Source organism: Oreochromis aureus, linkage group 22 (assembly GCF_013358895.1).
Source record: "Oreochromis aureus strain Israel breed Guangdong linkage group 22, ZZ_aureus, whole genome shotgun sequence".
In the NCBI taxonomy this organism is placed as follows: domain Eukaryota; kingdom Metazoa; phylum Chordata; class Actinopteri; order Cichliformes; family Cichlidae; genus Oreochromis; species Oreochromis aureus.
In genome coordinates this window covers 22,255,886-22,400,064 of record NC_052962.1, presented here as the reverse complement: position 1 = coordinate 22,400,064, position 144,179 = coordinate 22,255,886, and the positions used below count along the sequence as shown (strand labels likewise).

Here is a 144,179-nt window from a genome sequence, read left to right as displayed (position 1 = left end):
TTTCAGGAAAGCTTTTAAACAGATATTTTTAATACATTTATAAGTATATACATATATGCGGCCTAGTTTTTTGCTTACAACTTCGTGGCTTTAAATATATTATCTCCCCCTGCTGTTAATGCAATTTCTGCATGCGTGTGCATTTCACGTTTTGCAGAGGCAAAATGTGAAATGGGCACAGTGGACCGGTGTGCCTATTACACATTTTGCCACGATACTGGGTTGTATTGTAAAAAAGCCAACAAGCTTGGTTACCAAGCTGCATCTATACACTGTATGGGTGTATGGTATAGACACTAATAAGTGTGAAGTAATTCACAAGCAAAATGCCAGAATTTAAATGATCAAAATTGGAGAACCGACTTCATGGATGGTCTGTTTGTGCAATTAACTGCAAAGCAAGTCATATTATTGGTCAAACAATCTTCATCAAGAGCTCCAGTAGGGATGGGTATCATTCAAAATTTAGTAGTACAACTTTTCTTAGCAACGCTTCCTATTGACCCAGTGTTCCTATAAGAAAACAATCAAATTAAGAGCATAATTAAAATCAATTCAAATTCACATTTTAACATGGAGCCATCCCAGGTTTTTGGCACTTCCACTTTGGCTTTATTTTTCAGCCCAGGAGGTTAAAAGTTTTTTTCACAATTGTTTAATTTCATTTTAATCAGTTAAAAGTCAGTACATTTGCATTTTGTTCATGTTTTACTGTTGTGTGATGGTGTAAAAAGAGCCTATGTCATAAAGACTGACAGCTGTGATGGATAACTGCTCGATATTTAGTTTTTGTGTAGCATCAGCAGACATCTGCTCCTTTGTAGTTGTTTTTTTTACATTAGCTTGCTAAAGGATAACACAGAGAAACGGTACAGAAAACTGGGATATTTGGCAGCCTTGTATGAGACGCTGTGTTGCTAGCTTGTGTCTATGCAAGTTCCTGTCTCTCCCACTTGTATGGACTGACTCCACTCAGGATACAGAAACTGACAGAGAGAAGTTATTCCTGATTCTGGACAGATATTTCCTCTGAGATGGATTTAATTTTAAATGAACTAGGTGGAAGAGAAAGAATGAGTCAACAAAAAGAAAAGCATGACAGGCTGGTTATTAGTAAACTGGCAGCTCATCTTTAGTTTTTCCTGACAACCAGAAACTGGAATATCGCAATGTGCCAGCATTCACATCTGCTTTGCACATTTAGGCAAAATGCTGGAATTGCATCACGGAGATGGACTGAAACTGCCTTTTCAAGAGGCTGCCATCTTTATGCACCTGGTCAATTTGAATGAAAAATTACCTGGGCAGGAGGTAAGTACACTGGCAGGTCAGCACAAGGCCGGGAAAATGGTGTTCATGCGATTGCCAACTTTAGCGTGTGTGTGTTAATCTGTGCGTGTGTGTCCTGAGGATTAGTCATGGTCTTCTGCCTCTGCAGCAGTGCCTACTTCCTGCCTCACACACACACACATACACACACACACACCTGCATCCATCTGGCCAGTCCCCTCTGTTAGCAGAGGTGTGAAACAGAGAAAAATCAGTCGAGTGAGGGAATGAGGGACAGTAAGAAAGGAGCAGAGGTATGAAGGGGAAGAAGCAGTGGGAAGAAAGAGGGGATATTAAAGAGAGTTGAAGAGGGGTATAAATGCACAATGAGGGGAAAGAAAGGGCGAGAGAGCGGGGAGCGAAAGAGTGGGAGAGTGATATTAAACACCAGGGAGCTAACTGAGCAAATTCACCTGCCCACTCTTTTTTTATTCAGCCGATCTCCCTCCTTTTCCTTCTTCATCTGCCTTCCTCTCTTCCTTTCTTTCTCCCTCTATCATCTGTTTCTTCTCTCACCTCCTACTTCCCTAATTAGCTCCAAATCCTCTTACATCTTTCGCTCAGTTCATCTTCCTCCTCTTCCTCACTGTCTCCCCCTACTCTCGCCAAAAAAATCAGGTTGACCTTAATGAACAGATGAAGAGAGGAGGGGAGCGATTGCATCCAGGGAGCCCAGGAAAGGCTGGATCAGCGCTTTTTGGATCCGTGTTTGTTTACTCAGGACTCCCCCATGTGAAGCTGTCAGAGGGTTTTTTTTGCCATGTTTTTATTCTGAGGGAAAAACCATTAAGCATTAGGATGATTTGGAGGGTTGTAATCTTTTTCTGCTTTATTTAGGAAGAGCGGAAGAGGAGTTGTTAGTGTTTGCAGTATTTCCTTGGTGTTTGACAGGGAGCAGGCACAGGGAAGATGAGTAAAAGGCTGGAGATGGCATACAGAAATCGTTACAGCAATCCACAACAGATGAAGAATGTGGATTAAGCAAGCTCAACTGAGATGCCTGAACTTCATCAAACACGTGGTAAAAACGTGCCTAAACTGGAAGTCCCAGATAAGATTTGCAAATTAGTAAATTAGTTAGATGATTTAATTAATGAAACCTTGAGATGAAGCATTGTTTGTTCAGGCGGAACATTGGCTGATTGGGACCAGCTGTTTGCAGGATGAATGGATCATACATAGTTGGTAACATCCATTCAGACTCACAACACAGTTATTAGTAACATGACAATTTTTTTCTGCTACTGTGGTAAGCATGTTATTGACATACCATCTGCTGCCACACCTCCCTGTCCTTATGTTTTGCTTTTTTTTTAACTAAGCTGCTAATTCCATGTTTACTCAACAGAATTGTCATATAATTCTTTAGGAGTGCCTGAAAATAGAATAGAATACAATAGAATAGCCTTTTGTTGTTATTGTAAATGTACAACGACAATGTGGGTGCAGAAATGTGGAGGAATAAAATATAAATAGTAGGACAACAAGAATAAATAACAGAAAAGAGCAGTATATAGAAAGAGGAGGAATAAATGCAAAACAGGAGGAAAACACACAATACAAAGGCACATATTAGAGGACAGAGTTGCAGAGTGCTTGAAAGTAGTGCAATGGACTTGGTCTGAGGATAGACTCCAGGTGTGAGTGGCCTGAATGATGAGGGTTACTCAGACCATGGTTGGTGGGTGGGTGGGAGCGGGGAAGAAGCTGTTTGTGAGTCTGGAGGTGTGGGACCTGACTTTCCCGAGGTGCTTGCCAGAGGGCAGCGGGTCAAACAGGTGGTGGGTGGGAAGCAAGGGGTCACCTGTGATTGCCCTGGTTCTCCTGAGACAGAAGGAGCTGGCAATGGCCTCCAGGGCTGGCAGAGTGGAGCCAATGATTTTTTAGGTGGTGTTAATTACCCTCTGTGCTGCCTTCCTGTTCTCAGTTGTGTGTAGCTAATTCTTTAGTTTATGACACAGTTGTGAAGGATGAACTCTTATATAAGTTACAGAAAAATGTAATAAGGCTTGAAAATTGTAGGTGTGTTGTAGCTATAGGTGCTAGCTGTCTGCTCAGCTTGATCTCTTTTAACGGAACTAACTGAACTGCACTTTTTGTTTGAGTTTTAGTGAGAGTAAGGATTTTTAATGTGATTATGTGACAAATAATATGGCCATCTGTGTGGTACAAACAGCTTAATACAACTCAGAATTGTTAATCTTAAGTCTTCAAAAATGTCCATGAATTGAAGAATTAGTTATGAAATTCCACAGAGGTCTGTGCTGGGACCAATGGTTTTTACATTATACATGCGTCTCTTAGATAATATAGAAAACAAATTCAGACAAAATCAAATTTAGGAGAAGAAAAACCTCAAAAACATGGTGTCTAACCAGATAAACTAGATGGTATTACCAGCAGTACAGTGAGGAATCTTGGGATGATTTTTGATGAGGCTATGTCCTTCAGTGTGCACATAGTGCAAATATGTAGAACTGCCTTTTTCAGTTGTGTACACATCCTATATCAGAGGAATGCATAAAAAAGGCAGTTCAATTAATTATAAATTGTTGTTCTAAAAGATCTGTGAAAAGCCTTCAGTTAATCCAAAATGCTGCAGCGTGAACTTTTGACTGGGACTAGAAAGAGAGAGCATATTTCTCCCATTTTGGCTTCTCTTCACTAGCTCCCTGTTAGCTCCCAAAATCGAATTTAAAATCCTTCTCCTCATATAAGAGTCTTGAATGAGCAGATCGCACCATCTCTTAAAGACCTCATAGTACCATATTATCCTAACAGAGCACTCTCAAACCGCTGGCTTACTTGTGGTTATTAAAGGGTTTAAAAGGAGAATGGGAGGCAGAGCCTTAATTTTGCTCCCAGTTTGGATTCAGGAGACAGACACCCTGTATACATTTAAGATTAGACCTAAACATTTCCTTTCTGATAAAGCATATAGTTAGGGTTGGATAAAGTCACAATAAACCGCCACTTAGTTATGCTGGTATGAGCTCAGATTGCTGGAGGACTTCCCATGATGCACTGTTTCTTCACCTGTTTTCATTCCTCAGGTGTTTAAATATTGGGTTCTGTCTCCCCGTGCACTCTTTTTTATTTTCTCTGTCCCCTCACCACCAAACGTTCACAACAGATGGCTGCCCGTCCCTGAGCCTGGTTCTGACAAAGGTTTCTTCTTGTTAAACGTTTTTCCATTCCACTGCTGCAAAGTGCATTCTCGTAGGCGATCATCTGATAGTGGAGCTTTCTCTTTAATATTGTAGGATTTGTATCTTGCAGTATAAAGCAGCTTGAGGTTGTTGTGATTTAGCGGTGTATAAATCAAGTTGAACTGAACATTCCTATTTCATATATAGTTTCAAATTTATACATCCAACACAGAAGCATTAGCATTTGTTCAGAGAAATGTTGTTAGATGCCTATTTTTGCAGAAAGGGAAATACCAGTCTGGTAAATTGAGTTATTTATCATTGAATTGTGTGGATTTTTCTATCTGCAGCCAAAAACAACACAGATGAGAGCAGTGAGAATAAGGCAAAAGAGAATAATTGCATGTAAACTCAAAAACCAAGCTTAAAGAGGCAAAAAAGCTCTCTGGAGTCAGAGAAACTGTATGTGTGTGTCTGGTAATAGTAGTCTGGATGCTCTGTGTCCCAACAGCAAATTTCTGATAATATATCTTATCTGTACTTAAAAGTGGAGTTGACAACTGTACACTGGTATATAGAATAACTCATCATTTCATGTTTGAAAATATTGCATATAGACTTTAACACACCTTCATACCCTGAAAACCTCTGACATAAGAACAGTTTGGAAAAAAAGAGATTATTAAGTGGCACAAGACTGATAGTCGCGTTGCATCAATCTTCAAGTATTTCACAAAAGAAAACAGGCAGCTCCTAGTAATTAGTTTTGCATTTCATAGTCCATTTTGTTTCCTAGAGGTGTGTTTTTCAGCTGAAAAGTGATGATGTGACATAACACTGACACACTGCAGCACCGTTACAATGGTTTTAATGGTCAAAACATTTTCCCTTTCCCCTGATTCATCAGTAAACATCAGATTTGTGTCAGTTCCTCTAAATAAAAGAACAAAGACCTCTTTCTGGATTCAAGACTTTTACCAGCATTCACCAATTACCGGGAGAAATCTGTTGCAGAACCAGCAGAAACAACACTTTCTCCACCAACATTTTGCCTAAACAGACAAGACTACAGCACATCAACAACCTGTCTCTTTATAGATCTGTCATTTCTGTAACATGTGAAAAACAACACTAAGGGTTGACATTTTTGGAAGGTAATTTGGGCAACAGGGGCAGCACATGGCATCACTATTTCATCACTCTTGCTTGTTCGTTATTCCCTCCACTAACACACACACAGAGTTCTGTGGCTTTTATTCAGTGTCTTTGGGGAAATCCAGGAAATTACTGACTGAGTTAGAGGTGGACGAGGCTGTTTAACAGAGAGAGCAGGCTCACCAGAAGAGGAATTTCTAATAGAACAGAAAAGATGATTCTGTTTTTACATGTGTGTTTTGGATAAGTAGGCATTCAAGTGTTAGCATTTAAACCTTTTTTCGGCACTGGAGTGAAAAGGTTTTTGCCCTCTTCCTTATTTATTACTTTTATGCATTTGTCGCACATCAAAAAACTTAATATTAGACAAGATAAAACAAAATGCATGTTTTTAAAATGATTTCATTTATCAAGAAAATAAGCATGGATGCAACCCAGAAACAGACTCAATATACAAACAGGTTGCAACATCAACAAGAGCTTTATTTGTTTTGGGGACGGAACTGGGGAAGTGGACTGGGGAGAGAGCCTCAGGCATCGCAGCCACTGGAACACAGGGAGAGGGAGGTTAGTGGAGGAACAGAGAATAACTGCCGGGTGACGAGTAATGATTGAGGGAATGCTTACTTGTCGGATTGAGGGAACCAAGGTCTGGGGAGGGTGGCCAAGTGAGTGTCCATGAAAAAGAGAGGAAGATAATCCAACCAATGGACTGGAGCAGACAGGCTTAACCTAGGAAACATGAAAAGTAGGGTGGATTCGCATAGATGATGGCAACTTAAGTCTAACAGCTGAAGGGCTGATGACTGTCTCAACCTCATAGGTCCCAGTGAAGCGAGGAGCCAGTTTTCATGGACTTTAAAGGAATATCTTTAGCTGCCAACCATAACTTTTGCCCAGGTTCATAACTGGGGGCAGGTGTCCAATGATGGTTTGCATAATGGTGATTATGGGCAGCTGTTCACAGTAATGCTGCTCGAGTTTGAGTCCAGACCCGCTTGCTCTGCTGAAGGTGGGGTTGGATGGAGGAAATGTCAAGGTCTGTTTCAATTGCCGAGAACAGTGGAGATTGAAGGCTGAACCAGCTGGCCGTTCCAAAAACACCTTTGCACCCAATCCTATTAATGGAGTTCGCGTTTGAGCGCAATGGCATGGACGCGTGCACGTGGATATTGCTTTGTATTAGTTCTGGTGGAATATGCAACGCAATATCCCGAAGCAGTGCTGCTATGCACAATTTCTGCAAAAAGTGTGGCGCATGCACTGTTATATGTCATCTCCTGAGTTGGCATGATGAAACAGACACTGACTGATTGAGATACACCATTCATGTTGTGCACATTAAAAGAATTTACAAATTACTGGGAATTAAATCTGTTCATCCCAGCATCTACCCACCCCAGACTGGTTGGTGAACATAAGTTGTTCAGAGGGAATTAGCTGATATGCAGAGTCACACAGGACTTGGTGTACCCCCATAGTTCTTGTGGTGAAGAATTATGTCTCTATGGTTCTGTTTCGACTACTGCAAGGTGAATGAGGTGTCACAGTTTGATGCCTATGCCATGCACTAGGTCGATAAGCTCCTGGACCAGTTAGGCGCTTTTTTACTACAGTGGATTTAACCGACGGCCACTGGCAGATTCCCTTGACTACAGATTCTAAGGAAAAACAGCCTTCTTCACTCGATTTGTACCTATTTGTCACACTTTTGCTCAGCTTGTTCAGAGCCGTCGGCCACCATCCATTGCCTTATGGGCAGGGTGCTGTGTCCACACGCCCCACTTGGATGTTATCATTCACAGTGATACCTGAGCGGTATTTGTAATAATACTGCATGCGCAGTGGCCACAGTCCTGGAGTCCCTGAGGCAGGCAGGGCTCACAGCCAACCCCAAGAAGTTTGCGGTTGGACAGAGGGAGGTACAGTATCTGGGGTACCACTTGGGAAGTGGGCAGGTGTGCCCGCAGATGGCTAAAACGACAGCCTTCGTATTCTAGTACTCTGAGTCCCAAAGCCAAAAAAGAGGTGAGGCGGATCTTGGGGCTGGCTAGTTTCGTGCCCAGTCTTGCGGAACTGACCAGCCCCTTAACTTTCTTCGTTATACCTCCTACCTCCAGCTTTATTGGTAGCCCAGTCAATATGCATATTGTGTTTCTCCAACCAAGCTTAGCCGAGGATTAACGGGATGTCTGGTGAGACAACGGTGAAGAAAGAAATAGACTCCCAATGATTTTCAGAAGTCATTAAACTGACAGATGTGGTTTAGTGATTAATATGAACAAAAACTTCACAGTTTAGCACAGTGGCAGGAATGGGGAGATACAGAATCAAAGGGAGAGTTAGATGTTTGGCTAATTTTATATTGATTAGATTTTGTTCTGCTTCTGAATCTATAAGTGCATGGACTGAATGAGAAGCGGGTTTCAAACAAAGGGTGACTGGCAATAACAAACAGAGCTTGGACATGGTTGAGGAGCCATCCACTCATATCCCCAACATTACCAGCGTATGGACTCTTGTGACCGTATCAGACACGCAGCTAGAAAATGGCCCATGCTCCCACAATGAAAACACTCATGAGCCCAAAAATGTCTCTCCTAGTCTCCTAGTGAGTCGGGATCCCCCGATTTGCATGAGCTTGCATGGAGGGTCAAAAGGAGAGTGAAAGACAATAGCAGCAGGAGCTACCAACAGAGGTGAATGTTTTTAAGAGAAATAGACAACAGAGTATCCAGGAAAGAGAGAGGAAGATAATTCAACTGTGATCTGTAGGTGAGTGGTGGACAGGAAGGACAGGGAGGTGAGAAGTTCCGTGAGCATTTCGAGAGGAGAGAGCCAGCAGAGTCTTTTCAGATGAGTTGTGCAAAAAGTCCAGCATTCATTAGGCTACTGCCAGTAAGGTGAGTAAGTGTCCTAAGTTAAGGCAGCAGATAGCACAGGGAGACACAGGATTAGCCCAAAGAAAAACTCAAAGAAACAAGAACATGTGAGCCAAGTTACCACCATGGGGTAGAAGATGTTCTGGCAGAGAGTGGAAGTCAGCGTTGCTCTCAAATACCGGTCAGCGGATTGCTGCTTGATGACTTGCCACAGCAGATGATGAACAGAAACTCCACCATGAGGGCAAGACCAGGATGGCAAAGCAACAGTGGAAAAATACGAGACACTTGCATGGACCATGCCAACCTGGTCCTGTGTGAAGAAGTAATTGCCCCTTAAACCTATTAACTGGTGGTGCCACCCTTGGCAGCAAGAACTGCAATCAAGCATTTATGGTAGCTGGCAATACAGCTTTCACATCTCTGTGGAGGAATTTTGGCCCACTCTTCTTTGTGGAATTGTTTTAATTCAGCCACATTAGAGGGTTTTACAGCATGAACAGCTTGTTTAAGGTCATGTAAAGCATCTCAGTCTGATTTACAGTGTGTGAAAAAGTGTTTTCCCCCTTCCTGATTTCCTAGTCTTTTGCATAGTTGTCTCACTTAAATTTTTTTCAATCATCAAACAATTTTTAACATTAGATAAAGATAAGCTGAGTAAATACAAAATGCAGTTTTTCAATGATGTTTTCACTGATCAAGCAAGAAAAATTATCCAAACCTACCTGATCCTGTGTGGAAAAGCAATTGCCCCTCTTGTTAAATCACGGATTAACTGCGATTGACCACATTTTTTGGGAAAGCTGAGTTCAGTTTCATTAAACACACTCAGGCCCGAATACTGGCAGACCTGTTGAATCAAGAAATCACTTAAATAGAACTTGTCTGACAAAGTGAAGCAGGCTAAAACAACACAAAAAGCAACAGATCATGCCACGATCTAAAGAAACACGTGAGAAACAAAGTCACTGACTTATCAGTCTGGAAAGGGTTACATAGCCATTTCTAAGGCTTTGGGACTCCATTGAATCAGAGTGAGAGCCATTATACACAAACAGCGGTGAAGCTTCCTAGGAGTGACTGGCCAACCAAAAATACTCCAACAGCACATGGATGACTCATCCAGGAGGTCACAAAAGACCCCAAAACCACATTAAAGAACCACAGGCTTTATATGTCTCAGTCAAAGTCAGAGTTCATGATTCAACAATAAGAAAGAGACTGTGCATAAATGGCATCCATGGGAGAATTCGAGAGTCTGCATCATGTGATGCTCTACCTTGTTAGCACCCTTACCTACCTTACTTTAGCTAGTAGAGGTGAGCATGTGACTTAAGTGAACTATTCTTCTCCTGAAGAATAACATTCTCAGAGCTTTGAGTGCTTTCAGTGCCAGTATTTTGTCAAGTGAGCTGGCATCTCAATGATACACGCAAGGTGTCCTTAGGTGTCAGTGCTACAAACTGGCCTCACTGCAAAATCTTCAAATACAGTATTGGTGCTTGGTCAGTCAGCAACTTTTAATAAACTGGGTGTCCTTAAGTGTTTTTCAACATTGACCTGCAGGGTCAATGTTGTGAAGGGGCCTATTCTAACCAAGCACCATCATTTTTTCCTTAATCTAACCAGTTTTGGTGCAAATTAAACCAAAGCAATAAAAGGTTGCTAAAAAGTATATGTTTATGACTGAAGTTCCTACCTCTTTATGGTGACTTTGACACCGAAGGAACTCTTGTGAACATCCGTATTCTGTGCTCTAGTCTGAAAATGGAATGTTCGGCAAGTAAAATAATACAAAGTTGATGGAAGAAATAGTTGCTGGTAATGTCACAGCATTGCAATTGTGACCAAATGTTGAATACACATAATTACTTGCAGAGTTGCAGGTATATGAGATTGTTCTGCATGAGGAACTTTAGCAAACTTGGGAGGAGTTTGATTTCTCAGGTCGGTTTAAAATTTCAAAAAGTTTTCAGGCTGCCAATTAGCATTCAACCTAACACGTCGCAGCTTTGTAGTGCAAAGTGTGAAGGTCTATCATGAGATGTTTACATCATTTACCCCTTCAGGTAAAGGGATGAGTGTGTGTTTTTTAAACTCTGCAAATAACTCTCTCCTCTGCGTCATTCTGGAGTGACTTTACCTCCTTCCTCTGTACATCCTCCATCCTCAGTCAGGCTGCAGAGTGATCTCACTGAAGCCTGGCCAGTGAGATAAGCTCCCACCTCTCTCTCCCGTCCAGCTCTCCCGTTCTCCTCCACCTTCCCTCGTTCATACTTCCTCCTCTTTTCCCTAGCCTATAGATTTGTTGCCCTCTCTCTCTTTCCTCAGCATTTTATGTTTAATTTTTCACTCTCTTGTCCAATCTCTTTCTTTTCCCTCCCCTTTTCTGATATTTTATTTTTCTAGTTTCCTCATTCTCTATTTGTCTTTTTTACGAGTTAACATATAGGGAATCACCAAAGTGAAATACACCACCGGGAGCTGTTTTTCTTGCCAGTTGTATGTGTGTGTGCCTGTCAGAGGGGGGATTTGTGCTGACTGGTGAGGGTAAAAGATTCATGACCCAACAAAGCCTGTCAGGGCCACACACACTCACATACATACACATAAACACTCACTTTAAATTTTGAGACTAGGTGAGTCTGCAGATTTTGCTCTTAGGGAGAGACAAATGGAGGGAAAGGTTTTAAAGAAAATGTAAGAAGGAGCAAATGTTGGATGGAGACTGTTGAGTGAAAGAAAAAGAGGTGGAGAGACCGACCTGTGTAAAGAAAAAAAGTAGGAGGAAGATAAGAAGGAAGAGACACAGAGGAAAAGGAACTGGTTCGTGAAGCAGAAAGGTCTTTGAGCCATTTAATACATGAGGGATTTCTTGGCTGTGATGACACATCAGAAGGAATAAACAGAGGAGAGGAAAGGAGAGGAGAGGTGGAGGAAGCACAGCAGCAGAAAAAGACTGACTCACCTTTCAAATCACGACTCCGTGGTGCACTTTCATCAGGTCACATATGGGAAATCCCACGTTAATTTTCCTGCAGTTTCCCAGAGGATGATAAATAAAATCAACAGCATCATGCAAACTTGGGGTTGGCATGTACCAAAGAACCTTTAAAACCATGTTGCGTTTTCTTCATCTTATCTTCAGCACAAAGACTAATAAAGGGATTCATTTATGCACAGCTCTTTTAACCAAGTATCATACAGGACACCAGGTGTAATTTCTTAATTTTGACTGTAAAATTATAAAATAATGTTGATCTTTTAGGAACCATTTGAATTTTCTCTCTAGCCTAAAATGTTTGGGGAGTTGTGGTAAAAGTGAAATCTGGGCGGAGCTGATTATTCTGTGTGTGTTCAGACAGCAGTACCTTGTGAATGCTTTGTCCTACCTTGATACACCAAATATCCCCGTAAAACTCTTCTTCTTTTTTTTCCAAAACCAAATTTGAATTCTAGCACAAATACTACAGGGAGTTAGGCCTGAAGGTCTGGATTTCGACTGGGCTGTTGAAACTGCTTGATTCTTATCTTTTTATCTTTTTTTGCTGCTGTGCTTGGGATCATTGCCCTATTGTGTGAACAAATTTGGCTTTAGCTGTCAGACAGATGGCCTCACATTTGACTCTAGAATACTTTGGTATACAGATGAGTTAGTGGTTGACTCAGTGACAGTAAGGTCTCCAGGTCCTGTACATGCACAAAAAAAGACAAAATCGTCACCACTCCACCACTGTGCTTGACAGTTGGTTTGAGGTGTTTGCACTGATATCCTATGTTTAGTTTTCTCCAAGCATGGTGCTGTGCACCATGGCCAGACATCCCCATTTTAATCTCATCTGTTCAAAGGGCATTGCTCCACAAGTCTTGCAGTTTGTTTAGATGCAGCTTTGGAAACCTAAGCGGTGCTGCCATGTTCTTTTTAGAAAAAAGAGACTTTCTATAAATTAATTTAAATTATACTTGTCTTTTTCTAATTCTACTGCCATGAATTTTGACATTTAACATGCTAACTGAGCCCTGTAGAGTCTGAGAAGTAGGTCATGGCATTCCCTCAGGACAAGCATGGTGGGCTACAAGTCTAAAAGGCAACATCAATAAAAGCCTAAAAACTAATTTAAATCTCTCTCCTTGCATTTCAAACTGTGTTCTTTCAAAAGTCTTGCTTGTTTCCAGCTCTCCTTTAAATTACTGCCATCTTGTGACCACAGTTGGCTGTTGTCTCTGGAAGCAGGCCTAATACTGATTGATTATGACTCCACTGAGATCTGTAGCATTTGTCCAGCGGTGATAGCAAAGAAAACTGAAGAAATTCCCTGGCAAAAAACCTTTCAGTTTAACTGTTGAGGTAATTTCACATTGCAAATTAATACAAGCTGATACAAATACACTCTACTGAGGCAATAAAGCATAATTCTGTTTCATTTCGACCTGATGTTTTTTATTTAAGCTTCTAATGAAGGCCCACGAGTCATGCTAACTGTGCGCTCCCAACTCCACAGTGGATTCAGGAAACCTGAATAAATAGAGTCAAAATGTGTCAGGTCTTGCTGCTTTAAAAAATGATGATGATTTTTACAGGAAGAGAAATTGCAACCTGGCACCACAGCTCGCTGAACTAGGAATCTCCACCTGAGGCCTTTTGCCAGTTGACCTGATCGTCCTGCAAATTCATGCAAGTATGCCAGTTTGTTTATAGTGTTTCCAGGTTTATGAACACATTACAAATGTGCATAAAACACATACATTTACCTCAGTGTGACAACCTTTGTGGGCATCTACCTGTACAGCCGACACCAGTTGCATATTGTAATGTAGTGGTGTATGTCCCTGTGCTCTTATGCTTGCACTCCTGCAGGTTTTGCTCTGAAGCAGCTGTGGCTGTGTGTCTGTACTTGAGATGCACATCCAGCCCTCTGCCAGTTCACCAAACATTGTAGCATCAGAGAGCAAAGCATTATTTTATCTAAATACATTCAGCGCCCTCTCTGTGTCTCTGCTCCTACAGAATCAATAGTCATTACACTCAGAGTGAATTGATCTCTCCGCACTGTTTGCTGATTCCTCAGACTAAACTAAAACCAAATGAATCCCGGGCCCTCTGTATCAGGTGAATGAATGTCAAATGCGAGGCAGCCGGCAGGGGAAGCCTGAGCGGAGTGGAGGTCACATGTAATCGGACCTGCTTCCTTTCAGGAGTCCACATCAGCTTACTGATATCTTTATTGTTTTCCTAGTAAACAAGCATGTTGGAATCAAATAACAGACAATGCTAAATGAATGCTGGCTTATTTCATGTTATAATTTAGTAATGCATGGATGAAAATGGGTCAGAGGGGACAAGCTGATATAGAGGTGAAAAGGAATGAAACAGAGGAGGTGAGCATGTGGGAACATGAGTGAATAAAAATGATATCACAGGAAATCCTACCATGGCATTTGAAAATAATACAAATCCTTTTATAAGTACAGATTGTAGCTTTTGCACACAAATATTGCCTTTAATGTTTTATTTATCTGGGTCCCTCAATTTGTGTTTCCATTGTTTATTCCAATTCAACAAACCCTTAAAGTTCACTATGCAAAAGTGTCAATATCTGTTCATTTTCCACTCGTCTTTAGAATACACTCATTGGCCACTTTGTTGGGTACACCTGGTCAGCTCATTGATGCAAATCTCTAATTAGCCAATCAGACTGTGCATCAGAATGGGAAGAAACGCGATTTAAGTGACTTTGAACGTTGCATGGTTTTTGGTGCCAGATGTGCTTGTCTGATTATTTCAAAAATTGCTGATCTACGAGAATTTTCCTAAACAACCATCTCTGGGATTTACAGAGAATGGTCTGAAAAAAGGAAAATATCCAGTGAGCGGCAGTTCTTTGGGTGGAAATGCCTTGCTGATGTCAGAGGTCAGAGACGAATGGCCAGACTGCTTTGAGCTGTTTGGAAGGCAGCAGGAACTCAGATAACCACTTCTTACAAACCAAGTATCCAGAAGAGCATCTCTGAACACACACCATCTTGAAGCAGATTGGCTGCAGCATCAGTGTTTTTTGTTGGAATTTAATTTTGTTATCACATTGACAAAAGATTTTAAAAAATTCCATCATTATAAAATTATTTTCATCATAAGATTTTTACATAATATACCCAAAGTTTGAGTGTCTAACCAGCCTCCACATTAATGCATATGTATATAAACTTGTATATAAACTGGATTTCCTGGATTGTATTTCATTGAAACAACATGCCCTCACCTACACAGCCTCTTGTGTTACATAAATGCAGGGCTGCTTTGGTCTCATTACAAAACACTTACATATTACACAACTATTGTTTAAATATGTTTGTGTTTATTTTGACAGTAAATATAAGACATATAGAAGCCCTGTAGGAGGAGATATGTTTATAAATGGTCTTATACTGTAGATCCAACCCCCTCTGTAGTGGGAGGAATGAAATGGGGAATTAACTGTCTGTGTGTGTAACACAAGGACATTTTGTCAGTTTTGATTCTGAAGTAGCTGTTAAACAGAAGCATATGGAGAAAACTTAAGCTGATAGTCAATTCCAACTCTGAGAGGATCTGCAGTGAGATGAGACTAAAATGGGATTTTAAGTAACGTCACGTCCAAAGTTGTGACAGCGCAATCAAACATAGATATGCACATGCTCGGACACTTATTTATAACATAATCTATGGTCATGGATATGAGCTTAAGGCTTTGGATCATTCGCTCTCGCTCACACACATACACACATAACCCTACAATGAGAACAGCAACTTTTTTTTCCCACAGGAGGAATATTTAGTATCTTTCCTCTCGGTGGCCAGCCCGCTGCTTGTAAAAACACCAGTCTTTGATAGATCTTATCTCAGCCACCTTCCTGTCTCGAGGTGGTTTAACGTCCTTTTATCATCCGCCATCTTCTGTCTGTTTTGTTGACAGAACTGACACCAAAAACTGGAGCTTCAAATCTGCCCTTGCAGCAGTGTTTATTTGGCTTGCCCTGTTGTAGTTAAGAAAAGAGGACGAGGTTCAAAGAACCCTGGTGTCATGCAGCTACATGGCTAGTGTAGGACAGTTACTGAACCAAGAGATTAGATTTAGGACCAGGCATCGCTGCTGTCTCGGAAAACACATTATTTACTCCTGGTCGAGCTGAATGTAGTTTATAAAGTACTGCTTCCAGTAAAGTGGTGAAACTGGAAGCACTGAAGCATCCAAAGGCTTTTCTGGGCCACCTGTAACAGACTACAACCTTCTGCTTGGTGACCATGCAGTGAATATTCTTGCTTCCTGTTGATTTGTCTTTTTACCAGCCACTTTATTAGATACATCTTGCCCCACCTTTTGTCTGTCTTAATTATTCATGACATAGATTAAACAACAGTTAGTGGGGTTAGGTTAACTGGTAACTCTAAATTGCCCATAGGTTTGAGTGACTGTTTGAATGGTTGTCTGTCTCTATGTGTTAGCCCTGCGACAGACTGATGACCTGTTGTTAAGGTTCAAATGTTGAGAGAGGAATCCATAAATAACCACAGATCCAGGCGTGTACAATTAGACGACATTTTAATGAACACATGTGTGAGTTCAACGCTGTGCAGATTTCAGCGTCGAACTGAACTTACAATAATTAGACAAAGGTTTTATATGAGTAAGACAACAAAGCCCCCTCTTTTGCAAAAACAGACACAATACAGCTTACGTCAGCCTAAACCACAAAATGTTCCTGCTAACTTTTAACATATTTTAAAATACATCATGTCTCATCTCCATCCCGGTGTCGCACCATGAGCGCCTCCTTATCTCCCCGGACATCAGATGCACTTCCTGTAAGCATCTGACAATACGCCGGCACAATTTGCACTTGCAGCAAAAATACATCTTCACTTCTGCCCTACCAAAATAGATCTACTATGGTGTGTATGTGTGTGTGCGTGCACGTGCGGGGGCGCGTGCATGCTGTGTACTGCGTACGTGTCATGACCTCTCACTATTTGTGTCTGTATGTGTATGTCACGTCTGTCTGTGCGTGCAGAGTTTGCATCTGCTCTCTGCACCTTAGTTGACCTCAACTTAGGCAACCAGGCTAAGACCATCCTGTGTGTAATGATCTTAACTTCTATGTAAAATGTATAAACAACTGTTTCAATCTAATCCTACTACTTAAAGCTTAAATCAAAGATAAATGCATAATAAACACCCTACTCTTTGGCTTGCACTCACTCTGCTTTCGGTTTCACTTCTGCAAAAGCATGTAACTTCAAAAACATGTACTTCCTGTCGCTGCAGTCTACACAGAAACACTGAGATTATAGAAGCATTAAAAACATTTAAAATTATAGATTCAACTCCACAGTTTGAAGTGGTTCTTCTTGGACCTGTAATAAAGACTAATATAATACCCATATATTTGAACATCTGAATGCATCTGAATGCAACATCACTCTCAATCATGAAATGGTAATGATGATTATAAAAATAGCAGCAAATAATAGCAGGAAAATATTTCTACTCCTCTCACTGTCCAGGGTGTACCCTGCCTCTCGCTCTACAACAGCTGGGATAGGCTCAAGCCCCCCGTGACCTTAAGAAAGATAAGCAGAAGAGAAGAAATGAATGAATGGATTCAGCAACATGCTGAAACATTATTGTCCATACTACCATAACGTGATAGCATCACACAGTTGTAGCAGATTTATCAGCTCCACATCCAGGATAGAAATTTCCCATTCCACCACATCCCAAAGGTGCTCAATTGGATTGAGATCTGGTGACTGTGGAGGCCATTTGAATAGAGTGAATTTACTGTAATGTTCGACAAACAAGTTTGAGAAGATTTAGCCTTGTGATATGATACATTTTTCTGCATGAAGTAGCCAGCAGAAGATGGGTACACTGTGGTTATAAAGGGATGGGGATGGTCAACAACAATACTCATATAGGCTGTGGAGTTTAAATCAGTTAAAAGTCAGGTCCAATAAAAATATACATCAGAGGCCTTGAATTATTGATACCAGATGGAATGGAGTCGTGCTTTCATATTGTTCATGCCAAATTCCAACCCGACATTTCAAACGTGGCAGCAGAAATTGAGGCTCTTAAGACCAGGCGATGTCTTTCCAGTCTTCTGTTGTACAACTGTTGGTGAAATTCTTAACAAATTAGAGTAGCACCTGATGTTTTCTGCTGCTGTAGGACATCTGTCTAACGATTCAACCTGTTGTGGATTCAGAGATGTTTTTCTGTATGCCTTGTTGGAACAAGTGGTTATCTGAGTTCCTGCTACTTTCCTATCAGCTCAAAGCAGTCTGGCCATTCTCCTCTGACATCTGGCATCAACAAGGCCTTTCCACCAAGAAAACTGCAAATCACTGGATATTTTCTCTGTTTTGGACCATTCATCACGGCATCTTGACCACATCAACATGCCAAATTGCACAGATTTTACATGTGACTGGCAGAATGGATAATCGTGCATTTGAAAGAGGCATATCTAATAAAATGCTCAATGAGTTCAAATTTCATGGTGGCGGTTGGTCTTTAAAAACTTCACCTTGGTTTATTCATAGCTATAATAAATTTGGCCTCTGAACTTGACCTTGTGGTCAAGATCACTGAGATTCAAACTTGTCTGAGAATTTTACTCGCTGCATTTATGGCATGAATTTGAAAATCCTGTGTCGCCTCGCTCATGAATTATAGTGTTCAAAAGATCTTCAAAAAACTTGACCTCTGACCTTGAGGTTGAGGTCGCTGGGATTCATATTCACCCAAGATTTTTAGTAGATGCACCCATGTTATGAATTTAAAAATCCTACGTCACCTTGTTCTCGAGTTATCATATTCTCAAACTTGGGTTTCCGTGCCGCCTGACTGCCCGCCCACCTGGCGGGGTGACAACAATATCTCATCAGCCTTTTACAGCTGAGAGGTAGAAACTAACATAATGATTTGGATGCAGTGTTTATTGTGCCTCAGGCGGTACATTGCAGTAGGCAGTACTTTCAAAAAAATAACAGTGGAAAATCGGATGTTCGTTCACAACACGATGTCATCTTAACACTGGCATGAATCCGATAAAGGGCTCAGTATACCCCATGTGGTTTGACATTACACATATCCATGTGTACTGTAGAAATCAATTCATTCTTTCTGAAACAAGGCTGTGCTGTAGGGAAGTTTGAAAGGGTCGATTTGGAGGCACATAGCATTATTTTCTTGAGGCACCTGAATAGAAACTACTGTGAAGAGCTGGAAAAAACAAGGTGAATGCAACAGGATGGATGTAATTAAACCGCAACTAAAACTTCTGTAGTGCTTCACTTTACACTCGATGTCACACACACGCACAAACACACACTGTGGCAGTTGCATTAGAATGAATGAGAATCTCCAAACCAATCACTTTGTAGCTTTATGGATCATCTGTCAGCCGAGCCATTAGACTGCCAACTTCTTGACATTTACCAACAAATTCATATTTCTCACACACACCCACACTTGCATGCACATACACACAGGAAAAGACGCACACTCAGTCACACAGTCGGTCCTCACTACAGTAGAAGTACACCCACTAACACCCGCACCAGCACACACTGAACGCTTGTTGACATTTGCCAGCTCTACACATTTTTTTTTCTGCCAGGCATTTTTAAATGAAGGACATGAGATAGATCCCTGTAACTTAAGACAGATTGATCCGTTCCCGCCATAAAACTTGTTTCACTGCCTCTGAAGATGCGCTTCTCTGCGGCAGGCACACTCTTGACACAGACAGATCCAATTCGAGCGTAAAATTTACTTGCTGTCTGTTGTTAGTCCCTTCTCTGCACTGTGAGAGTGTGTGTAAATTAGATTATGTGTGGTTGATATAATGGATGGGGACCGAGCACACTCAGGCCACTGAGAGCTAGTTTGAAAGATTAACAAGACATCACGACTTAGTTATGACACATCTTAAATTAGTCAGCAGAGAAAAGGGAAGAAACTTTTAACCAAATGCCAAACTGTGAAATCAGTTATCAAAGAGCAGCTGCTGTGAAAACCCATCAAACCAGCTGGAAAACAACTTTTACACACTAATTATTTTGAACCCTCGGGATGGGCACTGACAGGAACCTTGTATTTTTCACACTGTTGGGAAAGCAGCACAGATATGGACTACAATCAGACTTGCTGTTAGAAGATAAGGCTGGAAATATTTTATCATTTCTGTAGTTGTCAGCAAATAAGTTGAAAAATAAAAACAACTGCTAAATTGCTTGTGCTGAAAATTATTATATGCATATACAAAAATTCCATAATCCACCTAAGGGCCACGGTTGGCCAAAAACAAAAGTGAGCCACACTGTTCTACTGGCAGACCCGTTTTTTCATTACCAGGAACACACTATAGTTTATGCAGTCAATACATTATTTGCTATTTTTTCAGTCAAATTTTCTGATGCAAATGTATTTCTGTTTGTGTGATTTTGGCTTAAACGCTACATTTCCCAGCTTTGGGGAAATTATTAAGTCTTTATCCCAAATCCAGAGACTGTCCAGGTGATTTTATCCAATTAGACTGTTGGAAATATACTGCTGCGTGTCCTCAGATGAACTAAAATGAGTCTGAAACTGATAATATACTTTCTCAGTACAGCAAAGATACAGCTACTGTATTGTGACAGCTATTTCTTTTCCAAAATGCCAAATGGTTTCACTCCAGTTTCTTCCAACAATCCAAATATTTGTAGGTTAGGTAAAGTACCGAGGATATACTTTTATTTTCAAAGCAGTGTTTTAATTGAAAAACACAACTTAAATGACTCCGTCACACTGATAAATATACGACGGCAACCTCCTTACAAACTTGGAAAATTTACCGGGTGACTACATTAACCTTTTTTTGCTGTCGAACCAGTTGCAAGTTGTTGGAGTGGTCAGCTGGTCACGCAGAGGTTGAGTGTTCAACCCTCAACCTCTGCGTGACCAATTTTAATCTCAAGGTGATTGCACAGGTCGATGTGTTGGGAGCCAGTCTGCCTCCAAATAGTTGTGGTCTGATTCAAAGTGGCTGCATGCACTCAGACAGATTGCCCGCTAATAAATGCAGATAGATTACCAACATGTTGCGATCAGTCTGCAGCAATGACTGCAAGTCATCTGGGTTTTTCAGAAGGGTACTCAACTCCAGCAGGTTCCCAACTCATATCCTGATTGAATTAATTTATAAAAGTAAGGTTGCTGAGTGCCTGTGTTATTTTGTTGTTAAATCATGATCCGGACTCAACTCAACTGTTAACACTGAAGGAATTTTTAGACTTTCTGTTGCAAGTTCACAACGCTCTAGAGTAGTTAATGTGATTTTTGATTTAATGAGAATTTCTGTGCATGTAGTGGCAACAAATTTGCAAGTATTAGTCAGCAGAATTATCCAAAACTTTCAATTTTCAACATTATGGCATAACATATATATAAAATCTTTCCCTGGAGAACTTATACTGTTTCACCCTTTGCTATGAACGGTGTGTACAGCCGTCAAATTGGAAATTTTCAAAATCTATAAAAACTGCACAAAACAAAACCCCATTACCATCATTACTGTCAAAACTTTCCAGCTTAATGAGCATGTAAATGCCAACAAACCCAGAGAGAGAAACTATCTGAGCCTGCTCAGAGAGCCACAACACTCAGTGGGACTTCCTTATTCCTCTGGTGCCCATGGTAACAGAAGTGAGGTCAGCAGAGGTTGGGACCAATGGGAAGAAAGGACCAAGATGAGGAGAGGTCATGTGTGAGCGGCACAAGGGGTCAGTCCCGAGTCCACACATGAGCAGATATAGACACACCAAATGCACATACAGAGTAATGAGTGTTATGTATGGACAGAGCTGTATGGACCAGGTCTGGTTTAGGCTAATGAGGCTCGGGGGTTATCATAAATGCACAGTAATATCACTCTTTGTGCTAAGATGAAAGCAATATAACACCAGCAAGTTTCACACTGGAATTTACTTTAGTAGAACAAAAAATAATAAATAAACTATTAGACTGGCTAGATATAATTTTTATTTAGTTTTTGGTTATGAAAAAATGTTAATTTAAGTACTTTTAAACTCAATTTTTTTGTCAAATTATATGTATGTTTGGTGCTTAACTTAAATTTTCCAACTCATATTAAAAAGATGCAGCATATGCTCCTAATGCGAGCATGATGAATCCTGATCACTTTGTGGTGCCTGAACCCTCACCAATAAGACAACAGACATAACCGCCATGAAATTTAGTACCAACAATCATTAAATAAAGTTTTTAATTATTTTATTATGAGTGAAAAATATTCACTCATCTACCCTCACACATGTGAACTTGAGTGCCATCCCATCCTTAATCCATAGGGATTTTTGGTCCCCACTTTGCAGCTACATTAGCTTCACTGTGTTTATGGGAATTTTTGACCATTCTTCTAGAAGTGTATTTGTGAGGTCAGACACTGATGTTGGACAAGGAGACCCGGCTCGTAGCCTTTCCTCTAATTCAACATAAAGGTGCTCTGTGAGGTTGAGGTCAAAACTGTGTGCAGGCCAGTAAATTTTTCCACACAAAACTTGCTCATCAGAGTTAGGAGCCTGAAGTTATTCAAAGTGTCTTGGTATGCTGAAGCATTAAGAGTTCCTTTGCCCACACTATAATCCCCCCCCATCAATTTGATTCAATAAAAGGACTAGATGTTACAATCCCTGATAATGCATTGCTTCAAATGGAGAAAGTCTTGAAGGATGGCTGTTAGGAGGAAAGGCAGCCCAGAAACTTTACCAGCGGGACACATCGTTGTGTGCCTCACCTTCACAGGGTGTTTCGGTCTTTTATCCCAAGCTAATCTGCCTTTTTTTTTTTTACCTTCCTTGGTTAGGTTTAGGGATTAGAGATGTGCTCTAGATTATCATATTAAAATTTGGGACACATCGTGAGTAGTGGACCTTGGATTCATTGGGTGTTTCAGCCATTATCACTAGACACCCTCATTCAAGGAGGCCCTGCCAGGGTTGATCACGCCCCGGAGTGTGTCACTGGTTTATGTTAAATTGTTATTTCTCTTCTATTTTCTTCTGTTTAGTTTTCTACAATTTATTTTCTTCTATCAATTCACTGCAACTCAGAAGTAATATTTACCTCTTTAACATTCATGGACACTTGGAACAATTCTTGCCTAGGTGTTTGATTTTATACATCTGTGGGCATTGAATTAAGGTGATTGGAACACCTGAATTCAATGATTTGTATGGGTGAGTGAATACTTTTAGCAATGGTGTACCAAAGTACCTTCTTAGTGTTAAATTATGATCTGGAAATGTTTTTACAGAAAATCATAAAGCCACACAGAATCTCACATTTTTGTGTTCATCAGCAGCTCTGTGGTGTAGTGGTAATAGATTTATCTAAGACCCCCAGTTGGAGACTGGAAGGAAGCACAGAATTAGCTTTAGAGGTTGCAAGCTAGCATATTCTTAGTGCCGATCCCAAGCCTGGGAAGGTTGTGTCAGGAAGGATATGTGATGTAAAATTGGTACCAAATCAAGATGTGAGTGAGAATTCTTTCTACAGGGGCTCCTGATTTATCCAGCACACACACTGAGTCCAGCTCAGTGTGCATGTCAAAACTGTAAACTTCCTGAGATGCTGGGTTGACAAGAAACAGGTGGACGGACACATGAAAGCATCTGGCCACAGCTGTGGAGACAAGATGCAATAGAAGAAAGTAGAATTTATTTCAAAATATGATATATAAAGGCTACACGATGTGATATACTTTCTCTCACAGTCACTAACGTTTGCTTCAAGGTCAATGCAGTTTGAAATATTCACACACTGTTTCTTGTAGGGCCACACATCAACTACCAGTGGAGCTTCACACCATCTGTGTAGACACACACATATCTACTGTACAAGGTTGGAGCTGTAAAGTCACATCAGCATGCAGGGACATGCTGCACGTGTGTTGCCTGTAAAGCACTTTGGGACATGTTCTCTGATCCATGACAGGGTGAAGGGCTGAGAGGGAGAAAAGGGAGGAGAGAGAGCAAGAAAAACAGCTGCAGACAAAGAGATTTTGTATGTGTGAGCCAGACGGAGCCGCTACGTGGTGGGAAAAAAAACACAACTTCATATGCTTTAGAGATTTCAAACAGCTCTAAATGGTTTGTGATGTGGTCAAAGTGCGTCAGTGTAGTGCCACACTTAGGTTATGATGGAGTAATGAGTGCACAATAACCTGCAAAACTGAAGTTTTTATAAAAGATGAACAATAAATGTCATAAGGTCATCAGTTTGTTATAAAATTAAAGCTTTGAAAAAAAAAATCTGTAAGCAATACTTTCTTATTAATAATGGTTCCAAGGGCTACTCTAGTGCCAAATTCCCACAGTCATAATGCAAAATTACGGGCCAATTAAAAACTACTGCAGGCGGAAGACTGTTCCCACTCGGGGCGGATAACTTGCTTCATTAAAACATCACAATCAAGGACTCGTGCTTCGGAAATGAGGTCAAATTTCAATGATCTTTCATGTTGGTTAAATTAAAAAAAAAAAAAATAGCAATTTAAAATCAGCAACATCACATAATATGATGTCATCAGCTGTGAATCTAGCATTGAATCTAAATGGTAAATCAATATTGTAAAAGCCAGCCCTGTTTGATCAGTCAAAAAGGAGTTTAACTATTGAAAGCAAACTGTAGAAGATGTTTTGCATTAAAAGACAAAACATGGAGACAATTGCTGTTGGTCACTCTCACAACTCATTAGAATAGTATTCGGACACAGCAGGCAGCTGTTTTGAGGACTTGCTGTACACTAGTGCATAGCATCATGCTGCAGGAAGATAAAACTAACAACTGCCCACTTAATAGAACAAGACTTAAAGACCTGACAGGTATTTCTCTTAGAAGCTGGTGGAGGCTAAATGATAGCTAAAAGGAGAGTAAACATTTGCCAGAAAACTACAACTTTTAATGAAATATTAATGTTGTTCCATATGCACTGGATTCATGGAAAAACACTTGCTAACACAATTAGTATAAATGCTTCAAAGAAAATAGGGAGTTATTTCTGTGATTTTACAGATTTTACAGTGTCTCCTAAAAGGAAAAATAAGTTAACCTTTAATGTCATCAAAGAATTTTATTCAAATTGTAAATAATTGGCCTAAATGTAAACAGTCTAGTGTAAAATGGGTAACAACGGTCTACAAAGAATCCACCAAATCCTTCTGCAATAGTAGCGAGCACCAGACCATCCACCATGAAGCCTTTTTTGGGTCCAATGTTCACAGCTGGTGGTGTTTGCTTCTATGTTTCTGGACTAGTGGGTTTTTTTTAAGCCATTAACTGGTAAATGGATAGAAGACTTTTTTCATATCATATACATATGAATCCCTGAATCTCTTGGGCATGCAGTTGCCTTCGGTTTCTTAAACTGGGTCCACGCAGGGGGTGATTCACAATGATGTGGTGACCAGAGACTACAGAAATTCAGTGATATTTGGTGACTTCAAATGATCACAGGTGAAAAACACAGAGGTCCCAAGATAAACTATGACGCAAGCAGTTGATGTGAGAGCACACATTAGTTTACACTGTTTACAAACACGACTGCTCTCCGCCTTCCCAAACCACATCTTTAAGTTTGTGGATGACACCACAGTGCTTGACCTCATCTCCACCAAGAGACGAGTCTGCTTATGGGAAAGAAGTGGATACATTGGCAGTCTGGCACTCTGACGACAACCTCTGTCTGAACATCAGCAGAACAAAAGAAAGAATTGCATATTTCCAGAGGTCAGGTCGCCTACATTAGCAGCAAGGATGTAGAGCATGCCACCTGTTTCAAGTTCTTCGGGCTGTCCTCAAACTCTAACATAGCCTTGGACATTGGAAAAGCCCAACAATATCTGTTTTACCTCAGGAAACCAATGACAGAAAAGACTGTTGGCCAATTTCTGCAATGGAGGGTGTGCTGACATACTGTGTGGCTTCCCGGTCCTCCAGCTGCACAAAGGCAGAACAGGAAACCATCCAGAGAATCATTAAAACTGCTGGAAAGACCACTGGGACAGAGCTGCCAGACATTACAACCATCTTCACCTCCCGCTGACTCTTCTCTCCCTGCCCATCACCTGTTCCAACTACTTTCATCAGGCAAAAGGTTCAGGTCCATTAAAGCAAGGACTTTTAAAATGACAAAGTTTTTACCCACAAGCAATCAGACTTTGTAGTAGCTGCTCGCCGCAACTCCCCCTCCCCCCTCGTATTACATTATATAACCTGAACTACTAGATCTTTTATTCACTGTTTGAACTGTGCTATTTATTTATTAGATTTTTGTGTTTTTTTTATTCCTATGGAGAATAAAAAAAACACAAAACATGCCGAATATTCTATCCGGCATGTTGTCTCATTTTTCATGTGCCAATAACAATAAAACTAACTTAACTGACATATTACAAGGTCATAAATACATTAAAGTGTTGCCCGGGCAACCAGAGTCTGAAAGAGATTGGTTGCCAATCAACTGTAAAGCGATATCCACATCCATCGCTCCACACATCCGATTTCAAAACACCAGATTCGCAATGGCCTAAATGCTCAGCTGGATACTTCAAGCCTGGACTTCTCTGTCCAGAAATGCTGGGTGGCACTACTGTGACTACATCACACTTTTACAGTCTATAATAATGTGTTAGCAAGATTAGAGACAAATTACCAACCTGAACTGTTTTGAACTTGGTGTCGTACTGAGGTATTAGTAGACCTTGTCTACCGGCCTTAGCAGAGAGAGTCACCCTTTGTGAGCGCCCATCGAGCTTTTTGACTTTCAAGAAGGGTGTCAATGCTGACTGCAAACTGCTAATTAGAATAATATGACTGACAAAAAATTAAATGTCTTCAGTCTGTCACAAATTAACCTCCCCATTCAAGTTCCCTCTGGGTAAAGACCAGAGACTTTACTGTGATACATTTCATTTAATCTGGGCTTATCTTTAAATACTGTGATCATCACAAATGCCACTTTTCTCAAGATAATACTCACTGATTTTTATGCCTTTTTTTTTTTACTTAAAAAAAAATAGACACTCAATTAAAGATTTGGCACGGTTCCAGGGTTACAAACCACAGCGACTTGATTAAAGTGTTGGTAAAACAGGCAACACTGAGCTTTTTTTTTATGTTTGTTTGTTTGCAAAACTAAATCCACTGAATGAATTAAAATAAAACTCGTTTTGTCATGGCTCAGTGAAAGTGGAGGTGCTGCTGCTCCTGTTATAGCCAGTGCTGAAGCCATGTGAGTGCAAATGTGTGTGTGTGTGTCACCAGGGAGAGGAAAAAGAAGAAAAAAAATCAGACAAACCCCTGGAGCAGCTGTTGTCCCCAGTGTGCACAATGTTTAGCACACATGCACACGCAGATACCTAGCATTTTATTTTGCTTGCTCTGACACTGTCCTTACTAACCTCACAGTTCTCAAACAGAAACACATGCACACATACTGTTGCTTGGTCTTTATTTACCAATAAGATCAGATGTGAAAAGTTTCAGTGGTCCTGAGGGTGGCTGGCTATCAGCTGACACGGTGCTTCATGGAAAAATTTGTGTCTGTGTGGGCTTAGGGGTCTTGGTCATCATTTAGTGTTGAAATTAGCGCTGTAACACCTCCAGATTGCTTCGTGAATAAACTCAAACCATCCCTCTCCACATCTGCTCTCAGCCCTAATCAGATCCGCACTCACCTCCTTTCACCTCATTAGAAATCTTCAAGGGACTCCCTTTAAATACATATTTCCATGGAGCGCCGCTACCTCTCTCTGTTACCTCAAACACGTCCGCCAGATGTCTTTTCCTGCAGTTTTAAATCGCTCTCTCTCCACCATCGTCTCATCCCTTGCTCCCTTTTAACCCTCGCCTTTCTGCCTCACCTCATGTTTCTGATTTTGGCCCCCACTCTTAATCCCTGGCTGTTTCCCTAGAGGGGTCAGACAGATGCACAGCGTTGTCTTTTACACACACAGACTCATTTCTGACCTCATTTCTCCAAAGAGGGCAGTTTAACAGTTGCTACGAACAGACAACAGCTGTACAGTGCAAACAGAGAAAAGCAGAATAAAAGGAAGACAAGGAAATGAAGCAGCTGATTTCTTAGAAGTTATTGCCATGCATTAAGGCTGAAATCTGTTTTCATTCTTCCTATCATGGAAAACCAGGAATAAAAGCAGCCACAACCATCACATTTGGCAGGCTGTGACAAGGGAATACAAGTTATTTTTGCTCCAGGGAATGTCCAGTTGTCAACATACATTCCAGCTAGTCATCATATTTTCTATGATTATAATACAGATACAACTGGCTGCTTTGATTGACAGCTGTGGCCACGCAGGCAGCTGTGCAGACAGCCAGGAGCTTACTGCTAGACCTCACCTCCACTAATTTGAGCCACAGAACTGGACATCTGTATCATTTTTGTGCTGTTTGTGCCTTATGGTGAATTTCTAATGCACCTATCTGAGATATGGTATAGTGAGCTGTGAAACCTGTGCTCCAGTTTTGGGAAATTAAATTCTAGCATTAGTCTGTTACTAGACAGCAATTAGCAGGTCGTATATTTGTGTGCTGCGATGACACAGGCTATGGATGTAGCTTGCAAATTAAGCTTGCTGTCATTAGCTGATATCTTAGCACTTCAACCTAGACCCACATATTTATTTCACTTATCCAATTCAAGGTTTTCACTGCGATTGACCAGGATGAACAAGATTAGAAATGATCCGCTGTAGTGAAGCCTAAAGAGGGGAAGAAGAAGAATCATCCAATTCAGGGAGGCTGCTGGCCTAAAGCCAGCTGTCACAGGGCGAGACACTTGGTACACCCTGGACAAGTTGCCATCTATTGCAGAGATATAGACAATCATCAACACTCTCATTGACCTACGGCCAATTTAGAATCACCAGTTAACCTAATGTCTTTGGACTGTGGGAGGAATCCAGAGGACCCAGAGAGAACCTGCAGAATCTCAGGAAGAACATGCAATCTCCACAGAGAGGCTCCAGCCAGCCAGTGCAACCCAGGACCTTCTCACAGTGAAGCAATGGTGCCAACTCCACCCTCTGGTCAAAATACCATAATGCCTGGTTCTTTAAAAACACAATGGCAACACCACAAACCAGTGGGTGAATACTGTGTGTTTAAAAACAAATCATGCAATGACAGATTTGCGGAGAAATTGACACAACTAAGTACACTTAGCACATCAATTAAAAATACTAGTACAAAAATCTGAGATACAGTTTCCCCTCCCTGTGCAAATAACACTACTCCAACAACACGTTCACAGAAATTCAGAAAGTAGTTGAACTTCTTTATTTTGTTCATAAAAATGTCACAATCTTAAGCAATGACCAACAGCTTTTCAGAAAGATAGTAACAATAGCAACAAAGTGCTCCTCGTTGTCTGTAAAGTCTGATAGAAGCCCGACAAAAGTTTTTTGTCAATTTCACCCAATTTCTCCCAGAATAAACTTTCACTTTGGTGCTCCAAATATTTTATCTTTGTCTTGTATTCACTGCTCTGCTCTATTTATATGTGAACCACAGATCAGTACAAAGTACAAGTATTTGTAACAATAATGAGAAATGTGCATTAAAATGCTCATGAACTCTATGTGTTAACATACAGGTAAAGCAGCTTTTTCAGGAAATTTGCAGACCTCAGAGATAGAAGCGAACAGTCATAAATTCACTGGAAGCGTCAAGACACTTAATTCATAATCTGGCATGAAAAAGAGTTTCTTTAATTTTTCTGTTATTTTTATGTTTTGCTGAGGTGTTTGTTCTGCATTGATTTTCACTTGTTTTCATAATCAACATAGAAACTAATCATATCTGGCCAGATTGGTTCTTGAAATGAACCTTCAGAGGGATTTTGTTTAGCTACTACTAGCTGGAGTGAAAAACGGCTTCAAAATGCATGCAGGTCTCAGTTGTGATCTCAAGGGAAATGCAAGAAAAACAAGACACTGCAACTGAAAAGCAATAAAATAAAAGGCAAAAAAAAAAAAAAAAAAAAAAAAAAAAAAAAATGTGAACTGTTCAAGAAAGCTGATCAATAAAGTAAGTGTATGCACTCCATGAAATGAATTTACTGTGAGGGTTCTATTTTCTGTTTGCTTCTCTTGAAATAAAAGTATTTAATGGTGTTTATTTATGAATTTAAATGAGCCTGAAACCTCCTTCGTCTTTCTTTTGACTGATCTCACTCAGACCCAGAAACAGGCTTCAATCATTTTTTAAGGCATGTGCCAGACTGAGACTGGGCAGGTGTTGGTGTGGGTGTTTTTGAAGTTTAACGTGATTGCAAGGAGAAAAAAAAAAGGCAAGGAGAAAGTATCTTAGCACGCCAAAAGCCAGGGGCAAGAATTAAATCCTCATTAGGATCTGGCAGCACTACCACTCACCTTGTGTGTTCGTGTGTGTATGTGTGTTTACATGGCACAAAATACAACCACACAGTAACGTCAAACACAATCGTCAAAGTGTTTTTCTATGCATATTAAAATCAAGCAGCACTTTATGAATAAGCAAAAAAACAAAAAAATATTTTCTGAATACAACTGATTTATATAAATCAAGTATGTGTCAAAGCATCATAGATACACAGTTACACACAACCACTTTAAAAGTACAGCCAGTGGTAACAGACATTACTGCATTTAGGTCAACAGTAAATCTTCCTTTTGTATATTTTACTCTGAAAAGTTTAAAGTTACACTATATGGACTAAAGTATTGAACCGCACGTCTAAATGTTTGAATTCAAGATGTTTCAGTCACATTGTGTATAACAGCGAGCACCCTAGCCATGCAGACTGCCTTTGCAAACATTTGTGAAAAAACGCGCTGTTCAACAAAAGCTCACTGAATTAGATGAAGGCCTGCAATATTTCTCGATTTCCTGGCATGGTTCAGGCTTTACAGGGTTAACATCAGCAGAAAAACTGCACACCGGGAGCTTCACCTCATGGGTTTTTAAGGATGAGCAGCTCCTGTGGGTGTAAAGTATAGCCGGCAGTCTACTTAAGTCCATATGGTGTATTTCTCTATGTGAACACTGAGAGCACTCTCATTTCTGTCCAAGCACAGTGACTTCCTATGGTGTCTCGGTGAATGCTTCTAACCTTCAATGAATTACAACTTGTAGAAACGAATTAAGCAAACAACATGTTTTGTGTGAGTTCCAGAGGTGCAGGTGGGCAGATTTCAGATGGAGCCAGAAATCGATCTCGTTTCCAGTCTTCATGCTAAGCTAAGCTGCCAACAGTTAGTCCAAAGAAGTATCTTCATCAAACTCTCAGCGAGGAAGCAAAATGTCAGTTCATTCCTTTCACTAAAGTGACACAAAGCAGCTTTTAAATCTAAATCACTATCACCTGCACAGATATAAACCCAGACTGCTGTAAACCGCAAACCCTTATTAACCATTTAAGCCATTCTTTTATATTAAACGCACATTCATACAACCCAGTCATTATTTAATATCATATCTAAATAAATAGCCAATCAGATTGTTGCTCGTAAAATAAACAATTTGACTGTTAATGAGGCACAGTGAGAAAGAAAACATTAATAAATAAAAACACAGACGACCCAAACATTTTTAAAAGAAACAAAACTGGCCTTCAACTAAAGCTAAAATTTCCCATTTCTCGCTTTTTGCACAAGTGCACATTTAATGCATTTATACTGGACAATCAAATGTACAGCTCAGGCTATTTGAACAACCAGCACAGGATTACCGACTGACTTGCAGACCCAGTCGACAGTTTGCGGGGTATTTTCTCTGATTTATTCTTATATATAATGATTAACTTATTTTCACTGTGATGAATGCTTGGGGCCCAGAAGCTCTAATTTACTACAGTGAAACTGTAGACACAACTGAGCGTGCACAGCTGACTTCACACGCAGAAGTAATCAACAGGGCAGACTGCACGGCGAGCTGTGCAAACATGTGATACATTCATATCTGATGACAGAGGAGGCGGCAGGGATAGGCTGGGTGGTTGGGGAGTGTTGTGACTTCAGCGAAGCCGAGTTAACCGAAGCTTCGGTACATGCTTGTAAAAGCTGATTAATAATTCATGATATAAGTCTAACACAGAGCATGCATCGCTGTTTGGAAGGAAACCCCTCGCACACCCACGCGTGTACCTCAGGTGGAAGCGGCCTCTATTATTAATATTCGCTTTCAAGGGTATGAAACTCTGTGATTAGCTTTGGCATTAACAGCATCTAAGTATGTGTGATGCCATTCGGGGAGATGCAATGACTTCCACTAACACAAACAAATATATTTAAGTAAAAACCTTCGAGTTAAAGAAATTGTTCAAATTGTCCACTGATTAAAGCTATACAGTCATTTTTAAGCTGCAGAAAGCTAAAGATGAAGATGATGTACTTTTGCTCTAGTGGCGGCTGTTCGGGGTGGATGTCAGCGCAAACCTGCTAAATATTTTAGGAATGTAAAAGTACTGGTTTCTTCCCCATATTCACTCAGCACGGTGGGTAGCAAGCAGCAGCAAAACTGCAACTGAAAACATAAAAAACTGTTCCAATACCTCCTGCTAAATGATTCTCCAAAAAGTGTCACTGCTTGCATAGAGCGACCCTTGTTACTCAGTGCAACGTTCATATTTTGATAGCGCAAAAGCTCATTTGGTGTGTGTCACGCTCTACTGTAAATTTAACTGGCTGCCACCTGGAGTAAAGCAATTAATACAAGGCTCACAGGCAAAATCTCCACCTCCATCGCTCCATCTTTCTCTTTCACTTCCCTTCTTTGCTAGTAACTAGAAGCTTTTAGCAGAAAACGCCACTCTTTAATAATTTGTACTCATGTGTCACTGTGCTGGCTTTGGGCACTTTTGGCACTTTTGGCTCTCAGATATTGCTGCTGATCTAAAAAGCAAACCGAAACACTTTAACAGAAATACACAAACCGGGCAGGACGAACTAAAAACAAGATATCAGCAAAATAATCAGCTGACAAGAAACAGATAGCAGCAGCCTGAAACAGCAAAAATGTGTTTGAGTTTTTCACGTGCACGGACGGATCCTTATGTAAAGGGCCGCTGACAGGGGGACATGCATAGTCCCCTCCTATATAGGAGCAAGTCACCCAGACTGTAAGAGCCACAAAATGACAACTAACCCTTTTGCTTTGCACCTCTTTGTGACCTTCACCTCTTTGTCACCGGTTTGGCTTTCTACTTCAGTTATCCTGCTCTCACACACACACGTGTACAAGAATCCTGAGGCTGAATTATAGAAAACACGCAGCATGCTTGTTCAACGTGGTTTAGTGGCAACAACCTGTTTGGCACCAATATTCTTCCTCCTCATTTTCTTCACCATCTCGAGATAAGCTTCAAGTTTTTAAAATGTGCACCTATACTGTGTGTGTGTCAGTGTTCTTGCTGAATAGTCTGTATTCCCACCACCACCATCACCACGTCAGAACAGTTGAAGTAATGCCTCAGGTCCCCAGTCCATGGCGGTCTGAGCCACAGCGAACACGGCTGCCCCGAGTGTCGCGGACAGCCCCCACACTGCCATCTTCACCATCCTGTTTCCCCTCCTCCACAGCTGGCCTCGGTCCCCGGGCAACGCAGCTTCCAGGCCTGCGTGTCAGGAGGTTGCGAGCACAGAATAAGGAGGAGCACAAAAAGACACAGGGGTCAAAAAGATTCATAATAGTGATGGCTGAAGCGAATGAGGTTTATGGTGGATTTCATAAAGGGTCAGAAAAACCAGAAGCAGAAATAAAAACACTCGGAGCTGAGACAAGAAGGAAGTGGAATATCACACTTCGCCAAGTTTAAATAGATCTTCATGACCACTGCTAAACAAGACAAGGTGCTCACTTTAATACTATAGTTACACTAGCTTATCTTCGTTACAAGTAGGGGCACCTAGCCCAAGTCTAAATGTAGTAATGTAACAATGATGGCTTTCCAAAAACTGCAATATTTAAGTTTCGTAAATGTTAGAAAGGAGCTGGTTCAGTCTTATGATTATTTTGGATGCTGTAGTTTGACTTTTTTTACTACCATTTTAAATATTAGGTTCACCCTTCAGCACTAACAAACAGACTACATCTTCTAAAAATGTCCATGGAGTTGAATCAACACAAATCAAAAAACACTTTAAGCGAAAATTGAATATTTTAAGCTTCGTGGAGGTTTCCTGCCAGGCTGCATTAAGAGCGCATTATTTAACATTTAAACACAGACCTCGTGTGTGGAATTTTAAACTTCTCAGTTTTGTTTCATTTTATAAAACTGTTGGGTGGTGGTGATGTTACAAGTATTTAACAGGTCGTAGATTTCTCTTTAAATTGACACGTATATAACATCCGCTGTGGGAATTCAATGTTCTGAGCGGCAAATTTAATAGAACAAAGGGAAAACAGCTTTTCTATACATTTACAGTACATCCAACCACAGCTAGAGGTGGTTGTATTAAAGAGTGATTAAACACCGACATGAAGTCAGTTTTTATTGCCACCTCTGGCTGAAAGTTTCAACTGTTTTGCATCTATAGTTACGCAGCACAATCCTATAACACTGCACCAAAATGGAAAGCCAGTGTTCGGTTGCTCTTTAATAAACAGACTGACTTCTGACTTTTTTTTTGGCTTTTCCATCACTCCCAGTGTGTCTATCCACAATTTTTGTTGAATCCTTTGTGGCTGCAATTTGATTCAATCACAGCAAATGTGGATTCTGCCATTAAAATCGCCAAATACTAAAGAAAGGTAACCCCCCAAGATTTCAAACACATGGTATATCTTTGATCAATGAAATTAGCTAAAATTGGACTTTGAGTTACAATAGTGTTGTAAAACCACCGTTTACAAGGTGAAGGACGATTTTTCATAGTTAATGAGAGGCAGAGAAGAAGAAGGTTCTATAGATCGGCCCTCTGTGTATCCGTTATGCATTTCATCTCACTTGTAATTGAATTTTGATGAAACTATGGGGAATTGTGTAAATAAGCTTTAATATTACTCTGCTTAGTCTGAGGGGAATGCTACAACATGTTTGTGATTGTGTGTTCATCTTATACAAGCTGCTAAAAACCTACGGGAATAATGCATCTTTTTGTTCTGTTCTGACATATTCAAATTTGCACTTGATTGGTCTGATGGGGGTGCTACAGTATTTGTTTACTTGTTATTGATTGGCCCAAAGGGGGGTGCAGAGATTGTGGGCGATGACATATTTGCTGTTGCCTTGTTTTGAAGAATTGTGTTTACATGGGGTGGGAAAAAAAAAAAATGTAACAAACTGAGGATCCAACATCCAACAAATTTTCTTCATACAGTTCAACAGTTGATATTATTATTATCATTATTATTATTATTATTATTATTATCATTAGCCAACTTCAAAGAATTTACTTTTACCATAACCATCTACATGTCTGTACTCTGTATGTGTGAAGACCTAATTCAGAGTCAGTAATAAGATTACAGAGGCTATTTTTACCGTGTCTGGAGGTGGTGGAGCCCTGGGCCTTTGTGAGACGCTGGAGAACAGAGTCCGGCCTCTGGTGGAGGGTGGAGAGCTGAAATGCCTGGAAGGTGCTGATGGACAGGCTAAAGAAAGCAGAGGAAGAGAGGGAAAGTAGAGGGAGACTTAGTCAGTGATGGAGAACAGAGGCAGGTCTAAGGTGAAGCATGGATAACTGGAATGATGTGAAAAGATGGACTGATGAATAAAGTGATGGATCAAGACAGGCGAGGAAGTGAGTGGTAGACAATTTCAGAGAACCGCTAACTCAATATCTCATGTGTACAGGAAGCTCACAGGGTAATGTATGGTGAGACATCAGTATCTTTCAGTGTGTCAGTCAAGGCCTTGTGTCACTTCATGCCCTAAACAATGACTGTATGAGCCACACTGAAGGACACTGACAGGCAGAAAGCGACTGATGGCTGAGGATACACAGTGAAAAGGAGACTGTTATCATGCCTCTAAGCCTACCCCCTAAAAAGTTTTAAAAAATTGAAAAATGGTCACACAGAACCCCTCTCTGTCTCTCTCACACACACACACGCACTAAATGTCCTGTGTGTGTTAGCAGCACCACCGAGCCAGTCACGATGTGCTTATAGAGCATCAACTCTCAGTCGGTGAAGGAATGACATTACATTACATGCTTTTTCTGCATTTATTAAATATTAAATTGAATTCTATTTTATTTACAAAGCATCAAATCACAACAACAGTTACTTCAAGGGGCTTTACCGTATTGTAAGGTAGAGACTAAAATAATACAGAGTTTAGATGGCCCCCTATGAACAAGCACTTGGCGACAGTGGGAAGGAAAAAGTCCCTTTACACAGGAAGAAACCTCCTGCAGAACCTGGCATAGGGAGGAGTGGCTTGAGGGGATAGTAATGCCCAATTAACAACTTTATTAAACTGGCGTGCCCTCACCTCTTGCGAGACTGCAGTGCTGCCCGCTTGGCTAGTAATGATGGAGGGTATTTCTCGAACAGGTCCTGTGCCCAGCCAATCAGAAGCTCGTATGGGAGATCCTGGGGGATACGAGAGAGGAGGTGGTGGACCATGGCCATGTCACACTCTGTCTGCTTCACCTCCTTTTCTCTGTGCAACACAATCTGAGGAGAAGAGGAGCAAAGGACCAGTTAAAACTTTTAACCCTAAAGCAGATCACTCTGGGTAACACTTGAATACTAGACTGCATATATAGTACATTAGCTTGTGTTGTTTGTGAGGCGCAGTAAGTGCACTGCAGACAGATAAGCAGATGAAGAGTTAAAGCCCCATGCTGTGCGTTGTACTCAGCCTGGGAGGAAACATGAACTACATTCTGCTTTGTTGTTTCACACACTTCAAACAGAGCTCTCCCTCTGCCCAGCCCCTCTAAACACACTCACACATACACACACACACACACACACAAAAACATCCTCAAGTGCAAACAAGAAGCCACTAATCAAAATGCACAGACTCTACAGTTAAATAACACAAAGGAACAAAAGGACTCGTGTACACTCTCGACATAACATACTTCAGCAGACAGAAACAATCCAGCTGGAAGTAACACGCATGTATGGGATGCAGCAGTTAGTGTGGAGGAGCAGATGAAAAAAGTCAAAATGTTTTCCCTTTGTAATCTGTTTCCGTGTCCTTCCTACTAAAGCTCTCACATCAGTCAGCTCTCTCTGCTCATTCTTTTTCCCTTTCCTCTTTAATCCCTCCCTCTGTACCCCTCTTTCTCATCTGCTCATTAGGAAGTATCTAATTAACTAGTCTGATGACTTCACAGTACTCTGCCTCACTCTGTGTGTGTGTGTGTGTGTGTGTGTGTGTGTGTGTGTGTGTGTGTGTGTGTGTGTGTGTGTGTGTGTGTGTGTGTGTGTGTGTGTGTGTGTGTGTGTGTATGGCAACATGTATTCTCGTGTTCTGGATTACTGACAAAACAACCTCATTGGCTCTTGCCCATACCGTAGCAGCGAGGTAGATGGGCATCAGGGGATGTGAGGCCAGGAAGAAGTCGTACAGTCTCAGGGTATGCTTGAACTCTGAGAGAACATGGCCGTACCATGTGATGAGCCAGGAAAGTGCAAAGATGGTTCCAACCTCCGCTCTACAAAGAAAAGGCACATTTCGTCATGTTACCTTATTTTAAAATTTCATTTGATTGATTTTTTTTGTAACCCTGTTTATACATATATCTACGTTCATATTTGCCCTGTTTGATCCTTTCTGAACTATTTTTTATTTATTTATTCTCGGACTCCTCTAGACTGGTTTTGTATCATTCACATTTCAAAATAATCCCCATTTATTTACACTGGGTCTTAGTGCAGCAGATGGGTGGGGCTGCTGTGCTCACACCCGTAGCCTGTGCCTAAGATGACCACATTAAAGATACTTTAATACAAATCCAAGAATGGAAACATTTCTGAAACCATAACAGTATATACTGTACAGTGTTGCCTCTGTACACCACCACAGCAGATTTTGATTAAAATAGCTAATATGTGATTAATGTTCACACTTTTAGCTTTAATTCAAGAAGTTTTACAGAAAAGTACTTCATCAACTATTTAGACATTGCAGACATTTTTATACATGGTTTTCCATTTTCAGAAACTCAAAAGCAACTGGAGAAACTAACATTTTACATATGGGGACCAAAAGAACATCACCAAATATCCCTGTACTGCTAGATCTTGACTTTATTCCACTTTCTCTGTCTTGAGAAACTCTTCAGTTGGTTTTGCAGTTTCCTTTGGACTCTGAAGGAGCATCCATATTTGGCTGAATCTGAGCAGAGAGTACAGCCCTGTACACTTCAGAATTTATCCCGCTACTTCTATCAGCAGTCACATCATCAATAAACACTAGTGACCTGGTTCCAATGGCATTCATACATGCCAATGTCATAACATTGCCTCCACATGTTTGACAGACGATGAGGTCTGCTTTGGATCATGGGTTGTTTCTTTCCTCCTCCATACTCTTCTCTTCCATAATTCTGATATGAGTTCATCTTGGTTTCCTTTTTTTTCAGAGCTCTTTTAGATGTTTTCTGGCAAAGTCTAATCTGGCCTTTCTGTTCTTAAGTGTAAGAAGTGGTTTGGACGTTTTGTAAGTCTTTGACAATGACACAACTACCTCCTTGAGAATGTTCTTGACTTGGTTAGATATTGTGAAGTTTTTTTTTTTTATTGTTTTTGTTTTTTAAACCAAGGAAAGAATTTGTAATCATCAAGTGTCTTATCTGGTCTTCCCCGCCTTTTGGTGTTGCTAACTTGGACCATGTTTTCCTTCTTTTTAAAAGATGGACTAGATTGTTTTCTTGGCCACTTCTTGAGTTTTGGAAGTCAGTGATATTCTATTATCACCCAAATTTCTATGAAATAACAAGACACATTTTAACTTTTCATTGCTTGGGAAGCCAAACCAAAGAAAATAAAAATCAAATGACCACAATAAAGATCAGACTTGTGTGTCTGACTCATGCCTTTAAGTCCCATTTTAAACATATGGTGAAATATGAAAAGAAAGAACATGCAATCACTCTTTCTTAATATATGACTGCCTGTTTTAAGTGATCCACTGACACAGGACATGTGGATCGAAACCAGAAAAAAAAAGCAATTTTTTCCCCGCTCATTGCCTTTAATACATATGTCATAATCCTAACATCCTGAACACTTGAGATATAAAATACAGAACTGAAGGAAAAGTATGTTTTCTTCAACCTCACATGTATCCTGCTACTGTGCCTCAAATAAAATAACAAATTAGAGGTTTCCGATCAATACTGGACAGGAAAACTGAGCGACAAAGAAGAATGCGTGCTAAATAATGGGACTGACAAATGGAAAGAAGCAGGGACTGATAGATAGAGGAAAGGAGCAAAGGGCAAAGATCATGTGCGATGGGTTGGGTAGGGATTGAAAATGAAGCAGGAGAGAAAGAAAAATAAAGGTGAGCAAAAGAACAAGTACAGAATAAAAGAGGCAGAGATAAGAAGACAGACAAGGAGAAGAGGAAGCGCACAGCAGAAAGGGTGGCTGAAACTTTGAAGTCGGGTGTTGTTTATCCTGCCGTCTTTCTCCAAGTGCAATGTCTTGTTTTTTGTGCTTTTTCTGTTTATGTCAGCATGTATGCGAGTAGACAGGTAGTTTACAAATATGGAAGTTGCCAGTACAGTATCAATTATGAACAGGCAACAAGACAGCAAAAAAAAAAAAAAACTGCATGCATCAAAAATACTTTAAAGGGTGATTCATTGATTTGCAAACATTCCCATCCCCAGTCCTACACACATTATCTGCAGCAGCTGGCTGTTTCTTGGCATCCTTTGTTTTGTGTTTTAACAAACTGCAAATTGTTCATATTCACTAGTGTCTCACAAACAAAGATAAAGGTGGTGTACACCTTGGCAGGACAGACAGTCTATTGTACCATTTGATACCTGAACTCCAACTGCTGATGCGTTTTCAGTAATATTTTAATTCAATTGCAAATACACTTAGCCGTTTCTCTCCCTGTAAGCATTACAGTTAAAAACCAACACTGTGGTGCCCTCTAGTGGTCACTACTTTTTGTACCTGATCATGAAGTCATGCAGTTCCAAATCAACCTGCTCCAAAATTGGCATCAGATAGTTTAAAATGTGTTTGGTGCTGTCCATGGTAGGATCCATGAAGTCCCTGCACAGAGAGAAGACTTGCAGAAGTTGGAAAAACATTTTAACTTTACATAAAAGTATGAGAATCAGCAGGAAATAAAATATCCAACCTGAGGTGATAATTAGACAGTGTGTCCAACAAGGCGATGGCCATTCGTTCCCCAACTACCAGCAGCAGAGTGACGGCCACATCATGGTAGCCTTGGTAGTAGTGCAGCTGAGTGTTTCGCTTCAAAACCTTCAGTATGATGTCGATGAGCTGCTCCTGAAGCACTGCTCTCTCCGTGGCTGGCATACCTGCAGAAGAGCAAATGAGCAGTGCATTTATATAATCCAAAAAAGTGATGCTAGAAAGGGTTTATTTTTGGATTATTAGAGTTCAGAATACAGAATCCAGTGTTTTCTATGGGCCTCATTCTGCTATATTGCAAGATTTTAAAGGGAAACGTCCCTGCTGTCTATGTAAACAACAGTAGTGCTCTTTAATTTAAAACAACAACACTCTCAGCTCAAAAATGTGGGAACTCCTCCTGTGAAGATTAAACTTGGTTTATAAATTACTCACAAGATAACTCCATGTTGCTTTAAGGTCAGGGTTACAGTTTGACAAATGGCACATTGAGCTATGCTGCTATCTTTAGAGATAACACACACACACACACACACACACACACACACACCTACCTTTCGGAAAACGCTTCATCGACCTCCTGACATCAAGGACTACTTGGTTGTAGTCTTTGTGGTTCTCCCTCACATCTCGACCTACAACAAAAGAAATGTTTCCCTTATTGTTGCTAGCATTTCTTGCACTACGAGCATTTAAATTTATGCAGTTCTTCCAACACTAACCAGACATTAAATTAAATGTATACTAACCAGGTTTATGTGGTAGATCATAGATGTTTATGTTCAGTAGTTTGGGCCATACTTTTCTCCTTAGCTCATCAGTGAGCAGTCCTCCTTTACTGACTGCTGCTCTCCTCAAGGTCTCAATGTCCACTGGATCACTGTACATTCAAAAGCCAAAATTAGAAAATTTTCATATTACTTAAAGTCTGCTCATAGTATCTAAAATTTGTACCTTTGTACCAGTTAGAAACTCCTAGCTGTGATTTAAACTAACAAAACAGCTAATGCCTTTTTTGTAGCATTAAAAATTAAAATTAAAAACTTACTGTGTTCAACAGGTCATGTCAGCACTGTTTATATGTTAATTTAATTTAAATTACTTTCAGAGGTTCAAAATTAATTGGGGTCGTTTTAAGTACTTGAATAAAACTGCTTTTAAAAATTACTGCCTGAAGTCTAGAACACATGTGCATGACCAAATATTGTGCAGCCACATCCTGCTGGTGCTGGTTAATTTGGTGTCTCTGCCCTCAGTTGTGTAATTAGTCATGCCACTGACTTGGTCACTGAAGAAAATTCCCCAGAAAATAATAATAGTTCTCTTTGCAGTATCCTTTTAGAATTTCAACCGCTGTCCAATCAGTTTTGCAGGATTTGGCTGAAGCTGAGTAGAATGAATCCTGCTGCTTCAATCAAGAGTCTCATCACTAAAGACTAGTGCCCCGGTTCCACTGGCAGCCATACATGCCCATACCATAACATTGTAAACACTGTGTTTGACAGATAATGTGATATCCTTTGGATCATGAGTGGTTTCTCTACTTCTCCATACTTAACACCCCATCATTCTGGCACTAGTTAATCTTATTTTCATCTTTCCAAATATTTTTTCCAGAACTGTTGCCACTCTTTTAGATGTTCTCTAGCAAATTCTAATACAATTCTTGAATGAACCAGTAGTTTGGAACTTATTGTAAACCCTCTGCATTTCCATTCATGAAGGTGTCTTTTGATTGAAGACCTTAAGAATGAAACACCTACTTCACAAAGAGAGTGTTCTTAATTTGGCAAGATCTTGTTTTGGCATCATCTTGCCAAGTGAATTCATTGGCTAGTGATGAACCAGATGATTGTGATCACTCCTAAAGTTTCTGTGCTCGCTCTCTGATAGGTTTATTTGGGGATTATTCAGACTAATGATGGCCTCTGTCACTTTCATCAACATCAATTTTGGACATCAAAATTCAATTCAGATGAACAGCTCCTGACTGAACACTTCGAATGAACTCCAGATATTTTATCTGTGTAATTTGTCATGAATTAATGAGGGAACAGGCTTTGCCTGGCCATGAAAGTGCTAATCAGTCAATTCTCCAATTACTTCTGAGATGCTGAAAATGAGGGACTAGCTATAAAAACTGTTGTAATTTTCAAACAGTTAATGCAATATCTTTGTGAAACCCCTTGAATTACAGCTTAAAGTCAGCACTTCAATCACATCTTGGTTGTTTCATTTCAGTTTTAAATTTGAAATTCACTGGGGTGATGTACAGAGGCAACATTAGAAAAAAATGTATCACTACCCCAAAACTTGTAGACTTAACTGTATAACACATTTTAGGACACAGTTTAAAGGTATTTTTTATACACTTTTTAAACTGTTGTTTTGTTCTTGTGAAATTAGTCTGGCTGCTTCTGTCTCCTCTTTATAGTAAAGTCCTTATGATTACATCATAATATTCCTGAACACACCAGAGTAATCACCACATGTGCAATCACGTTAGTATTAAAATTATTATCTGTTGATAAATTATTGTCATCTAATTGTGAAATAGTGTATTGGATAAGCAGGTAGATGGGATTTCCCCAGTGGAAATATGCCTTGTGCCCTGGAGTTGTAGAACCATCTGAGGCATTTATTACCATAGAAAATATTGAAAAAAGATCCACTTTTTAGGCTACTAAAATGATGAAGAAGATTGTCAGGACTTTTCATCTCTCACTGTGTCGTGTTCGCTGAAGCAACTATTTTCCTGTTTTATTTCACTCCTAGAACATAATACACAAATCTGAATGTCCCATGACTGCCAGCACATAGCTCAGGAGTGTAAAATTGCTCTTCATCTGCTTAGATTTGCATGTCGAGGTTTTGTGGAGTAAGCACACTCAAGAGACACACTGTGATATTAACCTGATCAAAGCCTGATGGATCTCAGCCAGCTTCTGCTTCCTCCCACAACCTGGCTCTGTAACAAATAGGCAGAGATGGAGGAGTAAGAAAACAAAGTAAAAGCAAGTGGTATGGATGAAACAGAGAGTCGTGCGAGACCGTGCACACAGAGAGAAGAAAGTTAGAGGGAAAGAAACATGGATAAGGACAAAGACTTGAGGATCACGTTTAAAATCACACTATTATGGCTTTGCAGGTAAACCCACAGTTTTATACTTATTTTACTAACCTGCACAGACAAACCAGGCGTTTCTTCATTCATTTCATACTAAAAGACTTCTTTCATTTGCCTTTTTTAAAAGTCGTTTACGCAAGCAAAGCCATTAGGATCAATGATCATAAAGTTATATAAAGGCTATGCTTTAGATTGCAGCCAGTGTGAGTTAAACACAAAACAAGTGACAGCGTTGCTGGATCGCTGACCAAAAGCACCTTTTCCGTCTCCTCTCTGCCAGACTGTCAGCTGTAAATTTCCAAGCAGTCCAGTCTGCCTGACAGGCTGCCACGCAAGCAGCCTTTGGGGACATTCAGCTAAAGTTTGCTCTTACTTTGCTCTTGTAAACAAAGCAGCACAGACACAGACACTGGGAGGAGGGCTTCAAGAACAGGGTTTAGTTACTGTCACTTGACTAAAGTAATAGCATTAGATTAAATTAGATTTAGCCACATAGTCTAGTCTGGTCAAGTTTTGCTTGCCTGCACGTACAGATGTTATCGAAGCAGTCATCGTAACAAAACGGCATAATTTTAATAAAATAAGACGTCTTAAGCGACTAAATGCAGTATCTCTTCTTCAAAAACAAAGTCTGTTAGCTGTCATCGCGTACCTCTTGTGAAAGATCCATTCCCATTCACCACAACTCCGCCGTTCTGTTTCTTCCTCTTGAGTCTTTTCATTCCCTCTAAAAGCAGACTACGGAATCTCCGAGTTTACACCGTGACATTGGTGAATTAAAGAATTAAAAATATGTCCGTAAACAGGTGAAAAAACACTGAAAATACCTGTCCCAGCGACGAAGCTTCCCTCAACAGCTGTCGCTACTCAACTCAACCGAGCGGGAGCGTTCTCAGCTACAATGCAATTGGTCAGAAATACCACGTGACCAAAAGGACGTATACTATTGGTTTGCCTTTCACTCGCACTGCAACCTGACTTGATTACAGATTTGTAGTCCATACATGTGAGCGACACAGGCAATTTTGTTTTACTTTGTATAATAAATGTGTGAGACAGAAATGTTCTTATGCAGTAACTTTTTTTATAAGGAAAAAAGTGATAATTTGTATCGTAATTGCAAATAAGTAAGAAAAAATGGACAGGACACTGTGATTGCTTTTTTTTTATTTTTTTTTATTTAATTTATTTAATTATATTGACTTAGAAAATGTCTAAATATTAAAGCTGAGTAATGAAAAAAATTACTCAGCTTCCATCCAACACTGGAAGCATAAGCCCTATAGACTGGAATTCACTGGGAATCATAAAATATTGAATAAATGTAAATTTAAATGAAGCATCATAAAATGCTAAATTTGAGTCCATAAGTACTCATTCATATGCAAATGTGTTTAATGTACAAATTTGAATGAACCACTTTTGTTAAAGGGGAACTGATCTGAATACCAATGATTTGCTTCTGCAAAGTGGTTTCGTGGATGTCTGTAACTGCTTTATTTTTTAGAGAAGACGTGTCTGGCACAACTTTATCTGCTTCTAGTGTGCCTGGAAAAGAGGATAAGATCTGAAGAAGCTCCTTGCAGTATTTTGGGTTGTGGCCCCCATCATGGTCATAGTGGCTCTTTTTTGGACAAACAGATGACTGTCCATCTTTGACATCACCTCTCAGGTGCCTTGAAAAATCCAATCACCAAATCACAAAATCAGCAGATTTCATATACACAACCCACTGGCTGAATATATCTTCATTAATGGGAGGGGTTCCAGGGAAACGGCATGGAGTTAAAGTAATAAGGACTCCACATTTGTACCATATAAACCCACACCACCAATTTGACTTTAAATAAAGTATTTATGCATTTAAAGTATTCATTTTATTATCAGAGTGTTTAAGAAAGGGGTCATAAAGAAATTATAACAATAGGTTATCTAAGGGAAAAAATGTTTTTATAAGAGTTTCTGAAGTTCTATGAAAAAGTGAGTGCACCCCATGATTCTGTAGCTTATAGAACTGCCTTTGGCAGATACATTGAAGTAATTGTTTTCTGTTCGATTTCATCAGTGTCTCACATTGTTGTGGAGAAATTGTAGCTCACTCATATTTACAATATTGCTTAAGTTCATTAATGTTTGCAGGAATATGCTGATGCACAGCTCTCTTAAGGTCCTGTCATAGAATTTATTAGGTTGAGGTCTGGACTTTGACTTGATTGCAAGACCTTTTTTTTTTTTTTTTTTTCAGCCATTCTGATATAGATTTGTTCTGTGCTTGGGATCCTTTTTTTTCTGTTGCATGACCCAGTTTGGCTGCTGGATGGATCCCCTAACATGAAGTACTTTTGTTATAATGACTGCAAGGTGCCCAGGTCCTGCACCTGCAAACTAAGCCCAAATCATCATGCCTCCACCACCATGCTTGACAGTTCGTACGATGGATTTATGCTCATATGCTGTGTTTAGGACTCACCAGCACGGGAATTATATTTCTGCATGAGCTTTACATCATAACTTATACCATAACTGGAACCCCATTTCAACCCTATGCCACAACTGGACATGCACCTCCAGAGAATACACCTCTGATTGACGCATATATACAACAAAGACTCAAATTGCTTGGAAGGTTGGGATAAAGGGAGTTTCTGGTTACTGTGTAAGTTAGGATGTGGATTTCTAAATCAAGTCTAAATCAAGCTTAAAGGTGCACTATCCATAATGGAAAACATCACCATTTTGGTGTAGTTTCTCCAGTGGACGTGAAGATGGCGGCATTGCTTTAATACAATCCTGAATACTCCAGACCAGCAAACTGCCAAAAACTCTGTGCTTACACTTACCGATGATCAACTAATTAAGTGCATCTGATTGCCATCACCTGGCTGCTCCTTACTCTTTTAATTCCCATGAAAGGACTAAAGGCGCGCCTAGTTTTTCACAGCACTGTATGCTGCCACAAATACAGATACGGTAATTCTTTATACCTCCGGCAATAGCTCATATTTCTAGAAGAGAATAAAAAATAGTTTATTTTAGCCCTAAACTATCCCTACAGTTTACACTTAGTTATATCAAGTAACTTTAATGCCATCTGGTATTTGCTATGGTGTTTTTATCATTTTATTTTGCCCAATTATATTAGGACTTAGTATTTTTATTAGTGTGTTTATTTAGATTACATATTATCTCATTTTTAATCCTTTGTCCTATTGCATTGTATCGCTGTACCATTCTCCCTATTGAAGCTATTTTGTTATATGTTGATGTTGTTGTTGTGTTTAACTTAATTTTAAATTGCCTTTACAAAGGAATATCCCGACATTTGGGCGTTAGTGCAATCATACATCCTCATATCCTTGTGGGCTGTAGATACACAGTATTGATAAAATAATATTTTCAGGTTTATTTAAGACTTCCGGTTCCTTTTATGGCTAATTGACTTTAAACTTGTCATCTAAGCAGTAATAAGTTTCAGTTTTGGGGGAAGAGAGGCTTATGCCGGAAGTTGATCGGCTCGTCAGCTCGAACGGGGGATGTCAGCTGAAAATACAGAACTGGCAACCCTTCTGACAAATGCACCTTGAGCCGTCGTAATGAACCGCCCCTCTCATTACCAGCGCTCACGCTGCAGGAGGAAGAGCGTCCCGCTGCTGTTTGTTCAGCTCCTGTTGTGAAGTTACTGAGGGACCAACTAGCGGCGGGCAGTTTGACCAACAATGTCGAGCAGGTAGGAACTGCGTGACTGAAGCCGCTGAAATGAGCGAAACAGCCGAGACGAGAGGGCCCGTAACCCGCCGGAGGAGGACAACCATCACCAGCACCAAGCAAACCAAGAGGCAAGACGCAGGGGAAAAAGCTCCACCGTGTTCCGCTAAAGAGAAAACCGCAGACAAGGTCCAGAAGCATGCGAGCAACAACGGCAATGTGGAGAAAGAAATGGGGAAGTCCGCACAGCAGCAGCAGCAGCTCACAAACAGTCCGAAGAAACAGAGGAGTGCGGTAGAAGATATCAACGACAGGCTCAGGTAACCTTTGACGTTAACGTTCTAGCGTTACGTACAGACGTTAACAGTAAAGTGTTAGCAGAGGGGTACATTTCATACTCCTCCCCCCCCTTTTCATTCATGTGTAATTTAGCCAGAGTCGTTATTCTTCCCCCATTGTTTCCTTTAGCTTAATTGCCGTTCATGACAGGTTAGCGGATGCTTATTTCTGGCAAAGCGGTTCTTGAGCTAGCGGGCATTAAAAAAAAAAAGACTCAGTTGCAGAAACCCAAAAGTTGCACTTAACATTTCCATAAGCTTTAAGTGTCTCCTTTTTTTACATTTCTTTGATAGCCTCGCATGAATGCAATCTGTGAGAGTCTGGCACAGGTCTGGGGAGCTTTTTTTATTTCCAGCTTTATAAACAAACTGACATAACTTTCATTGCTTGCATTTTTTATTAGCTGGAGTTTGCTCTTTTGCCAGGCCAATAATAAATAATTTAAGAAAATAGTCAGCAGATAGATGGAGAGTTTGTTTCAGATGTCTCTAATTTTGATGCAATAAAAAAATGAATAGTAGTAACAGACTTCTTTGGCAGGACACTCACTCATTTGTTGAACAGAGGTTAGGGTAGCTTTGAGTTTGTATACAGGGCGTGCCAGGAGGACAGGTAGGGTATGACGGACCTTGCTGCAAACAATAGCCCGTGCTTCACCCTATGGGCACCACACCAGCTTCTCAGATCTGCCTACCTATTTAAAGCATGCATTTCTTTAGGTTGAAGCCATGCCTTCTTGATTACCCCATGGAATTTCCACATCCTTGTAATTGGTGTGAAGGCCAGGGTTCTAATACAACATTTTAATACCCAGTAAAAGGAAGGTGATTTTAATTTGTGATTCATTTTTATTTTAATTGGATCCCAGCCAGCTGGCGTAGGCAAGTGATGTGTTCTTGTGACACATGCTTTGGCAATAGCATGTCTACTGTTTGCATGCATTTCTGCACGTTGCTCATGCTGAGTGAGTGTCCTGGCACTATGTTAAAAACCACTTTGGTTTTTCCCCCTTTCTTCCTTTATTTTTCCATCCTCTTGCCCTCTCTACAGTTTTCTTAACTCGCTATTATTGCTCCATCTCCTTACTTCTTAACCATTTTCCTCTGACCTCTGACCAGTCTTCTCCTCCTCTGTCTTTGTTCACCCTTTATCATATATGGCTGTGTAAAAGTTCCCTTATGGTTTCTTGATGAACAGCCTCAGTTTTCTAAAGCATAGATTGGGGGCAGTGCTATGTAAACCCTTTAACTGCAGTGTGTGATTCATCCACGTAAAAGCTGGTATAGAAATTAAATATTTTCCCTCTGATCCTAACTTGAAGTTGAGATTAATTTTAATGTCAGATTATACCACATTGTTAAGTGTATTACCACCAGGAAAGTGGTAATCAGTCCATCAAGAAAAATAAGCTAAGGGAAGTTCAGCATAGCTGGTCCTCAACATGAAGTCACACGTGTGTCATTTTTTTGAAGGATTCCTCAATGTGTTAATCATGATTGACTCACTCTGAGTTATCGGTGCTTTGTAAGAGTTGTAAAATCAGTCCTGTTGCCCTTACTAGATTTCACCCCTTAGCTTGTGGAGACAATGAGACAGGAAAGAGTGGTAATCATTTGATTATAGTCTAAAATTTAGCGGTCAACGTCTCGACTGTGTGTTTTTCTGCAGGTGTCACAATCTACAGGAGTCTCTCTTGAGCTCAGCCAGCGGCTACAGCAACTACAGAGGAATCCTCAACTGGTGTGTTGTCATGCTGGTGAGTTAAACCTCAGTACATGTCCACGCAGAAATGAAAATGTACACCACCGTGGCTTCGAAAACTGTGTAACATTGAGAAAGTTAGACCCCTCATTCACCTAAATCTTACTGGTCTGGACAAGGCTCATGCAAGAAATCTCCAAGAATTACTCTCTAATCTCAACAGCTCATGCACGGTTATTCTTATTCTTTGCCACTTGCCTCACTCTGTCATACTCAGCCATCCACAGTGTACAAAGTGTATAAAACTCCAAACTACTGCAGCATGTTTGAATTTCAGGAGTGCTTCTGGCAGTTGCTCTAACAACAAAAACAAAAGTTCCAGCCCACACAAAGTACACATCCCTCTGGGCTTGCTGTTAAACCTGTTGTTACAGTTTCTGTGACACATTAACTTGTCGTGTTGTCTGCAGGAACGCTGATAAATCGACTTTTGTGTTATCTCACATAACACTTGCAGATTAACCACATAAGTACTTAGTTTTTTTTCTTTGTCTTTCTTTTTTTTTTTTTTTTCTTTTTAAATTTTGGTTTTGCTCTGGCCTGGTTTGCCATTTCTTGTAGATATTTCTATAATTTTGATAAGAGGTGTGTTGGTAAGCTACTGTTTAATCTCAGTGAGCTTGTTTGAACTTTCTCTCTCATCAAAAGTGAACTTTCTTAGATGGGCTTATATTACGCAAGGGTTTTTAATTTGCTGCCAAATTGTTTTCCTTTTATTCGTGATTTAGGGCAGTGTGGCATCGCAGTGGTTAACACTCTCTCCTCACAGTAATAAGGTCCTGTCTTTTAAGTTTTTATTTGAGTTTTTCATATTAGACAAATAAATGAACATCACACAAAAAATGCAACAAAAAAAACGAGAGGTCGTGGGATGAGAATCACAGTAAAATAGGAAAAAGAGGACTTCTTTCTCCTCATATGATGACAGTGAATCTGTTTCAATGGTTAAATGGCACCGTTTCTCCTATCTTGTCTCTCCTATTTCATTTTGGAGTCTTATTGAGTAGGTCATCTGCTCCAGGGTATGTACATTTTTAACAGTGTTAGTGCTGGCTTCAGTGTTTACTATGTGTTGGCTTTTTTTTTTTTTTTTTTTTTTTTTGCTAACTGCCAGTAGGACCTTTCATACGGTGTTTATCTTTCTTTTAATCCATCTGGGAAGACTGCAAAATAAATAAATAAATTAGAACTTTGGAGATCATTCGTGATACTTCTTTCCAAAGAGGTTGACTCAAAATGCTTCAGCTCTAACTTTGATCTAACTGGACCCATATCCAATATTGTGGTAATTTCTTTACTGTAAATTGTTAGTGCCAGGACTCACAAGTTTTAATAAATTATAACATCAGCTTTTTAAAAAATCTTTCTCAAAAAAGGGAGCTAACATCCTTAACAGTTATCAATTCTATGAAAAACTCAATTTTCTAGCTGTAGCAGGGACATTTTTATTAGTAATGACAAAGAAATTCCTTCATTCACAATAGCTCACAATGCTTGCTAGTATGAGCTATAATCAATGATTTGAAAATAACATTTGCTGGAGCTCCTTTTAAACTAATTGAAATGGTTTGCTACAGTGTATGCAAAGACTAACCATTGTGGGTGCCATACTTTGTAGTGCTACTAGCGTTAATAAGTAAATTGGCAAACCTGGCTTTCATTCAGCAACATACTTCTGTTGAAGTTAGCTGAATGCAGGCATTTTAGTTAAATATGTCATGTCCCTCTGTGTTGAGGACACTTCAGGACTGTTAACCTCATTTAGAAACAAGAGCTTCTGCCCCAGTCCAGTGAGGGGAAGTGTGTGTGGGTGTCTGTCTGTCTCCAGAGACGGCCTGCAGTGGCCCAGAGAATCCTGTCAGTTTTAGCCTTATAATAGGCATCTAGATTTAAAAATATCCAGTTAGCTGTAATCCACATGAAAGGGAATCTGACTCTATATGTCCTTTTTGTGTGTATGTGTTTGTGAGCTTTGCATATGTGTGTTTAGATGTACCTGCATGATTACTCTGTCTGCATGTATCTATGCAGATTTCTGTATGTATGTGTGTGGGTGGTTCTATGACGGGTTTATTCCCGTTTTTGAAGGTTTAGATTGCCGCGACAGCACATCTTTCACTTTGTGGTCACCACATACCCAATGGATGGTGTTCACTTTAGACATTTTTCAGAGGATGTTTTAGGATCAGACTGTAAAAATGTGAAGTGGAACCCTAGAGCCTTGAATGTGTGTATATTTAGCAGTTCAGTAAGTTGTGTACTTTGTCCTCGATAACAAGGACCATCAGATAAATTCCTAAAATGTCAGCTGTAGAAGTGCATGCTTCTAGAGATGAGAATATAGATGTATTTTTCCTGAGACTATTACCAATGTTATTCTGTTCCCTTTCAGACCGTGCAATATTACCCAACAGTACCTTATTGAATATTTGTTTCATCCCCCCATCATACGCTGCTACTCCCTTTATTCTATTGCACAATACTATGTCACTTTCTAGAATCGCCTGCACTGATAGTTCAGTTATTTATTCTCCAGGATATAGTTATATATATTACTTCGTTAGTGTAAGACAGTATCAAATAACTCTCTCCTACTATATATTACTGTATACTACTATTCTTATTGTATATCTTATTCATCTGTTCCTCTGTCTCTCCTGCTGCTTTGAGCTTGTACATGACAAAAGAATTTCCCTCGGGATAAATAAAGTTATTCTTATTCTTATTTTGTGCCCTCCATGATTTTTTTTTATTTTTTTTATTTGTGAGATTTAACACAAAATAACAGGGAAAAACTAAGTTTTTAAGAAACTAACCTAAAATACTAGTAAAAAATTCTTCTTGTGACAGAAAACTCAATATTCTTGGTACACCATCCTCTGCATTGCTGGCAGGATAAAATACTTATCGTGTTTTTAATTACTGAGCTGGCATCTTCTGAATTATGGTCCATTTATAGCAGGGGTGGGCAATTCCAGGCCCCGAGGGCCGGTGTCCCTGCAGGTTTTAGATCTCACCTTGGGTCAACACACCTGAATCACATGATTAGTTCGTTACCAGGCCTCTGGAGAACATCAGAACGTGTTGAGGAGATAATTTAGCCATTTAAATCAGCTGTGTTGGTTCAAGGACACATGTAAAACCTGCAGGGACACCGGCCCTCGGTGCCCACCCCTGATTTATAGGGACCTCTAAGAGAAGATCGCTCATTCTGCTGCAGACCCATCTTCTTGGCAAATAGCTGCATACCAGATGTTAGTTTTAAGGTGTCCCCCTTCTCCAAAATCAGACCTGTGCATTTTCAATTGGAAAACTTCATTAGCTACTAACAAGGCACAGATGATGTTAAGCAGGCTGCGACCAGTTCTCCTTCATCTTTGTTATATGGTTTAAGACACAGTATTGAGCTTGTTGGTCATAGATGTGGGAAGAGTACCTGAGACCTAGAATGGTTCATTGCATTGTTCCAAGTGTATGTAAAGTAGTTTTTATATGTTTATATGGCCACAGGCTGACAAGGTCAGTGCAAGGTGATGTAAAGCCTGTTTGAAGATTTGATTTTTGTTCTCACCTGTTTTCTCAGGGCACCTTTGCCAGAGGCCAGGTTCAGCGAACATCAGTGGCTTCTTTCATTGTTAAAACTGATTCATTTTGCATTATAGTACAAGTGGTAATATTTTGTAATAGAAGTAATATTTTGATTTAATAATTGTATAGTTTGATAGTTGTATATTAAAGTATGTTATGTGATGAAAAAAATTTAGTCTTATTAATAGCATTTCATTTTCTAGAACATTACAAATGATAACAAACATAACATAAACTAGAGCGCAGAGACTTTTGCCCCTGTACCCAGCCCTTATCATTACTTTTACCTCAGCCTCCCGAGGACCCCATGACTCTCTGATCCTATGACTTAATATCCTGTGTTGAGAACTGATGTCCCATCAGTATTTCAATGATATGTATAGAAATGAAAAACACTGACACTGAAAAATGACCTCACTCACTCACTCACTCACTCACTCTTACTTGCTTACTATAATATAGTGATAATATTGTTTTTTATTTGTAGGTCATTATTTGGCTGATCATATTGTAGTGTTTAGGTTCATGCCCTTATATATTCCTAAAAGTCATAGATCCATTATTAAGGGATATTACAGACTGAACTGAAAATGTGGTCAGCTGTAATTATTTTATACCACTGAAACACTTCGTCATTGATTTGTTTCTGACTTTGACACTGACCTGTCTGTGCACAGGGAGGATAGAGAAGACACAGTAGGCCTTGTTTCCACTGCAGGAAGTTGGGGAAAAAATAGCAAATCTTTGTAAAATCTTCAATGTTGCAATATTCTCTAGAAATGTTGCTACAATAAATGTGTGACATGCTACAGTGGTCTTCTCTGTGCTGAAGGTTACTGAGGTAAAGGTTACTGGTTTGGACTACAGACAAAGCCACATTGCTGCCGGGGTTTGGCGAGCTGATGGGGATATTCACTGCAGCATGACCCCATTATAAGTGTCATGCACCAAATGTCCTCATCATCTTAACTAGCTTAAGCAGCTAGTGACTAGTATAAAAATGAACTAGAACTGTACAGATCCCATACATAATGTTGCTTCTTTAAATTGTGCAAAGTCTAGTGTTATCTTAGACTCTCTGATAGCCCCGACAGCTGAGATGAAGCTGGACTCTGAACTTAAATATACAATTTAATAATAAACTTGTTTGGCTCGACACTTTCTACCAGATCGTGCTTCAGCAGGGTGTCAATGTGAACAGCAGGAACATGTGGCTAAATTTAGCTGGGGATCTAATCTATTTATAACTCGGCATCTAACATTTTTATTTCTAATATCCTCCTCCTCAGTGAATTCCAGCATAAGAATAAATGTGTTTTGTTTTTTCCTTCTGATTTGAATAGCAACTGTTTCAATGTGTATAAACAAACAAACAGTTACATCTGCATGTTGAAGATTCAGACACGTATTTTTTTTTTTCCAGCTTTTTAATGAAGAACAACTTTGAAATATGCTTTGAAATATTTCTTTCGTACGAGTCATGTTAATATTGTGTCCTGTTGCATTTTTCTCAGGTGCTGAGTAATGCACGACTTTTCTTAGAGAACATTATAAAGTGAGTATGCACCTATAAGAGCTTACACATTAAGAAGTGCTTCACGCCCAGAACAACTTAGACTGTTGCTGCAGTACAGATGTTCTAAGGCATGAGGTTGTTCCATGTCTTAGGTTATGAAACTAATTTCCTCTTGTCCCACATCAGCTGGGACAGGCTCCAGCCTTCTGCATCACTTTAAGAGATGACTTCCTAGCTGTAAAATGTATTTCTCTTCCTTTTTCAGGTATGGCATCTTGGTAGACCCTATCCAAGTAGTGTCCCTCTTCTTAAAGGACCCCTATAGCTGGCCAGCAGCATGCCTAATCATTGGTATGGAGCCTTTATTTTACTGCACATGGTGATTGAGTTACAGCCATGTGTTTATTTGTGACTTTAGGATTGAGATTATAAAATTCACAAACATGGTTTGTAGTTGTATTGCTGTGTGTAGTGGTTATTAACAGCTTCTTTAAGTACAAAAGATCTAAATGGATCCAGCATAATTAAGTTTTTCAGTGGCTCAAATGTGTAATGTTGCCACATAGAAGTGCAGTTCATGTGAGCCTCTGTGTATAATATATTTTGCTGATGACTCTTCAGATTTTATTTACTTGGATACAGTTGATTCTTGATGCAGTCTGTGTTTTACAACACAGGAAATCAGCACTAGGGTGAAAGCGTTTGTATTTATAGAAAGCAGAACTAAAAAAAAAAAGGTCATATTTAAATGTTGTTCTTCAAATTGTCTTTTGAAGTTCTTGACTGAAATAAATTGAGTAATGATTGATTGTGAGATGCTATGCCATAAAAATCAAAGAGTTTGAGTACTGTTTTTGTTTTTGTGTTTTAGTGTCCAATGTGTTCATCTTAGCAGCCTTGTACACAGAGCGGCGTCTGGCTGTGGTAAGTCCCTACACTAATATGATGTGTTTTTCTGTGTTGGATTAAATTTTCATTTAACTTGTGATGCTCAGTTCTTCTTCTGGGACTCTTCGACCTCAGTAAGCTTATTTGTTGATGTGATAACACTGTTTTCTTACAGTACAAAGAAAGTGGGTTTGATTAGAAGGTTGTCATTCTGTGATCTCCCATGTGTGCTTGAAACAGGTGCTTTTCAGTTGCCGGAGTCTTCAAAGTAAATTCAACATCACTGCACCACCTCTTTTTATACCTGCTCTTAAATCCGATAAGAACACTGAAGCTGATCCAGATTAGATTGCACAGTTCCTTAAGAGAAAAAATACTCAAAGTATTAATAAAATATTACTTCCTTTTTGTCCTTTATTCTTTCTAGGGTACAATCTCCGAAACTACAGGGATGATTCTTCACTTGTTCAATCTGACATCCTTGTTAATCTTTCCTTCAGCCTCAATACTCACTGTGACCTCCATCACACCAGGTACATGATTTTTATTTTTTTTTATCCCTTATTCTTTTTTACACAAGAGGAGTGGGTCTTCTGTTTAGAAAATTAGAACAAAGAGCAATAATGTCAAGTACTGGAAGGTGAATATGAGTGAGCCAGTGAGTCAACCTGTACACACAACCAGCTATGCTTGGTTCATTATTTATTATGTACCATGTCATCTATTGCACATTGCTAGTGACTCTTACATTGTGTGTGTGTCTGTGTCAGTGGGTGGTGTGCTCTCCTTAGGCACCTACACAGTGCTGTTTCTCAAGCTGTACTCCTACATGGACTCCAACAAGTGGTGCAGAGAAATCAGACATGCCAAAGCTAAAAGAATGACACGATCATATTCATGTAAGTATATTAGCATAGGAACTGCTGGGCTGTTGAGTCATTGTGACTAAGGTCAACAAAACGACTCATATCTGTGAATGAATTCAGTAGATGATTCATACTTGCAGAGATTTGTTGCGCTGGTTTGCTTATACTGCCATCTAGTGGTGGCATAGTAACGTGCAACTGGCGCTATTTCAATTGACCATGGATGAAAGCTGGATCTACAGCCGTAGCTAAATCATCGTGGATTCATTTTAATACACCATAATGAATAAAATAAGATTGAATGATGCTTGAAATTCTAATTGTTGTGCCTGTTCATCTGCCTGTGTTTTTCAGGTCCAATTGTGGCACACTCCAACGGGTCAGCGATTAACACCAATGTCTCCTACCCAGGCAACCTCACACACAGAGGTAACAGACTGCACACTTAGTGCAGATGGACATTGCTACCAACAACACTGAGAAACAAAATTAGGTCAAAATATTTGCTGTGTAAATATTAACTTGTTAAAGTAGTTTACCTGGGCCAGCCCTAGTAGTCCTGTGTACACGACGTTTCTCACAAGGTGTTATTATTTTTTTTTAAACCTTCCAATATCAAAGTCAGAAGGTGTAGCGTCAAGTCATTAATGTGACACTCTGATGTGACCTGTTTGTGTGTTTGTCTTTAGACATGTACTACTTCATCTTTGCACCAACTCTCTGCTACCAGCTCAACTTCCCACGGTCTCCACGGATACGCAAAAGGTTTCTGATCAGAAGACTTTTTGAAATGGTGAGAGGAAACGATCAGAAACACTGTCCCAAAATTTTAGTTAGTGACCTAATTATAATGACAGAAAATGAATCATAATCACAAACGAGGAGATGAATGTGTGAATGTTTTGTTTAAATTTTAATGTGTTCTTTTCTTCCAGCTTTTCCTCATGCAGTTGTTAGTGGGATTAATACAGCAGGTATGTAGAATATTTACCAGACACATAGCAAGCATGCTGATCATACACTGTATGCATGCATTAAATAACTGATCAGTCAAGTGTGATTTAAATCGGGGGTGTCGTGAAATAACAATGGTCACTTTTCTGATGCTACAGTTACTTCTTTCACACATCAGCCAAAGTTGGCTTGCCCTGTATAGCCGTTGCCATTCTGCTTCAACTCCATTACCACACGCTGAAATCTTTGAGCCGGAAAATGCTGCCTGCAATAAATATATTTAGATTTGACTTATAGTTTGTTTTCTGTAGCTGAATATTGTGTATCTGTCATTCTCTTAGATTGTTTAGTGAAAATCTGAAATTGTGATATGCCTAGTTCGAACATTTTTCTTCTTTGAGTATATTGTGGGAAAGCAGCAAACAAAAAAACTGACCTAAGTCTGTGTCTTTCAGTGGATGGTCCCAAGTGTTCAGAACTCAATGAAACCGTTCCAGGTGTGTATAAACACAGAGACACTCACTGCATCACTTACAATGGCTCCAATAAAGCAAGAGTCAAAAAATATTTGCCTGAAACTGGAGCAGTTTTATAAAGAAAAGATATAATTTTATTTGTTACTTCTTAAAGGAAATGGACTTTTCTAGAATGGTGGAGCGGCTGCTGAAACTAGCTGTGAGTATCACGACTGCACATCAGAGACTTTTTCATTTATACGTCAGAGTTGATCTAAATTAAACACTCGAATGAATCCCTTTATTCTGGTGTTGTCATTTTTTATTTTTTGTATTATTTTAACATTTTTAAAGTGAAATTTCTACTGTGCTGTTCTCAAAAGAGGTCTCAAGAGTTACATTTGTTAGTCAACAATAGTTCAACCTTGCCAACCTAGACACCTTTTCCTCTCTCCTTTTCGAATCCTCCCCCCTGGCTGCCTCCACCCAGGTTCCTAACCATCTAATATGGTTAATATTCTTCTATTGGTTTTTCCATTCCTCTCTGAACTTTGTGGCAGAGCTGCTGCAGTTTGGAGACCGGGAGTTCTACAGGGACTGGTGGTGAGTCGTCAAGCATACATTTTCTGTGTGACTCCTTTCATCTTTCATTTATTTTTTGCTTCTTAGTTAGTTTAATATGTCGTTGTAGCAGTCTGTCAGATGTAGGAGAAGTGATGGTGTTTCCAAATGCAACAGATGATGTATCACATAGGTTTCAAAGAGCGTTTTCCTAGAAATTTTCATTCAAATCGCACTGCAGTTTTGACATCAGTTCCTTAAACTGCTCTTGATTTCAGGAACTCTGAGACTGTCACATACTTCTGGGCCAACTGGAACATCCCAGTGCACAAGTGGTGCCTGAGGTGAGCAGCAAACTCTGTAATGAGAGGTCTTTAGTCTTATTTTCTTTTTTTATCAGTATTGCCACATGGTTTGATTGATTGGCTTTATAGTCTCATTAATAGTACATGTCTAGTCACCCAGATATGAATAGAAAGACCAGGAGTCATTTGTCTGTTTCCTTGTTTTGCAGACATTTCTACAAGCCAATGTTGAGGAAGGGGGTGAACAAATTTCTGGCTCAGACTGCTGTTTTTCTGGCTTCTGCCTTTTTCCATGAGGTAAATCAACAACATTTAGCCTCAAACACCTTTGATGGCTGTTTTTACTTCTGTATGTGAAGCAGACTGTTTTTACTAAATGTTTTTATTCCTACATGAAGGCAGAAATTCAGAGGTTCCTGGTGCATGCACAGAAACTGAAAGAAGAGTTGCTAGCTTACAGCATCACTGTTATAAATGCAACTGCTCAGTTCTAAAACACAGAATGTATTTCTTTCCTCAGTACCTGGTGAGTGTTCCCCTCAAGATGTTTAGACTGTGGGCATTCATGGGAATGATGGCTCAGGTAAGGTCATGTATTTATTTATTTCATTATATACTGCGGCATACACATGCATTCACCTCTGACCTTTTAAACCCTTCAGGTTCCTCTGGCTTGGTTCGTAAGTCGCTTCCTGAACGGAAACTACGGCAACGCGGCCGTGTGGATCTCACTCATCATTGGACAGCCCATCGCCGTGTTGATGTACGTCCATGACTACTATGTCATTCATTACGGGAGCACTACATAACACAGGACAGACACCTACACACCAGTCTGCGAAACAAGCCAATGAGGTATTATAGAGCAGGTTCAGGGGAATCCATGGCAAGCTGATGTTTATGAAGTTGTTGAAACAATGGCACGAAAGTTGTGACATTATTTTTGCACATTAGAAAACCAACAGGAAATGATATTGGATATTTAAGTGTCTTGTCTAGTCTCACACTCCACCCCTGTCAGCCTCCAACTTTGCGATCCACTGTACAAAAGCAAATATATGGTGCTAGGGTTTAATCTACTGTTCATTGGCTCAAAGGTTAGACTTATTTGAGGGTTGGGGACTCCTCTGCTTTAATACATTCATTTTAAAAGTGGGAAGACTAATAAAAACCACACGCTCCTCCGCTCAGTAGTGAATGTTTAAGAATGCACACACCAGCAGGTGCAACAAGTGTGAACCACTGCCAACTGTGCACAAGCTACAGCCTGGATCCAGGATCCTTCTTCCAGAGTAACTATATGAAAATGGGGATTCTATATCAGGGGCTGAGGAGTATCTCTTTGTATATCCAGAGGCAACACTTTTAAATGTTAAAGCCAGTAAACTTCTACAAGCTAAACCCTGACATCCTGGTTGGCCACTTAAGAATCTCCAGGGCTTGACATAGACCAGACTGACTTTTGCATATATCCTTGGATGCAATATAACTTCCAGTATTACAGACGGTATATTAAAAATGACACTGAAAATGTCCGAAGGTAGAAAACTGAAGGAAGCAAGGATTCCTCTCCAAAAAGACTGAGCACCAGGACGTTGATGTCGATTTATTTGTACAGTTGTATGTCAAACAAAATCAATGCAAGCTTTGAGTGGAAGAGCACGTGCTGCCGGCTTACTCGCCTTGGCTTTATCATCTTGTGCATTTGAGTTCTCGAGTTTATTTTATAGTTTTGCAGTATTGTATTTGCTGGATGTTTGATTGTGCCATCTTGAAATCACATGTGGTATTTTGTGATTAAACTAATGATTCAAGTGTTTGATTTGCCAGATTGAACCAATGAATGTTTTTTTGCACTTGAGATGCATGCAGTTAATTGAAGCAATAGATTTCAATGGATGCATTATTTTAAGGTGTATAAATCATGTAAAAAAACAAAAACAAATTTGTGCTGAGATTTCCATGTTCTGTAATCTGCGTGTTGACATTGCTGTTAAAAGGGAAAACTGAAGCTGCATTAATTTAAAGAAGGCAGTTGAAACGGGCTGATCACGTTGGATGATTTGCAGTATTTGTTGAGTCCAATTTTTTTTTTTTTTTTTTTTTTTTTTTTTTTTTTTGGATATTGTCAGAACATGACACTACTGCCAGTGTGGATAACATACCATAAATTGATGTAGGAAGATGTTCTTATTTTATCAGTCTTCAGAGATAAGTGACAGCCTTTTGTTTAAAAATGGTTGCATTCTTTCCTTTTTGATCATAATTCAGGGAAAAACTGTCCTGGAGCACCAGTTGTAGAACTGAGTGTTGGCATTCCTCACTGAATACTAAGTGCCTGCTGTAAAAAGGAGAAAATGCTTGCATTTAAAATGAAGAAAAATGCTGTTAGTTTTGATGCCAAATACTTGTGATATAATCCAAAATGTAGGAAAGGTAGTACTTTAATCTATGTAGCAAGTGGGCTTCTTTGTATGATGTGGTGATTTGTGCGGGAGCCTAAGATTAACTGCACTAAGCTCAAACTGAAATATTTTACCAAATCTCAGTTTTGAAGCTATAATCTTTGTTTTCCTGAAAACACAAAAGTATAGCATCATTCTGATCACTTTATTAGTATTTCATTGCACAAATGACACTTTTTTTTTTTTAAGCTTTTTGTCTGACCCACTTTCATCTGCAAATGTGACCCAGTTCTGAATTTTGTCAGACGTGAGATACCGTTATTGTTTGACACCACAGAGTTAACATCTGAGTTTTTTGGGGGATTTTTCCTCCCCTAAAAACATTTGTTTCTACATTTACAAACCATGTATCTAAATAACACGAGCTTGCTAAAGAAAAACAGAAAATGCGTATTTCAGTACAATCGATAGCAAGAGGTGTCCAAAGCAGTCCAGAGGTGTTTCTTCAATATTGGTGGTTTGTTTTGTTTTGTTTGTTTGATGCAATATGTAAAAATGAATATATTGCTAGTTTTGCTCATGTGTACAGAAATCCAAACTGAAGAAAAATATTATCTTGGAAATGCAGCTGTCACTGAAAATATTTGTGGTGTTTGATTTAAAAAAAAAAAAAAAAAAAAAAAAAAAAAAAAAAATCATTTATATCTGATGAATGGACTTGTCTGTTTGTTTTTCATTAACTCTTTCCCCCATTTGGTGACCTCCCCTGAGTCTTGACACCACAGTATATATCAATAAAGATGTGGTTTGTTGGCTATTTGAATAGCTTCCAGGTTTTTCTAAGAGTAACTACATAGGCAAAGACCACCCTCACAAACTTCTGATGCAAACCCATTTTGTTCTATAAGCAGGCCTGAAATATGGCAGAAATGAAAAGGGCTTCTAAGCCAACTTCTAGTAGGCTTTCAGGTGGTAAAGAGTTAAACAAGTAGTGTGCCTTTTTAGGTTTTTGACAAATAAGAGGATTATCCTAAATCCTGTACTTAATGTTATAGCGCATCAAAAGCAGTTATGGTAATCATTCTTTATAAACTACTAAAAGCAAGCAGCATTATTAGCAGAGACCCCGTGATGATGTCTTTTGATCCATCCATCCATTCTATCTACTCAAAACTGAGGACACATTAGTACCTAAAACACTTTATTGTATAGAAAGCAACTCTGGTTTTTTTCCAACACTGGGATAGAAATTTTCCTAATTTGTCTACACTAATTACATTTTGGACCAAATCGCCTCATCACATTGACCTTGCTGACGGAGAACTGAGAGGTGCCATGAATATGTCACGTGACTAATACCTTATTAGCATTTACGTGTGTGGAGGGCGTATTTTTTTTTTTTTTTTTTTTGGAAGCTTTATCACATTTTAGACATACAGTTAAGTAAAACAGGGATCATATAAAAGATGACATTGAAGTATTACAATGAGGAGCAATGAAAGTGACGGAGACAATGAGATAAAAGTGAGTGCAAAAATAAAATAAATTAAGGAGAACATAAATAAAAGTTTGGAAGAGCCAAAATCAAGTTAGCAGTTTCAAATGGTTACAGATGTTAACAGTCTTGAGAGCCTTAGTGTTTTTTGATGAGGAGATTGTCCTTATATATTGTGCGAGTTCCATTTTTAATACAAGAAGTTCAGGTTTTCTGCCGAGGACTTTGCTTTTGTGTATGTGAAATTTTGCCAAAAATAAAACCATATTTATAAAGAAGAAAGCATCATTGTCCTTGTTTTTAAAATTATAATAGCCAAAGATAACATCCTTGTAGTATAGTTGAAAATTAGGGAGAACAGAGTCAGTAATAAACTTGTGGAAGTCCTTCCAGAATTTACATGTAAATTTACATGACCAAAACAAATGAGTAACTGTTTCAGGGTGCTCTTGATAGAAGGTGCAATTTACATTTATTTCAGCCATAAATTTGGACAAATATTGTTTGGTGGGGTAAAACTTATGAATCAATTTAAACGAAATCTCTTTAACTTTGTTCATTAAAAGAAACCTTTGTGGTAAAGTCCAAACTTTTTTCCATTCAATATCTGTTACAAAATTGGCCCAATAAAATATGGCTGATGGAGGGACGTACTAACCATGGACTTCTGGTTCTGAACATGCAGGTAGTTTAAACTCAGCTGGAAGCTCATGCTCAGAGTACAGTCTGTTGGAAAATACACCCTCTACACCCGCTGCTTACCTTTTTGTCCCATATTTGAAGAGGTTTGCTGCTGATGCTGTATAAGAGACAAAACGCGCACTGAGAGGTGTTTTTAAACATCCTTGAGCTCACTCCACAGACATCAAGCACGACTTTGAGACCCTGCAAGCAGCGTTCGCTGGTTGCTATTACACGTGAGTCGTTTGTTTACGGGTTTTCTTTTCCCTTATACTAGTTCCGGGTGAAAAAAAACCTGTCTCGCTGAAGATGCTTAATTTAACCTTCTTATTATGTTAAGGGTCAATTTGACCCATTCCAGTTTTTGTGTTGACCAAAGTACTGGTCATCCTTTCTTTTTCTTCATGAAACCTTATGACTTTTCCTTATCTGGGGTCATGAACTGGTGTGTAAAATATGGACACTTTGATGTGTCCTGGAATGTCTCTGCAGTGTTTGTATACAAAGATGATGTTGCGGGGTCATTTTGACCTGCACACTTTTATGTAAGTAAAGATGTACTTTGTTTTGACTGCTTCTGAATATACATTCAGACCCAGGTGTGTATGCAAGAAACTTTCTCTCCCCTATTCTTGTCACTGTTCTCATGTCATTTCAACACACCAAAAATGAGCTCCAGGAGCTTGACGACTGAAGAAGCTTTATCACTGCTTTTCAACTGGGATAGTGATGAAGAAGAAGATGTTTCAGAGACTGAGGATCTTTCAGAGGCCGAGGACAATGTTATTGATGATCCAGACTGCCAATTTTCAGACGAGGAGGAGGATTCTGAGGGAGAGTGTGCCGCCATCTCTACATCAAATGAAAACCAAGGAATGCAGCAATCATCATCCACAGAGGAGACATGGACATCTCAACATGGTAATATAAAATGGTCATTATCACCACACCGAAGTCAAGGCAGGCTGTCATCTTCTAATGTCATCAAAATGACTCCTGGTCCTACAAGATTTGCCATCACACGAGTTGATGCTATTCAATCAGCATTTCAACTCTTCATATCCCCTCCAATAGAAAGGATCATACTGGACATGACTAACCTGGAAGGGAGGCGTGTATTTCAAGAGAAGTGGAAGCCACTGGATCAGACTGACTTGCATGCTTATATTGGAATTCTGATATTAGCTGGAGTATACAGGTCCAAGGGAGAAGCAACTGCAAGTCTATGGAATGAAGAGAATGGAAGGCCAATCTTTCGAGCAACTATGTCTTTGGAGACATTTCTCAAGATATCTCGTGTGATCAGATTTGACAACCGTGAAACCAGAGCTGGTCGACGTGAAAGAGACAAACTTGCTGCAATCAGAGATGTATGGGATAAATGGGTGGAAATTCTACCTTTGTTGTACAACCCTGGTCCCCACGTTACTGTTGATGAGCGCCTTGTCCCATTCAGGGTCGCTGTCCTTTCCGACAGTATATGCCCAACAAGCCGCCAAGTATGGCATCAAAATATGGGCAGCCTGTGATGCAAAATCTAGCTATGCATGGAATATGCAAGTGTGCACTGGAAAGCTACCTGGAGGAGCATCTGAGAAGAATCAGGGGATGCGTGTGGTGCTGCAGATGAGTGAAGGGCTGCAAGGGCATAACATCACCTGTGACAATTTCTTTACATCCTACTGGCTTGGAGAGGAACTTCAGAAGAGAAAGCTGACTATGTTGGGAACAATCAGAAGAAATAAGCCAGAACTTCCCAGTGAAATTTTGAAGATGCAGGGAAGATCTCTGCATTCCTCATTATTTGTTTTCACTGAGAAAGCAACAGTTGTTTCATATTGCCCAAAGAAAAACAAGAATGTTCTTGTCATGAGCACAATGCACACAGATGCATCTCTGAGCACAAGAGATGACAAAAAACCACAAATGATCCTAGACTACAACTCCACCAAAGGAGGAGTAGACAATCTTGACAAAGTCACAGCAACATACAGCTGCCAGCGCAAGACAGCTCGTTGCCCCTTGGTAATTTTCTCCAATATTTTGGATGTGTCTGCTTACAATGCCTATGTCCTGTGGACTGAAATCAACCAACATTGGAATGCGGGTAAATTGTACCGACGTCGCCTTTTCCTGGAAGAACTGGGAAAAAGTCTTGTCACTCCCAAGATCCAGATGCGAGTCAGACCAGCTCGATCCCCAGCAGCAGCAGCTGTCATTGAAAAGGTCAAGTGTGCACCATCCAACCAATCTGCAGTGGATTCAGTGGAACCAGGTATAAAGAAACGGAAAAGATGCCAGGTCTGTCCCTCACGAGAAGACATTAAAACAAGCACTGTTTGTGAGAAATGCAAAAAGTACATCTGCAGAAAGCACACAGTTACATTCTGTCCATCATGTGGACAAAATTGAAAATGCTGAACACTGAAAAACTGAAAAAAATCGGGCAAGTTAAAAAGAAATGTGTTTGTAAAGAAGGGAAAACTTTTACTAAATTGTTCTTAAAAAGAGTTATGGTAATTCAAACTGTGTTGTATGTCTGTGTTCTAAATGTTTTTCTAATGGAAAATAAAGTTGCTATTGTTTTATTGCAGTTTTTTGACAATTCTGAGTGGATTTACACAGTGCGGGTCATTTTGACCCGCAACATAATCAATGTGATTTTTTTTCAACATAATACAAGGGTTAAATAAAAGTCTGAGGAAATAATTATTGTGTGAATCTTTCTCAAAAAAAAAAAAAATCTTCATTCTATTTTGTGTAGCCAGGGAATGGAACCGATCCATAAACACAACTCAGTTGTGGTGGTAACAGAAAACCTGAAGATTTTTTTTTTTTCCCAAAAAACTTTATTACAACCTGGTAATAAACAGCACAAGTAATAAATACACCTGAATAAAACACAGAAGAAACAAAATGAAGCAGATCAAGCAGAAAAAGCCTGCCTAAAACAAAGGCTAGAGCTTGATAATGTTCACATAAAGGCTTTTATCTAAACACACATTCTGTTTTTATAGATATTTATTTTGTAAAGAAACCACTGGTAGGCATTTATTTAATACAAAATCTAAAATTATAATTATTAATATTGTAAATTAACAGGTGTTTTTATGGGATTGGGCTAGAAGTAGTTAGCCTAATCAAAATAAATGTCACAATCATCACAGCATCTAAACATATTTCTATAATAGAGAGCCAAATCTGAGAAACCTTTTAGCAAATATAAAACTACTGACATGTAAAATAACAGGATTAAAATCAGATAGAAGCAAGTGTCAGGATCTTATTTGTTTAAAGGACCAGAGGTAAAGATCATATTTTGTTCCTGTCAAGTGTTACAGCTTTAATAGCAACAATGATTTATTGAAACTAAGTCTTTCTGCTGATATTCATACCTCTAGTACAAGAAAAAAATAAAGGGATTCTGCATTGTGTCAGAAGGAAATATAGACGAGGGCATAAGGTGGTTAACATTCATAAATACTATTTAGGATGCACAGGATGGTGGCAAACTGAAAAAACCCCAGAATAATGGACATGGTGGACTTTTAAAAAATACCTGTAGCCAGAGGACTTAACATCATTTAGCCTGAGTGATTTAAATAAATCAGCAAACCATGGAATTTAATTGTATTTATGGGCAAATTTTAATTTTGAACAGTAAATCTCTTTCTTTTTGGTAAAGACTTACAAAATAAGCAGTGGGCCTGTAAGCTGTTTGCAGTTAACATTGTATGAGCCAGAAGTTCCACTGCAACTGACAACACATAGACAACTACTGCGTGTATTTGCAATGTGAACCACTGTATTAAAACTGTGCAGAGGCTCACGAAAAAGTCAAAACTAAATGAACACTGAATGTCTATAATGTTGTCACAACTAAAACTCCAAATCACATCCGGGGGCTGCACACCGCAAGAAGCTCTACTGCTGCAAGACACAGACAGACAAGTGTTAGACTTCTACACAACATTTTTACAGACTGAGAGCTGAAATGGTGACTTTTTGACTGTAATACTGTATTAGCGTTCACGTATATGGAGAGATGTACTCACCTTGGCCTTCTGATTCTGGACAGGCAGGTAGAGTTTAAACTCAGCTGGAAGCTCATCCTCAGAGTACAGTCTGTCGGAGAAATACACCCTCCTTATCCGACAGTTAGCATGAATCTAAGGGGGGAAACAGAGCAGATGTTAAAAAGAGAAAAAGGATTATTGTGTCAAATTGTTACTATAGAGAAACAGGAAAGACTCAGAGGTTCCTCATGTGTGCACTAACCTGTACACGTAGCGTCTCTGTGTAATTGGTTCCATAAGCCCTCCTGGTGAAGTCGGACAGGTTGAACTGAATCTGGTTCCAGCCGTCATCGAGCCTCATGGGCATGGTGCAGATGAAGGGCTTCACCCTCGTCGTGCTCTGATAATTACTCGCTCGAAACCGCCGGCGAACATTTTTATCATCCAGAACCTGAGAGGGAGATATGAGACACACGTAGCACCAGGTCTATGGTAGATTCCCAGACTGTATGTTAGCCAATCACAGAGCATTTAAATGTCTCTACCTGGACCTCAAAGGTGAAGTATTTCTTGAGGTTTTTAATGATCATCACCAAAAAGGGGAGTTTGATCCCCAGGGTCTTCTTGGGGTCTGCGGGGCATGTTATGTAGGTGGTGCTGTAGGGAGGACAGAGTTGATGAAGCTAGGATGGGCGAGACTTAAATACCGGATTTATCTCAGTTATTTAACAAGACAAAAATATTAAAGAAAGTAAATCTAATTACTATGCCTGGGATCTGCATGATACATTAATGTACACATACTTCAAACAGAACACAAAGACATATTATACACAAAGTGAAGACAATCAATGCACACAAGAGCTTGAAAAAAAGAATATCCTGTTAAATATGCCAGGACTGCAATAGTGTATATAATTATATAATAATGTATATTATTATAATTTTCACTTTATATCCTGTGCATTTGATTAATAAATAAACAGACAAACTCACCTGACATTTGTTCCCTCAATCTCCAGCACATTTGAATGTATGTCATTGTCCGAGACTCTCTTTATGTGACCGTTTCTCACCTGTGAAAACCCAGAAATAGATTTGTTCCCTTATTTTCAATGGAGAAATTAGGACGTTTCCCAGAGCCTTTAGAGTGCTGTATGGCGTACCAACTGTAAAACCCCCTGAATCAGATGTGGGATATCTAAACAAAACTAATGAATGAAGAAGGCATGTCTCATATCTAAAGTCAGATTTGTCAACCAGGGATTGTGACTGCCCAATCCGCAAAGCACTGAACCTATTACTTGCTTTTCAAGCTTTGAGTTTTTCTATCCAACTGTCGCCAAGTCCTTGCACATAGGGGGTCATCTCACTGTTGGGGTTTTCTCTGTATTACTGTAGGTATCTTACATTATAATATAAAGCATCTCGAGTCAACTGTTGTCGTGATTTGGTGCTATATAAAATTGAATTGAAATGAATTACAGAGGTTTGGAGACAACACTGGGTGGTGCTGCCCGACCTCCGGGTTAGAGATCAGTTGTTGCTTCAGAGGAGTTCAAGTATCTCTGGATCTTGCTTATGGGCAAGGAGAGACGGGAGTAGGAGACTGACAGATGGAGTGGTGTGGCGTGTGCAATGATGCAGACCGTGAAGAGAGAGCTTAGCATTAACGGAAACTGTCAATTTAGCAGTCGCTCAAAAGAATAGAATCGTGGATACAAGTAGCAAAAATATTCCCTCAGAGATAGGGTGAGGAGCTCAGACACGCTGGAGAGATTATGTCTCTTGGGTGAGCTTAGGAACGCCACCGTGTACCCCCGGATAAGGTGATGGGAAATGCGAAGTCTGAGTCTATCTACTTAGAGCGCTTTCTTGCAACCTGGACTTGGGTACGCGGCAGAAAATTAATGAATGGATGGATATCTCATATCTCAGATCATTTGTCACCACTGCATAGATGGCCTTGCAGAGAGGACTGCAAAGCTCATACTTGAATATCTCACCAGCAACAGCTCCTGTTTAGCACATTAGCCTGTAAAACCGTGTAAATGGCACCAATGACTCAATCAAGCGACTGTAACTTCAATTACTGATGTGTGACTAGGTTAGCAACTTAGCAGCACTGCCTCCGTGGCTACCCTGTATCATGTTGCTTTTACAAGTAATCAACAAGAACTGCGGGTCGTGAATTTAAAGTGGATCTAGAAAACGTCCACAGCCATAAAACAGTGCGAAGTTTAACATCCTAAGAGGGGGGGTGAGTGCACATGATGCTAGCCAGTTTTAGCCCCGCTCGCTAAGCCAACATTTAGCTCCCTGCTTCCGTTCTGAGCCGCTGCTTACCTTTTTGTCCCATATCTGGAGAGGTTTGCTGCCGATACTATATAAAATAGATAAAAAACCGCTCTGGAATGTGTTCTTAAACATTTTCTTTGGGCTCAGCAGACGGTCAATGTACACGTACTGTAACCGCTTCGAACCTGTAACCGTTTGTTTACAGATTTAATTTCCGCCTCCAACTTTTCTGGTTCCGTGTGCTAGAATATAAACCGTTCCGCTAACAGAAACTACCACGTTGTCACTCAGAATAAAAAAGAGAAATCGGTTTCACTGAGTGGTCGAATATTCCCACACGGCGTCAATCAGAAAGAAGGCAGCGGGTGTCTCGTTTTTATTTTGGTGTTGCTGGGGAACGAAAATCATCTGACGTTGTTCATGCCGGTTAATAAATGCTGACGCTTCTCGGTCGCCGTGGTAACAGTGTAAGCTTAAAACACAAGTGTTTAACATAATATCGTCTAGAAGTCGCCGAAATAACCAAAACACCTTTCACGTTTGATGATTCTTGTTTCAGTTACTGAATGCATGATATAATAAAAACTCTCTAATCATAAACTAATTCAAAATGATATCTTGAGCTGCCCGATTCTCACCGCCTGCAGCCAGATCCATATGCGCGTCTCCAAAGAATTTTAGGACTTTAGGACCTTTAAAAGTACAGGTGCACTTCTCTTTAGTTTGGAGAGGTGAGCTTTCACACATAGCTTCAGTAACTAAACAGGGCTGCACAGCTCTGATCCTCCATTACAGGTGTCAGGATATTATCTGTACAGTTCCTGTAGAGGGATGATGCAGCATTACACAGCATTATAAACAAGGCACCCTAGATCTGCTGGAGTTTTCTATGGTCTGTAGAGGTGGGAGGATCCATCCAAATATTGATAGTATCAATACCAACTAAATATTGGCATCAGAATGACACTAGCACAATGGGATTGATACTTTGCTTTAATCATCTTAAGTTCAGTATGTAGCCCACCTAATTATGAAAGTATACCTCTATGCACTATGAAAAATGTATGAACCTTTTTGTCATGTCTTTCTCTTAAATCTGTTTTATTTATAGCCTGTAGCACATTGAAACAACAGAAGTTGACCCAAAGTGCTTTAATGACAGGTTCCAGGTCTAAGACCACCCCCCCAAAACCCCTGTTTCAAAATACACGAAAAGTTGAAAGGTGAATTTTGCTGTGTTAACTCATCACTCATCACGTCATTAAAATGTGTTCAGGAATTGCAAATTCAAAGTGATTTATCTCATAAATCGCGACACACTGCTCTCTCCTAAATAAACTGGCTTTATGGGTTGAAATCAGCAATACTGACCTTGTATTTACTTGGTATCGCATCTATTCCTAAATTTGCTGTGTCACACAGCAATAATGGTCTGAAACCCTGAGTTTTCTTATGAAGGGCTCAAAATTGCAATTCTGATGCTTTTTTTGCAAGTTTTTTTTGGAAGTTGTGGATATGTTGTGAGTATAGGTAAAGGTAAGGATTATTCCTAAGGAGGGAAATGTATTATTGTTGGAAGAAGCTAATGGGCACTTTCTTTTCTTTTCTTTCTGAATGTTTTTTTCTTTGGCTCATCAGAATTTACTCAGGTATAGTACCAGTCACAGTGACCCAGATACTTAATAATATTATCTGAGGTCTTACCTGTCCATAGAGACCAAGATTATTCATGTTGATCTGATAATAGTGAAGCTACTCTTTATTTATTTCGGGTATTTCCTTACACTGACAGAAAAGTGGGTTGACATTGAAGTTGACATCAAGGCGAACATCATACTTAAGGATTTAATGACTTTCTAAACTTAATACTGAAGTAATGATTCTAAATGATGTTTTAACTATCATTGAGTCCTGCAGTGGGTATCAGGACATTATCAATCCATAATTTAACATATCATTGAACCATGACACTGCCCTTGAATCCTACCTTAAAGAGCATTCATCTGGCGGCCATATCCTCTGCTTTTTCTGCTTAGACTAATACATTAGCCCCACTGACCTGAAAAGGCAGATAGAGTCTAGTCCAGCCCCCATCCTATCTTATTTAACTCCAGCTTCTAGAAAATGAAATCAACCTCAACTGTTAATTTCTAATCTTGTCCATCCTGGTCAGCCCCAATAAAAATCTTAACATCTTCAACTCCGCCACCTCCACCTTGGCCTCTTCTGCCACTGTCTCCAAACCATACATTAAAGCAGGTCTCATTACAACCATATAAACCTTCCTTTTCACTGCTGTCGCCATCCTTCAGTTACAAATCACCCCTGAATCTTATTTTCAGCCTGCCTGCACTCTCTTCTTCATCTCTCTCATGCACTGTCTGTTGGCTCTCTACCACCTGCTAAAATCTGGAACAGGGCTATTTCAGTAGTTCTGAACAGAAGACCTACTGAAAGCTAAAAAAAAATCCCTCTCAGCCTAACAAAATATGTTTGTTTTACGCATGAGGTTTTAGCTCATCTCTGCTTGTTAAATGCCTGCAGACTTGCGCTTGTCTGCAAGCCAAGATAATTCCTCTGACATTTCCAATTTTGCTGAAATTACACAGCATACTCTACAGCACCTATGTGCTGAAACTCTGTTTAAGTTGTAAAACTGCTGGAGTGCCCCTTAATTCCCTAATACATCCACCCCAAACGTTTCTAGAAATAGATTTCCTATGCACAACTTAATTTAAGCACTCTTTCCACCCTCTAAATTCCGCCGAAGTGTCAAGCGCGACATCCTTCCTCCGTCTCCAACACTTTAAACATCTGGCAAAGATTTCAAATATTTAAACAAGCCAAGAAACATTCAATCAAACATTAACCAGGCACTTTGTATAATGACATCACCAAAAGCGCAGCATAAATCAAAAGCCTCTTTTTGGCTTTTTTCACAGGTATTACTGCCGCAGGACTTTATTTGACATTTTGATGTTAGCCACACACAACCGCAAACATATTCAATGGGACAGATGTTACAGCTGTTTATCCTCCTGTGAGTTTATTAGGTGACGCTTCTTTGTGGTGAAAGAAATGTAAAATGATCCCTTCTCTACTCTTTATCTATCTTTCATTATGAAGGTGTCCTCTCCCATTTTTATAAGTGTGTGTTGGTTCACAGGTTCACAGGCTGGCAGCTTCATAAAAACATCTACAGAAACAGTTTATGCTGCGTTGTCTGCTTTATACTTTTATTTTGCTCTTCAGTTCTCTAATTGAATCATGTATTTACACAGCGACAAACGTATATTTTTTCTCTCTAACGCTGTCCGAGTGGGACCACCCTGGAGACAGCTTTAAATAAACGATTTTGAAATCACACTTGAATGAAACTGCCTTTTGTTTTTGTCCCACAGAGACAGGGCAGTCTTCCCTCCAGCTCTTTCTAATTTTTCCTCTTCCTTTTAGCCTGCCAGCCACTTACTCTTTTCTTGTTATTCCTAATCCAACTGTTATCCATCAGCGTACATGTTCCTCTTCTGCTTTTCGACACCTTGGACGCTCAAGCCTTGTCTTTGCATTGCCTTTCCAAATCCCTGTTTCAGATGAAATATATTAGAAGATGTCCTATTTGACAAGAGGCCGAGAAAGAAAAGAAGCTCAAACTAAAGAGGTGGAAAATGAGACAAAGCAGAAACTGTAAGGTGGAAGAAGACGGGGAATGAGAAGAAAGAAAATGACAGAGTTATTTGATACATTTTTGATACATCTTCATTACATTTTGTGTTATATGTAATATGAAAGAAATGAGTTAAAGAGGAGGTCCGCCTGTTGAACTCTACTTTCCATTGGAGGACTCTCTCCGCCCCAGAGCTTCACATCTGACTCTCTGGGCCTATTCTTTCCTTACCTTTTAGCAAATTACTGAAAGACCAAAGGATGTACGAAATGAAGAGGAGATAAAAGTATGAAATTAAAAGCAACTGAGGATCTCTTTATTTATATCATCGGACAACAAGGACTTTTGCACAAGTCTACTGCATGAGGATTTCTTTTCCACACTTTTTCTCTTCTCCAGGTACGTTTAATCCATTCAGTCATCATTATTTGATTCTGATTTTCTTTTTTGTTTTTTTCTGGTTGTGTTTTTTGTACCTAAAGACCAGGAGGACAGTAGTCGGCATTACTTTGCCTCATTTTCTGAGCAGCAGTTTTAAGGTTCTTTGTGTACATTTGTCCTCCTGGAGATATCCACATCATTTTCACCCTACAGTACTTTCCCTCTGGTACATGCATATTACAGGTTTTTTTCATTGGAAATTGTACACAAAAAAAAGTTTTCATTCTATTAAGAGTGCAAAATGTAAAGTTTAAAAAGCTTGAATTTAACTCGTGAGGGTTTAGCTCAAAGGAAGACCTGATAGATTTAGATATGATTTTATATGATCTAGTCATTTCATTTAAAAGTGAACCTATGAAGCAAATGCACGTCTGCATCTGTAAAGTCTGCAGGTGCTGGGCGGCAGTGATTAACACAATGTTAAAAAACATTTGCAGGCTTCAGAGTCATTCACTGGTTTATCTTTAATATAATAATTTTATAATATTTTACCATAACCATAAAGTTTCAAAGAAGATAGCTGCTTGGAGAGTTTTTTTCTTTTTTAAAATCCAGGCTGACAGCCATGTTTTATCTAACTGTCTTATGATGATGAAGAGTGGAAAGACCTCTCTCAGCGGCACATGTTATCCAATGGGAGCTCATCCGTCTCTGGTTTTTATAAGGAAAGACACTTTTGGCCAAAATGAGAGGATCTGCTGAGTAAAATATGGCATTATTTAAGACATTTATCTTTTATAAAATTACTTTTTTTAAAGTAAAGGAGGACATTTTTAATGTATGTTTTTTCTGATGTCGAATAGTCAGGAGTAAATAAACATTTTTTGTGAGATTTAATTTGGGGCTTTTAGAAACGCATGAACAGGGACAGAAAGTGTGAGGGAGAAGATGAAAGATGGGCAGACTCAAATCCAGGCTGCTTCTTAAAGGACTTGAGTTGCTTGTATGTGATGTGCAAGCTCTGCCAGGGGAGCTCCACAGATTTGCTGAAAGAAAAAAAAATCATTTTAGCTCCCATGATACATCAGATGAAACAAGCTGAAACTAACTTTTAAGCCAACTTGGCTAAAGGTCCTGTAAGGGCTCTGGATGAACTCAGAACAACTACAGAGATTGTACGACAACAAGTTTATTTCCATAGAAAATGAGTGTGATAAGTTTCAAAGCTCTGGGAAAAGTTAGTACATTCAAGTTAAGGGTGAAACAGTTTTGGCCAACTAATGAATAGCTTGTTTGGCCAGTTCTTCTTAAGCAGAACATAACAAATTCACTAATGTCGTAACGCCTTATTTATCACACTGTTTTATCTGTTCCCGCCTGGCTTTGAAATATCAACACTATTTTTGGCCAGTCTTTTTACTTCTTTAAGCCCCTTGAAAGTGAACACAGTCCAGCCGTTTTTTAAACAGGACATGTTGCACTGATCACGTTTATCTGGTTAAGACAACCGTCTACATCATGTTCAACACAACACATGTCAGTGGTGTGTTAAATAGCCGCGCACGCTGGCAGGGTTCATCTTAATGCTGTGCTCCGTCTTTGAAGTAACACACACGGTCGTGTACTTAACTTTGTTGAGAGTGTCACATCCTTTTAGGGAGGAGATGAAGATGGATACAGTTGCCTCTACGATACAAGAGCACATTGTTTATAGGATCGGGATTTCCAAAGTCTCTCTGTCTGGATTCATTTCTGCTGATGTTGGCCATGGTTTCATCCCTAGAAGTCACAGCTATCTCCTTTAGTTTTTAGTGTGCGTATGTGTGTGTCTTTGTGTGTGTGTGAGTTTGGAGAACTAAGCTGTTTGAAACTATTTACCATACAGTATCCAAGGCTGAGTCCAGGATAAAAGGTTAAGGCATCTGTCTTTAAATTACTGCCGGGAGGCTGTAATGAAGACGCCCTGATATTACTGAACAATCTGAGGGAAAAAAAAGGTTAAAAAAAAGTAGATAGAATGAGTCTGGATATAATCCTAAAAAGCTTTTACCCTTTAGAAAAGAAAAGAATCTGAAAGATTTGTTTTCCTCACTACATTAACAAAGTAATAAATGATTAAAAATGCCTTAAGTGCTACAGTATTTTTTAAGGTATGCATCAAGAAATAGTACTTTACTTCTGCAACTGCCTTAATTCTTTGTGGCATGGATTTAGCAAGGTACTAAAAACATTATTCACAGGTTTTGGTCCACATTGACATGATAGCATCACACGGTTGCTGCAGATTTGTCAGCTGCACATCATTGTGAATCTCCTGTTCCACCACATCTGAAAGGCGGTCTATTGGATTGAGATCCAGTAATTGTTGGGGACACCTGAGTACAGTGAACTCACTGTCATGTTCAAGAAACCAGTTTGAAATGATTTGACCTTTGTGGCCTGGTTTGTTATCCTGCTAGAAGTAGCCATCAGACAATGTGTACTCTGTGGTCATAATTGGACATGGTCAGCAACAATAAACTATGATCTTTGAGTACTAAGGGGCCAAAAGTGTGCCAGGAAAATTTGTTCCACACCATTACATCATCACCACTACCACCTTTGATACAAGGCAGGAAGGATGGATCCATTCTTTCATGTTGTTTACACCAATTTCTGACCTTACCAGCAGAAACTGAGACTAATCAGACCAGGCAGCATTGTACAATTTTGGTGAGAGGAGTAGCAATCATTATGGACTTCTGCTGCTGTAGTCAATCTGTTTCAAGCTTCAGCATGTTATGCATCCAAAAAAGCTCTTCTGTATGCCTTGACTTGTTCTTTTTGAGTATTTTTGAGATACTATCTTCCTATCAGCCCAAAGTAGTCTGATCAGTTTCCTCTGGCCTCTGACATCAGCAAGACATTATCTTTTTTAGAACTGCCACTCACTGGATATTTTCTCGTCTTTTGGATCATTCTAAATGGTTGCATGGGAAAATCCCAGTAGATCAGCAGTTTCTGGAATACTCAGACTACTTCATCTGGCACCAATAGTCATACCACGTCCAGTCACTCAAATCACTTTTCTTCCCTATTCTGATGCTCAGCTTCACCTGAACAGGCTGTCCAAATGCAGAGAGTTGCTGCCACGTGATTAGCTGATTAAATATATTAATGTTAGTGAGCGGCTGAGCAGCTGTGCCTAATGAAATGTCCAGGTGACCGTATTTCTCTTTATTTAGTCCACTTGCTTCATTATTATTGTGGGTTTTTTAACTGAAAATAACAACAAGCAGTTGTTTTATTCATCAGCTATACATTAACAGTCTGCTAACACAATCCCAGTTCCAATAACTAGCTTTCTGAAGGATTTTGCATTGTTACCATGGAAATAATACGTTGAAAGTGTGAAAGCAGATGTTATGCTGGACTTCCAGTTGAGATTACTACTATAGTAAAGGAATTATTCCTCTAAAGTTGACATAACATAATATAGACATTGTAATTTGTTTTTTATTTGTATTTATTGATTTAAGTAAAACATTGTAAATCTTTTTTTTCTTTTTTTTTTCTTTTACTTTACTTCACTCCCTGATTCTCACCAGCCTACCTGTCATTCATCTTTTCCAACCAATGGAGAGCCTTCTCACCAACATCAGCTCCAACTCCACTGCTGAGCCTCTCCTGTCACTTTTCAACTCACACCAAACTAACTGCAACACCTGGGACCAGGAATGGGGGACCGCATACCTGCACAGGTTAGCCCACCTGGACATGCAGCTGTATCAAGATTTCTACACCGTCTGGGTTTTTCTGATGGTAAGATCAAATGCTGAATAAATCTTATGTTACACTCCAGTATTTGCTATTTCTGTGCAGTTACTTAAGTTGTTTTTACACTTGTTTAGGGTAAGAAGATAAAAGCAAGGACCCCACCTAAAAAATTAAATAGATTAAGACTCAATAATAGCATAAAATCCTGCACACAGTACCTGTGCACTTCAGAATATCCCAGACTGAGAAGACACTAAGCCTTTAAATATGTAAGTAGCTGTGCATGACCAATAAACTAAGGGTCCATCCCTCCCTGCTGCAGGTGTTTAACTGTCTGATGCTGGTGGTTGGTGTGGTCCTCAACAGCCTGGCTCTCTACGTTTTCTGCGGTGCCTCTGCACACTCTTCGGCCTCCGTGGTTTACACCATAAACCTGGCCGTGGCTGACCTGCTGGTGGCCCTGTCGCTGCCGGCTCGCATCGCTCTGTACCACAGTGGAGGGAGCTGTGTGGCCTGCTCATACGTCCACACCTTCAGCTACTTTGTCAATATGTACTGTAGTATCCTGTTTCTGACCAGGTGGGTGAGTCATAACCTCATTTATCACATAATGAGGAGCTGTTATGCTTTTCATTATTTTTAGTTATGTGCATTCTTTTAGTTGGATGCTCATATTCAATGTGGTAACACACACAGATAACCCCGTGGACCAAGAGTTTGGCTTCTGGCTGGTCTAATTTCTTGATTTCCAGTTCTTGTGTCAAGGTGATATCAGTTTGGCATGGATTTCTTTATACTATCATCTCAGGCTAGGACTGAGATGAAAGAAGCTTTTGTTTGTGGAAGCCAGGCAAGGGGCAGCCAATCAGAAGAAAGGCAGGGTTTTAAGGAGTGAAGCCTTAAAGAAGCCTAGTATTCAAATTTATCTGAAAATAAATTGAAATAATATGTCTCGTCTACCAATATTCACTGATGGCTTTCTATTCAGCATCTGTATCGATCGGTACCTCGCTGTCGTCCACGCATCCAGTACCCTTCATCGTTGGAGGACCATAGGAGCGGCCAGGTGTGTCAGTGCCACCGTGTGGTTCATTGCAGTCGTGGTCACCTACTCTTTTCAGGTGAAGAGACACACTAAAAACACAGCACACACAGGATGAGCTCTCAGTGTATGAAACCACAAAATCAACCTAAAAAGAGAAATAAATTAATTGCAATAATTGAGTTCATAATTTAGTCTATGAATTGGTTAATGACGCGGATTTAGTTTATCCTGAGTGTCAAAACTTATCAGTGATGACAAAACTGATGACTGTCAATTAATCAAATAGTGATTTTCATGAGGTTGCAAGCAAAGTAGGAGGAGTCTTGGTTTGCAGAACAGTCAGGATCTAAAGAAGAGGAGAGCTGACCAGACTGTCAAGCTGAGACAAGCTAAAAATGCTAAAAAGCTAAATCATGATACAATCGCTCTCCTTTTTCTTTCTCCTTCTCTCTCTAGACCACAGCTTTGGAGCTCAGTTCCTCCTGCATGGTCCTCCCTGCCCTCTTCTATCTCACCATCCTGGAGTTTCTCCTCCCCCTGCTCGCCGTGGTGGTCTTCACTCTGCGCGTCACCTGTTTTCTCTCCTGCAGCCACAGCGGGATGCCCCACCAGAGCAGGGTGAGGAGGACTCGTGCCATCAGGCTTTTGGCCACCGTCCTGGTGGTCTTCACTGTGTGTTTCACACCCTTCCACGTCCGCCAGGTGCTGGTTTACTTCCAGTTCAGAGTGGCAGGGGAGGCGCCCGGGCAAGGGGCGAGGGATGTGCTTGCCTATCACATCACCGTGACCTTGAGCAGCCTGAACAGCTGCCTGGATCCAGTGGTTTACTGCTTTGTGACGGACAGCTTCAAGAGAATGTGGAGGACCAGGAGAAGGAGAGGCAGAGAGGAGGACGGGGAGGTGGGGTTTACAAGCGGCGTCGAAGGGGAGAGGAATTCGGTGAATAAATGCTCGGGTACGGCACTGGCGATAGCTCAGAGCATAGCCACACTAACGCTCACAAGCGCACCCCTCTCTGCAGCCAGCGCACACCACTCTGATTGGACAGGCGGCCATGTTTCAGAAACCAGTGATGGCATAGTTCAGAGAGACAGCTGGAGACAGTGACACATGTCGAGTTTGTTTTGCTGTGAAACCAATGAACTTAAACTGCTTCAAGTTTCAAAAGCTGCTGGATTACACATAGAAAAAAAAAACTATGTATGAGGGGAGTTGATGCTTGGCACCTCATCAAAGTTTATGATGTAAAAATTCTGATTGATAACTACGGGAAAAAAAACCCTTTTTATTCACAAACAAGCTTTTTATTTAGTCATTGTTCTTTCTGGATACTTCTTTAACACTCTTTGTAAATTCCTGCACACAATTTGAGTTAAACAACGCTATACCTGTCCCTTTATTACCCTTCTCTCTCTTTTTTTAAACTAAAATTTGTCCATTGAAAATAAAAACAAAAATACAACAGTTGTATAGTAGGCAAATCCAGCAAACTACTGTGACTAAATCCTACTATTTAGAATGGAAATACTCCTTTTTTGTACTTTTGTGGACTATTTATTTGACTGCTTTGATTTTTTTATACTGTATTTGACTCTGATTCATCAATATTTCTGTGTTGAGTCACACTGAATGTTGAAAGCCTTCAAAAATGACATCTGCAACATTAAAATGAAGAATAACAGATAGAGTTATGAGCAAAGCAAAGGGGCTTTCAGAGGGTTGAAGTCTCGAGACACATAAATAGGATAAATGCACTCTTTGTGTGTATAAACATTTAGGGATATGCAGTGTGATGTTCTTTTTATGACTTGTTAATAATTTAAAAAATGATTAAATGGAATAATGTCAGCATCACAAAGACAGGAAATGATGAAAAACAAAAGCACTGCTTTGTTTCTAGTACATCAGGTTATTTGGCTGGATTTAAATTTAGGCTACATTTTAGAGGCTGTGATCACACACATCCTCTCCATAATTCAGGACTCAGTAGATGCAAGTTAAATGTTTAAGAAATGGATGGATCAATCAAACTATGTACTAACATAAAGTCACTTTATCATAAATTCATTTTCTTCTTCTTCTCCTTGTTAGTTTGTCTCAGCATTGCTTGTTTTTGAGTCAGTGTCTGCTATTTTTACTGACTTGTTTGTCTTGTTTAGTGTATTAAATGATTTATATAAAGAAAATGCAGTGATGGTGGTACTTTTTGCAGTTAAAGTGCTGTTTCTTTGGCTGTATCTGTTGTTATTAAAAGAAATAGTCACCAGACACTTTATTAGGTACATTCTTTTGACTCCTTGTTAAACACTTGAGCCTACCTGAGTATTGTTCATGATCATGTCTATTGCTTTATGACCACATGGTACTAGGTGTACTTAATAAAATGTTTGATTTGTTCCACCAGAGGACAGCGTCTCCCTGCGGTGGAAGAATGTCGTCCAGAACAATCACACTGGCACTGATTCACAGTGGGGCTGTTCATGAAAAATAACATTATCCAATAACAGATTATGGTATTTCATAGCTGCTGCTGTTATCCACTGAAATATCTGTGTGTTCTAAAGCAGGGTGAAAAAAAATTGTGAATTATGAATTGAATTTATAAATTAAAAAAAAGATTTATGACTACTCACCTACACAAAAAGATTTTAATGGATTTGTGTATTAAGTGCATAAAACTCTTTGTTTAGTTTTTATTGATGAAATAAGAGTAGAGCTATGAGGTGTCAGTCATAGCAGGAATGTGAGACATTAAATTGAGTTGCATTTCCCTCCATCATCCTTCCAGAGAAGCAGCGGGTCATCATAGTTCACTTTACGTAACTGTGATGACCTTGGCTTGCAACTTTATACCAATGCGCCCGCGCGCACACACACACACACACACACGAATACTTACCATCAGCTGGCCCTGCTACCACATGATGAGTCTGGGTTAAACACACACACCAGTTTCAGGTTCCTTCTCTGGCTTCTCTTCATGGAAACAGCTGAAGCTTTAACCCAGTGTGTGCAGTGCATGTGTGTGTGTGTGTGTGTGTGTGTGCTAGAAATCTGATTCTGCACAACAAAATGTTTTTTTTCCCAGTTTTCCTCTTCCTTCTCAGCAGTCTAACCGCAATGCATCATGGGAAACCAAATCAGCTGCTTTGAAGATGCTGAGTAAAACCTTTTTTTGGCCCATGAAAAAATGTCTTGAAACTGCAGACCAGCAGGTTGCTTCACCAACAGTCACATGCATTCCAACAAAAAACAAGCAAACAAAAACACGAGCGAGGTCACAAAAACATAATTATTTTTATATTTGCTTTTTTGGAGTAAACCTGGTTGGTAACTTCAATGGATCACAATTTATTTACTTTGTTTAGTATAAAAACTAAACAACTAACACTTTATAATACAGCTCACAACTAAGGGTGTAATTTCTTTGTAATTAAGTGGAATTTTAACATATTTTATTGTTGTATTTTTATTTACAACAATTAATTACTGTAATTAAATTTAAGTGGTTTCTAAGTAATTTTACACAGTGTATCAGTAATTTTGATTTGCGCCTAACTTCTAAGTAGACACAAATTATACTGTGAGCAATTAAAGTACTTTGTGTCGCCTTTCCTGTAAAATACCCAGAAGTTAGGCGCAATTATCCACAACTCAAATTTGTATTTGTAGGTAAATACAAATAGATTTTTAAATTTGTAAATTAATTAATTAATTACATTTGATTACAGGGCAATTACACCCTCTTGTGCAGATTTCTGTTTCTTTGAAGTGCAATAGAGTTTTATCATTTCTTGAGATAAAAATACTCTAAATACCGCCTTTACAAAAAAAGCATAACTTGGAAATGCTTGCCAAATCTTGATAATAAAGAATGAAAATTCTTTAATTCCCCTTTAATTAATATTTTACAGAAATCTTACTTTCCAAGGAATAAGATGCTCTTTTACTTGCAAGAAAATGTGCATCAAGCCTGATAAAACCAGTCTGCTTAAAGCTTAAGACTCCCTAAAGATAATAAGTGAGGTAACAATATACAGAAAGACATTAGTGCATTTTATTAACATGTTTTTTTAGACACTGTTATCCATTAATATTTCATTATTTACATGCGTGGTAAAAAATTTTGCAATGTAATACTAATAAGAGTAAACTAATCTCAACTGATCAAACACACACATCCACACATGTGCAATAATACTAAGTGTAATATTCTTTTTCTGACATAGTTGTATTTTTACTCAGTTATATAAAGCATTTGCATTCTATTTTTATCCTATTGTATATTTTATTCCATTTATTCTACTGTATATAGTATTTTATTTTATTCTATTCTGTACAGTTGTGTACAGTATTTTATTCTTATTGTATTCTAATTTTGCTATATAACTTTTGCACTGTCCACTTCCTGCTGTGACAAAACAAATTTCCCACGTGTGGGACTAATAAAGGTTATCTTATCTTATCTTATCTAACAGCTTCACTCAAGATCAAGACCTTTCTGAGCATCTTTCTCATCTCATTTAAATGCACTGCAAAGCATTTTCATCTAAGTATTTAAAAAAGTTCTATATTTAAAATGAATTTGTTTCTCTGATTATGTCTGATTGCATATAAAAACATGTATTTTGTGGATATCACTGTATATTTATGTCTTTATGAAGTGAGAAACTCCCAGTTGCAGAAATTTTTTGATCAAATGAACTTTTATTTTCAACCAGAGCAGATTTTTTTTCTTTTTTTTTTTGCCTGTATGGTGAGACCCTTCTTTATTATTGATTCTTGTCACATTTTGAATTCTGAGTGAAAATGCCAAATGATGAAAGACGTCATTGGTGGTTTGCTTCTGAACAGAGTTTAAGGTGCGTTCCATACAGTGTTCATCCAGAGTCCTACATATGAAGGCTCAAGCATATTTACATAACATAGAGATATATATACAGACTTTATATAGAAAACAACACTACTAACAAAAATAATCATCTTTTTTATAGCAGCAAAAAAGAAGAAACTAAATGAGAAATATGTATATTTACATCTTTTTTTTTCAAATAACAAGGCATATTATATATAGTACACTGCGTATATTTATTTTCCCATTCTTTAAGTATTCATCTTGATTTAATCTCTATGAAAATCAAAGTATATAGGCATCGCTCCCCTCCGTCATTAACACACAGTTTACTAAAGGCAGAGCCACACACACACAAACACACATGCACAGAGGCTGGACTGACTGCATGGCCGTCACGCTGCTGCCAGGAAATACGAAACAGGATCACCGCGTCTCCACATTCATTCAGTGATGCGGACGGTGGAGAGCAAACACTGAAAATGTACAAAGGCCAAAGATTTATGTGTGTGGCTCTGCCTACGATTCAAATAAAACACAACACACACAAAAAACTTTCTAGTTGAATTAAAACAACAGAACAGAGACAAAAAAAAAAAAACTTCAGGCATCATCGCCATCGATTCCAGAGCTAAGTGTAAACCAGGTGATTGCAGAACAGAGAACCAGGACCAAAAAGTGAACACTGAGATGACAGTTTTAACACACTGCTGTCTTTTTGCTTTGCCAGCTGTGAGAGGACCTATGCGCTCTCTCTCTCTCACACACACACACACACACACACACACACACACACACACACACACACACACACACACACACACACACACAGTCCAGTTCACCTGTAACAGCAAATAGAATAGCTTTAATTTACTCATTTGGAAACTAAATGTCCTTTATAGACAAGAAAGCTCAAAAAATAAATATCCACAGTTACTTGTTTTTTTTCCTCCTTTTGCAATAAAGTTCTACTTGTTTTTTTGTTTTTGTTTTTTTTTTACTTATGTGCAAGTTCTGTGCAATGTCAGGACTCCCACCCTGGATCGTCAAACATCAAAACCAAAACCCCCCCCCCAAAAAACTCACATTCGTTGACTTTAAAACAAACAACAAAAAAAACATTAACATTTTAAGTCACCAGATGGAATCAGAGGTTAAGAACTCAATCTCCCAGCAGGCCGAGCGAAGCGGCTGAGCTGAACCGAGTCGCCGGAACATTCCAGAGTCTGTGATAAAAGGCTTGGGACATCATTGGAACAACAACCCCGCCCCACTTCCCCATAAAATCAAATACTTTCTCACTGCATTGGAACAGAAACACTCTAGTTGCACTTCAAGTATTCACGGCCAGGAGTCTCTAACCTACACATGTAACGAAGGACGTCTCATCCTGTAACACATTTCTTCACTTTCCAGCCTGAAAAGTGATAAAGTGGATGTTTAAAACTCGCTCACCTGTTAGGAGTGTACTGACCCAGACCAAGCACAATGCTTCAGCTTAAAGAGTACATGTTGCGTTGAATGTTTTTTTTTTTTTTTAACACACATTTAAGTTCAAACGAAAACAAAAAGACACAAACATCCAGCCATGCATTAGAAAATACATCCCTGACCTATTACGACGATTAAAGAAAAGAGCTCGAGTGATTTGTACAGTCATACTTTGGTGTTCTGAACATGCATATCGTTGTCGTCGCATGCAAAGCTCCATAACCCCAAAGTTTCTTTTTTTAATTATTTTTTATGTTTATTCAGAATATTTTATGGCTAATGGCTCCAGAGGCCGTTTTTTAAAACATCCAATCTTAGCAACGTTTTATCTTACTCTCTGATTCTATGTACCTGAAAGTATGGAAGGAATCGAATTAGTTTTAGAAGAAAATGTTACACTTTACACATGAGTGAAAAATCACAAACACGTCCCCCCCTTCCAAAAAAAGCCATCCTCGGAATTCTCTTCTAAAGCCGCCCAAGCTTTAAAAAAACAAAATAAAACACCTTTTCCACGAAATGCTTTACATACGTTCATACATACAAACAGTTCTTTCTATTTAGTCATCACCCCCACTGCAATTTACATTTTGTTTCCCTTCGAGCTGCTTTCTTCAGCTGATTGAAATGAAAGGAAAACTGACCCAAAAATATGCACCACCACCAACAACCCTGCTCAGCCTGCACAAGCTCTGCACAGTACTCTGATTAACAAGGGTCCTTATTGCAACTAAAGGCCTGACTTATCGGGACACAAACAACACAACACTTGAAAATTTGTTTTTACACGTCCAGCATCATCAGCTAAAGAAACATTCAGAAGATTAAGATCGTTTAACGTCATCGCTGCACACTCAGTCATCAGGTCTTCGTATCTATCCTGGCTTTAAGGATTGCTAACCTCGGCGGTTTTGCTTCCTTTGCTGTGGCTACCGCAGCAGATTTAACCATTTTTCCCAAAGCCTTTTGACTGTATTGTAAAATAAATGTCACAACACTTCAATCAAAATTAGTGAAACTTTAAATTCTTGGTGTTATCTTTTGTTCTGTGAAAGTTACAGTGCTTAAAACTGCAGGTTTTGCTTTAATAAAGGATGTCTGAGTCTGCTTTGAAAAATATACAATTTACTCTATTATTATTCTTTTGGTGACGTGGAAAGAACCACAACAGGGCCATCTCTTGAAGCTTAAGCAACAAGCCTTAAACTGTTGTCATAAATGACTACTGTCAACACAATGGAGATTTGTTTGCCTTTTTTAAACATTTCCATAAAATTCAACATCCATAGAAAATATTAGAACCCCAAATCCAACGTTAACGCTTTTCCAGCTGAACCTTGTGACATTTCTTTTCCAACAATGTGCAGTGAGTGGCAAACTTTATGCTGACAGTATATTTTTTTTAAACAAACAAACAAAAAAATAAGCGAAAAAGTAAAGAAAAGGAGAACAACTCTGTTTCCTTTTCCTCTTCCTCTCTGGTGTTTGGTTTGTCGCTCCTCAGCTCGTCTAACATGCAGCATAGGTTAGTTTGATTAGTCAAAACAAACAGAAAGATCACTGTGGTTCCTCACTAAATCTTGAAAACAATATTTGATTGTAATGCCCCATATACTGCACACACTGCATCTAGGCTCTTACTTTCACGCTTGTCGAATTTCACCCGGTAAACATGCGTATTTTTTGACTGTCGTTTTATCGTTCAATATACAGGCGACTTTATTCTCATGCTCAATATTTCTGAGCAGATCCTCTGGATTATTGTCCTCTTTGCCCCACGTTGAAGGCTGAATTAAAGATTTTGTCAGTCCTGCCATATGAAAGAGGGCAACAGCATCAATTTTATGGTCAATAAATTCCCCAGGAACCAGGCTTCGGGCTTGCGATTTCAAAAAATGCCACTTCCAAAAGTCTTTAGAGTCTTAAAGCTAGTGTCGCTGCAATGTCCCGCAAAGCCGACTGTGTTGTTGGGGTTGTTTTGGTGTTTTAAGTCAGCAGACACACACATTCTCGTAAATCAGCGTCCACATCACGAAGCAAAAACTCAATCAACCTGACTCCACAGTGCGGAAGAACGATTTTCAGCATTTTGTAATGATTGCAGCTTCAAGGACTAATGTTCATCGATAGAGTTCATTATTAGGGTGTTCATTCGATTGTGTTGAACTTAAATGAGGAAATGTGTGCGTGTGAGGGTTTGAATGCGTATGTATGCGAGTCCCCTGAAGTTTCCTGTCCAGGTGGCTGCTCAGTAGCACCTCCTAGAGGCCCTGAGAGACAGGAGACAACCTCTCCTTAAAACGACGGCCAATTAACTACTCAATCCTGGACGACCCTGACGGATCGATCAAAAGTCCGTAAGGGATAAGTGGAAGGAACTTCGTCAACAGCTGAAGCGGCACTGGGACCAGAATGACTTTTGTTGGGTAAGTTGGTCTAATGTGATGCTGGTCCCACGGCAGATTGCGATGTTTTCTTCAGCATAGTGTGACATGTGAATTTTTAAAAAAAAAACCCTGTTAAAGCCAGAACAAACGCCAAGAGTGGACCAAAGCAAATCCACATCAAGGCACACGTTTGAGTCTTTTCCATCAGCAATGATAAATCAAGTTGTTTCTGCAGCAAAGTGTCTGTCAGCGCAATCAGCCAATCACAGAGCAGACTCATTTTCCACCTGACAGGAAGCTGTAGTGCTGGTGGCCTTCCCCTCCTTGTTGAGTTTCAGGAAGCTGGGTTTTTCGATCACTACGGTAACAGGCCCTTCGCCGCTATTGGGATTTTCCAGCGATGGCAAAGTCCGTTTCTCTGAAGCTTTGGCTGATTCCCCGTCCCTGCCAATTGAAATAAACATTTGTTAGGACTTCACAATGGGCTTAAAAACAGCTACAGATTAAGTAGGTCAATTGAAACAGTTGCAACGTTAAGCTATCTTAAAGCGCAGGCATGAGTGCCATATTTAGGCCTTTATCTATAGAATTTTCTTGTATGATGTCATGCAGATGGTTGAGGACAGGTCCCTAAGTCTAGGTGACTGGTTCCTTATATAGTTTGACCTACATTGTCCCACTTCCAAAACAGCAAACAAGTTAATGTCACGTTAGTGATCATCTGACTGCAAAACCTCAGTAGAGCCCTATTTCTTGGTTTGTGTGCGTATTGCTTTATGGCTAAGAATGGGTACTTTTCTCACCCGTTGTTTGGAGTTGGATAAATAACCAGGAAGCAGGCAGTAAAGAATCCAAGGAGGGAGCCCCCAGAGGCCACCATGGGAATGACACGAACGCTGCCAACAGCTTCCACTACAGAACCCAGAGCTGAGGCCACCAATATCTGGCTGATGTACACCTGAAGAATCACAACACAGTTTTATCAATACAATATATGACATGAATGTAAGTGGCAGAACTAATTGACTTTATTCAACACTCACCTGACAGGACAGGATGGCACAGTCGATGCCAAAGCCTCTGCGAGAGTTGCCAGGACTGTGCTGGATATACTGAAAATGCAAAGAAAGTTATTAGTCCCAAAAGACATGATAATTATTTTCTACCAAAAAAGTAGGATCCTTTAAAATTACTAGGTATTCTTTAGCCATGCATTTAATTCATATCTCTGTATATTCATATCTATATTAGATCATTAAGCTTTTCTAATTGAATAGATCTGTACCTCTTTCATTTCGTGATATTGTCCCAGTAGAGCATAAGGACAGTAGGAGATACTCATGGAGATGATGCCCATGCTGCTGATCATCACCATGGCCACGTACACGTTAGGGAATATTGCCATGACAGCAGTTCCTATGAAGGAAAACACAAAAAAGAGGGAGATTAGGGAATTCCCGTGTGCTTTTTTACTGTACTGTGTTTTATTACTGCAGTTCGTACCTATGGAGAATCCAAGTGTACCCAGGATGTAGATGACCTTAATGCTCAAGTCAAAGTTGTCGAGATATTTTTGAAGAATAGCTAGAAAAGAGAGATTTGTTTATTGTTTACTCAAATGATTTAAAGAAAATCCACTTTCTAACCAGGAAAACTGAATGATGTGAGCATGTGCTATTGCGCATGGCTACCTGAACATGTAGCAGCAGTCATGGCATATATAACCAGGCCCCAGCATCCCATCTGAACTCCTCTGTGATAGTTCTCCAATAAGGTCGAGTTAGAAGGGGCCTGTAAGACAGAAAACTGGGCTTAGTTACATCACTTTTTTTACATAAGATAGAGACTGTTTTGCTCTTTTTTTATCCTTCTGCTGCAAAATAAATGACAAAAATCAGAGAAATGAAAAGAAGCCTGTGCAAAGCATTAAAAAAAAGAAAAGAAAAAGCGAAACAAACCAATTTTTAAATGCTTAAGGGTTCCTAAAATGTCCACAGAAAGATTGTACGATACTTCTGATAAATGTTTTTAGGGTAAATAATAAAAAAAAAACACAATATATGTTGGTAAAGTAAAGTTAGGTGACGTGAATGTATGTATGTGTATCTGTGATCTTGCAATTGTTTCTCATACAGTAGGATCTCCGTGGTAGATGACTTGTCCCATGAAGTCGGTGAAGAAGACCGCCTCTGCTATGATGGAGAACCAGGTGAGCAGGTGACAGGCACACAGCCGCAGCAGCTCCTGGGGCATCTTTAGCATGGAGAGCCACAGCAGGCGCACGGTGGTCTCAACCTGAGGGGAGAAGATAAAAGATCACACATTACAGTTACCAGCGAGGACAAACAATACAGACTCGTTAAGCATCACACCCCTCCATCCACACACCTCGCCCTCTTCACTCTCTGTGTCCCCGCTGGAGGAGTTGGTGTTCCCGCTGCGGTGTCTGTTCCTCTGCCTGTTCCTCCTCCTGTGCCTGGCCTCCACTTCGTACAGGTCGTTCATGCTGCGGGACGGCTTGATGAGAAAAGCTGCGTTGGCTCGGCGGTAGCGGTAACGATGACTACCGACGCGGCCGTAGTAGGAGAAAGTGCAGGACGGCTGGCGGTAGAAGGTGTGGCGGTGGCGGGACTGTCTCATTGGAGCTCCAGTACTGGCAGCTGGATGAAGAGAGAGTTTGTTAAAGCATCTCATGGGTTCATCTTTTAATAACTACTATAACACTGTAGGGAATTTATCCTTTTATGCAAAATTTTAAAGAAACGGATTTACCATTACTGTGCTATTTTTCTAAACTAAAGAAGTTGTTTACATCAGAACAATTTCACATGACCAAATCTTGACTTACTTTCTAAGTATAACTAAATATGCCTGGGTTAACATATATCAACAAATAACAACATGGCTATAATAATGTAAAGATGCTGACCTTTGACCATTCCAGCACGGTGTGCCTGTCCTTTGGAGCTCAGTCTGTTAGTGCCAAGTCTGTCAGTATTAGTAACGCTGGCTAACAGCCGCCCGTTCAGCGTCCGCTGCTCGTTGAGCTGGTTGTTCAGCAGCGCCTCCTGCCCGTCGTCGTTTTCCATTTCTTGCAGGAAAGCTGAGAGGCGGGAAATCCTGGGGGTGGTAACATTCGTTGGATTGCTGCTGTTTTGGGGGCGGAGCAAGTCTTGACTTCCCGTGCTGCTGCTGCGTCTGATGCTGGCAAATCGGGGGGGTGGGGTGCTGCGATTGGGGTTGAAGAAGGGAGCAGTCGTGGAGGGGGAGCCGTGATAGGGCGAGAGGTGATCGGCGAAGATGGAAGGCTCTATGTGGCACAAGAACATCGCATCGTGGTCGAGGTGATCGAGGGTTGCGTCTGCCATGGCGAGGACGCTGTCGCTTTTACCTGGAGAAAGAAGAGGGGGGAGGTGGGGCGATCAGTTTAGGTGTCAGGAACTTAGAGAAAAGCGAAAGAAACAGGGCAGAGAATGATGAAGTCACAGCTACCCTGTCATGACTGAAAAAAATGAGAGAAAGGGCAATGAAGCATTTTCATGAGTGGGAAATAAGTCTTTGTGACATATGGTCAATACGCATACTAAGCTTCTTTTTGCTCTCTTTTTGCCTAGGAAACATAAAAACCCCATGATTCCTCATTTCTAAAAGATGATGCACAAAAAATTAAGAACGAAAAAAGCATACATATGTTGCTAACTTATTTAATTTGGATTTTCTAAGATTCTCTTGGCACAGTGTCATTTGAATTGGAAACCATTTAAAATAGATTTTGCAAATAAAAAAACAGAAGTTTCTGAACTTACTTCTCACAAGCTCCACCTCTAGGAAGTCCATGTCTCCATGCTCTGACTGGTCATCTTCGTATGGGTCATAGAGGTCGTAGCTCTCTACCGTATCATCCTCACCGATCATTTCTAATTTGGCGCCGAGAAGTCCGGCCCTGCCATTGGCCGATGTTTGAAGGTGGGCGGGATCCAGACTTTCCTGTCGAGAGAGCAGTGAAAGGAGTGTTTTCTGTGATGTCACTGAAAAAGTCTATTTCTACTAAAACTGAACTTCACGGCTCAGTACCTGCTCGAGCCTGTCGTGTTGCGGCGAGTACTGCTGCTCCTCGATGCTTAGGAGATGCAGCACGACGGAGACAGAGAAGAGGATGGCGGCAAAGAAGAAGAGGATCTGCTCCTGGGACTTGAAGACTGCTCCGAGGAACGTGTGCGTCCAGTCCAAACCTCCAAGAGCGTAGCCGACTGCGCCGCCCAGACCTGCGGGCAAGAACACACACAACAAACACGCAACAGGTGAATTCTGCTCTTTCGTAGTAATGGCGGGAAATATTTTATCGCTGTGTTTATCATCAGCTGTACCTGCAGAGGCGGCGTGGATATTCAGTGCCATGTCTTGCTCCTCTGTGTCTGCCACGTCTAACAGGTATGCTCTGATTGGTCCCTCTGTGGCATCCGCGCAAAAGTCCAGCACCACCACACCCAGCACAGTAAGAACAATCCCTATTGGTTGTCTCCCCTGCTCGTCACCCAGTGACAAACCTGCCAGAGAAACACAGAGATGTTTTTCAGTGCTTATCTTACATTAGATTTAGCCAAAAATTATCAAGAAAAAATGTGTAGCACAATGAAAAAAATAAAATAATTGATACTGATGTAACCAAGCATGGTAAGCGCTAACAGCACATTACTGAATGACAATAGCTGCACAGACACAAACAGGTCACTGCACATTTCCCATACTGCTTTGCATGTCGTGTGTGACCTTGTGTATCACATTACATTTGTGACCCGGTCTGCCCCCCCTGCACCCCGAGGGCCTGAAGCTGTATAAATGTATGTGAACAACACAGTGTGCAGTGGGGTGTGTACTTTGAGTGTATTGTGTGATGTTGAGGCAGTGTGACTAAGCATGACACACTCAAATCCATTAACGTCAGGGAAATAGAAACATTCATAGAAAGAACAGCGGCGTGTCAGTATGTGCGCTTGTGTACATGCGTGTGTTTTGTGTATTTGTGTGTATGTGTGTGTATAGGGGGTGAGGGGGGGACAATGGAGCCACAGTACGCACTAGCAAGGCACCCAGACAGGAAGTGAACTGTGATTGGTAGAAAGGGGGAAGCAAACAGGAAGCATTTCCCTGTGAAATGCCTGCTCTTGTGTTCCCATGTCAACACACACACTCACTTACAGCCACACACACACACACACACACACACATTCATTCACAGGTTACTACAGCTTTCCCATGTCGTCCTGGCTCGTTCACACACATTCGCCTATACTCACATGGAAACGCACACGTTCTCTTATTTATTCACTCATTTCTCTCAGACAGAGACAGGTCACTGTTTGTTTCCCACGTTAACCCTCCCAGCACAAACACACACACACACACCTCCCTGGTGCCCTTAATTGACCCGAGTGCCACTGCAGAAGAATAGAGGCAGAACAGAATAGATGTGAGTAAAACTGAATAGAATTTGCTGACAGAAAACTGTTCACACACCTCTTGTTCTTATTTATAACTCCTTTGACATTTCATTTGGTTATATTTAGAGATGTGTACAGGCCCCGTACACTATTGTTCTACATTAGGCACACATTTGATCCACATTTGAATATGGGTCACACTATTATATTGTGGCTAAAGGAAAATCCTGAACTCTTGACCCCTATACTGAGGTTTGCTATAACTGCCCTTTTGTTCTCTTCTCAGCTAATGCACACAGAAAATGTCTCATACAAAAAGAAACCCCCAAAAACGTACCTATCAGTGATCCATTCAGAAACAGAGCCACTCCAATCAGTGTTCCTATACAGAGAGCCAGGATGAACGGTCTCCTCCTGCCCCATCGCAGAGTGCAGCGGTCACTGGCCGAGCCGATCAGAGGAGTGAACAAGAGGCCAAGAACTGGACTGAGGAACCACGTCAGACTGTAGTACTGTTCTGGAAGACCTGCACAGCACAGACACACAGACAGATGAGATGTGAGCGGAGATAGAGACAGCGAGAGCTAACAGCAGGTGCGCAACAGAGATGCGACTGTGCTTCCACCAGGGGGCGCAAGCTGCATTCAAACTGTTCGGGTTGAGAGTTATAATTTTTGATTCGATTAAATGTTAAATATTTTAAATTAAATATTAAATAAATATTTTAATTTTTTAATATAGCAATTAGGTTCCTAATTGGAAACTCAAATCAGCCACAGGGGGCATAAACTGTGACACTAATATTAAACATAACTGTATTTACATGATTAGATACCCATAAAAGACTGTTCAGCATCATTGCATACAGACATCCTTGGCTTACAATTATTTATACATTAAAAAGAAATATAATTTCATGCATCCAACAGCAGAAACGAATCTTTCAACAAAACCAGCAATCAGCCAGCCTGCTGGTTAATGCTGCTCACCATCATCATGATTAACATAATAATATCCCGCTTATCTGATATTAATTAACACATATAATATTCCAATCGGGTAATAAGATTTTCAGTGACTCACTATGTGACAGCAGGTCGCAGTCACAGGTGAAGTGCACTGCCACATAAATTGGTTGTTTGTGTTGTTACTGCTGTTACCTAAGAGCTGACCTGAGGCTGACTTTTTCAACACCTTCTGTTAAAGCCTACACGAAGATAAAGAGGAGAAAGCCACAGCAACCGGCCCCGACGGCAGGATTTATCTCAGGTCTGCTGAGCCTCTGTGTGTTAACGTTCCCCCTGGATTATCGCACAAAGGAATTCGACAGAGACTCCGGTGCTCTTCTTAATGCAGAGAAAATGAGCGAAAATTGAGTGTGGAGGCTCAGTGATCAGGTTAGTCAGGCTTTTGTCAGTAACCGACACAAAAGAAACTGCCCTGACAGTGACTCGTCTGTGTGAAACAATTAAATTACGAGCTCTCAAATGAAGGAAGGAAATCTCCTTTTTGTTGCTTCGTCTGAAAGCACAAGAGCACTTACGCATTTCTTATTAACTACTGCTTAAATAAACTCATAAACCTGAAAGCAGTGAACTGAAAGTATTAGTTCTGACTAAATAGGAGGGAAGAAAGACAGGAAAACTTCTATTTTTCTATTCAACATCCATTTCCTGAATTAAATGGATTGAGCTCAGCATAACCCAGACTGTTATGTGAACGTGACCTTGTTACTGAGCGCACATTTAATTATCTTTATGCGCCGACTTTCCAGCATCGGAAACCAGGTGAGGATTTCAAACACATCCGATGAATGATGGGGCCCCAAATTAGGATGGGCCAGTGGAAATAACTAAACAGACACTTAGGATGCAGCAAACTAATGGAAATGCACACATGCTTTTGATATCTCTCAATAATACCACTCAACACTGCGTAAACCCATCAAACACACCTGTCGCTAGCAAAAATAGCTCTTAACCCCTCTTAACCTGAAGCATGTACTTAATATTTTATAAACCTACCATAAATTCACTGTTGATAATCATCATCAAAGATTTAAAATACATTGAAATACATTATGAGATTAGCAGAGATAAGGTTACTGCAAAGTAAAACAGATTTCTGGCAGCGTATCCATTTAAAAGCCACATGACATGGCACTGTTGAAATGAACCACTTCTAGCTCCTTAACACAAATATCTAATTAGCCAATCACAGCATCTCAGTGCATTTAAGTTGCAGACATGGGCAAGATTACCTGTTTCCAGCAAGACAGCACACTAAATCACCTGGAACTGTTTTCTTTAACATGATAGGTGGTTAACTATATTCAAAGAGCCTCCCCAGTCATCAGATATCAATGCAATAGAGCACTTTGGGATCTAGTGGAGCAGGAGAGGCACTTTGTTGAATCTGCCCCAGGAAGATATTTAATATTTAAGGATGATCAGCCATCAGCCAGCCATTGGGATCCAGTGTTGGCTGTGTCTAAGCCAGCTGTTTACACCTGTATCTTATACAAACCGTTGCAAGCAAGAAGAAAATCATCGGGACTTTAGCAAAGCTGTGAGTCAAACCCAGAGGCAACAACTTCTCACTTCTAAGACAAGCTGTTTGCTTAGTCTTTGCTTCTACAAACCGTCTGACTTCCCCCCACATGCTGCCTCTGCTGATTCAGCACTTCCTCCTTGAGGGCAGGTATCAAGTAGGATTTGTCAAGATACTTGGAAAGCCTTGCGTTTGACTTTTTGAAACGTGTTCTCAATCCACGGCATTTAGAGAAACCAGTCAGACTCACTGTTTTGCTAAACAGTGACACTAGACTGGGATCAGATGGAAAAAAAGAAAGTTATCTGAGTGGAGTGATGGGATAAAAGGATATAGCTGTAAACCAGAAAACTGGCATTTCTATTATTTGCTCCTAAGTCTGTGTATTCAGTTGGATAATTTAATTTTCCTAATTTGTTTCACTGACAAACAGAAAGTAAAATCAAGTTTCCTTGAGTCATCACGCCCATTTAGTTATCAATGCATTAGTGAGATAATCATGGCCGACCTCGCCCTCGGGACACGGACTACACCGAGCTGACGGGGGGAAGAGGAGGAGGCGGAGGCAGGCAGCCCTTTCAGCTAAGTGAAGTCAGCTGAATTGCAAATAATTAAATCACAACTTTATCATTGTCTCACTGGCAAACTGTCGCTTGATGTGGCTCACTGAAAAATGAATGCCATTTGGCTGCCGCACAGAGACGAGGAGAGACACTGAAACACTGAAAAGGTATGAGGTCATTCTCTGAACCCTGCTTAAAAACTGGGAAATTAACTTTCAAACAAAGTATTCAAAAAGCACCACGCCTCTTTAATGTCAAAACGGGAGGGTTGACCACTATTTACTGAACCACACAAATCTAAAGGCCAATTTGGGCAGAAGCCACCAGCAGTGTTGTGGATATAAACAATAAAGAGTAGCACATGAAGCTCCTGGTCCCAAATTTAGTAGTCACATTACAGTTATCACTTTTATTTTAAGTCACTATGGCCTACAGCCAGTACTGCAGTTGGACCTTATGTTTGCCATTTCACATTTTCTTTCTTTCTTTCTACTGTCTGGCTTTGAGGTACACTTTATTAAAGAGTACGAAAAGAAAGATATTGTGTACGTTTTATATGCATATGTATATTTGGGTACATGTAAAGATTACACTGCACTGACTGTTGGATAATGTAAGAAATCACTCACAGGAGATATGTAACTAAACTAATGCATTACTTCATTAAAACTATAATGCTTAGTACAGTGCAATAAATAACTTGATAAATAAGGTTAAATTCTTCCAAGTGATCTGTCCTTACTGAAATGAGAGCTGTAGCAGAGAACACTTTGAGTGCTCAACTATAGAAGAAGACAGGCACATAAATATATCATCTACCTGTGTGTAGTGTGAATAAGTTTCTAAAATGATCTCTTTAAGTGGTTTCAGCAAAAAGCCAAAGTTTTTTTTTAATGTAATTAATTCTGCAATAATTCACTTAACTAGAAGAAAGACAACAGAGATGCAGAACTGCTGATCAATACAAGCAAGATGCCACTGATAGTTAATTCCTCAGTGGGCCAACAGATGGAAGAAAGTTGGAGAGAGCAAGTGAGTTGATGGCATCAAATCTAATTTAGAGAAGACAAAGACTTATCTGAATTTTTAAATGGACTTTCGAATTTCTCAAGGAGTCCTCTTTTAAGAGACAGACGTCAATAACTGAGTGCCACTATATCTAATTATCAAGAGCTGATCTAAAACCTCCCCAGAAGTCCACGAACAGACAGTAAACACCGAGGTCACCGTGTCAGGTGCAGGGTCAAGATCCTTTCACACAATTCTCATCAGTCCATAGAAGTCCAGGCGACAAATCTAATCTGACTCATTTCTTTCACATAACCAGTGTTGATGTCCGATGTTGATGTGTAGAAATTTCCTGGATTTTGGAGGTTTGTGGGAATGGAGTTGTTTGCCATCATGTGAAAAGCTGTCTGCTGCAATCATGGTCATTTTCATGTTTTCACTGCTGTTGATGAATCACATGTTTCTGTTTGGCAGGAATTGCGATCTGAAGACAGCCTTGCAGATCCGTGAAACAAACTCTGAAGCAGAAACAGCAACTTCAAGGTTAAACTGCATTTTCTCATAGGAACACTGAGAGCTGGACAAGCAGCAGTGAGAAAAGCGAGACACATCCCTTTGCTTTTGCTAGATTGCTGCAAAGGACAAAACAGATTGTAATTCACACGGAACAAATCATTTCTATCGCTTTTCACTGCGAAGAAGCGGGAGGCAGAGGCAACTTAAGGTTGAACAAGAATAACAAGTCGGCCTACGTTTACATTTGGAAACTTTTCATTAGTAGATCAAGTGAACTCCAGGTGTCGAGACTTCATCCGCTATAGCACTTAAACACAATGATCAACAACATCGGCACTCACTCACAGCGGAGGTGTCGTCATGGACTCTGGATGAAAGCCGGTTAGCTTCGATCACACCGAAACTGATATCACTGTGACACATTTCTTTACTGTAACAGCTGCTGATGTGACTCACTTGAAGCAGAGTGCACTAAATACTGCTGCTCAGGTTTTCTAAGCATGCTGCCAAAGAAAAACAACAGGCTGGACTATGCAAATATAATTACCTATAGCCATAGGTCAGGCTCAAAAAATGACTTATTAACTGTTACAACTAATGAAGGATATGAGTAATCACAGGAAAAAACAGCCAACAAAGACCTTGCAGAGGCCAGGGTAATTGTTTGGTTTTTTCCAGGTAGCAACCTCGAGAACTTAAAAGTAAAACACCAAAACCTGCAGTTCCTCTCAGACAGACAGATAACTAGACAGACAGATAGATAGAGTGTACAAAACTACACCAATCCATTTGGGGTGTTTTTGCTTTTAAGTTTATCTGATCTTCTTGTTAGTGTCTCTTCTTAAATGCTTTTTGGATGATTTTATTGCAATTAACTGATAAATAATCTGGTTTCCAGATGACAAAGAAGTCTGCTCTTATGCTTTAGTGAATGACATTCTAGTATTCTTTAAATACCTTACTAATTAACAGGTATTTGTGTCTGTGTGATACACCCATATCGCCTAGGCTTGCTAGCGTTACCTGATAAGCTGGTCCGTCACGCTGTTGTCTCTGACCGTGTGGAAACTGCAACTTCAATCTGTGTCCACAAACCAGGGACATCCATCTTCTATGGGCTACAGCTCTGTCTGGCTAACAACCTAAACTCTAGAGATAATCAGCTTTATCTCATGAGAGATGAAGCAAAGTTGTAAATCTTAAATGGTAGGTTATTAATTTTCAGTGTATCAACAGTGTATCTGCCCTACTCATCCAAATAGAGAGCTCACTGAGTCTTGAGGAGCACTGAGGTCAAGTCTCTTGGTCTGTGATGCATGTACACGTGGATATAATGTGTATCCTTGTGCCTGCCACTTTGGATTTGTATGTTTTTCCAGAGGAAGATATAAATTCATAGCTATAAGCACTTTTAAGTGGCAGGAACATTAAGCCTTTGACCTCACTTTGACTTTACAGCACATCATCCTGTTGTCCCGTACAAACGTTCACCTCTCTCTTTCTCATGAACAGGCCATAAACTAGGCTTGACCCTTGTCACCGTGGCGACCAGGTCTTGGGAACTCTGTCGCCACGGAGACTCCATCACCTTTGCTTCCTGGCTCCTAATATGGCTGTGTCATTCACACAGTGCTTCCTGTTGTTTGGTGAGTTCAGACTGAGGAACAATTTGTTTCTTTAAGTTTGTTTCTCAATTTTTTTTATACCCTTTTCAATCTTTTGTTTCTCTTTCTCATAAACACATCCACTAACACACCTAAGAACGCACGAATACCCAAGTAAATAACATACTTAAAATAACATACAAAAGCCACATACACAAGACCTGTTAAAGAGTCAAACAGTGGCACAGCAATAAAGCGGGAGACAAAGCAGCAGATAGGAATCGGTCTGTCGGTAGGTTTGTCAACATCAAAACAGGAAAAGTGTTTCTAGTAAACAGTTCCCACACAAAACACCAGAAACACAGTCAACATGCAGGAAATACACACATGTCTCAGTTCCCACACATAGACACAGACTTACAGTCTCACCTATGGAAATAATAATAATAATAATATTAATAAAAAGGAGCTCACACAGCTGAGTTCCCACACAGTTTTAGTACAGTAAGGGCAAATACACACTCACACAGGGAACAATACTGAGAGAATCAAGAAGCAGGAAGCATTTTAGAAAAGAGAGAACAAGAAACAAGTGCAGTAACAGACAAGGAAGGGAGGAAACAGAGAGAAAGAGGGAGTGTGAGAAAGGATTAGGATCAAAGCATTTGAAAACGGAGTTAGGATAAGGTGAGAGGAGGAGAAAAGGGAGGAAAGACGGAAGAATGAAGATAGAGGGACAGAAAAAGTTCATATTCGGGCTGTCACACGGCTGTTAAGCATCGCCAATTGATCGTGGGAAAGAAAAATGTTCAATCTCCTCCATCTATCATCAAAGAGAGTTTTTTGTTGGTTTTTTTTTAAAGCTACGCACATTTCCTGAATATACGCACGCACGCACACACACACACACACACACACACACACACACACACACGTGCGCACGGACTAAAAACTGAGCTTAATGTGTGACTGTTGGGAACACAAATCTCCCATTCATCCCAGATTTCATGTGTGTTTCTCTGTGTCGTCGCTGCACTGTAAAATACACAGTAAAACTTTGTAGCTTCAATTGTTTTCGAACCATTTTTATTGTGAATAAAGCAGCTTTGAAACACTATATCAAGACAAGCCGTATTCATGCCGTGTCAATCAAAAGGATAAAGAATCTGAGGTTGAACCAAAGTTCACACTGAGTTTGTTCTATACCTGTAGATCTTCATTTAAGCAAACTACTTTCAATAAATTACGCCCACTTCGCTTTTATTTTCTGCAAAGAAAGTCCTCAGATCACTTACAGCCTGCATGCTTCTCTCACATTTTCACAACAGTCCCCTCCTTGTTTTCTCTTGTACAGTTCATTTGAATTTGTTCCCTTTAGCTACATGAAGTTGAGTGAAAAACTTTTCCAAAAGTTGTAAAATCTATCAGATGCTTTCTGTTGCTTTAAAGGGGTTTCAAAGCAAGACGCATTTAACTAATATAATTACGACACCAGTGAGTGACACCTCTCTTTAATTATCTGCAGAGCTGTCTAAACAAAATGACCAACTTAAATCAAGTTAATGCTAAAATGTAACAAGAAGTTTACATCAAAGGCGGTTTGGCATATTAGCCGGCAGCTGGAATAATCATAACTTAAACATGTGGTGCTTATTTAATTATCACTGACAGCTGCCTGTTGTCTGTGTGTGACTGATAATTAAGTGTCGGAATAAATCGTGTCTGTTTTCAGTCATTTTCTATTAGATCAGGCATGTCAAACTAATTTTACAACGTGGGGCACGTCCACCCCACTTTGATCTCCAGTGGGCCGGACCAGTAAAAACTTCTCTTTCTGTCAGTGTAAAGAAGTTTAACTATGCATTTGATCCCAGAGATATTTTAATGTAAGAAAAAGAAGTGCAATTTCAACAATACATTGCAGTTTTTCTACATGATAAATTAATGCTTCTTTGGGCTTAAATTCAAACTTAAACTGTAAAAAGTGAATGTGTGCAGTGGGCCCATTCTGGCCCCCGGACCTCTGTTTACTCAAACAGTAAAGTTTATCTGATAATATCACTTCTTAAATTTCTTCTAGATTGAAATGCTTGCACATGGAGGAGAGACTAGACACGGATGGTTGCTACTGCTGGTCTGTGTCTAAGTCATCTAAGTGTCTAATAGTAGTCTAATCCTCCAAAGTGTAACTCATATTCACCTTATTTAAAAAAAAAAAAAAAAAAAAAAAAAAGCCAAAAGAAGTTGCTCTACAAATCTGCACTTCTTTTTTGCTCCTTGCTTAAAAATGTGGTCACATAAGTGAGACAGCGAGAGTTAGTTTCTGCTTTTCCTCCAAAAGTTCTTAATTAGCTATAATTGGTCTCTGTGGGGCAATCAAACACCACTGCTCCGACCCAAATGCCTCCAGATCAAAGAATGCAAGTCTGCCACATTTGAAAAGGACACAGTTGGAAGAAGACGAATCTTCCCTAAATTTGCTGATAAAATGACGCCTGTAGAGTGAAAACTGTGGACTCAACAGCAGGTTACAGAGAAAAACTTCAGAAAATTTTTTTGCTTCGCCCACTCTGTCGGCTAATTTATCCACTCTAGCTGTGACTATTCTGTCCGCTCAAACTAAAGGGTTTTTTTTCTTCACAACAAATAACAAACAAATCATTTGAAGATGCAAATATTGTAAATAATAAACTACAACCAATTTAATTATTTTTTATTTTCTTAATTGTTTAGCCTGTTGAGCCAACATACTGGTACCTGGTCTTGCTCCTCCTCTCTTGCACCATTAACTGTAAATGGTCTAGCTCCACTGGAAAACAACAAAACTTAACTCCAAACTTAAAATCAAACAATCAGTCCTTTTCCTACAAAATAAACAATCTTATTCTCTCCTATTCCAGCCCTTCACTTCTACTCTCTCTCTCTCTTTCCGTTCCCATTCCTCCCGTTCCCATTCTCCCATAAACCCCCAAAAACAATCCTTTCATATCCTGCGCTGGCGTGAGAAAACCACAAGAAAAATGACAAGGGTCCAGAAAAGAGGGAGAGAAATGGTGTGAAAAGTGAGAGTAGGGTAGAGGTCATGATGGGAGAAAGTGGGCAGGAAGGAAGGAGGGCGAGAGCGAGAGAACGAGAGACAGAGAGCGCGAGGAGAGGAAAGGAGGAAGCAGGTGGTCTTAAATAAACAAAACATGCGAACTGAGTCAGGTGTAGCACTCAAAGAGGAAGGAAGAAAGAAAGGGAAGAAATGTGGTTTGTAACAGATGGGACCGTGAGGGCAGAATTAAAATTTAGACTCTTATGGTCAATATTTCATTATTGATAAGTGTTTGGCAGTGGGTTCGATTTCAGCAGGAGGGAAGAAGAGTTCTTCTTGCAGCTCATTTAAGATCTGCAAATATGTGGAATTAATATCTTTGGAGTCTTGGACTGATATCTGCTGGTGTTACAGCAAAAATTTCAGGGTATATCTGTGAGGAAAACAAATCATCATGTTGTTTTTTACCTTTTTAATTTATTCTGGAAGAGAGTGATTTGAAGGAAGATTAAACCAAGTGATTGCTGAAGTACAAATTGAGCTTCAAAGGACATTTTATGCTCTTATTTGCTGTTGGTGTTCATGCTTTTAACCTGCCATTTACCCTAACTGGAAGAGGTGGGAATGCTGATTCATGGACTCATGACCATCAGCCATCAGAAGTGCACAAGGTCACCTTTACATGGAGTTCAGCTTATTATAGATAATATTAGACCAGTAAAAGTTCGTAAGAGTAGCTACAATAATACTTGAAGGTAGATGCAGACATTAATTTAGTTACTTATTTTTTGGTTGAATGTTAAACTGCAAGAATGATTATATCAACACAATAAAACAAGGAATTTTCTCTTTCTGGGTTTGAAACTTCCCAGGGAATTTTCTGTGTGCAGTTTGCATGTTCTCCCTTTTGTATACATAGACTGTCAGCAGATGCTCCAGTTTCCACCCACAGTCCAAAGAAACACCTGATTAGTGTGCGAGTGGATGAATGCGACTGTGGTGGTCAGCAAGACTCTATTAACAGACAATTTCCATTATAGTTATTAATTATGAGCTGCTTCTGCCTAAATAGCTATTTTTATACCAAGTCCTTGCTCCATCTAATATAAAAGCTGACATGGCCTCATTTTTCAAAAGGGAAGATTCAGGAAAGAATTCATTTGGCTGAGATCTTTGTCTTTCTCCTCTTCTTTCACTGAGGAGTGGATAGAATGAAATGGCTGGGACAGATAGAGGGAGACATCAGGAGAGAAAGGAATGAGTCACAGTGCTTCCCAGCAGCAAGAGATGGTGAGAGCATCAATCACACAACAGACACACACGCATGCTAGTACCAAGGCGCGTGCACACACACACACTGAAGAAAATGCGGATTCAAGTAGGCAAGCTCCACCACCAAGGTTGTAATTAACAAAGTGCCTATTAGGGAGAAATACAGCAAACTGCTAACTCAATCAATGAAAGCAAGAAAGCAGAACAATAGTGAGGAAAAATCTCAAAGAAATTTCTACCTGATATGAGAGAAAGATGGGTTTTTACACTCCACACACACATGCACACACGCACGCACACACAAATCTGTTTTATATTGACCGGAAACTGCTTTAAGAGCCGTTTATCCAGCTCATTTAACACAAAAAAAGAGCAGATATTATCCTCTGCATGAGCGAGAGTGCTAAAACACAGGGGCAAAATCCACCACCAACTGTCCTCACTACGTAAAAGGTGGCATTAAAGATGCATGAAGCTTGCATGTATATGCGCACACACGCAGCTGCTTCTAGTCAGCAGAGTTATGTAACAGCACTGCAGTAAACTAGGAGCCTCCCACTGAGACGGAGAGAGGAAGGAGAGCGAGACAGATGGAGACATTTACACCGAGCGCGAAGTTTGATGAGTGAAATCAGACTGACTGAGTGAATTTACTCGTTCCAGCTATCTGTCATAGGCACCGATATATGGCCTCGTGTGATTGACAGCAGGGAGTCAGGTCTCTGGCTGGGGCTGACCTATAATACACAGGATGCTCCAGCTGGCAACATTTGCTGTCCTTTCACTACCAAAGAAGCGATCGATGAAGCCGATCGGCAGTGATCAGTCGGTAATGTTACGTAATGACGTGTACAGTAGGTCAGCCATGTAACGAGGGGGCATTTCTGCATTTTTTTAATTCAAAACTTGACACATTAAAGCCTGAAATACAATTGTTCCCTTCGACACATAAGGGGCAAGTTCTGTGATGATGCAACAATCTGAAATTATTTTATTGATCTACTTTGTGTATTGGCCAGCCACCACTAATCGCATGGGACACACAACTCAGTAAAACCAAAATGCTTCAACAGTTTCAAAGCGAAGACAAACGACAAGCAGCTTTAAAGAAAGCAGAGCCAGAACCTGTTGCAAAAACTAATATGTCCAATCTGATTTTCTCATTTTATATCTGGAAGTTTTTTAGCCTGCATTAAAAAAAAATGGCCTCTGCAATAAATATAGATATATTTCATTGTCATACCATGTTGACTATAAGGTTTTCCATCTCTGTGTGAAACCTAATGAGTTTTTTCCCAAGTTACAATTTGTAATGGTCACAAGTCAGACGGCTTCTTCCTTGTGACTATGCTGCAATGCATTTTGCAATACCTAAAACTTTCTGTGGTAAAAGGTGACCCTTACAAGTTCATAAAAGTTTAAAATTGCACAGTAATACATGTAATATATGTACTGACCTCATGACTCATCCAGGCACAGATCTCTATGGTATCACACAGAGATGTAATAACTGGAGGTCAAAATAACAATAAAAAAAACACAAACTAATGAATAACATCTTTAAACATGTGGCATGTAATCTATGAATATTTTTTATGGGAAACTGTTAATAAAGTTTAAAGGAAATTAAAATGATCTTTCTGGCGAAAACATCATAAACAGTGTTTTTCAGCCTGGATTTATATAATGAAAACAGCCTGAAAATATAATCCCTTATATTTATCTGTACATGGACATGAATTATTGCCTTTGAAGTGCTCCGAAGTGTATCTCCCAAAAAAAGTAGGACAAAAAACAGCCTTAACCCAAACCGTCATCCATTTCTAAACCTAACCAACAACCTAACTACCAAAAGACTAAAAATACTCTTCTTTTGTGGGATTTGAGCACTAGTTCCATGAGTGACTTTATCTGAGTAAACAACTCCACAGGACCGGTCTGTCAGTATTCATCCATCTTCCTCTCATTAATATATGGTCAAAGTCAGCGAGAGTCAGTGAGAGAGCAGATGTTTTTCTGCTCTTTTAAAATACGCACCCACTCGCGCGCACACCCACACACACACACACTCGCACATCCACCCAACTGCCCTCAGGCCAACCATTAGTGATGTGTTTTGTGGCTGTTGTTGGGGCTGTGTTTGTTTGTGTGTTTCACTCTTGGTTTTATGGATTTCTGGTCACTATTACTGACTGCAGTCCAACTTGTTTTGTATAGTGTGAAGTATAAAAAAGTAAAGCTGTTTAAAAAAAAGGGGGAATGGAAACAGTGGGCTCAGTGTTAAGGCTTCTGGATAAAGTCCATAAAACTTGGGTTTTTTTTCATTATTGCGAAACAAATGTTTTTATAATATTTGTATTATTTTTTTATTTTATGTAAATCTTCCTTCCTTCTTTGGAGATTTTTAAGGTGTGGTTGGGTTTTTTTTTTTTAATGTTTTCATGTGTGTTGTGATTAATTTGAGTTACAAAAAAAAACAACTTTGAGCAGCTTCTTGTCATATTAGCCTTGTGTTCATACCACTGCGGTGCTCTGAGGTTACGACAAATGATGCACTGAACAAGCTGCAGGTCAGCTGTTAATGCACGATGAGGTTTGCATTTACATCTGGTTCATTTCCATATCGCATGAATCTTATTAAACAAAACTGCTGTGAGCTCAAAACCCAAAAAAGCAAGCACCTTTTGCACATCCAACAACATGCAGCAACTCCGCCAGCCTCTTTGCTGTGCTAAAATAATTTACAGGCATTTCACAGAAATTTAACAACAAATACGTTTTTGTTTTTTCAGCATCATCTCTCCAAACAGATTATAGGTCTTTAAACATTTATCTTTTTTTTTTTAAACAATGTTACGGTGGCCCTGAGAGGCCAAACGGACTGCAACTTAAGAAAACACCAGCAATAAGAAAAACCCTGCAAAAGCACACAGAACACAACAGAAATAGGAAAAAAAAAAAAAAGTGTTTCTTTTATACATATAAACAAAAAGAGAAGAAAAGGATTACAGGTGATCTGTACATTCAGTGTAATTAGCCCATACATTTATGGGCAGGTCTAGGTCACTGCCCTAGACCTGTACACTGCATTTCCACCCCTGACATAGAAGAGTTTGCTGAAAAATTCTTATAGATTTTGAAATGCATCAAGGAAAGGACCCCACATGCTTTGAAATTTCCCTGCAGAGTTCTGGAGTAAATGTCTTATTTTTTCCAGTTTTAGACACGACATGAGGTCATTTAACCACTGTTTGTGAGTGGGAGGGGCAGCGTCCCACCACCTCAGTAGGATTGCCCCCGTGGCCAACAGGGAACAGAATGATAACGCCTGTCTTTTAGAGGCCGTAGAAGCACCTTATTCCCACTGACGCCAGACAGAGCAAGAAGGGGGCCAGGGGCCAGCGTCACACTGAGAATCCTGGACAGGGTATAAACATTTTACATTTTGAAGTACTTACAGCTGCTCTCTTGTTTCCCAAGAGGTCACCGCAGTGTATGGATCAACCTGGCAGAGATTTTTATGCGAGATGACAGCTTGTTACCCTCCTGAGGCTGGGTTTATGTTTCCTCCTTCTCATAATTTCAAACCAACAACCTTCCGCACATTTGAACTTTAACTGTCTTTTTCTCTTATTTTGTATTTTTATTCATATGAGCTGTTTGTGAGGGCTTTTTCCCACGTTTCAGGGTGCTCTCTGTAAACAAATTCCTCAGGTCACTGATTATAACTATAATCATCTTAATAAAATGAAAATAATTTTTAAAAACAGCTTCCCCCAATGTTTCTTTGTCCCTCATCATCACCTGAGAGCTTTGCTATTTGCTTGTCTGTAGCGAGAGAGGGGTGGGAACAATGTGCTGACACACACACACACATTCAGTTCTGCATTCCTCGCATATCGTATACTGATAGCACTGACATACCTGACTTATCGCCTGCTGGGTGGAAAAATAGCACACCTATACGACTACACATAATATGTCTTTGACTAAAGTATTTGCTGACTCTGCATCTACCCTATGTCACGAATGCAAAAAACAGATCCGTGAAAGTAACCTGTCCTGCTGCTCTGACTATTCAATTCAATTCAATTCAATTCAATTTTATTTATATACCGCCAAATTACAACAAAAGTCACCTCAAGGCGCTTTATATTGTACAGTAGATCGCACAATAATAGATACAGAGAAAAACCCAACAATCATATGACCCCCTATGAGCAAGCACTTTGGCGACAGTGGGAAGGAAAAACTCCCTTTTAACAGGAAGAAACCTCCGGCAGGAAACCTCCGACTACAGTTTAACCCTCTCAATGACCCCTAACGGTCCACACGCCACAGTCTGGGAACCGCTGGCATCCGTGGCTCACCACTGTGCAACGCTACTGACGTGCAAATAACTCTTTCATAAAAACCCTTTTAGTGTCTGTGTTAGTGATAACTTATTAAAATGAACAAAGTTACTGCTGTGATGAGTCCAAATGCTATAAATAGGAAGACTTCAAATAACTGAATAGACTGGTGTGTTTGTCTCTCTCTCTCTCTGTGTCTGTGTCTCTCTCTCGTTCCCTGTGGTGACAGGCAGAAGTGTAAAATGATTAGCGAGGACTGATTGTGATTTACACACAGTGGCTCCTATTTCTCACATTTTTTTCAATCCAGATGTTTCTCTCCTACCTCCATATTCTAGCTATCTGTTGATAAACCCTCATTTCACCGATGCAGGCATTTTAAAAACATTTTTCTGTCACTCTGTCCTCCATCTTTTCTATCCTTTGAATGACTTGGTCAGATTATAGTGATTAGTAAGTGTGACATCAAGCCAGTCATTTATGTAACCCTGTATTACAGTGTCTGCAAGGTCATCTGCTAGATTAGACCAGTGAACATGATAGGATCACTCAGTGGATTAGGTTACCTAGCATGCAAGTATAAACAGCGTAAGATCAAGCTGATTTGTTGCAAATTAAATAGCGGGGGCAGGCTTCGTATTGTGACATGACAACAGGGTACCAGCTACTATCTAGCTGCCATGAAATCGGAGCAAAAGAAAAGTTAACGCGCAGACTGGCATGTGGTAAAATTTGTGACATGAAAGGAAAAAGGTCGCAAATTGAAAATAACAGTTTGTTTGTCGCAAACTTGGCAATTCTGGCCTCAAGTAAGCCGGCGCGGCACCGTGCCACGATGCATTAGTAAAGTAAACAAGCACCCAAATGGTTTCATCATTTCATTAACTTTAACTGCCACTTTGTGGGTCATTTAGTTTGGTATGCAAATATTAAGAAGCACAAGGCTTTTCAGAATTCGAGGAAATCAGATGTAGTAAAAGGTGAAGACACTAATCCAGAGAGCTCCACCTTTGGGCCGCAGAGAAGGTCATTTCATTTTGGATTGAAGTAATCTCCTTAAGTAAAGCCTAGAAGGCCACCAAAGAAGGACGACAAAGTTGTAGAGTTGCCAGCCTGCACTCTTTTGGGTAACACAATGGTGGCATTGCTGCAAAGGTGGGCAGTCAACCATGCAAATAAACAGATTATAAATAATTATGGGTTAGAAAGAGACCTTTGAATCAGACTGTGCTTCTCCTTCTCCTGTTTAGCCTCATGCTCGTTTTTATTTATTGTTTTTTTATTGTATTAAGTTGATTTACTGAACCCTTTCTTCATTAGAGGATCAGCCAGTTCCGTGAAATAATTTAAAAAGAAATCCACTTTTTTGTAGGAACCTGTTCTAACAGAGGGCAAAATAACACAAACTGCTGAAAATAACTGAAACGCATCAAAGGAAAGTTGAAATTTCAAGAAAATATAACAATTTTTAGTGCTGGGGGTCTTTGCTCTCCAGGTCAGTGTGTGTGTGTGTGTGTGTGTGTGTGTGTGTGTGTGTGTGTGTGTGTGTGTGTGTGTGTGTGTGTGTGTGCTTTTTGGTTGTTTTTTCTTTTCTTTTTTTTCTTTTTTTTTTTTACAGTTCTGCCAAGCGAGACCTTCTTATCTAATTGTGTTTGTATTCTGAATACAATGACAATAAAGACTTTCTGTTTGATTCTATTCTATTCTATTAATCGAGTTCAAAACACAGAGACTTTTGAGGTCAGTGGGTGTAACTTAATGAGCGACATACTCGACGGGGTTCATAAAATTACACTCAGTTCTCAAAATTAAGAGAAACAATAATGGCTATGTGAGCTATAAGTGACTCTGTATGAACCAACACTAGCTTCTGCTGTATTCACATTAAATGTACTCTTTGTCATGATTCTTAAGCACTGCCTTGTATCTGTAGGTACTTAATGTCTGATAACGTCCCTAATCTGACGTTAGTCCAACAGCCTGCTGTTAGTATGGAGCTGCACATACATACATATATATTTGATAAAGACAAATAACGAGTATTTTGATGCTTTACTAGTTGTCTTGAGTTGCCTATGAGTTCAGTTCTGAGAAAGCTGATTATGTAATGTGACACGCTCATAACTGAAAAGATCGACACAGCACACAGTCTGGACTCATCACCTCCACCCCCCAAGCTGCTCTTTTTCTTTTACTTTACCACTTTTCTTAATCCCATTTGTAGAGCTGACTCCCTTTCACTCTTATCTGTGTTTGAGCATTAGGTGGTGTTCCTGCTGAGGGTGATTTTCAACAAAGACAACAGGAAAATGTCCCTGCAGGTCAAGCAGAACAAATCAAAGGCAGTGCACTGGATGCAAAACGTCTTTTCAAAAGACCCTTCACCTCTCTATGTGGCAGCTTAAATGACCTAAAAAATAGCCACAAACACAGAGTTTACAGAGAAATAAACAAGAACATTTCAGGGTCTGTAAGATGACCTGAAACACAACACATATCTCAGCTGTTATAGGGTAAGATGCAGGGTACACAGAGGTAGATCCTTCAACTATCAGACTCCTTTCCTGTGAAACAAGCTCCCAGTTTGGGTTCAGGAAACAGACACCTGCTCTACTGTTAAGACTAGGTTTAAAACATTCCTTATTGAATCCTTGTCTCTCTGTGCACCTCTTTCGTCTTCTTCTTTCCCATCACCCACTAATTGGTCACAGAAGATGGCTGCCCTCTGTGAGCCCACTTGTTCCTGTAATCAAAGCGAGTTCGTCATCCCCACTGTGGGGTTTTCTCTAATATTGTTGAATCTTTAACCGTACAATATACACCAGCTTGAGATGATCATTGTTGCGAACATGTGCTATATGAATAAAACTGACCTTAAACCTTAAACTGACCTCGCCTCTGTCAGTGCGCCCCAGGGTGGCTGTGGCTACAATGTAGCTTGCCATCACCAGTGTGTGAATGTGTGTGTGAATGGGTGGATGACTGGATGTGTAAAGCGCTTTGGGGTCCCGAGGGACTAGTAAAGCGCTATACAAGTACAGGCCAGGCCATTAAATGAATTTACTTAATTGAACGCAAGAAATAAGGACAAAAGCTGCACAGTGATCATCTTATCTCACTTATATCGACTGTTTTCAACTAGCAGCCCAGACAGTACAAGACTCAAGCCCAATTTGGTCCGATTTGATGCCTAAATTATAAATATAACTGTCTCAACAGCCCCAATATGTGCCCTTGCCTTTAGGGGAAAGGCCTGCCTCCTTGTATAAGAACAGACGAGAGCATGCTCCCCGCACAAGCCCTTGTAAGGCAGAAGTTTCTTAGCTTTTCTCCGCGTTGTGTAAATATGGGCTCCTTGACCAAATTGTATCAGCTGCACACACACTCAGACACACACCCTCTCCCCTTCTGTGACCTCAATGTTGTGGGGTTACACATACAATGGTTTCACTCAGGCAGAGCCAACCAGCCAGCTTACTGACGATCCAGCTAATTCTAGTAGCTACAGTCAGTGCATAGAGCACTAACTACATAGAGGAGCGGGGGTGGGAGGGGCGGATATTGTTATCCCAAAACTTGGAGCTCTGCCCACAGTTATAGGAGGGGGTTGTTTTCAGGTACTACATCTGTTTGTTTTTCCTTTAGCAGGCTAAAAACATGAATGAATGCAAACACAAGCAACCTTTGTGGCTGTGAAGGGTCGGGGGAAACGTAGTCGTATGCAGACGTATAACTTCTAAACTGATCTACAAACCAAACGCTCAAGATGGCTCTGGATGTTGTAAAATAAGAACTGAAAAGTCTTTTCTATTTCAAACAAAGTGGCTCACCCAAAAGCCATAATAAAACTTCCTCTTCCAGGTTTGCTTCCACCTTGTTTGTTCTGCCAGCAGTTTTCCAGCTCTGTTATAATGGTCCTGTCAACACTTTACAATGGTGTTTCATGAGGAAAAATTGCTCTGGTCCACAAGGGGTTTTTCTTTTTTAGCTCTACTTTGCCACTGGAAGAAAGACGTGCTGACATGCCATATTAAGATCTATTAATACATCCATGAGGCTAATCAGCATGCACAGGAAATGAGGAAAACTCTCCATGGTTAACCAAAGCATACATGGAGTTGATTTCCATTTTTAGACCCGCTAAACTATCCAAAACATGATGTATGGCAGACAAAACAGGACGGGAAGTAAAATCTTGCCAAAATGTCACACAGAAAGTGCAAGATTACCACAAGCAAAGTAAATTCTAACCTGCCATTTTTTCCAAACAGCTTGTTGAAATTATTACATTATTACCCAAATCTCTCACACTAATGAGCCCGCAGACAACTCCAATCTCTGCAGTCCCTCGCTCAGCTTGTTTTATGACTTTACAGATCTTGACTGTACAGTCTTGGTTCACTCTCACGTCTCTCATCGACCTAATTTTCAGCAGCTGTTAACATGATAGGCATGTCAGCTTCACGAGATCTTAACATCATTTGTAGTCTTTTCCAGGCTGTTCTCATTCCCGGGGCCTAAAATAAAGCAAGTCTGTCGAAGCTGCAGGCGTGTCACTTGCACTCGTTTTTATTTGTAACTTATTAGTAAAAGTGCTTTGCATGGAGTATTTGGTAGTAATAATAACAACAAGCACGGTTTATCTGTATTGTCCTGACTGGAATCTCTTTTATTCAGATGAAAGGCAACCTTCTCATTAATTATGATGAGCAAAAGGTCAAAATGAATGAAAAACACAAATACCATGACTGGATTATCTTTCCTCTCAGTGACAAATAAAGTCACTGTTCTGTCTGTTTTAGTTTTAGCAGACTAATCTGTGGGGCTTGTACCTCCCGGCAGTTTCAAAATCTACTAAGAGGAGCTCAGACATATTCTGATCTAAAAAAAAAAAATAGGCTAGGGCAGCTAAATCGGGGCTAAAATTAGAACCAAAACATGCAGCGGCTCCCCTGTGTAATGTGTCCACAGGAGACATGTTTAAATGAATCCCAGAAATATTTTTTTGTTACTTGTGATGCCTTTTCCTGCTTTAATATTATGCATCAAGAGCACACCACTCTTTGGAATTCAGCTGAAAGCCTTTAAATTTCCAACATTTGGCTGATCTCAGTGCTGCCCTTCGACACAACAAACACTTGAAGTGCATGTTTGGGATCCCGGTTCCCTATGGCGGCTCATCCCGGGTGAGCCGGCCAGGAGTCATGGTGTCCACAGAGCGACCTCCTATTCATGTCCCCTTGGTTATGTAAGCTAGGACATCGCACTAACGTCAGTGAAGGGGAAGGAGAAATTTGAAGAGGAAAAAAAAGAAGCAAGAGAGGGGGGATTACATGGAAACCACAAATAATGCTATGGCTGTTTCTCACATTTTTCCCCTTCTTCCACTCCTACTTTTCACTCTTCACACCCTCTCCATCTCCTCTATAGACTCTAGTACCCTACAGACAGAACTGGACTTGGCATATTTTCAAAAGGCTGTCAAAGATGACACTGGGTGCAAATGACAGCATGCCCACTGTGACCGGAGGTCTGTTTCTGTCTGTGTGTGCATGCTGTGAGGCAGGGTGTAAGCCGGGTAATCTCCAAGCAGATCCGAACAAGGTGAAGAGGAGATGAGATATGTGCTCTGACATTTTAGCTGCTAAGGTGTCCCCTTAAATGGCATGACAATTTAAAGATAGACAACAGCATTCCATCCATCTATCCATTCATCCACCCATCTCCTGCTTATTCATGGGGGTGAGGGGTTGGAGCATCTGGAGCGTATCCCAGCTGTCATAGGGCAAGAGGCAGGGTACAACTTGGACAGGTTGTCAGTTTGGGTCAGGGCTGTCACAGAGAGACAGGCAACCATTCACACTCATAGTCACACCTACAACCAGTTTCGAATTACCAATTAACTTAATGCCCATGAACCCAGCCATGGGCAGGCCACAAGCTCGCCTAGTGCTGGTCACAACCCTGGTACCTTGGTTACGTCAAGCACATGTTGCAGAGCTCCACTCATTAGCTTATCCCAACATCGACCCTTAGAAGTAAATGTTTTTCACAACACCATGAAATGTCTTCAACACACTCCGTCGCTCTACTTTATAGCTCACTGATAGCAGTGAGCTAGCCAGTGATGAAACATTTCTCCCACTGAAAACGCCCCGTCCAGAAGAACAGAATCAACGTTTTTTGTGACTGTCTGCTATCTATTGTGAGAACTTGCTGCTTTTTTCCTCCATTTTTTTGTGAATTAATAATTTTGGTTGATGTAGTTTGATGAAGATCCTGGATTACAGTTTAAAAACACATGAAATAGATTTTTTTTTTTTTAAAAACAGCAATTTTGCAGCTGAAGTATTTTGCAGATGTTGGCTTTATACGTTTCATATGTAAATCATCTGGACTCTGCTCACCTATTTGCAGCAGCACAGGCGTCACCAGCGCTGTCTCCATGGCGTAGCAGAACTCCCGTCCGAACATCACGGCTCCGTGCATCACCCATCGCTTTAAAGGAATCCCTTCAATCGATCCTTCGCTAGCAGATTCCTCTCCTCCTCGGCCTCCTTCTGCCGCTCCGCCTCCGCCTCCCAATCCATCCGTCTCGCCTCCTGCACCTCCTTTCTCCTCATCCAAGCCTGATGCGGTGGAGTTTTTGCTGCTAACCCCACCCACCAGAGATCCGACCTGCATGGTGTCAGCCTCTGTGTTCTGGGGAGGCATGTTGGAGGGCATGCAAGCAACAGGAAAACAAGCGCACCCCTTCTAACAAAACTACAGTACAAAAACAATACTACTCCTACTACTTCTTTGCTTCCACAAACTCCTCAATTCAAGTTACTTGTACTTTAAAACGAGTAGTGACTTTCTAGATGTAACTTCATTACAATCTTTACAAGCTACAAAATGCAATCAGTGGTTGTAACTTGCTAGTTATACACTTGTTACATCTATTACTTAAGTGTTCAAGAAGTGCTGAATAACTGTAACAGATGTTTCCCAGCCTGCGAGGTAATAAAATGCACGTTGAACTGGGTCCTACTAAAACTACAAAGGCTAAAGACACTAAATATTTGCAGATAAACTAATCTGCTATCCCCAGATGTATCACAGATCAGAATTTCCAGAAAAAGAAGGAAAAAAAAAAATCAATTAGCAATCAGCTGTCCTCTAAAGTTGTACTCCAAAAACACTGCAAATTGAAATTCCCAACCTTTTAATCCTTGTTTAAATTGGGAGGAGGGGGAAAAAAATCAAATAAAATCAGCTTTCTCAAGGCCTGTAGAGAATCTCAGAAAAATAAAGGAAGCAGTTGAATTTCATGGGAAGAGTAAGCGGTACATTCCAAGAGTGGCTTTGTGCACTTGCTTCTTTTGTGTGTGCACGTCAAGGTGTGAGAGAAACTGCTTGCAAAACAGCTTTATTTGGTATGAAAGTGTTTGTGTGTGTAGCTGTGTGTGTTGTGTGTGTGAGTCTGTGTGTGTGTGTGTGTGTGTGTGTGTGTGTGTGGGTATGTGTGTGTGTGTGTGTGTGTGTTGTGGGTGTTTATGGCTTTTTTGTCATCGAGGTTTGCGCCTCTTCTTTCTTACTGTCTATTACAAGCAGTAAAAATCCATATAGAAGACCATTCAGTGAGTTCCAGAGTCATTTTGTGTATGGAGGGCTGGATGGAGGGCTGGATGACGGAGTGGGTGGGGGCGAGCAAAAGGTCGCGGGGGGAGGGGGTGGGAGGAGGAGGGAAGGCGGCAACGGTAGGCGGAGCTCCTCTGAAAATCCCCATCGAATGGCTGATCAATCTGGAAGAAAAATGGCAAGAGGAGAGAAAAACAGCAGTGAGCCACAGCTGCTTAAATTTTAAACATGTCCTACTGTTATCTCCTAATGAGCTCGGTAGGTGTGGGAAGGTGCGAGTGATGTGATTTTTCATGCATCAGCTGAGATTAGATGAGGGAGCGGTTTTATTCTTGAAGGTGATAACCATCAGGTCCAAAAACAACAACTGAGCTTGTATAAAAGAAACTACAGCTGTTTCTTTTTTCTCTTACATGATTTATCAGCAAGCATGAAACACAGTGCAAACAGGCTTCTCGTGAAATTTGACACTGATGCATACGCAATCTACACTTACGGTCCATTTCATTAGATACACCTGTTCAACTGCTCGTTAATGCAAATACCTAATCAGCCAATCCCAGGGCAGCAACGAGGTGCATTTAGGCATGTAAACATGATCAAAATGGTGTGCTAAAGTTCAAACTGAACATTGGAATGGGGAAGAAAGGTGATTTAAGCGATTCTAAAAGGGGCATGGTTGTTGGTGCCAGACAGGCTGGTCTGAGTTTTTCAGAAACTGCTGATCTGATGGGAGTTTCCCACACAACTACCTCTAGGGTTTACAGAGAAAGAGAGGAAATATCCAGCGAGCAGCAGTTGTTTGGGTGAAAATGCTTTGTTGAAGCCAGAAGTCAGATTGCTTTGAGCTGACAGGAAGGCAATAACTAAAAAAAAACAAAAAACAAAAAAACACTTGTACAAGGTATGAAGAAGAGTAGAAGATCAAACAAGGTGCAACTCCTGTCGGCTAACAGGTTCACATGCTTACCAAGATACTCAAATAACCTCTGGAGTGACCAGAAGGTGCAATAAAGCACCTTCTGGGATGTGGCAGAACAGCAGATTCACATCATGGATGTGCAGCCGATAAATCTGCAGCAACTGTGTGATGCTATCATGTCAATATGGACCAAAATCCCTGAGGAATGTTTCCAGCAACTTGTTGAATCTGTGCTACAAAGAATTAAAGTAGCTCTGAAGGTAAAAAGAGTCCAACCTGGTACTACCAAGGTGTACATAACAATTTGCCCAGCGAGTATACGTAGCAAAATACTGGCAAAAAATTGCCAAAGTAATGACAACAACAAAAGAAAAGTGGGAAATAATAATCTTTTCAAAAACAAGTTCCTATTTACACCTTGAACAACTTTTACCTTAACGGTTCATATTAAAAATTTTTCCAATTTTTTCCAAAAGTCTGTGGATAAGCTTCTCAAAATAAACCACTGTTTCTGCTGCTTTTTTACAATTAAAAGTTGTGAAAATACCAACAAAATAACCTTCTACTAACTCACCAATAACTCAAATCTGGACACACAAAACAAAGTTTTCTAAGTTATCTACAAGGTCACAGCATAGTGAAAAGGTCTGTTTCTGTAACTTGGCAAACCAAGTCACACGTGTTTGAATTTGTAAGTGTAAGGGTTTTGTTTTTTTGGGTTTTTTTTAAGTATCAGCATGCTGATACCACAGTTCAGGCAGACACATACGTATGTGTTCTCTCGTATGAAAAGAGTTCATTTTTAAACGGTGTAATTGGTTTGAGCACATGATTCATCCGCGCAGACACTCGGACAGTCTTTGAAACTGGACGGGAAGGATGAAAGAATGCAATGTGTTTTATGAGCTAAAATGTTTTCAAGTTGAGCTACTGTTTCAAACAGAGGGCTTGTGTGTGTGGCGAGAAGAAACGACAGACATGCAGATGAAAAAAAAACGTTAAAAAGGAGAAGGAGAAAGAGGAGTGCAAGAAGGGAAGGCCTTCAGCTAATGGCGCGCTTCACGGAGAGACAGAGAAACACAGTCTGCATGGAAGTTCGATACGATTTCCCACAGAGCCGAATTCCAAAGTGTGTGTTTTTGTGCGCAGTGGCCCACTGGATTAAAACCCATGGAGACCGCACGATTCATCACACCCAACACACACTAATGCTTGCCACGTGAACAGCACACATACAAAAAAAACAGTGCTAAGACTCTTATCGAGCCTCTTAGCGAGAGATTGACAAAGTAAATAAAATTAGAGTGAGGGAAGGAGAGCGGTGACGGGAGGAAGGGTGGAAGGAAGGAGGGTTTTTAACAGGTGGATGGTGGGAGGAACCAGCGATGGAGGGAGAGGGGAGAAGACACAGATCAACAGAGTTTCTTTCTTTCCTCCACTCCTAGTGTACTCACATGTCCTCATTAAGATTCATGATGCACTCAAGATGGTCCTGAATATTTTATCGCGCACAAACAGACAGAACCCTCGTCACCTGACCTCGCACACTGCAGCAGATTACACAATGGCCCCTCTTCTCTCCGGGCGTACATTTAAAATACAAATATGCCCCAAATTTTCTTGTGAATTCTGTTCGGATTTGAGCTCAACAACAGAAACAACATCACAATCTCCACAGTCAAGACAGAGGGAACGCGATGTGCTGAAAGTCTCAATGTTGTAACATGCCAACAACAACAACAACACCAACAAAATGTTCCAATCTGGTTGGCCACATATCTCCAAATACTTCATGTGTGATGGTGGACATAATTTATGGTTCCCAACAGGGTGGAGACGCTGCAATTCTGGTCATGGGAAGCAATGACTTTTTTCCCCCAAATGGTACACACATTAATGTGAAGTTTAAAACTACAAGAAGAAGAAAAACACAACCGATACAGTACCAACACGATTAAATACTTATCGTGAGGATGTCAATTGGTTTCTTCATCTATGACAGGCCTTTAGGGGCTACAGCCAACCACTAAATTCAGCTCTTAATTTACTGCTTAATAATAAACTACTGAGAATTTCCTAAAGCAATTTTTCTGCTAATCATTTAATATATTAATAATCAGTTTTGAAGCAGTGTAGTGAGAAGCTGTCTCATCATTTCTTCTTTGCTGCTGTTAATATTTAACATCCAAGTGTTGGCTGCTGAACAGAAACAGCGGTTATGCAACCTAAAAGAAAAAAAAAATCACATCTGTTCTGAAACACTAAATAAACAGCAAAGTTGTGATGGTTTTCAAAGCCAATGTGTATGATTCTTGCAATAAAAATCATTAATTCAAGCAACCAGCTCTGAGACTGAAGGTTTTCTACAAGCACTTGATCCCAGCAGCAGCAGTTCACACAGAAACACCATCAGGGTCTCAAAATAAAAGAAATAATTTAACAGGGGTGGAAAGTACAGGTTAAAAACTAGATTTCAATTATATATGACAATATAGGGGAAAAAAATTTATAATGTTTTCTTGGTGATTGCAGCAGTCTTTACACGTGAAGAAAACGAAGGGTATTCTTTTCAAATGAGCTACAGTCACTGGCAGTACTGACACTAAAGGTATCAGCAGCAGGATTATAGCAGTGACACACAATAAGTCAAATGTAAGCAAAAAAGTAGCCTAGATTGTAGTTTCCAGTGATTTTTAGGCAAAAATGTGACACAACTGCATAACTGCTTCAGTTTATTAATAACTAAAGTAACTAAACCTGCACAGTAAGTTAGTGCAACTAGCAAGTTCTCTAGAAATGGTCGGTTGAGTCATTAGTTTACTTTTGGCTAAATCACCAGCTGCAAGAGCTTTGTGTTTTTAGCTTGGGTGGTGAAGTTTGTTGTTCCCACCTTTTGCTGGAGTCATCTTGCGGACTTTGCAATGTATTAAGCTTTATTGAAGAGTCATTGAAGCAGCTCTCTGATGTGCAGCTCTTGCCCTCAGACATGTCTGGGCTTGTCTCGCTGTGCACTCTAGGCATGGAGTCTATATGACTGGTATCGGCATGTGACACCTCTAAGTCATCCATCCATCCATCCATCCATTTTCTTCCGCTTATCCGGGGCCGGGACGCGGGGGCAGCAGCCCAAGCAGAGAAGCCCAGACCTCCCTCTCCCCAGCCACCTCCTCCAGCTTATCCGGGGAACACCAAGGCGTTCCCAGGCCAGCCGAGAGATATAATCTCTCCAGCGTGTCCTGGGTCTGCCTCAGGGCCTCCTCCCGGTGGGACATGCCCGGAAAACCTCACCCAGGAGGCCCAAACCGCCTCAACTGGCTCCTTTCGATGTGGAGGAGCAGCGGCTCTACTCCCCTCCCGAATGGCCGAACTTCTCACCCTATCTCTATGGGAGGGGCCAGCCACCCTTCGGAGGAAGCCCATTTCGTGCTTTGTATTCGCGATCTCGTTCTTTCGGTCACTACCCACAGCTCGTGACCATAGTTGAGGGTAGGGGCGTAGATCGACCGGTAAATTGAGAGCTTGGCTTTTACACTCAGCTCTCTCTTCACCACAACAGACCAGTACACCAATCCGTCTGTCCCTCTAAGTCATGTAAAAAAAAAATGCACTGGTATTATATAGAACAGCCTTAAATTTAAGGTCACGCAGTATACAGCTGGTGTTTCAGGCTTCAGTAACAGCCAAGACTTTAGTGAATAGCTTTAGTGAAAACTGACGGCAGCGCTGATGCATACAGTCATACATTATCACACAATGATTGAATGAATAGTACCTAATGCTCACTGCCAATTTCAAGCTTTACATCTCTGCAATTTGATTTCAGGATTCTAATGACATTTATATAATGACATTTCTCTACTTGGAAGTAAACCTGTAAAAAAATGCATAAAACTAACTGGATGTGAGACGTGCCTCATTTTTGTGATACTCAAAAATAACTCAAGTGACTGGGAGAGGACACCTGCTGAGCACAAACGGCTGAATTAACCAAAGAAATGCTAAACAGCGTGAGTTGTCAGGGTGAAAACTGCCATGAAACAGGAGCCGAATCAATTTGAATAATTTCGTAAACACGAGAAGATCTTAATCCATCTCTTCTGACAGTGAAATCCCAAGTTTTAAAGCAAGCCATCACCAACCCCATGGTTCAAGTCTCCTCTTCAGAAGAGACTTTAGGCCTAAATTAAATTTGTGTAGGTTGTAAATATGAGGATGGGTGCCTTTAAGGACAGTAGCTTGCAATCTCCTGCATTTGTAGTCCTCAAACACACACACAGACACCAGTGCATGCTTTCTAATCATCGGTCCACACACATGCAGTACCAGCTTGTATAGAACTGAAACTCAGCTTTCCAGGGAGCAACTGAGTGAAATGCAAGGAAAGACTCACTCACAGACTGAAACATAACAAAGACAAATGCTTGCAATGAACCTTTAAAAAAAAATCCTACTGAATGAAAACGAGGGCCAGAAGATGAGAGGAAAATAAGAGCAGGAGGGAAGGAAAGGAGATGCTGTGAAGTTCAAGGTCACAGACAAATTAAGAGTCTGCCATGTCCCGTGTCTCACAGAGCAACATACACACACACAGGATTTCTGACTCTTCAGTGCACACACTGAACACGCATAACCCGAGTCTATTTTAGTGAGTGTTTATTCTGGCTCCATACACCAGATTACCTGTGACACCAACGTGAAATCAGAGCGAGCGCCGTCTTTCTCATTTCATCCACCTTCTCCGTTCCCCTGCTCCTCTTTCTTTTTCAGTGCTGACTCATGACTCGCTTCTGCGGAGCAAGTTGACTTTGCAGACATGAAAACCATGCAAGTCTTATCAGTTATGCAAAGCCGAGAACATCTAATTTGGGCGCAGGGGTGGAGCTGGAAAGTAAGTGGCAACAACAACAGTTGGAGCCAACGGCTTCCCATAGCACACAACCCCAAACAAACAAATCCCGATTTGAACTTAACGGAATAATTCACTAAAAATATTTCAGGTTTCTTTTTTCCGTTGTTTTAACTGCTGTAAAGAGAAAATTGAGCTATGTGATTGTTGGCTTCATTTTGTTTCAAAGGTGCAGTACTTAATTTCTTCCACAGCTCAGTGTTAGGTTTAAAACCAGTTTTAAACATTGTTCTCATGGGAGGCGAAACCAGCCTAGACTTTTTTTAATGAGGAGCTGGCACAGTAAAAAAACAACTACTTAGTAATCTGCAAGAACTGAAAACAACTAGATTCCACATACTATAAAATATGTTCAACTTTCAAAACAGCAACAAATATTTATTTCAATCTAGTTGGTCTTATTTTATTTCCAAATCACAAATTTAAGGATGGTTGTACTCTGGCGATGGTGGGCTACCCGATCCTGGGCTACCAGTACATATTTAACTTTACAGAAGCCGGGACACGAGCCAGGCGCAGCCTCAACAGCAGGCTAACCTTTAGTTAATGGTGGAGGCTACTCTGCTCGAAGGCAGTGGTCCTGCTACGATCCACAGCCCACATCATCACATATGTGTGTTAGCACAACTTTACAATCTCACTGTTTGTCCACGACAGTGTTGGCTGCCACCATGGATGCTGACAGAATAAGATATAATAAAGCATGAAACCTATACTCCACGCTTCATTTACTTTAATTTCAGACTGCTGTAGTAAAATGAGTACACGTTGTTTGATTTGTTCGATTACAGTGCAACATATTGCTTCTGCCGCTCAGTCTGTTTGTCCCTCACATGCGCCAACACCTTTGAAAGTTGAGTGCAAACAACAATCTTGACTCGTAACCAAGACGTAACCACAGGTGTGAGATCAGAAAACATTTTCAAGGTATTCTGATAACCTGTTGTATATGCAAAGTTATCTTTTTTTTCTTGCCAGTTTATATAACTTTAAATATAAAAAGGTTTTACTGTTAATCAGACGCATTATGTGAGGGATAGGCGTTGGGTTTTGGGATGTTATGATGTATATTTTTCATAATTTTTCTGACAGACAAGTTGAATTAATTATTATTAATTATGTGTGTTTTTTTTCTCAAACCATCACTGTGTTATATATGTAAACATAAGTTGTGTTGCTGCAGAGCAGTGAAGCACGTGTGCACTCTGTAAACAATGCCACACTGACCTATATAGAGGTACATATAGAATACAAGGACGTCAGGATCAAATTCACATTCTGCAGGAGCTGTAGATACTTTTGTGCATCGAGTAAATAAAAATAAAGAGGCAGGTATTTTATTACTCCAAGATCAGTAGCCTAATATTGTGCATTATTATGATTAAGCATTTGTGATCCAAAGAAAGGTAAAACAGAAAAATTCATATCAGAGGCAGAAAGGGCAGGAAATTGTGTAATCTAATTTCACAGACTGCTGTCAGTGTCATGACCCTTGTTGTACTTCTTCCTGTCTCCTTTCTTCTGTGTCTCTTGTTTTCCTGTCCTATTGTCTCTCTGTGTGTCACTTGTAGTTGTAGCACCATTCACATTTCCTGCAGTCAATTCGATCAGCATCTAAAACCGGTGGCTCATCAGCTCATCACCAGCCATACATCTACTCGACTCTCTAGTCGCTATCTGACAGACATCACAGGAGAGACACCATTATCACGTTTATTGTGTTTGTGAGTTAAACTAATTTCATTTCATCGTGCTTAGATTTCGCCCCCACCTCTCGGCCTGCTCTCAAGCTTCAGCTCCTCAAGCTCACCGGCAGCAGCTCCTTTCTCCCTGCCTGCCCACTCTAGCTGTCTGCCAAGCCAGCTCACCCGGTCTCTGCCATCAGTCTGCCTGCACACTGTGCCAGCCACGCTTCACCTCTCTTCACCACAGCCTGCCTGTTTAATCTCCAAAAAAAACATTACATCTACAGCCCTTACACCTTGACTACATTCGGAATAAAGTCTCCCTCTGAGTCACGGTCAACTTGTGTCCATGTGGTATAAATGCTTTTGAGTCCAGAAATTTTAACTGTAGATAGTCAGTTAGCCATGTTGACAAGTTCTGTATGTTGGCACTGGTCTAAGATTCAGTTGTGATTTATAGCAAACACACTGTGGACGAGTGGATGGCTGCCGACTTCCCTCTTTCTTTGTTTTCTTTGGTTTTGTTACAGTTAAAACTTGGAAGCTTTTATTGCACTTAGAGCAAGCTAGGTATGTAGTCAACTGGGTTACCATTATCTTCACTTCCCCTCTGTTCTGCACATCAGTAAAACAGAGAGGAGAGGAAACAGAATAGCCACTCTCACACTGAGCTGAAATTAAAGACGAGCATATCAATCAGCACATCAAAAATGCAGATTTTAGTTTAAAAATGCATTTTAAGCTAATTTTAAATACTGCTTAATGCTAAGGTCACCCAAGAGAATCAAAATTATTATTGCAATCATGTGCCATGACCCTTTAATCTTCTTGCTTTTGAAGGCGGGGACCATGTCCTCAACCACTTGCAGTCATACTGCTATCAGTCTGCAACTGAATCCGGCGAACTTGCAATTTTTTGCATTATACTGCAATTAACTGTAATAAATCTGCAAAAATTGCAAACCTGTTGCCGATTCCACATAATTTGAAATAAAATTCCTCCACAAATGTTAATCAGTTGCTGCAGGACAAAGTTCCGACTGCAAAACGACAGAGATACTCAGCAACCTTCCTTTTATATAGGAATATAACCTGAATAAAGCTATTGAGAAACCAGTTGACTTGAGGTCTCTATTATAAAGAGAAGGTTGTGCTCACAGACTGACTCATATTGCCAACAAAATGCAATCAAACTGTCTACATTTATAAATGAGACAGCAATTATTTGCAAACCTTCGCCAATGTGATTAAGAGTGACTGGACCGCAACTGTTTGGAGACAGGTTTCCTCCAACCAGGTGACCTGTGCACTTGCCTTGTGATAGGAAATGGTCACACAGAGGTTGAGGGTGTTGCACACTCAATCTCTGGGATACCAGTTTGTCACCGCAGATACATGAAAGCGGTCAGCAAATGCAAAAAAAATTGATTTGGGTCACAGATTTTTCACAAATCGCAGGGAGGTTGTTTTCCTATTTGTACTCTACTGTGACTGAGTTAAGAAAAAAAACTGATTCACAGTCTCTTACTCACACTGAGGACCACAGCTTATCGCTTATTAAGTACTGATACTGGTTGTGTACTCAGCATTGGCCGATATCCAAAGCCAAGACATGTGTATCAGCAGCAGGAATCATGGATATTTTAGTATATTTATACATTAGTTTTTTAATTTTTTTCTGTACTAAATATCTTAGATATTCATAATACCTCACATAGTTATTATGACTGCTATGTAAACTGGGAAATACTTCTCAGGGCCTTAAACTGGGTAAGAGAGTTGGCTAAGGTCAAATGTTTCCAACACTGAAGAAAGTCTCAGAAGTAAAAAAACCTTTGTTGGTTGGCAAAGTATGTGGCTTTAAAAATGTGTGCGCGTCTGCGTCTGCGTGCACTTGTGTGCGAGAGTGATGAAATGAAATACAAATATGTCGCTGGCAGATGTTTAGTGTTCTGTTTCTCCCTGAGTTATCTTCTGTTGTTGTCTACATTTCAGTTATCTACACCCTACAAGCGGCATGTAAACACGCAGGATGCTGTGCAAAGCTGCATGTGCAAAAAGACTTGAACAGCCTTCGTCAGTAGATGATTTTCCCATGAAAAACAACCACTGGCCAGTTTTTGGGGAGCAGATGGCAGGGATAAGAGAGCAAGAGAAACAGAGCGAGGTTGGGAGGTAGACAGAAGCTGGCTGTTAGTGTTATGGTGCAGCAGTGCTGCAGTGCAGGGAGTACAGGGGGGGCACATGTGTATCAACGTGCTGTAGCCTCAATGACAAATCTCCTACTCATTACACAGCGCTTAGATCACTATACCGGGTGGCATGAATATGACATAATATACGTGCTGTTCACTTACATGCACTCTAACACACACGCATATTAAAACACTTAGAAGAGCCTCCCACCGACTTGGTTTTATCCCTGTGATGTCCTAGCAGCTCTAAATTAATCCCCAGTCCCAGCCTCACCTGAAACTCCCAGCTGCCTTCTCTCAAAATAGACGCTAAATGTCTCTGCTTGCTTTAGCCGTCGCCATGAAATGACGAGACACCACAAAAATGGTTTCGGCGCGAGTTCAGCCAAGGTTAACCTTCTAGTCACCACACAGTGCATTCTTGCCTAAAACATAATTTCCTCTTGTGTGTTATTATATGATGTCTGTGCATATTATGCATCTGAGTAGCTCAGACAACTAGAATAAAATTATTCCACCCACTTGCATAAGGCAGGAGGCGTGTTCATTTGGTGTGGGAAATGATATATTAGATCTATTTACATGACTCTGGCAAAACTAATATACTAACATTAACCCAAATTCACTTGAGAGCATAATTATGAGCAGCTGAGTCTGAGAGACGATTAATCTGAGCCTCCTTGTTTTCAGTCAGAGAGCAGAACTACAGACGTGTCAACAAACCTGCGGCACAACAACCACACAGCTCGCAGTGACGTCTAAATAAAAATTTAATTTGCCCAATTCAATTAATTATAAAAGAGTTACACTGGTTATATCTGGTTTTATGGGCTGAAAATGTTCAATCATTTCTTTATATTTTGTTTCCAAGGAGCCAGAATGTCTTGTCATTTAGTCTTTAAAGTCTTTCAAGTTGTCTTGGTGAATAGTAGTCAATAGCTGTTCAGGCTCTCTGAGGCTCTTTTGATGTTTTTGCTAGGACACTGACTGCTTTTCCATCCATTTTCAGCTAGGTCCTTGGGTTAGAAGTAGAGTTCATGGTTTCAATAAACTGCTGCACCATTTCTAATTTTCCTATCAAAATACATAGGAATGAGCTCAAGACTCATTTGTGAGTAGTTCAAGGCTTTTGCACACTACTGCATGTTGTGGCTACAACACAGCTAACAATTTAGCAGTAATCTCATTATTCCCATTATTCCAACAGATTAGCCACAACAAACAGAAAAAACAGCTGTACAGAGAGGTGCACAGATAACGATGGCTTAGCTGAACAGACATCAACAAGTTCTTTCATCAGTGGCTGTTGTGTTCTTGTCCTTTTGACGAGCAAACCAGTCCGCTCACGTCACGACACATGCAAGGCCTCCTCTGGTGGTGCTGCCTTGACTCAACGGTGGCCCTGTTTTTACACCTAGTCACAGCATCAACACTGCATGCTAAATATTATGAGTTGTAGTAAATTTATTGCCAAGGGATCCTGAAGAAGCATCCATACATGATGAGTGGCATCTGTATGAATTAGCACGACTGGTGCGTCATCTGGTGACGACAAGGACACCGCGCCTGTGTCGCTGAGCTGCCAGTATCTCTGAGTAAATATCTGAGCGACAATGGGTTCAACAAGTGCATATTTATATAAGAAATTACACATTTTATTTATTCATTTAATCTGATTTGTATTCATTTCTAATTAGGGTCTGTGTCAAAGCTAGGATTGTGTCACAGGACTGGAATTTCACATACGGTTCAATATTTAAGCTCACACTTATTTTAGATTGAACTTTGGAGAAAGGATCGTGATCATCTTTGTAGGATTAAAGAAGAAATACAGGCAATGTTAGCGTTAGCAAATAAAACAGGAGAGGAAAGGAGAGATGAGACCTTGACTGTATGTTGTGTCAGCTTGCTTAGCAGCCTGTAATAGCCTGGTCATCTTAATGTTTATTTTTAGCCCTCTTAGCTAATAGGCTGGCTAGTTAGCACTCTGTCTGGTCCGCCATACGAACTGCAGCCAATTCAAACAACACAACACAGCTAGCAAGCTTACCTTACACTTTCAAAATCAAAATAAACGACAACACTGGCCTTAAGTTTTCCAGGTTTGAGGCTAAAGTAAAGACCGCAAGCTAGACTTGTGCTTAAATAGTACACAGCCTCTCTCCAGAACACCACTCTATTTCACATTTGTAATATATTATTGTTACATGGTTAAACAGGCTGAACACCGAGGCCACGCACGTGCCTGCACACTGTTGTTTTAATCTGCAAGGCCTTCTGATCTGAGCCTGTCTAGACACTGGATGTCAGCGTTGTGTCTACAGTGTGGTTAATTTCTAATCATTATTAGGATAATCTGCTGACCCAGAAATTAACAGGCCAACAAATGACCATCAAAGGCCTCTGATGGAAAAGCGGCTCTGCACATCTGAATAGTTGAAGCTGGTTACGGTGAGGTTTTGACAAGCTGCTGACAGCAGATCTGACCTACTTCTGCCCCAGAGTCAGAGTATTCGTGTGTCACCCAGACCCGATACATACCCACACACACACACACACACACCACTGTAGCTCAACCACCTCAAACCCTGCCTATGCCCCTGCACACTACAGGGGGGGGTGCCCAAGGGGGCTGCCCCCTTTTAAAGAGACCGTGTGCATGTGTGTGTTTTGGAGTGTGCATCTTCCCACAAACACCCCCGCTGAGGTTTCTACCCACAAGGGAGCTGCAAGCCAGACAAGGCAGAAAAACAAAACAAAAAAAAAGAGACCGAGGAGGTGATATCGATCTACTTTCTGTATCTCTCGTTAGTGCGTTTCTTCTTTCCAGCCTTCAGTGTGGCCAAGCACTGCCTAAGTACACTTTTGCCTCTCACTGACATTTGAATAAAAACATAACCCTAAAGCTGCCTCTGAGTGAGTTCAAACCTCGGTAAGAATGCACACACCACCCCTAAGCTCACCACATGAGGCTGCTGAAAGCAGTTAAACACTGGTGTGTTTGTTTTTGTCTTGTAACCAACATTATTGTTTCACATCAGCACATATGACAGCAAGTCAGAAGAATGACAAGTGCCTGCCCTGACCTGTTCAGGACTGCACTAAACCTCAAGACGACAAGTTCTGACGCCGCCCACACTTCTGATGGAATATTCCACACACACACACACACACACACACACACATGCTTACAGCTGATAAAGGCAAACTAAAATTAACAACACTCAACTGCTGCAACACCCAACTTTACAGTAGTTGTTAACAGACAAGATGATTGTGATTATGCAAAAAATAAATAAATAAATACAATTAAACCTAATGAAACATACTACTAGACCAGTAACGTTGTAAAAACTTGTTAGTGAGGATTTATCCAGTGTGGTACTTTCTTATTTCTGGGGGAAAAAAACAAATAAACAAAGCAAATATAGGTCAATGGAAGTAAGTCAAGGTTTAGTTTTCTTGACCTGCTTCTCTGCTCATATGTTGTTGTTGTTGCTCTGTCAGACAAAACAATGAGGATGGGCATTTTGTTTATCTCCAGCCATCTCACTAAACCTGCTAGGCTTAACATGAGGCAATGAAATGTGACACCACCAAAAAAGTATGCTGTGTTTACTTTAGAAAGCATACAATAGCTAACAGTGCTGGGAGTTTACGCCATCAAACAAAGAGAGGTGCTGTACAAATAACAAATGAAAGGGAAATGACAAGAATAAAAGATTCTGTACGACTTTTATCGCCGTGATGCAGTCGATATTTGTAAACTAATCCCAAGCATGCTAGTACTTTCAAAAGTTTTTATAGGACTGCCTTGGAGATAATTCACAATTTAACAATTATATGAAGGCTATGCTTTCATGTGATCCACGCGATACTTTAAGAAAGAGAGCGAGACTCCTGCGATGTGGCAGCAAACCAAAAGCTGTCTCAGGTGTGATGACCCTTTTTTCCAACTTGATGCAGCTAACACTGTCTCCAACATTTGTAAGGCGAATCAAAGCGCGCCATGGCAACACAAACATATCTGATTAAATACACAATGTGTCTAAAAGCAGGCGAGTTTACTACATTTGGTAGCCTGAAAGCTAAAGTCGCAGAAGGCCCTGGAGCTAACGCTAGCACGTCTGTTGCCCATGGATATGAAACTATACCGTAATGACTGTAGTAATTTATGTATGTCTATTTCCTCCTAGACACATCAATCAATCCTGATGAAACTTACTACATAAACTGCCTAGGGTACCAGGATTATCAGCATCTGTATAGCTTCTGTGTAGTAGCTGAGCTCAAAACAAACAGCAACGTCCCGTGTATGTCGTCGTTTATGAACAGACATTTTTGACAACAGACTATATACGGTGATATAATGAAGATAAGCAAAATAACACGATAATTAACAGACATGTCTGTGTATTAATACATGAGCAAAGTAAAAAAGGCCTCAGGCCTGGCAAAAACCACCAGCAGGGCAGGTTTTTGCTAGTCAGTTAAACCATGAAAGTCAACCCAAACCAATTCTAATGTACTGCAGAGTACATGAGACATACTAGTATTGACGTTTTTCTTATTTAAAATGAGTCTGGATGTGCAATGAATCGTCTAACCTTTTTTATTTAGGCACACTGAGGTAAAAAAATAAATAAATAAATAAGTGATTGAATGAGTGTGCTTCAAATGGCAGATTTAAATTGTTTCATTATGCAAACTGTATTCAAAAGGATTAACCACCTACCTTCCTACACCGACGGCCTCATGACAACAACAAACTACATCATGCTGCAACCACTCTGTGGTGAATTACAAATGATCTGGGATCTAATGCGTCTAACAGCAACACATCCAAACCTGAGATCATTAGCAGCAAATGAGAAAGGATGCAAAGGTCTGCTATATTAGCTGCTTACTTCGTTCCAGTTTTTTTTTTTTTTTTTCAAATGCAGCACTGACAACATAATGCTATGATCAAACTTAGTGACTCACAGGTTGCCTGGTCAAAAAAAAAAAAAAAAAAGGCAAATAACTTTAAAATTAGAACATTTTCACAAACATCTTTATAGACACAGATATCAAATGACAAAGTGCAAGCACGCAGACTTGATTAAACCATCTGGACCGTTTCATCCACATGTGTTAAAATGCTACGAGGGATGATGTTTGATCAGAGCACCTTTAAACTGGTGTCACTTTGTGTAATGTCTCAGGTATAAAAAGGTCTAAAAGGACCCCAGATTGAACACTCTTTCTTCTTGTGTTGCAGGAAAATTAGCTCAAAAGTGCCCAAGTGTTTGTGTGCAACCATTAGTTTGAGTGCAGTATTACTAACAGCGTTAATGACATTACTGGCACACAGCCAGTTATCCTCTCTCCTCACCCACCCAGGATACCCGACCGGTCTGTATGAATATTCAGTGACCCTATGAGCACCTTTTTAAAGTGAAAGCTATTCACTGGGTCCTTCTTAAATATGAACATCTGTAGATTTTGAAGTGTGAACAAGATATTAAAAAAATCTGAGATACAGTAGCAGATATATCAATTATTCCTATCTGGTTATTTTCTCTGTTTAAGATACAAAAGAGGGGAGGAAGAAGAGAAGAAGAGGACACCTGCTGCTACTGTGACTCAAACGCAGATGTAGTTTGTGCGTTTCACTTCTGTTGCATTAAATTTGGTAAAGTTGCAGTTGTACATTTTCAGGAATGGTTCATTTTATTCTTTTTGGTCTTTAGAGTTTAGCAGATGTTACTGATTGAACCTGAGGCTGTTTTCTTCAAGAGGAAAAGTTAAAAAAGAGAGAGAGAAAAGCTAAGGGATTAAGAGTGTAACTGTTATGCTGCCTTCTCTTAGTCCCAGATGGCAATTATCCTGTTTGATAAAACATACTCCAAGAGTTAACTGCAAATACTAGTGAGGATGAGGTGTGTGCTTCATCCACGAAGCTCTAAAGGCAGCCAAGATTTACAACCCAAAAGAAGTCCGATGTGCTGCCAGTCATTTCTGGCATCCACTCAGCTTTTTGCTAATTTAATTGGAAAGTTGAGCCTCTTTTAGCTCTCAGACATTTTCTATTCAGGATGAGTCAGTAAAGATGAGGACGGAGATTTAAAAAAAAGACACAAAGACAAGAGACAAATGACTTTAGAAAGACTTTGGAAAGGGAAAGTTTAAATACGCCTTGAGTGCAGATTTTTCATTGAAGAACACAGCTCACTGACGCGGTGTTAAAGTTAACCCTGGGCAGCTGAAAAGCTCTCAATGTGGTGAAGCCAAGTATGTTCAGACTTTGGCCTGCCCCAGAGGAAAAAGAAAATCTGATCTTTCCCATAACTTTCTGTACTTTCTGCAGTTAAACCCAGAAATTGGCCACTAAATTTCACCAGCTTCATCACTTAAAGGCTTAAAATAATCTGAATAAGAATCCAGCCAAGATAATCCAAATCTCCAGGATTTGGTTCATGTGGTGCTGGTTTTGCAGATCTGGATGCTTTTAAACCACATTTGGTGTCTGCCAGGCTTTCGACTGGCCTCTCCTGCTTTGTGGTCACATGACCATATGAACATCTTGTATGGACCACCTTATTAGCGGCTGTGGCTCCGGAGGTAGAGCAAGCTGATCAGAAGGTCAGCGGTCTACTCCCTGCCTCCCCTAGTTTGCACTCATGCAGTGTGTGTGAATGTTAGGTAAAGCTCTTAGGCACAGAAAAAGGTGCTTGTGTGATTGCATAAATGAAAGTTGTAGTTAGATCCTGAAAAAGAAGCCGAATGGACTTCTTTAAGTTTATGAAGACATTTCAACTCTAATCCAAGACGCTTTTTTTGATGACCACGGCCAAAACACCTTGATCAAACATTAAACTTGCTGGGGCTTTAACCTCGTCTGCTTTTGCATGAACAACAAGGAAACTTGTAAAGCATCACCTCACCCCTGACTTTCCCATGACTCTACTTAATGAGTTCGAAGCGCCACAAGCAGGTTGCGGAACTGGAACGTCTGCTCGAGTTTAAGACGTGTCAAAATAAATACAAGGCTGAAGATGCAAATGAGAGAGTGGAGAGAAAAGAAACGAGTCTGAAAAAAGAAAAGTTTGCATACAAGACAGAGAAGAGGAGGAGCAAGCAAAGTGGAAAGTGCGGAAGACACAAAGTCCTTAGATGACGTTTTGTACTACTTGCAATATCTTCCCACATACGCAGGTACAGAGTGTACCTGTGTGTGTCCTCCAACTCAAAACCGGGGCTAAATACAGTATTGACTTTGATAACAGTCCTCCAAGTTTAGAAAATGAACCAGCCGTGCACGGAGCATTACAGATACTCCACACAAAAACCCGCCGGGCTGCAGATTCCCCTCGATACACATCTGTGAGGTCACCGGCAAATCAAACCATTAAATCTTCTTCATTACAGGCGCCCACCTGAACTCTGAAGAAAACATAGTTCACTGAGGATAAAGTGACTCTAAACAATGCAGTGGCATTTATATATGCACAGCATCTTAGAAAGACTTGTTACAGACGAGGGGGGAGGGAGGTTATCGATGGCTCGGATGCAAGCGAGATGATGAACAAATACACATAAACACACTCTTTTGCCCTGTGATCGTAAGTGGAAAAACATATTAGCTCACTCCTTTCTTTCCCCCGCTCCCCTCTCATGTTTGTGTACGAAAACCTCTCACCAGTAGGAAATGGGTTATCTACACAGGATCAGGACTCGGGATACTGAGCCAGATCTGCTGTTTGTGTGTGAGTGTGTGTGAAATGCAAGGAGGATGAGTGAGAGTCAGGCAGCCGGTATTACTTCAAACTAAATCAGCTGGTGGGTTTGGGACAAAAGGAAGAGCTGCACTTCATTTATACTTATTTTTTAAACCACTAGGTCACTGACTGTTGCAGAAAAAATTTCATTGTTTTAAAACGATGGCTGACAGCACCGTAAACCCCTGTCTGTACTCAGTAATCAAACACCTTTGGAACACACTCCTTTGCTTTTACAGAAGGGTTGTAGGCTGTTCCTTGTCTTCTCCCTGAGCCATTCAATCTGTTTCCATCTGTTCGTATAGATATTTCGCACATACACAAACACGGGTATCCACATTCTGAAGTTAAACCTCATAAAAAACATACTTATTAAATGTCATCCTATTTCTATGTAATGCTATGCAGATTTAGCCCTTCCAAATTATTTCAGCCCTTAATTCAGTTGTAGCTCCATCTGTTTGCCTTAAAGATTTTGTTTTGATATGTTGGTTTTATTGGAAAATGAGAGTTCAGGTTGAGCTGTGATCTCTCTGAAGGAGGAGAGCTTCTTCTTTTCTGCTCACATCAGAACTCGTGCTATGAAAACTAGTAAAACACAGATCTGGAGTCACACTGAGGGTGCTTTTAACCTTTCGACAGCAGCCTCAGGACATCAGTTTGAAAAACCAGACACACAGGTGTGTCAGTGTATTTTTTGTTTTTTTTAGAAAGGGTAGTATCTGAGCCAGCTTAAAACACCTAAATAAACCATTTAACCACGAATCCCATCTATTTATTGCAGACACTAGTGTTAACTAATGGTAGCATACTAAAACTGTAGTCCTATAAGCGTGTACAGACACAGTGTTCTGTTCACGAGCGGTGGGCCGAGCAGATCGGTGCAACATCTACAGTAATGCGGAAGAAGTAGCTGAACGGGAAAGCCTACTGGTCGATCTTCATTCCTGTCCTCACCTGTAGTCAACAATCACAAATATAAGTGTTGTCTGGGGCCTCACCCAGACTGAGCTTAGTCATTTGGAAGGGGCTCCGCCTCGTCACAAAGGAACCGACTGACGTGGTTCAAGCATGCCTTAGCATCCTCCCCCAGGGCCAGAGGAGGTGGTACCTCAGCAGGGGAAGGTCTGAGCAGGTCTGGTCAGAGACAATCTCTGCCGTTATCAGAAATTACTAGAGGTCCACATAAACAGCAGTCCCAGGAAGACAGAACTATTATGGATGTTTTGTTTATGGAAATACCCACCAACTATGCATGCAAATATCAAATATCTGCATGTAGGTAGTTACTATATCCTGCTATGTGAAGGTACAGAAGGAGGTTTTGCCAGTGTTTGCTTAAGATCTGAGCAAATGTATCTTTATGTGCATATGGGGAGTGTGTTCATGTGACTGTCTGCACATGACCACTTGGGTCTGGCTATATTCGTGCATGAGGGGTAATAACCTGATGCTGACACAGCAGCAGTTGATAGTCAGCAAACATTTCTTCAAGAGGAAGTCGGTAGCTTTCACTTCAGCTAAACAAGCTAGTCTTTAGCACACAAACTGAAACCTAAACCGCATCGAAACCAGGAGCCTGACATAGATTTTTTAAGGAAGTAACAAACATCACATGAGCGTGCGTCTGTGTGTGCACTGTCAGGTCGATCCAAACCAAAACCAAGATCGCGTCACTCGGAGTGAACCTCCGATTCGGCACAACAGAAACATATTAAACTTAAAACACAACATCTGTTGGCCATTTACGACTCTTTCTTCGGGTCTTTTATATTTTTGTGTGGACCAAACGCCAAAATGAAACACACGAGATGATCTTTAAAATGCTTTTTGTGTGCAAGTGTATGCAAGACTCACCAAAAGGCCTTGAAAGCTTCATAAATGTCGTTGAGACGTTGTAGTTTGGTCCAAGCTGCAATCTTAAGCCCTGCAGTCGTACCTAAGCATGCAGCATCAAAACAGACACAAATTAATACAGATTACAATCATCTCAGGTCAATGGCACTTAGCTCATGGATTATTAAGGTATAACTAACATTATAAGTAATGCTTTTATCGAGGCAATTATTTCTGCGTTAATCAGTCTATTTGTTGTGCTCTCCAAGGATCTAAGATCAAGACACATTCACAGAAACTGCCAGTAAACACAAAAATTAGAAGGAGATACTTTAACACGTGAACCCTATGCAGTCAGGTAGGAAAGCACAGCTGATGTGTTCAAACACACCTACTGACGATGAATCAGTGATTACTGTGCAGGACACTCCGCATCCATTACATCAATTTTTCTCCGGCAAGAGCGAAACACAACAGCTCAGGGTCACGGATGGGCTGAAGCCTATCCCAGCTGTCGGGGGGTACCTCCCGGATAGGTCATCGATTTATAGCAGGTCGGTCAACCATTCACACTCATGGCCAATTTAGAATCACCAATTTACTTAACTAAGATTAATGCCTCTAATCATGCACACGACGGCCAGTGGACTCGAACCCACGACCACTACCCCACAGATTTCTCTCGCTTTAAACCTAATATACCGGTAGATGCTTGATTTCAGTTACCAAATTACACTGGCAAATTACACACACACACACACACACACACACACACACACACACACACACACACACACACAGCAGTGATGGAGGAAATGAAAATTATTCTAATGCCAGTGTCCTCAACATGTAAATTGTAAACAACCACCGCTGAGCTTCTTCTGCTTCACCTACTTTAAATTTAAACACCACCCACTTGCACCATTTTTTTTACACTTTATAATAAGAGAAGCCTAATTATGGATCCTGACCTGTACCCTGCAGATTGCACCCCCCAGCCTCTCTCCTGTTTTTGTTTTTGAAACAGGCCTGCAGAAAACTACAGTAAATGCCTCCTCCTCCTCCTCCTCCTGCTCCCCTCTTTGCAGTAGCAACCTGAGATGCTGTGTATTCCGCCTGGCGGAGCCGACCAGCAGCGGCTATAAAATGTTAAAAATCCGTCCTGTCTCGTCTCTGCTGCTTCCCCCGGGCATCGCGCTCACCTCGCCGTGTCGTGTCAGCCGTTGGCTCCGTGTTTTCGTCCGCTGTGTGGTCGGACAGTCGCTCGTCTCTGCTGCAGCTTTTGTTGCATAGGTTGTCCGCTGCTCCCGCAACTACAGCCAGGGCTTTAAATACGCTTTTAAAGCAGTATCTGTCGGAAGAAGAGACGTAGCGCTAGCTTCCACCGACGTCACGGCTCATTTGCATAAAGAGGCGGAGTCTTGGCGTTGGTATACAAAGAAGCAGTGAGGCTGATATCTTAAAGGGGAATGCCGTCAAAAATTGTGCAGTTCTCACTTAAAGCAGAGATATCGATGCTTTATTTTGCTTTATTTTTTATATGTTCAGTTTTAGTTAGCTTTTTATTTCTTTCTTTTAATAACTAGTTTAAGTTTCTCGTTATACCGTCTATTATTTCTAAGGTTTTATACACCAAGGTAACATATACAACCTCAAAAGAACAACAACACATGGTATTTTGCACTTTCATTATTTATTTAATGAAAAGCTAAGCCAAAATGTAGAAGCAGTGTGCATAAAATTGAGTGCACCCCATAATTCAGTAGACTGTAATACTGCCTTTAGCAGCAATAACTTGACGTACTCGTTTTCTGTATGACTTTATCAGTCTCTCACATCATTGTGGTGGAAATTTGGCCCACTCTTCTTTACAGCATTACTTCAGTTCATTGAGGTATCTAGGCATTAGTTTATGAACAGTTCTCATAAAGTCCTCCACAGCTTTTCAGTCAGGCTGAGGTCTGGCTTTGACTGGAGCAATGCAACAGCTTCGATCATTGTCCTGTTGCATGCCCCAGTTTCAGTCAAGCTTTAGTTATTAGACAAACGCCCTTACATTTGACTGTAGAATACTTTGGTATAGCAGGGAGTTCTTGATCAACTCAGTGACTGCAAGGTCTGCAGGTCCCGTGCACAGATCACCACCCCTCCACCACCGTGCTTAACAGTTGGTTTTTGCCAATGTGCTGTGTGTGGTTTTCACCAAAAGTGCTGCTGTGCACTCTGATCAGACATCTTCACTATGGTCTCATCTGTCCAAAGGACCTTGTTCCAGAAGTCTAAGCAGCGCTTCCATGTTCATTTCAGAGTGAAGAGGCTTTCTCTTGGTGACCCTTTCAAACAAGCCATTCTTGTTCAGTCTTATTCTAATTGTACTGTCATGAACTTTACCATTAAAAAGGGTAATTGAGGCCTGTAGAGTCTGAGATGTAGCGCCTAGGTTTTTTGAAGTTTATTTGCACGGTCTGACCTGTGGGGGGAATTTGCTGGGATGTCCACACACACACACATACTGCATTTTGGCTTAGTTTAGTTAAATAAGTAATGACACGGTGATTATATGTCCTGCATTTCCACAATTTTAACGCCTGCTAAGGAGGACATCGGTTTAATTATGTCCTGATACTTAAAACCTTAGAACAGAAAGAGGGTGTTTTGTCTTTTTCCAATACTGTGTTTGACCCGTGTTGTAGTTTGTTTGCTGATTAGATTTTTTTTTCCTCTTGAAAAAAGCACTTTTAGTCAACAAAACCAGTCCACAGGCCTCCAGGTTTGGGTCAATGCATAATGCATAATATCCTTGTATTAAAATCCAGTTTTATAAAGAAAAAAAGAAGAAAATAAAACAAACTGCTGGAAACCAGTTTTCCCTTATTTATTGTGCAGCCTAATAAGGAGCAGTTGGCCTCAAAACATCTAATTTGTTTTGGGTAATAAATACGAGAAAGCTGGAACCCTGCAGTTTGTAAGTTTTAAATTTATTGTTTCAATATAATTGCTTCTTATTTATTTCTTCTTTCTTTCATTCTTGGGTTAGATGCCTCATATAAAATTTCACATTCAAATGAGTGTGAGGACAAATATAGTGACAACAGTAACATAATAAAGGCAAAAGTGATGATTAAAAAGAGTAAACAGAAATGCTTTGGGTTCACTTTCTTGCTGTAAGGTCAAAGTAAATAAGGGGAGGTCAAAAAAGGGGGGGGGGGGGGGGGTTTATATATTAACATAATTTAGATACAAAATGATTGATGCCTCATTTTCTGTCGGGGACTTCGTAAACATCAAAACTCTAATCAAAAGTAAATTTCTTATAAAATCAGTAAAACTCATGGAGCTGACAAAAGGATCTGATATTACAATGTAATAAATGATGAACTACTGAGACATGCATTGTATTGTTGAATGCAAAAAAAAAAAAAAAAAAACATCCTAATATACAGTAACTGCTTTTCTTTTCCTTGTTATGATTTAATCATAACAGAGAGGCATTTTCCCTCCCCAGCTTCCCTCATTTGTGGTTTTTATATTCATTCTTTAAAAAAGAAAAGAAAGACACTGTGGTGCAGTGCTGTAGCTCAGACAGAGCCATTAGCTATATTTGATTCCTTTTCTGTTGCTTGAGATTGTTTTCCAAAAAGAAGTGTCATCATCACATTGCAAAGCTGTAAATCCATCGTTTCACTTTCTGTTGTGCTTAAGTGCTGCAGACCAAGCAGATTTGAAGTTAATTAAATTAGTCATTTGCAGTCAGCTGACTGGGGTCGCAAAAAATTAATATACAATCTTCTCTGAATTAAGCGGGCTGCTTGAATCCTTGACATCTCATCAGTTATGAAAATTGCTGCCAGTTGAATCAATTAGTTAGCTAATCTATGGCTTGTTTACATCACTAACGCTTCATAAAATGCAACATGTAAATGATTGATTAAAACAAAAACAGCTCTAAATGTATCATGGTGCAACTGTAGCTTTAAAAAAGCTGCTTAAATTCTGTTTAAACTTACTTACTTACTAAAACTTACTAAAACAAATACACTGTATTATTTTACAGGCGACTCCATGGGGAGACCCACAACCCCTAACTGTAACTGTAACCATACTTAATCGAAGACATGCATGATTTACACCTAAGAGGGTTAAAAACAAATGGCAGAGTACAAAAACGTGAAGGAATTTTGCTAAAATACTTTCCAGATATTGATTGTTTGCCTCTAAATTTAAAAATCTATAAACATCACTTCCTGTGACTTGCGAGGCTTCACCTGTAACAACCTCTGTTAAAAGTGGGAGAAAGAAAATTATCTTCAAAAATTCTTATCAAAAATGATCTTAATCTAGTGTTAGATTAACAGAGATCTGACTGATGCCAAGGAATCATCAGGAGTGCAGCTCTAAAAATATCGTTGATGTGACATTAATTTATAATCTTCTGTCTTACCCTCGAGCAGGCGCCATGTTTCTTTTATTCTTTAACAGTCTGTCAGAACCTGCAAGAGCACATGGCCATAAGCCATCACATGACATTATCTGCAGTAAATCTATGTACAGTTTTCAACAATACGTCAGCGGCACAAATCACTGTTGTAGAGTCTGTCCATGTAAAAGAAATGAAGATAAGTCTCAAACTCAAATCCAGTGAAAAAAACTAAACCAATGAGTCAGTACTGTATTTTTTTTTCTGTGAACACATATTTTAAATATTGTACTCATTGTAGTCATTAGTAATAAATGTGTATAAATAGGTCCCAACAGAGGATTTACTATTTACTTCTGTTTGAGTGATGTTTGCAAAAACTAAACTGACTAGTTGTTATAGAAGACGTAAAATCACGTCTCGCTTGAACTCTATGCCCTGCTGTATCTGAAGGCCCCATTTTTAGACTCAAAAATGCAGTTTTTCTAATCTTACTCTGACTTATGTGGTGCTGCATAAACACTGTTTACATGTTAAAGCAATGTAAGTTGTCTGACATGAGAAAATATTGTCCCACCCTCAAAACAGTGTTTTCTTACTGTTTTAAAGTGGACAATGGTCAGCTGGTAGAAAATTCTGCTGAGCATTGAACTGTTGTCTGTTCAAACCACAGACTTGCACTTCAAAGTTGACATTTTTTTGCAGCTGTCCCATATATACAGAACATGTTGTTCCCCCTGAAACCCACAGCGTGAAGACTAAAGACAAGACAAGGAACTCAAGGAACAGGTTATATTCTTTACAAACAGTCATTTAATATGTTTATGCTGTTAATGTTTTCAATAAGCAAGGTTAGTGAAAATGCCTCTTTTCCATGTACAAGGTGCCCAAGGCAAATCTAGAACCGGTTTCACGCATTCCCACTGACAAAACTACAGTTAGCACAAATGTGTTGGGCCCAGCTATGAATTGCTGACTCAGCAGTTATGTTCTTTCCACCGAAATGTGCCCACGTTATCCTGCCTAACGCTGCGTAGCATTCAGTTTTCATTTCCTTTGAAATGCAGGCTGGTTTTCAAAAGGCACAAATGGCTCTGCATCAGCACCGCATCGATGGGGAAACGGGCCAAAGAGAGATCCTATTGCCACTATATTAGCATCTCTTCATTGGCTCACTATCAAATCCAGAATTGAATTCAAAATCTTTCTCCCTATATGTAAAGCCCTGAAGACCTTAAGCTATCAAAGATCTTACACTATCATATTTGTTATATTATCATGTTATTATAGAGCACTTCGCTCTTAGACTGCATGCTGGCTTGTGTTTCAAAAAGCTTTGAAGAGCCCCTCACCAGTAGACCCAGCTCCCAAGGTGGATTCAGGAGACAGACGCCCTGCCTTCTCTTAAAATTAGCTTTCAAAATGTCTTTAACCCGGACTTAACCCTCACTGCTGTAACGCTTCTATAGGCTCAGGCTGCTGGGGTACTTCCTCTTTATCACATGCAGTGCATTTGCTGTGTATGCCACATCCACATGCACATTTTCTCTTCTGTATGCTGCAGATGCAGTTTACTGTTTCTCTTTCTCCCCACTGCAGTCAACCGATGTAGGCGGCTGCTCCACCCTCAGCCTAGATCTGCTGGGGCTTTCTTCCTCTTTAAAAGGAGTTTTTCTCCACACTGTTGCCAAGTTCACACTTGTGTAGACTTTTGAATACATAAAATAAGATATCTTGACATTAATCGTGTGTTTTGATGCTGTATAAATTAAACTGGATAGAAGGCGAAAAAAACGGAACATTAAGGACATGACTCATTATGTTGAAGGATGTTGTTTGGACAACAACTACAGAGATACTGCCTATTTTATATACAACATAGAGTTAAAAGAAGATGAATAAAACATGCATGTGAGCATTAGCTGATACATTCTTAATAAAGGCATGAGAAACTTCTCTATAGCATTATAGCACGGAGTACTGGGCCTTTGTAGTGCAGCACAAACAGTAGTTGTGTTTTCCTTTTCCTGAAAGTAAGAGTTTATGGATTAAAGGAAACTGATTAAAAGCTGCAGGAGGCACAGAAAACAACTTATCATGTACTGCAGCTGAGGCATTAGTGGATCTGCGTGGTGAGAGATTAACAGCTGCTTATGGCTTTATGTTACAAAACAATGTCCAACACACACACACACACACACACACACACAAATACAACTGCACGCAAGTGCATATAGCACAATGTTCTGAGTATTAGAAGGGATTTTCAGAGAAGCCTCGGTGTAAAAACACCTTGGCAAACTCCACAGGGAGGTCATTCACATAACAGCAGCCCTGCAGGGATTCAGTGTTTTGCTCAAGGACACTCGAGCAGGGTGGACCCAGTCTGTTGTAGTTTTGTTACTGCAGGTCTCCCACCCTGCAGCCTAAGCAGGGATTGAACCGGGAGACAAATAGACTCTTTGTTTTCTGCACAGTTTTACACTGCAGACCTGAAATTATCAGCCGAGTCACCGGTTTCTATTAACCGGAGACTATTCTGTTAATTTTTGGGTAACATTTGCTGGTTGCATTTTTGTCAGTGTGATGACTTTATATTTATTGTAATAAAATAAATTCTACGCTAAGCACAACAGCTTAAATAGGTGGTTAGACTCAGAGGGCTCTTGAAAATTAAAATGCCATTTACACTGATTTTAAACGTTTTATAAGTAATTATTAGTCCACATGGGAAAAAAGCAGGTTATGTGTGTCTGAACTGTTAAAGTTGCTAACTCTAATTTATGAACCTCCACTTCATCAAGCCTCAGGCTTTACCCAGTATGAACTTGGTATCAAATTGCACCCTCTTCTGACGAACTCTAGAAAGTGCAAAATAAACAGTTTTGCAAACAGTATGCAGGTCGAGATTTGCGCAGTAACAAATCATTACACTGGTTAGACTACAAAGGCAACTGAACTAATAGAGCAAAAGTTTGTGAGTCAGAGAAACCACTCAGGATTTATCAGCAAACAGCATTTTTTTATTATCTTGATTTAGTTAAAAAAAAGAAGCAAAGTCAGGGGAGTCTTAAATTGTTTTGCATGAAGTATTTATTGTTGTCCATCCTGTGAACCATCCTGCTAACTGTGCAGAAAGTAAACTGAAGCTTCGGTTTGCTGAGAATAAAAACAGACTTGAGGTTTCCTTTAATAAGTGTACTGACTGTCAGTTCAAAAAAAATAAAATCACATAAGGATCATAAAGAGAATATGTACATTTTCATATAAATGCTTGTGCAAAAGCAAAGGCTGCAAAGGTATAAATACAATGGCTGAGCTGTCATTCGTTTCATTTACAATATCGTCATGTGTCGCAGTTATATACAGAGTATAAATACAAGACTAAATGATAAGTTTAACCTCCAGTTTGAACTTCAGATGGCAAAATGTAAAAATAGTTCTGTGAACCAAAAGTATCCCATTGATGATGAAGTTGGCTTTTAGTTTTATAATACACTTAATAAACACTTAAAACTCTTAATGTTCTATATGTGTGAGACACTTTATCCAGTTCCACTAAGTTAATATAAATAATGCTACACTGAGTTGAAAGCCATCTTAAAATGATCAGAACACAAAAATCACAAATATAAATATATTATAACATGTGTGAAACATTTTATAGCCTCTGATTTTGATTTAACCCAATAAATATCTGAATGTTCAATATCTGTAAGGCACCATGTGAACAGGAATTTTGACCTTTCGGTTGGTTAATCTTCTTGAACAGCAGCATGCCAAAGAGAAAACTGTTAAACTGCTCTGAAAATAAACAGAGACTAGAGGCCTCCGTACACTGAGCACGCTCGAGGTCTAATGCTGAAGTCCAAGTTTGTGTGCCAAGTTCAACCTGTAGATCAAAACGATGCAGCATTGTGACACAACTTCCTATTTGTCGTTGGTCTTGATTGGCTATAACAGACTAAAAAGCTTTGGAAAAGAAAAAATCTATACAATAACTTTGGTAAAGTTTGGTTTGCAGTCCACTTGTGTGAATACTGGATAAAGTTCGTGGGGAAAATCTAATGTGGTAGATTTTTTCAGCTTGATCCAAAGAAACCCAATGCTATCTCATTTTTTATTTGTCACAAACATGTCCAACTCGGACCTTCAAGTGGCTACATGGTGTTAAAAGCTCAAAAAACCCCAAAACAACAACAATAAAATGAAATGGGTTCCTTCATTTACCCATTCTCCACCTGCTTGGCAATTTTATGGGAAATTGGCCAGTTGGTTTCTATATAATCCTCCTGACAGAGGGAAAAACTACAAATACATAACTTCCTTCACAAAGATTTTAAAAAAAAAACATTAAAAAAAGGAAAAACTTTGTCCAACAATGAAAAATATCTCTTACTGTTGACATACTGTACAGTTAGCCCCTATTTTATTACCTGTGTTCAAACATATTCCAGCTGCTGCAGCTCCTCTGACCCACGCCTGAGTGTTGATCACAAGTTTAAGTCCAGTTCCCATCATCGCATATCATCATATTTCCTGTCCATTAAAACATCCCCTCCATCAAAATAATCTTCTGTCGGGGCTTTCCCACCGTGATGGTGAAATCTCCAACCGCAGTTTTGTTTTCGGGGTATTTTGACTCCTCTGAGCTGCAGACACTAACGTCAAAAACACGGTTGGAGGTATGGCTCAGTCACACGCTGTTACCACATGTGTGTTCACACTTAAATAAACACTAAATGTGTTCGAAACCTTCACTAAAGTGAACTTTGGTGCATTTTGGATTGAAAAATTATCCAGCAGAACATGAGCTCACTTTCCCCGTTTCAGTCTTGAGTTTTCCTTCATTAAATGATAAAATAAGTTCTGTTAGTATTTCTAATCTTAACTTCACAGAAGACAGGAGAAGCTGCCCGAGTTGGTCAGACTTCATGTAAACTTTGAGCTTCTTTGCATTCCTTCATATCCCGGTGATGCAGATTGCTTTTCTCCTTGCTGTGCTTTCCAAGTATGGATCTTCCCTTCATTTTCCAGGATTTGTTTGAACAGTGGGAATTCAGTGAGAACTTACACTCTGACTATAAAACATTCCTAATTTCAGTCCTTTTGCCTCTTTACTCCACCTTCCAGATGGCGATCTTCCCATCATGTTTTCCAGCTCCACTGAGGACGTAGCGGTCCTCAGCTGAGCACAGCCCTGTCACTTTGTCGGTATGGCCGTGAAGCTCCTTCAGGACCTGGTACCGCTCTGTGTCCAGGATGTAAACCTTCCCTTTGGTTGAACTGCGACCCATGCCGCCAACCCACACCTACACAGCAAAGAGGTTAGTTAACTTGGTTAAATGTCAAATAGTTTCTCAAGCATCAGTTAAGATTAACATTCGTTAACAATCGGGGGAAAGGTGGGTAAAATGAGCAGGTGGGGCCAAATTGATCCTAAACAATTATACACTAATTTTTCCGTTTTTTGCTGGCAAAGGAGCAGTCTTAGATAACGTATTAGAGTTGACGCTGTCATGTGACATCACGTGTCACAGCTGAAACCAAAGTGGAGGCGCTTAGCTATAATGTACAGGAGGAAACTCGACACAGCATATGAGCACAGACACCTCATACCAACTGTGAAGCACGGTGATTTGGGCTTGTTTTGCATCACCAGGACTTGGGCACCTTGCAGTCTTTGCAGCTGACCACGAAATTCTGTGTATGCCAAAGTATTCCAGAGTCAAATGTGAGGCCGTCAGTCTGACAGTTAAAGCTTAGCTGAAACTGTCGTGAACCAATACAACGATCAAAGGTGTCGCCATGTCAAAGCCCAGACCTCAATCTCACTGAAATGCTGTGGTGGGACATTAAGAGAGCTGGCAGCAAATGAATGACCTGCAGGAACGCTATAAAGAAGAGTGGACCGTTAGTTAAGTGGACCGTTAGTTAATTTGGGCTACATTTGGGCTACAGTTGTCCAAGTAACCGTCTCTCATGTCAACTGCAGTATCCATTCACTGGCAGTCGTTTCAATCAGTTGT

General features: G+C 40.1%; 6 protein-coding genes across 11 annotated transcripts in view; 2 read left to right on the top strand and 4 right to left on the bottom strand.

The window, feature by feature from the left end:
* Positions 1–28,906: 28,906 nt before the first annotated feature.
* Positions 28,907–43,949, bottom strand: zgc:63863 (uncharacterized protein LOC393372 homolog). 2 transcript variants are annotated; one of them, XM_031742831.2, is made up of 11 exons: positions 43,882–43,938; positions 43,707–43,792; positions 42,841–42,895; positions 40,677–40,807; positions 40,482–40,562; positions 39,908–40,094; positions 39,718–39,819; positions 37,097–37,238; positions 36,062–36,246; positions 35,108–35,217; positions 28,907–33,238 (listed from the first exon to the last, which is right to left on the bottom strand). In XM_031742831.2, the coding sequence occupies exons 2-11, from the start codon at positions 43,774–43,776 to the stop codon at positions 33,072–33,074; spliced, it is 1,230 nt and encodes a 409-aa protein (XP_031598691.1). In that variant the 5' UTR covers positions 43,777–43,792; positions 43,882–43,938; the 3' UTR covers positions 28,907–33,071. The 2 variants fall into 2 exon arrangements, with proteins under 2 accessions (XP_031598691.1, XP_031598674.1); XM_031742814.2 differs by having other exon boundaries at positions 43,707–43,949.
* Positions 42,943–61,220, top strand: dgat1a (diacylglycerol O-acyltransferase 1a). 2 transcript variants are annotated; one of them, XM_039605426.1, is made up of 18 exons: positions 42,943–43,075; positions 46,672–47,079; positions 48,767–48,854; positions 53,962–54,002; positions 54,229–54,314; positions 54,835–54,887; positions 55,279–55,384; positions 55,622–55,750; positions 56,072–56,146; positions 56,407–56,510; positions 56,653–56,691; positions 57,127–57,168; positions 57,302–57,346; positions 57,617–57,729; positions 57,966–58,031; positions 58,202–58,289; positions 58,513–58,575; positions 58,655–61,220. In XM_039605426.1, the coding sequence occupies exons 1-18, from the start codon at positions 43,017–43,019 to the stop codon at positions 58,799–58,801; spliced, it is 1,752 nt and encodes a 583-aa protein (XP_039461360.1). In that variant the 5' UTR covers positions 42,943–43,016; the 3' UTR covers positions 58,802–61,220. The 2 variants fall into 2 exon arrangements, with proteins under 2 accessions (XP_039461360.1, XP_031598663.2); XM_031742803.2 differs by lacking the exon at positions 42,943–43,075 and adding an exon at positions 45,948–46,024 and having other exon boundaries at positions 58,655–58,801.
* Positions 61,221–66,470: 5,250 nt separating this feature from the next.
* cfap20 (cilia and flagella associated protein 20) lies at positions 66,471–69,275 on the bottom strand. Of its 2 annotated transcripts, none has more exons than XM_031742781.2 (6): positions 68,936–69,274; positions 67,586–67,665; positions 67,135–67,246; positions 66,852–67,040; positions 66,629–66,742; positions 66,471–66,503 (listed from the first exon to the last, which is right to left on the bottom strand). In XM_031742781.2, the coding sequence occupies exons 1-6, from the start codon at positions 69,017–69,019 to the stop codon at positions 66,498–66,500; spliced, it is 585 nt and encodes a 194-aa protein (XP_031598641.1). In that variant the 5' UTR covers positions 69,020–69,274; the 3' UTR covers positions 66,471–66,497. The 2 variants fall into 2 exon arrangements, with proteins under 2 accessions (XP_031598641.1, XP_031598650.1); XM_031742790.2 differs by having other exon boundaries at positions 66,474–66,500; positions 68,936–69,275.
* A 3,335-nt stretch (positions 69,276–72,610) lies between these two features.
* On the top strand, positions 72,611–79,912 carry LOC116322766 (G-protein coupled receptor 20). The gene is made up of 5 exons (XM_039605937.1): positions 72,611–72,950; positions 76,520–76,733; positions 77,011–77,267; positions 77,677–77,809; positions 78,190–79,912. Exons 2-5 carry the CDS (start codon positions 76,548–76,550, stop codon positions 78,838–78,840), a joined length of 1,227 nt encoding a protein of 408 aa, XP_039461871.1. The 5' UTR covers positions 72,611–72,950; positions 76,520–76,547; the 3' UTR covers positions 78,841–79,912.
* A 2,508-nt stretch (positions 79,913–82,420) lies between these two features.
* LOC116322647 (solute carrier family 45 member 4) lies at positions 82,421–135,106 on the bottom strand. Of its 2 annotated transcripts, XM_039605533.1 has the most exons (16): positions 134,936–135,106; positions 133,755–133,836; positions 113,214–114,593; positions 92,242–92,430; positions 90,831–91,010; positions 90,538–90,728; positions 90,270–90,450; positions 89,393–89,854; positions 88,852–89,123; positions 88,597–88,758; positions 88,155–88,254; positions 87,967–88,047; positions 87,749–87,879; positions 87,507–87,575; positions 87,267–87,421; positions 82,421–86,907 (listed from the first exon to the last, which is right to left on the bottom strand). In XM_039605533.1, exons 3-16 carry the CDS (start codon positions 113,530–113,532, stop codon positions 86,727–86,729), a joined length of 2,673 nt encoding a protein of 890 aa, XP_039461467.1. In that variant the 5' UTR covers positions 113,533–114,593; positions 133,755–133,836; positions 134,936–135,106; the 3' UTR covers positions 82,421–86,726. The 2 variants fall into 2 exon arrangements, with proteins under 2 accessions (XP_039461467.1, XP_031598630.1); XM_031742770.2 differs by lacking the exons at positions 133,755–133,836; positions 134,936–135,106 and adding an exon at positions 128,873–129,053.
* Positions 135,107–141,225: 6,119 nt separating this feature from the next.
* The window catches only part of dennd3a (DENN/MADD domain containing 3a), a 29,376-nt gene continuing 26,422 nt past the window's right edge, over positions 141,226–144,179 (bottom strand). For both annotated transcript variants that reach the window (XM_031742759.2, XM_039605850.1), the window contains exon 30: positions 141,226–143,462. In XM_031742759.2, the coding sequence (XP_031598619.1) occupies positions 143,268–143,462 (195 nt within the window). In that variant the 3' untranslated portion in view covers positions 141,226–143,267. The remainder of the gene's footprint in view (positions 143,463–144,179) is intronic.

Bases quoted from the DNA above. Each gene is read 5' to 3' on its own strand.
- LOC116322647 (XM_039605533.1), bottom strand. From the start codon at position 113,532: ATGCCCTCCAACATGCCTCCCCAGAACACAGAGGCTGACACCATGCAG. The intron at 90,729-90,830 runs GTACAGCTGATG...TCTTGCCCGCAG, and splicing joins TATCCACGCCGCCTCTGCAG to GTCTGGGCGGCGCAGTCGGC. The intron at 88,048-88,154 runs GTAGCCATGCGC...TCTCTTTTCTAG, and splicing joins GACTGCTGCTACATGTTCAG to CTATTCTTCAAAAATATCTC.
- zgc:63863 (XM_031742814.2), bottom strand. From the start codon at position 43,776: ATGAAAAGACTCAAGAGGAAGAAACAGAACGGCGGAGTTGTGGTGAAT. The intron at 37,239-39,717 runs GTACAAAAAGTA...TTTTCTTTGTAG, and splicing joins CTGCATGACTTCATGATCAG to AGCGGAGGTTGGAACCATCT. The intron at 36,247-37,096 runs GTATGGGCAAGA...TCTTCTCCTCAG, and splicing joins CCATCTACCTCGCTGCTACG to ATTGTGTTGCACAGAGAAAA.
- cfap20 (XM_031742781.2), bottom strand. From the start codon at position 69,019: ATGTTTAAGAACACATTCCAGAGCGGTTTTTTATCTATTTTATATAGT. The intron at 67,666-68,935 runs GTAAGCAGCGGC...GGGTTTTCACAG, and splicing joins TCCAGATATGGGACAAAAAG to GTGAGAAACGGTCACATAAA. The intron at 66,743-66,851 runs GTTAGTGCACAC...TTCCCCCCTTAG, and splicing joins CAGAGACGCTACGTGTACAG to ATTCATGCTAACTGTCGGAT.
- LOC116322766 (XM_039605937.1), top strand. From the start codon at position 76,548: ATGGAGAGCCTTCTCACCAACATCAGCTCCAACTCCACTGCTGAGCCT. The intron at 76,734-77,010 runs GTAAGATCAAAT...TCCCTGCTGCAG, and splicing joins CCGTCTGGGTTTTTCTGATG to GTGTTTAACTGTCTGATGCT. The intron at 77,810-78,189 runs GTGAAGAGACAC...TTCTCTCTCTAG, and splicing joins TGGTCACCTACTCTTTTCAG to ACCACAGCTTTGGAGCTCAG.
- dgat1a (XM_039605426.1), top strand. From the start codon at position 43,017: ATGGATAAGGACAAAGACTTGAGGATCACGTTTAAAATCACACTATTA. The intron at 55,751-56,071 runs GTAAGTATATTA...TGTGTTTTTCAG, and splicing joins AATGACACGATCATATTCAT to GTCCAATTGTGGCACACTCC. The intron at 56,511-56,652 runs GTGAGAGGAAAC...CTTTTCTTCCAG, and splicing joins TCAGAAGACTTTTTGAAATG to CTTTTCCTCATGCAGTTGTT.